Consider the following 121,896-nt stretch of genomic DNA (forward strand, 5'->3'; position numbering starts at 1 on the left):
TAAGCTGCCTTGAGGGCCTTTGGCCGGAAGGCAGGGTATAAATAAATAATAATAATAATAATAATACTCAGATCTTTGCATATCAAACCAAGTGTAACCACCCCCACTCAGCCAGGAAACATAATCTCTCTCACTTAACCACCTCCCGGACTCTGCCCTGCCACCAACTAAGGGACACTCACCCAAGCAAATATTTTCCTCTGAGATGCAAAACAAAAAAAAGATACTGCAAATGCAGCACAGTACCCAGAGAGGGTGGTGGAGGCCACTTTGTGTGCCAAGATCAAACACAGTACACTCTCTCTCTCTCTCTCTCTCTCTCTCTCTCTCTCTCTCTCTCACACACACACACACACACACACACACACACACACACACACACACACACACACACACACACACACACACACACAGTTATCTTTCACCTACACACACACACACACACACACACTGTTATCTTTCACCTCCACAGTTCTTTATTTCCATTCTGCTGTTGCCTCCTTCTCCTTCATCCATGTTTTTGCCCTCCGGCTCCTTTTTCTCTCCACTCCATTCTTCACCACCACCATCCATTTTTTTTAACAATTGTTTTCTCCACCCCATCTCACTCTCCACCTCCTCCCTCGTCGCCTCCTACCCACCCACAGAGCATAAGGGAAGAGTGACACTGCACAGAAGCCCAGTTTGAGGCACATGATGTTCATCCACAAATCAGAGGAGCAGAAGACTTCCCCTGCTCCCCCCCCCAAGTAATGCCCAAATGTAATGCTGGAAACATTACAATTACTCCACAAAAGTAATAAAATTACTCCTAGTTCTATTACAATCAAAATGTAAAGGAATTACCCACTCATTCCTCAAAAACGTAATGAATTACTTCCAAGCTCTGATTCCATTTATATCCTTTTAAAATGAGGTTGTAATAATATTATCTGCTTTTATCTGATGGTTCAATGGTCTGTTGACTGTAATAAAATTTGTTTGATTGAACAAGCAGAAAATATCAAGAAATTATTAGTCATACAGGAAGTTTCTGAAATCAGTTGGGGGAACAACATCTGGGAACAGTCCACCTCAGGAAATATGGAATGTGTTAGTCCACCCCTGCTCTGCCCAAGGAAGCATTAAATTCATTAAACAGTGGAGCAACCATGATGGACTAAAATCAGAGCTTGGAAAAGTTACTTTTTTGAACTACAACTCCCATCAGCCCAATCCAGTGGCCATGCTGGCTGGGGCTGATGGGAATTGTAGTTTAAAAAAGTAACTTTTCCAAGCTCTGAAAAATGGATGACAGCGATGGGAAAGTCCAGCTCTGTGCAAGTTGCTTTGGACCCTTATACTGCAGAGAAGTGAACCACAGTGTGTGACTTTGGCACCCGGGTTGATGTTACAGATAAGGAAAAAAACCATGCCTGGTATGAAACCAGGAAGAACATCAGTAGGCTGCACAGCAGATCATAAAACCATAACATACTTGGGTTATTTTGCAAAAAAAAATATGTAGGTATGAAATACATCTATGGCTGGAGCAGAGCTTGAAAAAGTTACTTTTTTAAACTACAACTCCCATCAGCCCCAGCCAGCAAGGCCACTGGATTGGGCTGATGGGAGTTGTAGTTCAAAAAAGTAACTTTTCCAAGCTCTGGGCTGGAGTGGGAAACCTCAGTCCCAGGGGCAAAATGCAGCCATCCAGGCCCCTTTAACTCCTTGGGAACTCTCCCTCGGCCATGCCTCCCCCCATGGCTGCTCCACACGCTTCTCAAATGCTTTTGCCTGGCTGGAATGTGTCATTGAAATGTGCCAATGCCTCTTGCTTGCCTGGATGAAGAGAACCTCTGGAACACACCTCTGATTTATAAAGGTTAAGAATCACAGCCATTGCTCTTATATGTAGTCATTTAAGTTCACACTGGGTTTTTTTAACGTTCTTGAACTGATATTTGTGAATCAATAAACCACTTCATTAGCTTCAGTTGTCATCTTATGGTCTGTTTTCCTTGTTCCTGTTTTATCCATTGGAAGGAGGAAATAAATTTAAACTCAGAGTAACAACTGGTACATCAGCCAGGAAAGCTGACCTGACCAGTGAAGGACTTCTAGTTTATAAGGCTCATGAACTTAAGGCAGGGGTCAGCAACCTTTTTGGACCAATGGGCACATTTTGAATTTTGAGAGACTGCTGTGGGCGCCAGTCACACAATGGCTGCCGTGGGGGCATGGCATAACAAAATTAGAGAGGGTACAGTCATTATTGCTTCTCTGTCTCTCTACCCCCCCCAAGACAACCTTATGCTTACCATGGGAAGTCAGCTATGACCTGATAGTCCTGAATGTTGATGTATAGCTGTTAAAGGCACAAAAACCCTGTTTCTCCCAATGCTAACCTTAAATCAAAGTCTAGGCTGCCATCCTGTACCCACTTACCTAGGAGTAAGTCCTATTAAACACAAAGAGAAGTTAAACACAAAGACAAACACTTCTGAAGAAGACATGTATACCGTTGTACTATATATTGACTATACTGTAGATTCTTACTGAGCGCCTAGCTTTAGGCTCTGCCTTAGAAGATATACCTAGGACTTTTTACAAAGTTTTCACATTTTCCATTTTCCATTTGGGATTCTTTAAAATCCATCCTCACATACTGTGTAGTACTACTGGCAGAAAGTAAGTTATAGAGAGTACCTGATCTCAGACAAATCCACCACAGAAAAGATCTATCCTGGTTGCTAGAAACAAAAAGAAGGGTAGTGATACCGACAAGGCTAGCCCCCTTGCCAGTAAATGCACAGGGTTGAGGGTTCTTGCTTTCTCTCTTCCTCTTTATCTACATAAAGTTCTTGTTTATTGAACTTTAGTTCACCAAAGCTCACAGGTTATCAACGGCAGTCATCCAGTGCAGGTGGAAGATAGAGATCCCACTCAAGAATTCTTCAGTCTTGGGAGGTACCAGAAATTTTCTATTTGGGAGTCAGACTTCAGACAGCAGAACAGTCTTCATATATATATATATGCTATTTATTCATATCTTGCACACTACAACCAATAAAATGCATTCTAGGTGGCCTTAGCCAATATTGCAGAAACACAAAAATAGAAATATATATCAGCATGAAAGAAGTTGCTGGATATCAATTTAACATCAAAGTATAAGACTTTGAAGGCACATCTTAGTTAAAATAAGTTACAATAGATGAAGGACTGAGTTGAACTCTAAGTCATATTACAGAGCCAAAGTTACAAAGTACATAGAAATACATGTCATAATAAATCATCCATCAGATGTCATGGATGGCGTAGATGGATGGTTCCACCTGCTTTCTTCAATTCCCCCCCCCACTCCAGCAGACCAGAGGGGTAATGAATGCTATAAAACCTGGCCTTTTATACACTTTATATTCAAACAGGGCATGCTTCCATGGCCCATTATCTGTTATGCTGCCTGCTAGAAGCAGCACTAGCTGCCTCTCTATGCCTTCTAGAGACTGCAAGTATGACCAGTGTCAACAACTAGTTGAATGTAGTGGTGTTAACCACACCATATAAGGAACTTCAGCTTAAACAGCCGGAATGTTGGCTGATTGCCTAGGTGTCTTGTCTTATATTGTATGTCAGTGGTTCTCAAACATTTTTGGTTCGTGGCGCACTGTAAAACATATAAAAAATTTCTGGCGCACTTCGTGTACAAAATTAAAAATATATTAATATATTTTAAACTATGAATAAAAATAAATTATAGAAAACTATTACTTACCCTATACAAATGGGTTTCTTCTCATTTTCAAAATATACTTTCATAATATTTGAGGCACACCTAGCCACCTCTTAGGGCGCACCAGTGTCCCTGGGTGCACCATTTGAGAATCACTGCTGTATGTCAACATTCTCGTACAAAACACTATTTTGTTCAGAAGGGAGGACAAAGCCCATTTTTAAAAGAGAACATTTTTCCTCTGTGCCACTTGCTATATATTATATTAAGCTATATATTAAGCCATTTTAAGCAAATATGAGCAAATACAAATGATTTCAGCACATTTTAAGCATATTTCAAGCCAACATCTGGGCTGGCCCAGTACAGTAGACTACACAGATCCCAAGAATTACTAGAAAATAAGACAGAAGCACTAAAGGGGAGGGCAAAAACAGAAGCTCTTTAGGACCTCATTGATTCCTGTTGCCTGGTGTATAAACAACTCACTTATCAATCACAGCTCTGACTTCACTCATGGGCTAAAAACACTGACTGGCAGGAGCAGCCAGGCTGACCCTCGCTTAGACGGATACCTGCATATTTTGCAACATAACTTTCTTTTTAGGAGACTAAAGGAGCCCTAAAATGCTTTTATTACGCTTGCTACTCACTGTACTTTCTGCATTTCATTTTGCTCTGACCTTGCAGTTTACAATTTTGCCTCCACCCCTAATGTGTATATATACTTGTAACTCAGGAATCAGGATAACACTCTATGCATTTGATGAAGTGCACTCAAGTCTACAAAAGCTTATGCCATAATAACAAATGTGTTAGTATATAAGACACCACAAGACCTTTGTTGTTTGTCTCTCACAGTAGCCATTCTCTCATAATTACTTGCACTGTTGCACAAGCATACCAAGAATAGTGCAAATGCACATGTGTGCAGAAATACATACTAAAGTCTACCCAGCCAACAGATCTGTGTGAAGGAATAAATGAATGCAAACATGTAGCCTTATTTTATTTTATTCCTTCACCAGGGCCAGGGGTATAGTTTGCCAGGATCCTGGAGGTGGGGTCTTAGACCTCCTTACTTTTCCAACAGAATACCTTTGTCTCCAGCATCCTAAAACCCATGAAAGAGGATTGTACTAAGAAGAGTCCCAGTGTCAATTGCAAGCGAGTCTTTATGAGTTCCTACTTCAAAAGCCAAGACTATTTGTGGAGAGTGAGAATTCTGTAACTGCAGAAGAAGAGGCATTGAAGGGGAAAGGAAGTAGCTCAGTGGTAGAGCATTTGCCTTGCATGCATAAAGTCTCAGGCTCAATCTCCAGCATCTCCAGGTTGGGCAGAGAGAGACTCCTACGTAAAATCATGGAGAACTTTTGCCAGCCAGTGTAGACAATACTGAGTTAGATAGTCCAATGATCTGACTCTGTATAAGGCAACTTCCTATTTATTTATTTATTTATTTATTTATTTTATTCGATTTCTATACCACCCACAGCCCGAAGGCTCTCAGGGCGGTGCACAACATAGGATAAAATACAATAGAATTACAAAAACAGTAAAAGCATACATATTAAACAATTAAACGACCCGATATACATTAAAAGCTAAAAGATAGAATTAAAATGCCTGGGAGAATAAAAAGGTTTTAACTTGGCGCCAAAAAGATAAAAGTGTAGGCGCCAGGCGCACCTCATCAGAGTGACTGTTCCATAATATCTTCCTATTCCTATGTGAATTCTGATGATAGCATTCCATCTATATCAAGCAGTTTAGTAACAGCAGGAGATAAACCTGTGGATATTGAATTCAGTTATTCAAGCAATGTAACTGACAGTGATAAAGGAGAGTTGAATAGTGACAGTGACAGAGAAGCAGAAAGCAGTGTTCAAACCTGGCCAGATTACTCTATAATTTTAGAAGGTTGCATAATCTTAGAATGGGATGTGCTTGTGAGGGGGCATGGCTGTGACTATCACAAAGGAACCCTCCACTTCTGAATTTGCCACTACACTACTGAAAAGCAATAGGGAGATAATTTAAAAAACAGTGATAAAGACAAGACTGTGTGATGTTGCAGTCGAATAATCCCACAGGGCACCTCTCATCCGCATCTAGACAGGAACTTTCAGAACAGAGAAAGGTTTGGCCTCCACCATGGAGGTTTGTTTATTTTTATATACTACATTTATATCCCACCTTTCCTTCAATGAGTGCAAAGCGGCATTCATGGTCCTCCTCCCCATTTTATCACAACAGCGCTGTGAAGTATGTTAGGCTGTGAAATAAGTGACAGGCCCAAGGTCAGCTGGTGAGCTTCATGGCTCAGTGGAGATTTGAACACGGGTCTCTTCAGTCCCTAATCTGGTGCTCCAACCATCCTGGTTTGAGTCTCAGCACCTTTTAAAAAACTAAAAGAAAAAATGAAGCGCTGCTCTTAATTGACAACGATCCCCCTTTGACCCATTCTCCCCCCACCCCCCGTTGCTGTGGAGTAAGAAGAACACGAAGAACTCAGTTAACTAGAAAGGGAGGGGGGAACGAAACAACTGGAGCTTCCCCTGTTCAGGAGAAATTTACGGCATGCAGGCAGCTGTATCCTGAATTGCAGAAGCGCCTCCCCTCCAGTTCGGTTGCTCGCTCTGCAGTCTTATGAAAGGTAGCTTGTGGTAAACACAGAGAGCGCCCCCCTCCCTTCAGTCCTTCCCAGCCCTCCTCCCTCCCTCCCTCCCTTCAGTCCTTCCCAGCCTTCCTCCCTCCCTCCCTCCCTCCGACCTTGAGCTGAACTGGATCCTGCTTTGCCGTTGACATTGAACGCATGCTTTGCCAAAGCAGCCCCTCGCCCCAGCGCCAGACAGAGGAGGACGCTCCTGCCTTGGCCCGATCGGCTTTGCTGCAACCACGTGTCCCGCCTCGCAAGCTGCCTGTCACAGAGCAACAAGGAAGCTAGTGGTGGGATCTTTTATCTCCAGGGAAAAGGAGGGGCAGAAAGCGACTTTTGCCCCCCAATCCAGGTGAGTGAAAAGACCGAGGAGGCGAGGGTGGTGGATGATGGTGGGGGGTCGCTTTCCCGTGTCTGATCTCCAGTGGGAGAATCCCATTCTCCAAAGACCTACTCTGCTCCTGTTTTGTATCCAGCAGCTGGATTAGAAACTGCATTCCCTTGACCTATCCAAGCTGACGTTCTCAAACTGTCAGGAGCAAAATTGCGACGTGAAATAAAAAGGCATTGGGGGGGTGGTGGAGTTTCTGCAGAAGAGCCTTTAAATGCTAGGGTTGTAGGGGAAGAGGTCTGTGGACCTGAGTGCGACAACTCCTGGTCATTGCAAGAATGGGAAAGGAGGAGAGAGAGAAGGGAAACGTGTTAAAACCGAAGAATAAATACGTTTAGGGGCTGCAAATGGCAAAAGAGCTCAAGGGTGGGATGCGAACAGGGATGCAGGAAGCAAGCCATTGATCGAAGTTTTAATTAAAGTAGAGCACAATGGTCTCTGGAGGGAGCATGGCTTAAAGTGCCGTATCTCATGGTGTGTGAGGGAGGGAGGGTGTTGGGGGCAGGGCTTTAACTCAGTGGTAGAGTATCTGCCTTGTATGCAGAAAGCCTCAGGTTCCATCCCCAGGTGTACACTCCTGCCTGCAACCCTGGAGAGTAGCTGCCAGTCAGTGCAGATAGTACTGAGCTAGATGGACCAATGGCCTGACTTGGTATAAGGTAGCTCCCTATGTTATGCATAAGACAACAGAAGTGCATAAGAGCCTCCAGAGGGGGCTGGAGAGGGCGCAGAGCGATGTTCAGGTTTAGAGGATTCAATTGTGAAGCTGCAGCTTCAAGTGCTGGTGATGCTGAAAAATTAACATATCTGCTCCCTTTTAACCTTGTGGCTGTTGTGTGTACCCAGCCAGGTTAGTAGCCATGGAAGAAAGCAGCCTAGGCAGCATGCAGCAGAGAGCAGCTGAATTGGAACACATGGCCGAGGTCCTGCTTACTGGGGAGCAGTTACGGTAGGAGACCTTGGCTTTTTTCCTTTGCACAAATATCGCAAGAGTGAACTGGGGGACAAGGGGAGGGATTTTTTGCGCACAGTGAGAGATGGGAGGGATCACAGATTGGTGGCCTGGAGAACACTCATTTTGCATGCAGAAGGTCCTAGGCTGGCTCTATCCCTAGGCAGAGTGAGACGGCTGCTGCAAGCGGCAGATGCTGGAGAGTGATGGCGAAGTCTCAGAGGGTAGAACTGTGCACGGCCTAGTGTTCCCTAAGCTAGCCTGCTGCCTTCAGATGAAGCAGAGAATGCTGTCCTGCTTCTGTTGAAGCAAGATTCAGCTGTCAGTCCAGCTGGTTTCTGTATGTGGAACCTGGAGGGGGCACCATCTTGTCCTATTCTTAAATCAGGGGTGTAGTCGTGCAGGGTCTCGGTGGGTCTTAGACCCCTTACTTTTTTGAGAGCAGGGTCCCTATGCCTCCAGCATCCTATGAGCCAATCAGCATGAAAGGGGAATGTGTTAACTACTAAGAAGAGTCTGCTACTATGCTTCCTTGTCCTTTTCTGCTGATTGGAGCCAATCAGAGTGAAAGGAGGTGAGCCAGTCACTGAGAAGACTCTTCTCAGTAGCTAACACGCTCCCCTTTCATGTTGATTGGCTCCTAGAGACATCTGTTGTTGTGGGAGAAGGCATTAACAACAATCTCATTCTCAACCCAGCAGCACCAAAAAGAGAGAGAGAGAGAGAGAGAGAGAGTGGAGGGGGCATGGCTGATACTGTCATGAAGCAACCCTGCACTTCTGAATTTGCTGCTACACTACTGGCTTTAATTGTTTTGTTGTGGATGTGTTTGCTGCCCTTGGCTCCTTTGGGAGGAACCGTGGGATATACATTCAATAAATTATAAATACATTTGGGCAGCAAAATGGCCTGGAGAATGTCCCAGGTTCAGTCCCTGGCATCTCCAGCTAGAAGAGATCAGGAGTAGGAGGTGATGGGAGAGACCTCTGCCTGCGACCTTGGAGAACCACTGCCTGTCAGAGCAAATACAAGTCTAGATACCTTAACCTGGTATAAGGCTAACAAAACAAAACTTATTGCACAATATCAGAAAAATAGCAGTTGTAAAAACACACACACTAAAAGGTAAACTGAGTACCTGTAACAACAATTAAATTAAATTAAATCTGCACTTGGGAGAATTATTTTTACCTGGAGTTGAAATGGAAGTAAAGTTGGCATTAGGCATGCCTCCCTGGAGAGAGCATTCCAAAGATGGGGGGCTGTTAGAGAGAGGGCCCAGCCTCTGGCATCACCCACATACTTCTTTTTGGAGGTGGTACAGAGGACCTCATATGATGGTCACAGTTTCCAGGCAGATTTATTTGGGAATGGGTGGACCATTAAATCATTTTCATGGGACAGTGTCTTTTTGGTGGTAGCCCCACACAGTCGGAACTCCTTTCTCAGGAAGGTACATGTGGACTTGACAGCTCCATACCATTGGAGCTCAATTTCCAGGGAGGTATGTGTGGAGTCATTGCAGCTAGTTAAAAGCTAAAAGCCAGCAACAACGAGTCGACAATGGTGTGGGGCTGCCACCAAAAAGATACTATCCCAGATACCCAATAATCCAACAGCTCTTACTAACGTGACTGAGATCACAGCCTCTGATCTTAAAGCTTGGGCAGGCCCTTTTGTGGGTGTCGTTGGTCTTTTTGATAACCTGTCCCCATTATACTGGAACTCAAGGTCAATTCACAGCCAAACAAAAGAAAATACTTCATACAGTGCACAGTTAATGTATGGAATTAACTCCTGGAAGAAGAGGTGATGGCCACTGGCTTAAATGGCTTTATAGAAATTTATGGATGAAATTCACCGTCAAGATCAAGGTTCTAGTTTTGGTGTGCAAAGCCCTAAGCAGCTTAGGACCAGGATACCTGAAATATTGTTTTATCCCTTATATACCCAGTTGATTACTGTGCTCTGCAGGTGAGGGCCTCCTACAGATACCATCTTATCAGGAGGTCCATTCCGCACAACATAGGAAGCTGACTTTTAGTGTTGTGGCACTGACACCTTGGATTTCCCTCCCCTTAAATATTAGACAGGCACCATCTCTGTTATCTTTTTGGCGCCCACTGAAAATCTTCCTCTTTCAACAAGCATTTTAAGCAGAGGCCTTTTCCCAGTCTGCATCTGTGCTAGAATTGTTCTTTAAGATGCTTCTAAAGCTTTTTTTTTTGAAGGTGTGTTTTAATGTGTTTTTAAATATGTTCTGTTTTAATATTTTTAAAGTATTTTGTTTTTAAGATGTTTTAAAGTGCCTTTAGTATTTTTGTTTGCTGCCCTGGGCTCCTTCTGGGAGGAAGAGGGGGGGATATAAATTGAATAAATAAATAAATAAACATGGCTACCAATGGCTTGTTAGTTGTGACAGCTATATACTACCCAGGCCATTTTGCTGCTTGCGGTGAAAGGCAAGATGGTGCCTCCCCCAATTCATGTTCAAAAGCCAACCTCCACTGCACTTGCGGGCAGCAGACTAGATTAAGAAGTATAGGGCAGGTTTTGTGGCACATACAGCCTGTCTGCTCCCTGTCCCTCAGAATCTGCTACCTGAAGTAGCTGCCTTGCTCTGCCTATGGAAGGGTTGACCCTACCATTCAGGATCAGAGGCAGAAGGACTCTGAATTACCAGTTGCTGACTGGGAACAACAGTGTAAGAAGGCTATTACCCTCAAACCTTCCTTTTCTTTAGTGTTTGTTCACAATTCAGCGTTGGGTGGTCAGCACTGTTAGAGAGGGAGGACCTATTATTTATTTCATTTATCGGTCGCTTTATACCACAAAAAAGATTCAAAGTGACTTGAGAAAGGAAAATACAATACGCAACCATGACTGGAGCGGCTGCTGCTTGGGGAGGCTACTGTACCTCTGTCATTGTTACCTGGTATAGGGCTTTGCTGGCTCTGCCATCACCACCTTGCAAGAAGTCTCTGCCAAACCTGGTGCTGTCCCTGCTCACAGTCTTGGTCACTGCATTATATCAGTTCTCAATGGGGTGCAATTGCACCCAAGTGGACACTTCTGGCCTCCATGATGATTACCAACATGCACCTTGCAGGCTAGTAAGGTGTTTGAAATAATAAACTTTATTATGCACATAAAATGTGAACGTAACAGCATCATATTCATAACATGTAGAGAAGACTGAATTCTCTGTTGGCTATGTGTCAACCATGTTGCACCTACTTATGGAGTAAGCAAATAGCCACATGTTGAAGAACTCACAGAAAGTGTAATGCTCTACCGTTAATTTACTCAAGCATTCATCTCTTTAGCTGTGCAAATTTTAAAGGGTGAAAAGTGTCAGCTGGTCTGCCTGGTCTGCAGCCTTGTAAACGAAGACAGTGTTGGGGCTTTTCTCACCTTTCCTTAAAGTTTCCGGAATATGTTTCCCTTTAGGTGAGATGGCTAGTAAACTGGAACAAAGGTTGTCTTCTATTATTTATGTCACATATCAGCTACAATTTGCTCTGAAATATATATTATGTAGCAGCCTGCTTTTTTCCCCCTTATGGAACACCTCTCAGTTGGGAGGGGTGTCGGCAGGTTGCTGTGGATGATCCCATAGATGGATGATCCTACTTTGCAAAAGAGGCATGTGAATTTCCCAGACCTACCCAGGGCTGTTTCACATGTTATCTGAAGGTGAGTGCATGTTTTCCATTCTTCCTTGGCTAGTGTTGGCTCACTGGATCATACAGTTGAAAATGCATGTGTGAGGGATTTACATTACATTTTCAGTATACCATAAGGCACATTGGCTCTCCAAGTGGAGACTCTTGACAATCAGACCCAAGACCCTTATGTGCTCCGCTGCCATGGCAGATTGCCAAAAGAGTGTGTTGCTAGCCTGATCTCTACTGCTCTTTGGTGCCACCAGTGGAAATGGCCAGAGGATGGTAGTGCAGCTTCTGGTTCAGAAGTGTTGAAATTTTCCTATACTCAATCTGGAATCAATTCAGTATTTATAAGCTTTCTCTGTGAGCAGTCAGAAAAGACTTGTCTTGTTTTCTGAGAGTTCTATCTCAAGCCAGCTTGTAATGTTGGTGCATGCATGTGCTGGTATTGCCCTTTGGAAACTATTGTTCACAGCATCAGCCATATGTGAGAGCCATTTGGAAATTGAACAATCCCTCCCCCGTCCCAACCCCTGAAAAATCAAACACACACAGGAACAAGAGAGGGCTGTGGATCTGGATGGTAAATAGCAACCATATCAAATGTTTGCAAGTAACAATAGAGAGAGTTGACAAATAGACTGCTTGGTTGAGTCACATGATTCACAAGAGCTATACTGAGAGTAAACGATTAACATTAAATAATTTCTGCACATGCGTCCACAAAGCACCTGAGTTTGTAGCTCAATGAGTTTCAGTGAGAATTTCATTAACAATAAAGAGCTAATGTTAAAGAACAGGGCCGGTGCCAGAGGCTGGCCAGGTTGGGCTCTGCCCAAGGGCCCTTGCGCCCCAGAGGGGGCCCTGAAGAGCCCCTCCTTAGGGTGGGATAGTGGGGCTCCCATTCCATGATCTGCAGCAGAGTCAGAGAGGGAGCTCCCAGCACTGCCCACCAAAAGACAGCATGGACTTCGATAAGCTTGCACGCACACCCCACCTACCTCTCCCATCAGTTTGAATGCTGTGCACACATGCCTGCCATCACTCAAGATGGCGGCAAGGGCTTCTCTAAGGTTTTTATCTTGGTTGATGGCAGGCATGAGCGCTATGCGTGCACATCATTCACAAGAGGTGGGTGGCATTCACAGCTGGGCTTATTAACCCTGTACTGCCTGTATGGGGAGGTGTTGGGCTATGGCACTATGGGCCCAGGGCAGGTTGGTGTCCAAGGGCCCAATCATGCCTGGTGCCAGTCCTGTTAAAGAACTTTTGCCCATTTGCCTACATAACCTCATCAGCTTGAATACAGACCACACATGCAGAGAACCTTGCCTTAAATTCCAAGCCAGAAAAGAACTCCTGGGTTGAAATGGTGTTCAGTTCATAACGCTCTCAGGCATTATGTGCTGGACAAATTTGTATTCCAAACCAGGTTATTACAAATTTCTGTGACATCATTAGTAGTTCAGTGACCCAAGAGGGCAACTTGGGTTTTATGTGATCTTATGAAGTATCCAATTCTGCCTTGGTTCCTAACTATGACCAGTTTGCTGCTTGAGTGAAGAAGGCACTCTCACTTGCTGCTCAGGCCCTGCCATGCACTTTTAAAGAAATCTGTTGTGAAGTGGTTTTTGGGATAACTAGACATGATGCTAAATACATATTTGAATCTTGTAATCGGGTTCTCCTTTCTCTTTCTCTCTCTTTCTCTCTCTAACTAAAAGCAGGCAAGGGGACCACAAGTCATATTAGGAGGGTTAACCCCAAGCCCTCCATCTTTGGGTGCAGAGAAACCCCCCCATCTGGAATTTCTTGGTTCAGGGACAAATAGCAGTTTCATGGGGAGGGGGAATTTTCAGCATGAAAATGATGCAGGATGGGGGATGTCAAAAAAAGCTTCTGCACATGCCATAGTCCCAGTCCAGAATGGATCTCCCACCCACCCCCAACATGGCATTTGGTTTTTTAAAAAGGCAATGAGAATTCCAGTCATAGTATTGAAAGCTGCATTTAGCATCACATTTTGACCTTCAGTCTTGTCCGTTAATTAAAAACTAATTTGAAGATGGATTTTTCTTTTTTCCACAATCAGGATTTTTCTCTCTGTGTGTGTGTGTCTTAGTAGTTTTGCTTTTTCCTTATTCAAAAAAATTCCAATTTCTGATTAGCATTATTCAACAGCATATATCACCAAAGGAAAGACCTTTCAGGGTGGAAATATGGGCTGCCATTTACTACAGTATCAGTAATCTGATGTAATTTTGTGCAATTTTCAGTTCAGTATAATTAATTATTGCATGGGCGATTTGATGGTAGCTCAGCAAACAAATTAAAAAGGCAAAGGGAGAAGGAGTAATAAAAGGAAGATAGCAATTACATTCCTTGTATGCCATGCATGCTTAGTATTGCAGCTGCTTACATGAGACAAAACCTGTTAGTCATGCTGAGATCTCTTCAAGCTGCATGGAGTCCAAGTCATAAGCTAAGAGAGAGAGAGAAAAATAAGTAATTAGAACGCAGGTCCTAGCATTTCTTGGGGGTTCAATCCACTCATCCTTCAGGGGTTCCCAAAGTAATTCTCATATGGGATGAATGGAGGGAGGTATGTAACAGCAGTTTACTTATTCAATTTACGTCGATTGTTCCGTTACATCACAATCCTAAATGCGTTTCCTGAAATAAATTCTATTGATTTCCATTGGATTTTCTTGCAAAGAAAGATTGCAGCTTAAGCAGAATTATGATGTACTGTTCAGAAATGTGGGACTGGTTTATCCATTTCCTTCCCTATTTTTAATGACTATGATGTAACTGAGGGAATTCTGCAAGTGTGGAAGCCGTTAGAAAGTTGTGGCATTTTTGCTAATATCTGGTGGGAGAGGAACTGATTGTGTGTATCTCTGAATTAGAAGAAGAAAAAATCATTTTCAGACTCCCATCATTCATCTAAAATTGTGTGATTTGGGGCCTTCCCATATTTTTTAAAAACTGCACTTCTCTTTTAGCAATTTAATACAGATTCTTTCTCTCTTAGCAGAATACTTTGCCTTAGAACTGGCATGGGGAACCTGTGGCCCTCCAGGTTTCACTGAACTACAACTCCTATCACCCCTGACGATTGGTCATGCAGGCTGGGGCCGATGGGGTATGGAGTCCAGCAGCATCTGGAGAGCCAGCTATACTCTACGTTTGCCTTAGAACCAGAGCTTGGAAAAGTTACTTTTTTAAACTACAGCTCCCATCAGCCCCAGCCAGCATGGCCACTGGATTGGGCTGATGGGAGTTATAGTTCTAAAAAGTAACTTTTCCAAGCTCTGCTTAGAACATAAGAAGAGCCCTGCTGAATCAAACCAAAGGCAGAGCTTGGAAAAGTTACTTTTTTTGAACTACAACTCCCATCAGCCCCAGCCAGCGTGGCCACTGGATTGGGCTGATAGGAGTTGTAGTTCAAAAAAGTAACTTTTCCAAGCTCTGACCAAAGGCACATCTAGTTCAGCATCCTATTCTCATAGTGGCCAAACAGATGCCCATGAGAAGCCCACAAGCAGGTACTGAGTGCCCCAGCGCTGTCCCCACTTGTGCTCCCCAGTAACTGGTTCTTAGAGAGATATACCACCTCCAGTGCTGGAACTTGTACACAGCCATCATGGCTAGTAGCCATTACCCTCCATGAATTTATCAAATTAATTTAAAGACATTCAAATCAGTGGCCATCATTGCTTCTTTTGGGAGTATTATTATTATTTATTATTATTTATTACTATTTTTATACCAGCCCATAGCTGAAGCTCTCTGGGTGTTTTACGACAATTAAAGTCTGTATTTTAACTGTTTCGTGAAGAAGTAGTTCCTTTAGTCTGTCCTGAATCTTTCAGCAATCAGCCTTATTGGATGGCCCTGGGTTCTAGAGTTACAAGAGAGTTATTTCTATCCACTTTCTCTACACCATGCATACCCTTTTGGAATATACTGTACTTGCATCAGTGCAGACCCTTTGCCAATGGTTTAAATCTCACTGTCTCATGAGATTGAGTGATAGCCATTTCCCCCCCATGGAAAAGATATGTAGTACAGTATGGAAGAGAGAGGATGGGGAAGAAAATAAATAAATAAATACACACAACACTTGATGAACAAAAGCTCCACAAAATAACAAGAGACTAGGGATAGCCTTTTCTAAAATATATATATAAATGAATGAATAGTTCTGAATCACTATCAGGAATCAGAAGAAGAACCAAATGACCATACAATGGCCAAGATGTGCAGGGAAGGACACATGTTGCTCATCATCAGTGATGTCACTGGCAGTAGCCAATAGGTGCTTCTGATGCTTGTTGCTTTCCCAACAATAAAATTGAAGTTTGAATACTGGAAAGGTGATAAGCATGTAAGAAAACTAACATATCTAGTAGTAACTCATCTAGTTCCTGAGCAACAAATAAATAAACTTTGTAAGCTTAATTAATTTGTAAGTTAAATGAACAGTTTTATGGGTTTTCATAAAGAAACTGTTACAAGGGAAAAATTACATAAATTGCAAGGAAATAAGCTAAAGGATGGTTGAGGAATTTGATCTTTGCAGATTTCAATATGAACTGGCCTGATCTGCACCTTCTTGCCTCATGTGTGGATTGGAAACTTAGCTGTGGGATCTGCTGGTATTTTCACTTCCAGAATGTTCTGAAACAGGTGTCTGCTTTTAAAAAATCATCAAAGTGTGATTAGAAGTGTGCATTTTGAGAGAAAATATATTTTAAAATATTATGGATTGTATCCATTGTTAGTTCTATTCAGAGTAGACCCACTGAAATTAATGGACACAACTTAGATCCATTAATTTCAATGTGGCTACTCTTAGTAAACCTTAGTTAGATATAACCCTATATAAATAAATATGTAAACGCACATTTTCATGCTATTTTTAAGAAGGGATGTACATGTGATAATGGAACGGAACAGACTTATGGATGAATATATGTGAAAGTGACATGGAGTAGAAACAGACTGATTCATTCATCCTTAAGTTTACTTCAATCCCCACACTGAAGTTTTTAAAAGGGTCTTAGGACAGCTGCTTGACATGATGTAGTGAGACAAGTAGACTGATGTATAACTGGGTAAAAGTTTATTTGAAGGAGTGCTGCATATGGAATAAGCAACATGGCTGACTAGAGCAGAACAAATGTACTACACACACCTTAGGCAAAGGTGTGCAGAAGGTAGATCGACATCTAGTGGTAAACCTCTGGGTGATTTGCAATAGATTGGCAAGGTTTTTTGCCTCAGTCACTTAACAGTAAATACACTTCTTTGTCAATTTGCTGGAATGACTGAACTTTTGCTAATCACTTATTTCTGAGGTTCAGGCCTGGCACAAGGGATTGTGCCGCCCCTCCTCCTCCTCTTTGCAGTAACAGCAGCATCCTCTCTACACCCCATTCCTCCTCCTATGTGCCCTGACCCCTCACTTAGCTTTCCTTTCCTTTTTTTTTTTTTTTTTGCTGTTGCATTAGCAGTGGCAGCTTAGGTAACTGCTCTGCCATCATCTCTTCCATGTGTCACCTCTGAGAAAGGGCTGAGGGGGGGTGTCTTTCATTCTGGGCAATGTAGCCAAGAGAATGCCTGTGCCATTGCCATGGTTTTCTAGAAAGGCTTTTAGAAGTGGATTAAAAAGCTTTCAAAAAATAAAGTTTAAAAGGCTCTTTTAGTTGCTGTGGCAAACCTCGCCTGGGTCTGAAGAAGGATTCCATTAGCCTTAAATCTCCCCCCCCCCTTTTTTTTTAATGGAAACTGTGAAGCTTGGAAAAGAGGAACATGGGAAGAAGAGAGTAGGAGAAAGTGTTAAGTTTTCAAAAGCCAACCATTCAAACATATCAATCATTAATGTATATTTTTTAATGCTGCCAAAAAGCACCTGCTTCAGGATTCTGAAATAATCCCATACACTTCAAAAGGACATCACTAAGGCCCCATCTGAACTACACTCTTACAGTCACAGTTTCAGCCAAAGAATCCAGGGAACGGTAGTTTGTGAAGCGTGCTGAGATTTGTGAGTAGACCACCTATTCTCCTCACAGAGCTACAATTCTCAGAGTTCCTTGGGAAGAGGGATTGGATTGACTGTTAAACCACTCTAGGAACTGTAGCTCTGTGAGGGAAATAGAGGTCTCCTAACAGCTCTCATCACGCTTAACAAACTACAGTTTCTATGATTCTTTGGGGAAGCCATAACAATTTAAAGAAGTATAATAGTGCTTTAAATGTATAGTGCAGATGGAGTGTAACATTCCAGTTCTATAGACGTTTGTTTGGAATTAAACCCATCCCCCAATCTTGAAAAAACCCACAACAACCAGCTCATAACTTGGCATAGTCTGCAATAGTAACGAATGAATAAATGCAAAATTAGCATTTATATAGCATATTTCAAGGGTTCAAGGTGCTTTACATACATGATCTCACTTGTCCTCTCAACATACTGTTAAGATAATCTGATATTATTATTCTCTATTCATGTGTTGTACTTTCATGGTCCTCTGTTTGAAGTTATCCTGTACCTAGGGATGAATCTAGTATATCTAGTGAGAATTTTGATTCAGTTCACATTTCAAGCAGAATGTATCAAATTCACAATTTCCAAAACAATATGAGAACTGAAACACAGCCATCCTTCAAAATTCGCATTTATTAGAATTTTGGGATGCAGTTTGCCAACTAAACAACATTTACAAAAATGCATATATTAGGGGAAAGTGTGCATAAAAATGAATACATGGGTGAAAATAACATGCAAAAAGGCATAATGTGATGAGAGATGGCTTGCAAAAATGTGTACCTTTGTCAAAACTGCCTACAAAAATGTGTTGATTGGGAGAAATTTGCACTAAAATGATGGAGAATTTTCATGAGGATTTTTAACAAACAAATTCGCAGACTGCTGCAGAAATGTAAAGAACTGAATTTAACACTGGAAAAATGAGAAACAGAGAAAACCAAAAGAGACGGATCTTTCCATCCCTACCTGTATCTGAAGGGCTGTCAGGTCCCAGTCTGGTTTAAAGAAAAAGAACTGCAAGAAGGGAGAGTAGCTGGGGCTTTGAAGTTGCCCATCAACAGTTAGCACCTGCCTGCAGACTGAGCAGGTCACCTCTGCATGATCTTCCACACTACTTTGTGATGCATTGTATTTCCATTTCAATTTGAGTAATTTTCCTAACTGTTCATCCATACCAGGGTTCCTAATCTGTGATCCATTGATCACCAGTGATACGGAAGCTGAATTCAGGTGGTCAGTGGTATGTCTGTGAATTTGTTGTTGAAGACAGGCTATGACACATCCATTGCACTAAATATTCATGTTGATTTTAATTGCTTCTTTTATTTTCATATTGTATTTTATTGTAACAATTTGAATTCTACAGAACACAGTAAAATACAATATATAAAAGAAACATTGAAATACAATTGAAATCATGCAGCATCTAGCACAGCACATTACAATTGCTACAACAGGCAGAAAAATCATTAAGTGGTCTGCCAAGTCCCTCAGCAATTTTCAAGTGGTCTGTGGGGGGAAAAGTGGAACCACTTATTATTATACTTGAAAATGGAAATGGACTGCCTTTGATCCCAACTTATGGCAACCGTATGAATAGGGTTTTCATGGTAAGCGGTATTCAGAGGTGGTTTACCATTGCCTTTCTCTGAGGCTGAGAAGCAGTGACTGGCCGAAGGTCACCCAGTGAGCTTCATGGCTCTGTGGGGATTCGAACTCTGGTCTCCCAGGTTGTAGTCCAGCACCTTAACCACTACACCACACTGGCTCTCTATTATTATACTTATCTATACATATTAATTGATCTATACTTATTAATTAGCGCACCCAAATTTTATGCAAATCTTTTGTCATCTTTCTTCAAAGAGCCAGATGAGTTATTTATTGTTGCACTTCAAAAGCATTTGGCTGTACATGGGTAATCCCATGCCTTAGATCCTCCCAGTAATAATAATAAAAACAGGTATTTGCAAATAATTGATAAAACTGTTGACAGAGGTTAGCAAATCATTTTCAAGGAAAGGGTGGCTATTAGAAGCCTGTGCCTTTATTGCAAATAATCCACTATCCAGTCAAAATTCTTAAAGTCAAGGAAAAGTCGGCATTCAAGTTTTCAATATGTTGAGAAACCACATTCCAAATAGCATTTACAGTGCTGATTGACGTGCTATCATACCTCGTTTACAAGAGGTATTTTTACAACTGGATTTATACTTTACCTTGAATTGAATTTTCTGGCTAGCAACGATGGGGTCAAAGCTTGTTCCAATGTAGGTCTTGCAGAATTGCCAGCATTGGGTAGAATTAGGTGCCCCTCTCTTTGAAACTTTGGAAGCAGTGGATGCATATTTGGAAGCAATGGCTCCTTTCCCATCGGACATCCTGTTCACTTCCCCCCGCCATCCACATGCTTTCAAACCTACCTATGGAAATATGAGGGTCCCAAGAGACCCTTAGTCCTTGCTTGCACCATGCAACTGCAGAATACAAAGAGCTTTGATCACAGGCATGCAGAAGTCCTTCTTAGATTTGGTGCCCTACCTAGCATACTTGTATCTTAGCATACTTGGGTACCTAGGATACTTCAACCTTGGGTACCCAGATGTTGTTGGCCTACAGTTCCCGGCATCCCCAGTCAGCTTAGCCAATGGTCAAGGGTGATGCTAATTTTAGTCCAATAACATCTGGGAACCCAAGATTGAAGAACACTGCCCTAGCAGATTTGTATATAAATTTTCTCCAAGACTACCTGTGTATTTGGCACCTACCACCAATATGTGAAAAGTGGCTATGATAAAATGTTTTGACAAAAAATATTATGAAATCTGAACATAAAAGAGACTGTGTTCATGACTATTATTTCAGAATGCAGAATTTCCTCCTTTCCTTTCCCTTCCCATACCAAACTGTATATTCTCAGAAATACCTTAAATTTTGTCCCTCCTCCCCCGGTATTATTTCCTATTTTGTAGAGCAGGAGTTCTCAAAATTTCTACCCCCAGGGCCCACTGGAGACAGCTTAAAATTACTGAGGCCCATGCTGTGAGCACCAGTCACAAAATGGCTGCTGGGGGGTGGGGGATGGCATAAGATTCTTGCATAAGTACAGGGTAGAACTATAACAGGAAAGGTACAAAAAATTTCAGATTTGTCAGTCACCAAATTTGCTGCTCAGAGGCACTATCATGATATTTGAAAATATTTAGATGTCCTATTTCTTATCCTCCTAAATGCTTACCTCTGTATATATACAGTATTATACACAACATTTACCTGTAACTCTGGATGTAGTTTCTGTAATCTTTGGCAGCAGGACATCACAAATAATGTGGTAATGCAAAGCTTGTTAACACTTATGTGAGAGAATTATTCCTGACTGCTGCAATATGCAGTCTTGTTTAATAGACATGCTGGAATGTGTTTATGTGTTTTAACATATGGCACTGGAAAACTGTTTCTGTTTCCTCATGTTTTTATTTTCTGTTAGGCCAAGAACCAATTCTGCCATCTGCTAGGCCTAAATCTGTCTTTAAGCATTTTAGTATGTGTTTTATATTGTTTTAAATTTTTAGATTGTGTTTTAAATTGTTTTTTAAAAGATGTATTTTAAATTGTATTTGTTTTTAGTTACTGTAAACCACCCAGAGAGCTTCGGCTATGGGGTGGTATACAAGCATAATAAATAAATAAATAAGTAAGTAAGTACGTACGTACTCTGGGTGGGTTAACTGTTGCAGAGTTAAACTGGTTTGTCATCTCATCTCCACAAGCAACTCTGGGAGTGGTAGTTCTGTGAGGGGAGCTAGAGATCTCTAGCAGAGAATAGTCACCACCCTACTGAATGACAATTCCCAGGCTACTTTATGGAAAGCAGTGGCAGTAGTTCACACGTCACATTCAACAGGTGTACCATCTGTATACACAAATACTTGAGATGTACACTCGTATAGTTCTTCACATGTAATCTTCAATGAGTGTATAGTCTTCATACACAGTAGCTAAGCTGTGCAAATCAACAACTGTACGCTCTTTCACGCAAACAGGTGTACATGTGTAGAGACAGCTTGTGCCTGTGTTCAGTGTAATCTGTGAATAAAGTGTCTGCGCTCCTTTGACACTCCTTGTGTTTTACTTTCATTTTTCTATTCAGTTCTGCATTTGCTTCTTCCGCAATCATCTCCACACACCAGAGGGCTAACTATTTTTTAAATGGAAGCTGGAAAGAGGAAAGAGGACCTGGAATCCCTCTGAAAGAACTACCCACCCCCAGCCTTCCTGTGACTCCAGCTATGCATAACTGTGCTGTCAGAATAGTGTCAAGGGAAGTGAGGACATGGCTTACTTTTCAAGAGAGATGCCAAGGCTTAGGACTCTGTAGGAATCTTGCCTTCTGCCCTGGAAAGAAGCCCGCTTGCTTCTTAGTTCTAAGTGTGGGGGAACAAACAGAAAAAAAGAACTTCAGAATCGTGCTTGAAACAGTTTACTAAGGCCAGGCTTATTTCAAATGGAAAGACACTTCTTCAGGGGCAATAGGCAGTTCGGGGGGGGGAGCAATCCCATAACCTCCAATGTTGCTCTCCCCCCCCCACTTCTAGATCCCTATAGTTACTTGAGGGAATGGTGCTTCTCCATGCAAAGTATAACTGAACCATAAAGTGGAATTCAAAATTGGGCAGAGTGAGGGGCCATCTCAGGCAACTGATTTTGTGTGTCATAAAAAGGAAGCAAATTGATAGTTGTTTAAATGTTATTATTTTGTTATATTTTTACTGACAGGGAGGGGGGAGAGAAACTTGTGGGATTTTCTGCCTCAGGTGCCAAAATAACTTGCTTATTTTGATGCCTTGAGGTACTGTATACCTTGACTTTGCCTCAGGCAACAGCATATCTTGGGCCAGCCCTGAACCCTAAGCATACTTACTTGAAAGTTTAACTCTATCCAAATCAATAGGGCAGCCTTTCCCAACCAGTGTGCCTCCAGATGTTGTTGGACCACAACTCCCATCAGCCTCAGCCAGCATTGCCAATGGTCAGGAAAGATGGCAATTGTGGTTCAAAAACATCTGGAGACACACTGGTTGGGAAAGGCTGCAATAGGACATACTTCAAGGAAAATAGGTTTAGGATGAGAGAATGTAGAATATGCCACATTGTTTCTCTTTGAGAACACTAATACATAGAACAAAGCTCACTCTCCCACTCCAGAAATCTGCTTTGCACCTCCTGTGGCACATCCATATCGGCTTTTTTCTGCTGCAGCTGCTGCAGCTATGAAACAAGTATGCAGTCAACATAGCATATCAGTGTAAATCCAGACAGCATAAGCATGGGTTTCTTCTAATTGTGTTGTTTTAGAGTGCAATCCTGTACGTATCTACTCAGAAGTAAGTCATATTCCGTTCAATAGTTACATTTACCAGACTTACTTCCAGGTAAATGTATATAATATTGCAGCCTCAGACACTGAAATGACAGAAGTCAATATCAAAATAGTAACATTGGCAGGCCTGTGAAATGAGGCTGGGTAAACATTCTAAAAGTTGGTGTGGTGTGAGGAAAACTATATGGTGATAATATAATCTTATATAACAGTACCAACATGTACTGACATGAATTTCAGTTTCCCGGGGGGACAGACGGAAGGAGGGAAAGGCACTTTGTACAAGCCAAGAGGCATTACGGTTCCTTTTAAAGGTGAGTATGGCCACAGATTGTGGGGGGAAGGGCTGAATGGGAGGATACAAGGCCAGCAATACTTCTAACAGCTTTTCATTATTATTTTTTTAGCTTACACCACTGCTTGCAAATCTGATATGACACAAAGAGCTTTTCCTTTTCAGCTTGTAATGTAGAGGCAGATGCTATGCAAAGATTGCTCACAGCATGATGTTATTTGGCTCATAGGCTCAGACTGCATGAAGAAAAGATAATTAAAGATCGGAGGCATCACCTGAAGACATATCCAAACTGCTTTGTTGCCAAAGAACTGATTGACTGGCTGATAGATCACAAGGAGGCCTCTGACAGGGAGACTGCAATTAAACTTGTGCAGAAATTACTGGATCGTAGCATTATTCACCATGGTGAGTGGAAAGAATCAGTACATCCAAGCCCATAGCCAGAAATTGGTGCAGGCAGGTCTGAGGATACATTAAGGGGCAATTGTTAACTCATTGTTATTCAAAATGAAACAATGGAAACCTAAACAATGCTCATGAAGATTGTTTAATACTTAGCGTTTGTTTAGTGCCTTCAGACTGTTTCACATGCATTATCTTAGGGCCAGACTACACATTGCATTGTTCACATTTTTAAAATAAAAGCCACTTTTATTTTGAGGAAAGAGCAGCTGGATTCAATCATCATCATATTTTATTTATAGAAGTACTTAAACTGGGGTGGCCAATGTGATGCTCTCCAGATGTTGTTGGACTACAACTCCCATTAGTCCTACCAGCCCTATTCAGTGGTCAGGAATGATGGGAGTTGAAGTCCAACAACATATGGAGAGCTGCATGTCGGCTGTCCATGACACTTAAATTATTAGGAGACCCTGCGTACAAATAAACTCTATTAGTCTCTTACCCACAGGCTCACATTCTGAATAAAAAATCAAATGAATCACTAAAAGGAAGCCAATTTTTTTAAAAAAAGCTTACATTTTTATTACATTCCCTCGGATTGCTTTCTGATGGACGATGCAACTTATGGAGAAGGGTCATAGCTGCATCTGCCTTGCACGCAGAAGGTCCCAAGTTCAATCCTTGGCATTTCCGGGTAGGGCTGGGAGAGATTACTGCCTGAAACCCCGGAGAGCCACTGTCAGACAATGTAGACAGTACTGAGCTGGATGAGCCAATGGTCTGACTTGGTATAAAGCAGCTTTCTGTGTTCTTGGTAACTGCTCATAGGATTGTACCTCCATGTTGAGGTCATTTGGGAAGGCCCTGTTTTGTGTCCCATCCCCAAGAGAGTGAGATGGGTTAACAAACCATGATGTGGTGCTATGTAAATGAGCATGTGCTCCCTCCTTCCTCTCCCTCCTCCTCTCAAACACTCTGATTTCCCCTCTCACTTTCAATTTAGCAGCAAACCATAGCTTGCCATTACATTTGAATCAGGCAAACTATGGTTTGTACAAACTTGCAAACCTAAATCAGACCATAGTAGAAGAAGCATGCTTGTTATGTAGTGCCAAACCATGTTTTGCCATTATGTCTGAACTGACCCATATTAGTAAGACTTAAATGTATAGTATATAGCAACAACCTCCTGCTGGGAGGAGGGGTGGGATATAAATAAAATAATAAATAAATAAATAAAACTACTATAGTGAAACAGTTTGTAAAGAGCTGCAAATAGCACTTGTGGCAAAGCAGAATTGCTTCCAGACAATCCTATAAAGAAGGTATTGTCAACTGGAATAGATCTTACACTTCTCCCTCTCTTTCAGACTGTAAGCATGTCCTAAATTACTATTTGTAGGTCACTAGACCCAGGGTAGTGTAGTGGTTAGAGTGTCGGACCAGGATCAGGGACATTCAGGCTCAAATCCCCACTCAGCCACAAAGCTCATTGGGTGATATTAATCCACTCACCATCTTTCAGCCTAACATACCTCACCAGGTTGTTGTGAAGGCAAAATGGTGGGAAGAGAACAATAGACACCACCCTGAGCTCCTTCAAGGAAGGATGGGATAAGAAAAAAATAGAAGACATGATAATCAATAGTTTAAAAAAAGAAGTTAGAGGTTAATAATTTTTGTGGTTTAGTACCAGCTTTGCTTCCAAGTTCACAATAATAATTACTAGAAACTTATCTTCTAGATATGAAGTGAATACTAATTTATGTTTTTTCTGTGTTTTACATTTCAGTTTGCGATGAGCATAAGGAATTCAAGGATCTAAAGCTTTTCTACCGCTTTAGGAAAGATGATGGAACATTCCCACTTGACAATGAAGTGAAAGCATTCATGAGAGGACAGAGGATATATGAAAAGTAAGTAGTGCACATTATCCATAATAAGTTGACAGTGAAGACTGATCTTTATCGACTTAAATGGATGATTTGCTAATAGGCAAATAACCTTGTGGTTTAAGAACATACCTATAGCCAACAGAAATTTCTATCAAACTTTAAAAAGCAGGGAAATTGGGCAGCTATAGTAAATGCACCAGGGGAGCAAGAGACCTGACCTTCTCTCTGAGATATTGTGCTGCCCTACAAATCTGACAAAATGCAAACACAATTTGGGTTGGTCTTTCACAGTCCAATCCACTTCCTGTGTAGCTTGAAAGAATTTGGTAATATGTGTCCAGGTACTCTGTGAACATGGCTGATTTTTAATTAATTTCAACAAATTATGAGAACTCTGACAGAAAAAAGTCCAAAAGGGGTCTGTTTTTTTCTCTCTTTTTTTACACTTTGAACTCTGAATTCTCTCTGACTGTTTTGTGTATTGCCATGAAAATTTAAAGGTTTGTTAAGCAAGCGTTTGTGAGTTCAGGACTATAAGTTTGTAAGGTTTCATTTTAAAATGAGCTTATGGGAAGCATCAGAATGGCATGGGGGTATTTTGGATTTAACATTGTGGAATGTGAAAAACCCATGCTGGCGACAGTATACAGCCACTCTTGTGGCTGTATAAATAACTAGATTTTTTTTTTATTATCATAATCTCCTCTATTTCCCCAAGAGAAATGTTATATTGACAAAGATGAGTCCTGAGCATATAATTATGATTTGAAACAGATGGTTGCACAGAGACACTGAATACTGATAATGTGGGTTAAATAACAGAGAAGTCAAACCATTTTGCCACCCGCAACAAGGTCCATATTTTTATTTATTTATTTAAAACATTTCTGTCCTGCCCTTCTACCCTATAATAGGGCACTCAGGGCAGTTTACAAAAATAAAATCAAACACGTACATAATAAAATTGTAAACAGTAAAGTTGTATATTGTAAACAGCAATATAATTCTTGCTAAGACTGTGGGAGCTGTTTGTAACATGGGTGATTCAAGTAAGTAGAAATGAATAAGTTATGTGGATTAATATCTGCTGGAAATTGACAGAACTAAAGGTGAACGGATGTGTTATTGGTCAAATCATATGGGATATGTGGGACAATGCTACCAACCAATTCAGGAGCAGCACTTGTGGCTTTTCAAGGTGTAAGTAATAAAGTGAAATGTGTTTTTATTTGGTTGTATGCAGGGAGGGATGGGCAAATCTTGTCAATTTCAGTTTACTTTAGTTTCGCATTTCTCCAAGCTTAAGTTCAATTCTCCACATTTCCACATCAATCCAGGGTTTTAAAAAAGTTCTAATTAAAATTTATAATCATTTTAATGCAAATTTCTCCTAATATACACGTGCTTGGATGCAATTTTAAAGCGTTTTTAGTGCTTTTGTTTGCTGCCCTGGGCTCCTGCTGGGAGGAAGGGCGGGATATAAATCAAATAAATAAATAAATAATTTTGCTTAATATACACATTTTTGCAAAGGAATTTTACCTAAAATAATATATTTTGTATGTTATTGCCCAGCAGCAGGGCAGGGGGATGGACTGGATTGTAGAAGGATGTGGCTAGCTGGCTGACTGGCTAAAATAGGAGCATTCAACACTGCAAAATGTTGTCGCATCTAGTCCAGCACTCTGTCTCTGCCAAATGTCCTCAGGAATCTAGTGAGCAGGGTATGATAGAGATGTTCTCTCCATGTTCTTTGCACCCAGTAAGGTACTATAGGAGATCAGCAACGGGAGCAGAATGGGGATGTGCAGATAGAAATAAGAAGATATGGCTGTTCACCAGATTGGGAACTATATATCTTTAGGTGCAGAGATAGAAGTAAGACAGGTATGTCAATGGCTATTCCCCTGGTCACCTGGAGTAAGTAAAAATCTCTGCCAGGCAACCAGGTTAAAAAGCTATAATAAACTAGAAGTGAGCTGGTGTTTTTTTCCCCCAAGCGGTTACTGTTCTTTACTGTTGTTTATGTGCTACAAATGGTTAATAAATAAGTGGGCTAATAAAACAATGAATAGGCTAGTGAATTTTTGGATGCATTTGTGAGGCAGACATAAGGGTAGGCACAAGAGCAAATTGTGATAATGGTTTGCAGGCAGTATACTTCTGAATACCAGTTGCTGGAAACCACAGGAAGGAAGGGTGCTTTTGTGCTCAAGTCCTGCATGCCATAGGCATCTGTTTGGTCACTGTGAGAACAGGATGCTGGACTAGATGGGCCACTGGCCTGATCCAGGAGACTCTTCTTATGATCTTATGGTTCTTTAGTCCAAGTATGATTCATTTCCAGTTGCTGTTTCTTTCTCTTCTTTCTTTTGTGTATGTCTTGTTGCTCCTTTTGTTTACAGTAGCCAGTAAAACAAATTGCCTTAGTTTTCAGATGTCAAACACAGCAAATGGAAGGGCACGCTGTGCTTTCAATACACTTCTGTAATACCACCAGATATTGTTTTCATAAATAGCAGGAAATTGCAAGGCTTAATGGCTGTGGCTGGAGTTAGATGTTCCAACTTGGAATTCAGCCTAAAAAAAAGGGAAAGATGCTCTTCGCCCCAGTGATGGAACACAGATAGATTCTTCAGATGTTCCCCTCCCCACCCTCTTTAAATAACAGGGCTCTAAATAGTGCATGGCAGTCACAGTAATTTCTAATGTAATTTGATGAAAGGCAGACCAGGGTGTTCTGTGTACATTTTCAAACCAGTCAGATTCTACATCAAGGAAGCATGATTTCTATGCTCAGAATAAATGCATGCATATTATGCAAACATTCATTTCATTCATATGAATTAATATTGAATTCCTTTATTTCAATATGAATTAATTGATTCCAACAATTGATTCATCTAGCCCTGTTTTGGCTATTCCAAGGTCTCAATAACAGGTTTTCCCCTAGCTATACTACATGGGCCCTTTTTAAAAAGGAGAATGTTGCATATTTAAAGCATGTGCTCTGCCACTGACCCATTTTGTAGATTACCATTGGAGGTTTGCTGAGTATAGAAAATGTTGATAGGTGGTGAGTAAGCTATGGAGGTGAAGAGCTAGGATATCATGATACAACCAAGTCTAAACAATTTAGTATTTTTGTGCATAAGGTTCCACTTACGGACCACCTGCATCTCATACAGTTCAGCTCTAGGATGACAGTGTTTTTGTAGGTGTGATGCCTACTGCTGGTGCTTCCTACCTGAGCTTCCCCCTCTCCACTGTGGATACCATAGTTTCTGGAAAATGTACTTTGCCTTTGAGAGAAAAAAACAGTCAAGGAGTTAACAGATAGTTAACAGATGTGCCTGGATACAGGATTTTTAAAACTGAAATATTTAAAATAAAATGTCATGTACACTAGACTATCAGTCAGATAAGGGATAGAGCACTTTGTATATTGAGAGATGTTCTATAAATCGTAATTCAGACCAGAGTAAATACTGATGACTGGGAAAATATGTGGACTGTCCCTCTTGCTTTTTCTCTCTCTCTGCATGTATCTATACTACAAACTTAAATTAGCATGAGGTGGAAAAAGACAATAACCTGAATCTCTTGCAAAAATTGAAAGTTGTCATTGGTCATGATATTCTATAGGTGCAAAATGGCATCTCTCTCTATCCTTTACCATTTCTAAATCGTGTATGTTTTGCACTGGAAAGTTATAGTGGAAAACCAGTTCAATACATTATATTATGTATTGATATATATTGTTTGTTATGCTCTGTGTTGTAAACTGTCCTGTAGTTGTTTGACGAAAAGTGGTATATAAATTTAAAAAATAAAACTAAGAATACTGAAATAGTGGAAAACTAGTCTGTCAGTTTTAGACTAAAGTACCAGTAAATATTGTGCTGGTATTTAACTTTAATCTTTTTATGTTTCTATGAGTTTATTTCCTCTCCACACAAACCCCAGGAATGCAAGCTATCTACATGCAAGCTGTGCAGTCATATTGTAGTTCGTGTAGTTCAGTCTCTGCTTTTTGTGGCAGGCAAGCTATTGTTGGCGTTCTTTGCCATTTCCACAATTTCTGATTATCTGAGGCTTTAAAGACTACTTTGGATGAAACACTCAATGGTATTATTTAGGGAATAGCCCTGTGTTAAAACAGGAAGTAGGCAGGATGACTTAATAGGCTTTTCCATTTGATGGACTCCCTTGATGCTGTTTTGTCATTGGAGCCTGTACAAAATTTGCTTACTAACAGCAACTGTATTCCAGATTCAGAAACCCCCTGCTATAAGTTAGAAACAACCATTTATATTCAAGATGAAGTAAAAGGGTAGTGTGGATGTTTGAAAGGAATTAATTTTGATGCAAGAAATAAATTCGACTGAACTGAATATAGTAGCCAAATGTGCTGTGTCTACTTTTGGAGGCTACTCTGAATTCCAGGTGTTGGAAAGATGTGATTGACCTAGGGACTTCCCCCAGTATTCTAACTTATCTGAAAACCTTGATGGGATCTGGCCTTTGGATTGTACCACGCATGTATGATGTGGCTGATATAAAATGATGGGAATCATTGGTTCTGTGAGTGCTGTCATCTTGAACTGCAAAAAGGACCTTTTCAGTGGTGGTGCCCCCCAAAGGAAATATTCTCCCCAGAGACACTGGCCTGGCACTTTTTGTCCTTTCGGTGCCAAGCAAAGACCTATCTATTTAGGATTCTGATTAGAATTAAGATAATGGCAAGCAGAGAGGGGGAGCTGAACCATTTCCGTCTTCCATTGCGCTTCCAAGGGAAATCACCACTCTGAAGCTGCTTTTTGCTTCAGTGACTTCAGTGGCATGTATTTGATATTGCTAATTGCTTGATACACACACACATACATACAAATATACACCATTAAAAGGATGGGGATATTCAGCTAATTTTAATTGGAGGGCTCATTTGCACAGTAGGCTTGTATCTGAACAACAAATCTCCCAGTTGTGCCTTGTTCTGGATTTCCTGTTACCATGGCAAGACCATGCATGCTTGAGTAGCTAAATATTATACTGTTTGCCCCTGTGTTAATGCATCCGCTACTTGGATGTGTCCCTGTGTGAATAAAACACAGGCATAACAAGATAGCTTATGATAGTGTTTATTGAATTTACACATCACTCTCTACTATTGTTTGTTCCCTGGTAATATCATTCTGTTTTTTCTTCCCTGTTTAAAACCCAGAACATTTTGTCCCTGCCAAAAATTAAGGAGGTATTAGCTATCATCACATGCAGATGTGTAGCTTCTGAGAAATTTGTGTGTGTGTAAAGAACATAAATTAGAGGGTAAGCAACCTGATACATGATGTGAGGAACTAATTAGATTTGTTCAATAAAGAGGGCTATGTACACACTCTGGTTTATTCTTCATCCAGTGTGCTTCCACCGCTGGTTTGGGAAGTGATATACACAAGATGCTAGCCACACTCCATATCTAACCTGTATTTATCCTGTTGTTTCTTATGAAATGCTACGCTTTGTATGCGTTCCCCTCTCCCCCCAAAAACTTAGCTTTGATCCAAATTGAGAACATGAATAACCTAGCTGCATTTTAAGTTGGTAATGTGTACATACCCAAAAGTTTCAAATCACTGATGATTCTGTTAGCTTTTTGGCCTAAGCTTAACTCCTTCCCTGGTCTCAAGAACAGGGATTGCTGAGAACTGTAATAATAATAATAATAATAATAATAATAATAATAATAATAATAATCAGGGTTCCCCTTGTTCATGGAGTAAGAAGGAGAACCAGGGAATCTTGGGGTTACAAAATCGTATAGATTATAAAGGTGAATGGGTAAGGACAATCTACAATACACGGTACAGCTGGCAAACATGTTAAGGTCATTTGTCGAGGAGAATCAGTCAATCAATTTATTTATATATTACCTTTTCACATAAGTTGCTCTTAGGGTGGTTTTACAACACAGAGAATAACAAGCAACTTTTAAACCTTTTGTCTTCCCGCTGGTTGTTCCCCCATGACATTCCCCAACCCCCAGCTTTGTTTATTTATTTGGACAATTTATATACCACTTATATTTAAAGAAAACTTTAAGTCTAACTCTAATGCCGCCCTGGGCTCCTGCTGGGAGGAAGGGTGGAATGTAAATCAAATAATAATAATAATAATAATAATAAGTGGTTTACAACATAAGTTAGAATATCTTAAATAAACAGCAAATACAAAAAATACCAGGGAATATTTATATTCTATAAAACACAATGAACAACTAGATGGAGCATCCTCTTTAGTATAAAAACAAACATGCTCATAAAAATAAACTACAAAAATACAAGGAAAATTCAGAACAAAACTAATAAACAACTAAACAAAATATCTCTAGACATCAGGAAGTAACATTACAAATAAAAATTAGGTGAAAAGTGTAAATTCAACCTTTTAAAATAACCTAATCAACAATTAGGCAAAACAAAATTAACTCACTTCCCAACCACCATACACCAATAAATCATGTCATTAAACCAACCGATACAATTATATTCCCAGCCCTTATATAGCCAACTTAATCTAACTACAGCTGGAATTTTTCTTGCTTATTGTATTACTGTCAAGACCCAGGTCTCTCAGGGGAATCAAGGAGGGGGGCTGGAGGAGCTTCAGCCTCCTCAGCTAGACCAAGGGGCAGAGCCAGAGGAATTTGAAACTTTTGAGGACGCTGGGGGAGGCTAACCCATATGGTAGGCAACCCAGGACTGCAGATCCTATATCAGGGGTCACCAATATGATGTCCTCCATGTTATTGGACTCCAACTCCATCAGTCCCAGCTGCATGGCCAATGTTAGGCATGATGGGAGTTGTAGTCCAGTAGCATCTGGAAGTCCACATGTTTGCCACTTCTGCCCTAGATCAGTGGTTCCCAACCTTTATGAGTAAGGGACCCTCTTTATAAACTCATAAAATTTCTTGACACCCCCCCATGCTAATTATAATTTTAGTCTCTGTTAATTGAAAAAATGGTGCATGGCAAAATCACATCTCCAAATACTCCTTTCCATAAAAAGCTCCCTGCAGACAGGGGGGTGTTGATTTCTTGTCTTAATGCAAAGGTCCAGTCAAATTGGTATCTCCCTCCCTCTCCCCCCAGTCTGAAGATGTACAGTCCTGTCTCCCAACACCACTGGATTACCGTGTTGGACTAAGATCCAGGTTCAAATCTCCACCCAGCCATGAAGACCACTGGGTGACCTTGGACCAGACACAATCTCTCAGCCTGACCTATCTCCTGGTGTTGGTGTAAGGATATAATTATAATAATCAAGAAGCATCAATGTGGTAGTGGTGGGGATGCTAGATTGTGAAGACAAAAGGGTGGATAGATTGAGGGAGGTGGGTTAGTGCTTTCACCTCTGTACGTCACTATCTTCCCTCTTTATGACTTCCTAGCACTTTTGATTTTCAGTCTTGCCTTTTCCTGAGTCATCCTACATTCGCTGAACCTTCTTCTTTAGTCTGTCTCATGTTTTCTACTGTGATTTTGTTCTTATGTTCAGTTTTGAAATGGTAAAAATGGAGTGAACTCCTTCAAATGGTGTGTGGCAAAATCACATCTCCAAATGTTCCTTTCCATTAAAAGCTCCCTGCAGACAGAAACCCAGAATCATGAGCTGCGTTAGAAACTCCTTGATGTGCTAATCTTCTATTTGCAGGGAGTTGTTGCTTTCTTTTTTAAATGCAAGGGTCCAATCAAATTGGTATCCCCCTCCCCACCCTCACACATAGTCTAAAGATGTACAGTCCTGTCTCCCAACACTAGTGTGTTACAGCGTTGGACTAAGATCCAGGTTCAAATCCCCACCCAACCATGAAGCCCACTGTGTGACCTTGGACCCGACACATTCTCTCAGTGTGACCCATCTCTGCAATAAAAAGTAAATAAATACATTTCTGCTGCAGTGCCAAGACCCCAGCCTCAGCCAACCTGCTGAGCTTTTTTTCCGTTTAAATAGGAATCAAGAAGCAGCAATGTGGTGGTGATGGGAATGCTAGATTGAGCAGTGCAGAGAACAGGGTGGAACAGAGGGGGGATAGTGCTCTTAGGCCTTGGGATGATCATCAGAACTGATGACTTGGTTAGCGTGCACTTGGGAAATGAGAGTGGAGCAGAAGACAGGTCAGCACGCACACACACCCAAATGCACCTGCCCCTCCTGCAAGCACCTGCAAGCATGCATGCATTTGGGCATGTGGGACAGGGGAAGCCCTCAACTGCCGCAGCATCTTCGAGAGAGGGATTGGGGGGGCAGAGTGTAGGTGGAAGAAAAGGGGGGATGCTGACACACACACTTAGTCCTGAGCTTCCTCACTGCTCCTTGGCTTCATCTGGGCAGCCTCACAAATAAGAATGATTTTTTAAAGGAAGTGGCAGTGAAGCAGGAGCCAAGAAAGGCAGGCAGATTGGCTGCCAGGAAGGAAGGGGGTAAGCAGCCTTTCATTGCAGTCTTGCTTCTTTTTGCTTCACAAAAATCCCTCTCCTCTTGTTCTGAGCAAGCGTGTCATCAGCAGCAGTAGTGTGAGGAGATGGGAGTCAGCAACAGTAATCCCCTCCTCTTCCTGGTAGCTCCACCCTTAGCCTCCTTCGGCATCTGCCACATGTTTTATAGGCAGATGTCTGCCCTCAGCATGCCTGAAAGACGCTCTGCCGCTTTAGCAAAAGGCCTCCCCTCTCGTTGAGGCAAGGGGGAGGTGCCATCTGCAGCTGCAGTGGGGACCAGACAGCATCTAAGGAGTTAAGACTTTTTTTTAAGTAATAAATAATTTATTTATTTACTGTTTGCAGCCCCCTTGGGTTACTTCAGGGGAACCCTGGGGATCACAGCCCCCAGGTTGGGGACCACTGCCCTAGATTATGATATGGCTAACATGTGGCCCTCCAGATGCTGTTGAACTATAATTCTAATCATCCCTGACATTGGCCATGCAGCTCGGGCTGATGGAAGTCCAACAGCATCTGGAGGGCCACATGTTAGCCACTCCTTTCCTAGATTATGATATGGCTAATCAGCCTAGTGGCTTCCCCCAACCTGGTAGGACTATGAAAATGTTGAGGTCAGGCTGGAACTTTGCACGGGCAATTAGCAGTTGAGGGTATGCCTGCGCATTCTTCCCTGAAGATGCCTCTCTCTTGCATTAGTGTTTCCAAGCAAATACTAGTTTTGGGAACTGCATGCTTGTTGCCTCTTTACATGTAACTCCCACCCAAGAGAATCAGTGTAGTCCCGCGACTTAAAAACTGAATTTAGGCTGTTGTTACTATGAGGCAACTTACTTTTATGGTAATGCTAGCTTGGATTCTGCTTCAGTAAAACTAGTGTCTGTACAAATGTATGAATGAGAGGGGGCGCTTCTTGCAAAGGAAACGGCCTGTTTGATCTTTAAAGCAAAACAAAAAAGATATTCACTCTTCTGTTAGAAAGAGTGAATGCATAGATTGAAAAAAATGAGTTTGAAACTATAAATTGCTCGTTGAGATGGTGGGAAGAGGTAGTCATGTGCATTTGTGTGTGTGTGTGTGTGTGTGTGTGTGTGTGTGTAAAAGACCTCATGAGGCCTCATGGATATACAGCCATCCTTTTAGTACTACAACAAAGCACAACTTGAAAGTTCCAAAATCTCTCTGGGCACTGGAGAAGAGAAGTGTATTATGTGCCATACATGACATCCAATAGGCGCCTATGGGAGTCACACCAAAATATATTCATGTCTGTTTTGTATACAAATCTGTCCAATTGCCCTGGACAGTATACGTGTAGTGTCCGAGGCCTCCTTGCATACAGGTGTAAGTGTATAATATATATATATATATTCCTAGCTACCTCATCCCCTTCATAAAATGGAGAGGGGAGCAGAGTCCTATCCATAGTGGAAAAGTAGCTGCAGGGAGGTCTTACCACTTTCAATAATGTCATTGTGGGCATACTGGGAGTGTAGATGCTTAAAGGCTTCTGGTCCATTTGGGACCCATTTCAGGCTCTAGAGCAGCCTTTACCAACTAGTGGGCCACCAGATGTTGTTGGACCACAATTCCCATCATTCCTGACCATTGGCAATGCTGGCTGAGGCTGATGGGAGCTGTGGTCCAGCAACACCTGGTGGCCCACTAGTTGGGAAAGGCTGCTCTAGAGCCTTTTCACAAAACAAAACAAAACTTCCAAATCCAGCTATGGTGCTTACAGGGGCTTGGAATTTGCAAGACTGATACCAATCTCAACAAAAATATAAACATTTGATTAAGGCTATTAAAACCAACGAACAAAGTATATATTTAAGAGATCTGCTTTAAAAAGAATGCTCTCTTGCTCGCTCTTGCTCTCTATAGGATCCATACCATACAAGACTTTATAGGTCAAAATGAGAACTTCTGTTTTGCTCAAACCATGCCCAATCAGCAGATTTTTTTTTAAACCCATCTAGCTGTACCATTAGTTTGGATTATCCCATTTTCTTCTATTTTGTGGGCTAAATTAAAAGGAACCATTCCCATTGCATCCCATAGGCTCAAGGTTAATAAGAAGCATTGCCAACAAAAGAGAATTAATATTTTTATTGAAGGAAGGGATTTTTCTCCCCAAAATAACCTCAGACATTTCTGAGGTTCAGTTTCAGACCAATTATTCTATGCTGAAATCTTTCCATTTGCATATATAGCATGTTTGTGATATAAAACATCCAGGATTAGGTATAATCTAGCATCCCACTGCTTCTACTAAAATTGGCAGGAAGTCAGCAATTTTAATTGCTGGGGATTTCATAAGTACTTTCTTCAGTTTTACATTTCATTACTATGACAGTTTGTGATGTGTATGTGGATTCTTAGTGTAGAGTGAATTCTGATTAATTAGAACTGCCTTCTGAATAAAGCATTTAAATATGTATATCTAGGTATAAAGAATTGATACAAACTGAATGGTCTGTTCATTCAAATGTGCCACCAGTAGCTGAAATTGGTATAGTCCATGGGAAGGTTTCTGTTTGATTCTAGGGAATGTTTAAACTGGCTCCCTAAAGATTCATGTTACATGCATATGGCGATTTAATTGTTACACAGATAACGAGGGTAAATATTTTCATGTCATTGTTCTACTGAAGTTGGTTTTATCAGATTCATTTTAACGTGTAGCTCTGTGGCTTGACTTGAATTGACTTGAACTATTCCTCACCATGCACGCCACTTTAGTATTTTTATTTACATACTTGCACAGATCCACTGTGCCCCATGGAGCCCACAACTGGATTCCTGTCATGATTACAGAAGTGTCCTATGGGGAAATACCCGTATTCCACCTCCTGACAACTCATGCCTTACTTATTTCTTGGGATTGTTAGGGTATATCCACACAACAGATTTAAACAAGTTTAACAGCCATTCCTATTTCATTTGCAGTTGCCTATGGCGAAGAGCTGGGGATTCTAACAAGTCCATGAACAATTCTTCGGAAGAAATCATGAAGTTAAAGTAGAACAAAACCAGAATATGTTTGGAATCCAGAATCTTTGTCAGTTTTTCCTACTCTTTAGCTTCAACTGGATTCACAATGTGAAATATGAGACAGCAAAATCCCTGCTGCCACCAACAACTCCACTTGGCAATTTTCCAGATTCCTTTCATGTTCCTGTCCATTTCAGTCACTAGCATCTCTTTTATTTATTTATTTATTTATCTATTTATTGCACTTGTATACTGCCCCATAGCCGAAGCTCTCTGGGCGGTTTACAGCAATCAAAAACATTAAAACAAATATACAATTTAAAACACATATTTTAAAAACAATTTAAAACAATATAAAACAATTTAAAACACATGCTAAAATGCCTGGGAGAAGAGGAAAGTCTTGATCTGGCGCTGAAAAGATAATAGTGTTGGTGCCAGGCGCACCTTGTCACAGAGATTATTCCATAATTTGGGGGCCACCACTGAGAAGGCCCTCTCCCTTGTTGCCACCCTCCGAGCTTCCCTTGGAGTAGGCACCCGGAGGAAGGCTTTTGATCTTGAACGTAGTGTACGGGTGGGTTCGTATCGGGAGAGGCATTCCATCAGGTATTTTGCAAAAACTGTTCTTCTCTGCCACACCAATCAACCAGGCATGTTATTTATAGACTCATCAAAGAACAATTAACAAAGAATTCTCACTCAGCGTCTACAGAACCAGGATGGCAGCTGCTTTAAAAAGCCTTAGCTAATGTTTATTGGAGAGCCAGTGTGGTGTAGTGGTTAAGGTGCTTGACTACGACCTGGGAGACCAGGGTTTGAATCCCCACAGAGTCATGAAGCTCACTGGGTGACCTTGGGCCAGTCACTGCCTCTCAGCCTCAGAGGAAGGCAATGGTAAAACCACCTCTGAATACCGTTTACCATGAAAACCCTATTCATAGGGTTGCCATAAGTCGGGATCGACTTGAAGGCAGTCCATTTCAATGTTTATTGGCTTTCATGAATCTCTAGTTTAGAGAGAACAGGATGTGATCAAAGGTTTCATCTCTAAAATATGGTCTGTACCATATCTGTGGTCAAGAACTAAATTCTTGCATTGAAGTAGAAAGGAGCATTCAAATCGTTCTTCCTAGAAACATCTGTATGTTATTCCCTTTTTATTATTGGTGTTGGCTAAGCTCAATTTTTATGTTCTAATAAATTTTAACGGACCGGAATAATTACAAAAATTGCTACAGAAGCGCTTGGTTCATTCATGACGTTTCATCCCTGTCACAAATAGAACAAGCACTTCTGTTTAACCATTAGTTAACCTTAGAGGAATCTGGAAAATTGTCAAGTGAGGATGGTGTAGCCTGATATTTCACATCATGGGTCCAGAAGAGAAGAACTAAAGAGAAGGAACAAATGTAGAACAACTAATTCTATAGCCCACATTGCATGAAGTTTATTACTTGGTTGGATTATTAGTCTGCTCAGCAAATACCAGTTCCTACCCCTCACTGAAACCCTCTGACAGAGGTCTAATTTTAGCTTTAACTGTGGAATTAATATGTTGCAAGCTTTCTCCACTAAGTTCCTGATCTTGTATTTCATAAGAAAGTTGGGTAGATAACCACTATTTATCAAGCCCACAAGGCATGTGGGGAGATAACCACCATTTATCAAACCCACAAAGCATTAAACCCACAAGGCAGTTAAGAGGAACAGTTTCTAGGACTCTGCTAGATTCAGTGACACAGGGTAGGTTCTTGTTTTGTAGTTGTTTCTAAGGGCGGTTTCAAACATTACACAGGCAAACCCAAGTTTCTCATTGAGGATACACATCTCCCTAACAAGTTTACCTGTATGATATGTGTGTCACATCTGCATTTTACATTGTTTAGGCATTTACTATCTTAAGAAATAATGTGTGAAGAGATCCTCTGATATGGGGAGATCCAGCAGCTTTTCTCACACCATGTGCCTATTTTGCTGCACATGGTGTGAGAAATAGTGCAATGAAATACAAGGGTGTGTTGGTGTACACATGGGATGCAGCTTCCTTTTTGAAAGTTTTATCTGTTTAGGATCCATGTTACGTGAAGCAACTATTCATGTTATGAGCCAGCTGTTAAAACAGTAAGATGGCATCACTTGTTGGGACAGTATGTTACAGATGCCTGCCTTGGGCATCCCTTATTTCTGGACTGTCTTGCACTTCTCAAGACACCAGTGTTGGAGACTGGGATATCAGAAGAGTCATCTCTAGGAGCGCTATATCACTATTTAAGATGTGTATTTAACTGAGTGGCTTTAAAAAGGGACTTGACAAATCTGTGATAGAAAAATGGCTTTTAGCTATGATGGCTATATGTGACCTCCAGGTTTCAGAGACCCTATATCTTTGAATTCCAATTGCTGGAAGCAAGAGTAGGTGAGGGCTATTGCCTTCATGTCCTGGTTTATGGGCTTCCTAAAGGCATCTGACTGGCTACTGTGGGGAAACAGAATTCTGGATTAGATGGACCTTTGATGTCATCTGTTAAGACTCTTATAAGAAGTGCAGTAGTTTAGTGGCAAATTCAGAAGAGCAGGGTCCCTTCATGTTAGTCACAGCTACCACCCTCCCCCCTTTTTTGCTGCTGGCTTGAGAATAAGATCCTTGTTAATGCCTTCTCCCACAACAATAGAAGTCCCTAGGAGCGAATAAGCAAGAAAGGGAAGAGTGTTAGCTACTGAGAAGAGTCTTCTCATTGGCTGACTTACCTCCTTTCACTCTGATTGGCTACAATCAGCAGTAAAGGGCAAGGAAGCATGTTAGAAGACTCTTCTCAGTGGCTAACACATTCCCTTTCATGCTGATTGGATTGTAGGATGCTGGAGACATAGGGACCCTGCTGGGACCCTGCTTCCAAAAAAGTAAGGGGTCTAAGACCCCCTGAGACCCTGGACGACTACACCCCTGAAGAAGAGTTTATATACGGTCTAATTTTCATACCCTGAGTTTCTTCTGGAAGTTCCCTATTCAGTTTAGCCTCTTCTGAAGTACCATATAGCCACCAGGGAAAAAAACTAGTGGGGAAGAGTAAAGCAACACATGTAGCTTCTGCTCAAAGTCAGACCCCCCAAGCCATTTTGCCACCCCAAAACATGCACCCCATTTCCCCTTGCAATGCTGCAGGAGATGTTCTTAGATCCCATATGATTCAAACGTTGCACCCCCTCACTCTGCAACATTTCAAGGAGCACTGAACACATGAAGGTGCCTTACAAGAACAAATCCATTATGTCCAAAACGAATGAGTATCTAGGACTGCAAGAAATAAAAACCTTTTCTATCATGCAAACATGTGAAGTTGCTTTGTACTGACATAGATCATTGGTCCATCTGACTCGCTGCTTGCTGCTCCAGTGTGCACCAGGTCTCCAAGATCTCAGACAGAGATTGTATCCAGTACTATCTGTAGTCAGAAGTAGACACTGGGTTCCTCTTCATAGCAGGCTGCTTTATACAGAGTTAGACTATTGGTCTATCTAGCTTGGTATTGTCCACACTGATTGGCAGTGACTTTCTAAGACTCCAGACAGAGGTCTTTCCCAGACCTACCCAGAGATGCTGGGGATTGAGCCTGGCTCTGGGAGCTTCTGAATCCAAAGCAGATGTTTTACCATTGAGCTATGGCCCTTCCCCTATTGGTGTGGATGGTGAGGGGGCGCTTACAGAGGAGAATTGGGAGGTGTGTTTGGGAACACATATTTGCTGCATTAACATATGGTTCAACCATATGTGGACTAAACACCAGACCTTCTGCATTAAAACACGTGCTTTGCTTCTGAACAGTGGCTCCTCCCAATTCTGGGCACTGCATACTTAAGGCTCCCAACATCGCTCCTAACTCAGAGTAACTCCTTGGGTTACTTATGAACTTGTTCGATCCCTGGGTAAACCTGAAGAAACATGGAATTAGAACCTTGAGTATATTTCTGCAGTTTAACCTACATGTGTGAATTTTTCCTCCCCTCCTTTCATCACAGACTGATGAATACTGAAAATGCCCTTTTACAAGCCAGGGAAGAGGAAGGAATAAAATATGAACGTACTTTCATGGCAGCTCAGCTCATTGATTGGTTGATCCAGGAAGGAGAGGCCACCACAAGGCCTGAAGCTGAACAACTTGGCCGTAGATTGCTGGAACATGGAATTATACAGCATGGTAAGAAATATGTTCTGCTTTAGATAGCTCTGCCTTGATGTGGAGGACCTCATGAAAGGACTGCATATTTTAAGATGGGTTGCTTAACCTTTCATATTTTTAAGTAATGGACGTTATTAATAACAGGAACAGGAGAGGGGAGCATAGGTGGCATAAAAATAAATTTTTTATTATTTTATTATTATTTATCATTGCACTGGATGGGGAAAAGATCATGTGCAAAATGCACATGGAACAGATTAGAACTTGGGTCAGAATTATTTATTTATTTTATTTATATACTGCCCCATAGTCGAAGCTATCTGGGCAGCTTACGGCAACTAAAAACATTAAAAACAAATATACAAATTTAAAACACATCTTTTAAAAACAATTTAAAACACAATTTAAAAATTTAAAACAATTTAAAAACACATGCTAAAATGCCTGGGAGAAAAGTCTTGACCTGACACCGAAAAGATAACAGTGTTGGCGCCAGGCGCACCTCGTCTAAAAGATCATTCCATAATTTGGGGGCCACCACTGAGAAGGCCCTCTCCCTTGTTGCCAGACTCCCAGCTTCCCTCAGAATAGGCACCCAGAGGAGGGCCTTGGATGTTGAGTGTAGTGTATGGGTGGGTTCGTATCGGGAGAGGCATTCCATCAGATATTGTGGTCCCAAGCCGTGTAAGGCTTTATAGGTTAAAACCAGCACCTTGAATCGAGCTTGGAAACATACAGGCAGCCAATGCAAGCGGGCCAGAATCGGTTTTATATGTTCAGACCGTCTGGTCCCTGTTACCAATCTGGCCACTGCATTTTGCACAAGCTGCAGTTTCCGAACCATCTTCAAAGGCAGCCCAACGTAGAGTGCATTGCATTAATCTAACTTAGAGGTTACCAGAGCGTGGACAACTGAAGCGAGGTTATCCCTGTCCAGATAGGGGCGCAGCTGGGCCACCAACCAAAGCTGACAGAAGGCACTCCGTGCCACCAAGGTTATCTGAGCCTCAAGTGACTTCTAGGAGAACCCCCAAGCTACGAACCTGCTCCTTCAGGGGGAGTGCAACCCCATCCAGGACAGGTTGGACATCCACTATCCAGTCAGAAGAACCACCCACTAGCAGCATCTTGGTCTTGTCTGGATTGAACCTCAGTTTATTAGCCCTCATCCAGTCCATTATTGCAGCTAGACACTGGTTCAGCACATTGACAGCCTCACCTGAAGAAGATGAAAAGGAGAAATAGAGCTGCGTGTCATCAGCATACTGATGGCAACGCACACCAAAGCTCCAGATGACCGCACCCAACGGTTTCATGTAGATGTTGAACAGCATGGGGGACAGAACTGACCCCTGTGGAACCCCATACTGGAGAGTCCAGGGTGCCGAGCAATGTTCCCCAAGCACCACCTTCTGGAGACGACCCGCCAAGTATGAGCGGAACCACTGCAATGCAGTACCTCCCACTCCCAACTCAGCCAGGCTCCCCAGAAGGATACCGTGGTCGGTGGTATTGAAAGCCACTGAGAGATCAAGGAGAATCAACAGAGTCACACTCCCCCTGTCTCTCTCCCGACAGAGGTCATCATACAGGGCGACCAAGGCTGTTTCCGTGCCAAAACCAGGCCTGAAACCCGACTGAAATGGATCCAGATAATCGGTCTCATGCAAGAGTGTCTGGAGCTGGCCCGCAACCACTCGTTCAAGCACTTTGCCCAGGAATGGAACATTTGCCACCAGCCTATAGTTATTAAGATTTTCTGGGTCCAGGGAGGGTCTCTTCAGGAGTGGTCTCACTACCGCCTCTTTCAGGAGTTAGGGTTGTCATATTGCCCAATTAGCTGGGTTTACCTGGATTCTAGCCATGCTATCTGGTGCCTGCTTAGCCTATTAGGTGGTCTGGATTCCCAGCTTTCATTTTTTTTAAAAAGCAAGTCTCTGCCTTTGTAGATCTAGAGATACAAGGCAAAGTGTGGAGGCAGTTTTCTGCCCAATCATTTTGTGAGAAATCAGCCTACTCCCGCCTTCCATTGTTCTTAACCAATGAGGGATGTGAGGCGTCCTTCCCTGGCTCTCCCTGTCAGGTTCCTACCTGCTCGTGGTTACTGCCTGTCTCTAGGCACCACCAGGGACTCCACCAGTCCGGACCGCTCTATCTTATGGTTTCTCTCCCCGCTGTAGCACAGATCTCAACAGATCCCCCTGCTAGGCAACCACCAGTAACGTCCCAATACTAGTATTCCCAGAGACTCTGAATACTGGTATTGTTATTCTCTTCACCGCTGCCACCATTTGTTACAGTTCCCCTTCAGCCTTGGTCATTACCTTACCCTCCCTTCTGGTCTGTGAAACCCCAGCCAAGGATCAGGCCTTTGGTAAACCAAATTAAGTATTTATTACAGATAACAAAGCTAACAAGATTAACAAGATTTCTTCTTAAGGCACATAAGCATATGGTTTTACTCAATACTAATCCGAACTCCACCTCCCTCCTTCTTCACACTCTCCTGGCAAACAACTCTCTCAAATTCACACCACATCCACCTATCAACATCCACCTCTTTCTCTTCTCCCCCCCAGATTCCACTCTCACTCTTCCTTTTATACATTCAGCCATTTTAAACACTCAGCCAATCATCTCGCATTCTACTGCCCATTCACTCCCCCTCTTTCACTCCACTTACCATGTATCTTCTAAAACAACAACACTTACCATATATACATTAATATAGGAACATCAAATTTCCCCCCGCTTAAACAACAGCAGAGTATTATTCCTGTTCCAGGATTTATACGTTGCGTTAACAAATAAAAGTCTCTATGGGGAAAATGTCTTTCTTTGTTCCTCTGTCTGGTCACGTCACTGCAGTCCCAGCCACTTGCCTGGAAAGTCCATCGGCCAGTACATTGTCCTTGCCTTTTATGAACTGGAAGTCCACTTGATAGTCCTGTAGGGCCCAGGACCACCTCTGCAGCATAGTGTTATGGTTTTTCATAGTCTGCAACCATAACAAGGCCCGATGATCCGTAGTCACTGTGAATCTTCGTCCCCACACGTATGGGCGCAACTTGTTCAGTCCCCACACGACCGCTAGGCACTCCTTCTGGACCGACGAATAGTTTTTCTCCCTCGGCGTCAGCTTGCGACTCAGGTACGCCACTGGATGTCTGGTGCCTTCTCTCTCCTGTAGCAAGATGACTCCCAGCACCAGGTCCGACGCATCTGTAGCCACGATTAATGGTTTCTCATAGTCTGGTGCTATTAATATGGGTCCTTGGCACAAGGCTTGCTTCAGTAGATCAAAACCTTCTGACATTCATCCGTCCATACCACACGCTCAGAACACTTCTTCTTTGTTAATTCATGCAAGGGGGTTGCTATTTCCCCAAAATTTCTCACAAACTTCCTATAAAATCCAGCCACACCCAGAAATGCCCTTACTTGTTTTTTGGTTAAGGGGATCGGCCACGCTTGTATTGGCTCCACCTTGCTCCATAAGGGGGTGATTTTCCCACTCCCCACCTTATGTCCTAAATAAATTACTTCCTTTAGTCCAAACTGGCATTTCTTAGCTTTTATTGTGAGGCCTGCTTTTCTTAAGGCCTCCAATACTGTTGTCAGGTGTTGGACATGCTCAGGCACCGACTTGCTAAAAATGGCCACGTCATCGATATAGGCCACTGCAAAATCTGACATGCCTCGCAACACAGTATTGATTAGCCTCTGAAATGAACTTGGTGAGTTCCTTAGTCCCATGGGTAAGGTCACAAACTCATATAACCCATCTGGTGTACTGAAGGCAGTTTTGGCTCTGGATTGCTCGTCTAGTTCCATTTGCCAAAATCCTTTACAGAGATCTAGTGTAGAGATAATGGTTGCTGCCCCCAATAACTCTAACATTGCGTCTACCCTAGGCATAGGATACGCATCTGGGACAGTAATTTTATTGATTAGCCGATAATCAATGCAAAACCTTGTCGTTCCATCTTTTTTCGGAACCAGAACAATACTTGAGGCCCAGGGACTGATGGATTCCCTGATCACTCCTAATTCCAGCATATCTTCCACCTCCTTTTTGATCTCATTCAAAACTTTCCCATTCACACGGTACGGAACAGATCTGATTGGGGCATGATCTCCAGTATCAATGGAATGTATAACTATACTGGTTCAGCCAGGTTTGTTGCTAAAGAGATTCCTATAGGTTTTCAAAACTCTCAGAATCTCCTCTTTTACTTCCTCCTTCACCTCCTCTGACCATTCCACTTGATCTACCCCTTCTTTGTCTTTGCTTTCCTGTACCAAATCTGGAAGTTCAAGCCCACTTCCCTCAGGGAATAAGGTAACTTGCAACACCTGTACATCCCTGGTATGGTAAGGCTTCAACATATTTACATGAACCACTTTGCTTTTGTTTAATTGGTCTGTGGTAATTACATACGACACTGTGTCAAGCCTTTCTCTGATGGTATATGGTCCTTCCCACTTAGCCTGTAATTTGTCATGTTTCCTGGGTATGAACGCCATAACCATATCTCCCACATCATACACACGTTCTCTGGCTGTTCTGTCATACCAGTAACTTTGCTTCTCCTGTGCATGACTCAAATTCTCTTTCACTACTTCCATCATTGATGTTAATTTATTGCAGAATTCCAATACAAAATCTACTACAGAAGTCTTGTACTCTCCCAGAGTTCCTTCCCATGAATTTTTTAGCAGTTCCAAAGGTCCCCTCACTTTTCTAGTAAACATTAGGTCAAAGGGTGAGAAGCCTGTTGACTCCTGAGGGACTTCTCTGTATGCAAATAAGAAGCATCCCAAACGTTCATCCCAGTCTTGTGGGTGATCTTGAACATAGCTTCTGATCATGCCCTTCAAAACTCCATTGAATCTCTCAGTTAGCCCATTAGTGGCGGGATGGTAAGTAGTGGTCTTTAGATGTTTTAGACCACAACATTTCCACATACATTGCATCACTTCTCCCATGAATACACTGCCTTGATCTGTCAGCACTTCATGAGGGAAACCCAGCCTCATAAAGATTTTTAATAAAGCCTCTGCCACTACAGGGGCTTCTACAGATCTCAGTGCTTCTGCGTCTGGGTACCTGGTGGCAAAATCCACCACCACCACTAGATATTTCTTGCCATGCCTTGTGGGTTTGGAAAAAGGGCCCACCAAATCTATTCCCACTCTATAAAAGGGTTGTCCAGTTATAGGAAGGGGCTTTAAGGGTGCCTTGGTCTTTACTCCACTGTTTCCCACCTTTTGGCATATTCCACAAGATAGACAATGTTGTTTTACATCCCTGGAGATATTTGGCCAATAATAATGTGCAGCCAATCTCCTCTTGGTCTTTTTTATTCCCAGATGTCCTGCACATGGGACATCGTGGGCTACCTCTAGCAATCTGGTTCTGTATTTGCTAGGTACTATCAATTGCTTCACTGGTTCACATTCATCCTTTCTCTCAGCAGACATCCACAGTCTATATAAAATCCCATTCTCACACACAACTTGATTCCTCAGTTTGTCAGTGAAAGGAATCTGTTGGGTCAGAGCTTGTTCCTTTATCTGCTTCAAACTTATATCTTTATGCAGCTCTTCCCTGAATTGATCTGCTTCTTCCCCAGAGACCACTTGATACAGTTTGTCTTCTTCAGCAGGCCTGCTAGTGGTTGCTATGGTGACCTGAGACTGGTTAACAGATTCCACCCTGTTTGTTTCAGCCCCCCTTAATATGGCTTCTTTTTCTCTGCCAATTTGCTGTCTGGTCACTACATAGATCTTTCCTTGGGCGCCCATCCCTTCCCAGTATTACTGGTTCTTGTTGCTGGGCATTAATGCCTACTTTATATCGGCCCTCTTGGCCTCTCCAAGTCATATCCACCAGGGCCACAGGCAAACTTTCTGGTTGACCCCTCACTCCTTGGATAGTCACAGTTTCCTGAGGTAATATTACCTCAGATTTTATTAAATCTGGCCTCAGTAATGTCTGAGCGGCACCAGTATCAAGCAATGCCCAATAACTTGCCCCTTGTACACTCACTTCCTCTCTCAGACTTGAATCAAGGTCTGTTACTTCTGTCCAGTTTATCTGGCAGAACTGAACCTTTTTCGCTGTTTCTAAAGCCTTGGGCTCTGTTTTCACTGCCCTTGTCTGAGCAGGATTACTAATGGGGTTGGCAACCTCACATTGAAAACGTAGGTGCCCCGGTCTACCACATTTGTAGCATAATTTCTCCTCACTTTTAGGGTACACAGATCCACTCTGGGGTGTCCTGTGCCCTTCAGATTTTAATGGAGGACTCACTCGCTGTGGTACCACATCCCTTCTGCCAGCACTATATGGTCTGGGTTTAAACTCTCTTGATGTTTTCCCCACCCAGCCAGTTCTATTGGAGGCGAAGTGATCCGCCATCTCTGCGGCCTCCTGCACAGATGTAGGGGAACGGTCTTTGACCAGGAGCCTTATTTCTGGTGGTAACTGATGGTATAATTGATCCAGTATCATGAGGCTTTTCACCTCTTCCACTGACTGAGCTTTGGCACTACTCATCCACTTTCCAAATATATCCATCAACTTTGCTCCCAGTTCCACAAAAGACCTCCCTGTCTGTATCTGGCAATTTCTGAAAAGCTTTCTAAAATAATCAGGCCCCAGTCTGAATCTTTTAAACACTGCTTCTTTGAATTCAGCATAGGTGACGGGCTTGTCTGAGGGGAAATATTGGTATACCTCAGCCAATTCCCCTTTAATCAGATTTGATAAATACTGCATGTATTTATCTTCAGGTAGCCCCCACAACTGAGCTGCTCTTTCAAAGGTGCTGAGGTAAATTTGAGGATCTTGACCAGGCTCATAGACAGCAAAGTCCTTTGGAGTAATTTTTATTTTTGCTCCATCTCTGTCCTTTCTTGTTTCATCAGAATGAAACTTCTCTCTTTCAAATTTTAACTTTTCTACCTGTAATTCGGCATCCACTGCTCGTTGCTTCTCCCTCTCCTCAAACCCCATTCTCATTCTCTCAGTTTCCATCTTCAACTTCTCAGCTTCCATCCTCAATCTCTCAGCTTCCAACTCCCTCTGCTTGTCTTTTTCCTCAGCCTCTGCTTGTCTTTTTCCTCAGCCTCCCATCTTAACTTCTCTCTCAAGTACTCTATATAAGCGGGATTGCTTAAATATCCTTCTGGGGTCTCTTCTCTGACAGGTTGTTTTTGCTGGACAGTAGCAAATCCTATAAGTGCTACCCTCAATTCATCTACCCCTTTACCCTCGTGAGGTAAATTGAATGTTATGCACTTCTCCACCAGCTCCTCTCTTTTCATTTTTATGTATTCAGCCATGGTGTTTGAGTTCACTCACTCTTTGCCACACACTCTTTGCCAGTCACTCTCACAAGAAATCTTGTTTTGTTATTTCTGTTTGCCACACCACTGTATCTGGATTCTCTGTTGTTCGTATCCCACCGCTACTGACACCACGTGTGATGCGTCCTTCCCTGGCTCTCCCTGTCAGGTTCCTACCTGCTCATGGTTACTGCCTGTCTCTAGGCACCACCAGGGACTCCACCAGTCCGGACCGCTCTCTCTTATGGTTTCTCTCCCCTCTGTAGCACAGATCTCAACAGATCCCCCTGCTAGGCAACCACCAGTAACGTCCCAATACTAGTATTCCCAGAGACTCTGAATACTGGTATTGTTATTCTCTTCACCGCTGCCACCATTTGTTACAGTTCCCCTTCAGCCTTGGTCATTACCTTACCCTCCCTTCTGGTCTGTGAAACCCCAGCCAAGGCTCAGGCCTTTGGTAAACCAAATTAAGTATTTATTACAGATAACAAAGCTAACAAGATTAACAAGATTTCTTCTTAAGGCACATAAGCATATGGTTTTACTCAATACTAATCCGAACTCCACCTCCCTCCTTCTTCACACTCTCCTGGCAAACAACTCTCTCAAATTCACACCACATCCACCTATCAACATCCACCTCTTTCTCTTCTCCCCCCCAGATTCCATTCTCACTCTTCCTTTTATACATTCAGCCATTTTAAACACTCAGCCAATCATCTCGCATTCTACTGCCCATTCACTCCCCCTCTTTCACTCCACTTACCATGTATCTTCTAAAACAACAACACTTACCATATATACATTAATATAGGAACATCACAAGGGACACCACAGCTCTCCTGTGAAAATCAAGAATTTTTGTCTACCTATCTGCTGTATATGTAGAATCTAGACAGTTTAGAAAACTGCACATGCTCACTTGATCAACACGTGCAGCTCTACCTGTTATCCATAGACTTTCTGGTTGAGTCAGCAAGAAGCAGCAGCCTTCATCTCAATTGCCTCTGTATCTTGAGGGTATGTGGTTTAAGTGGTGAATGCAATGGGAGCGTCTGCCTGCCATCATGCAGGATTGAATAAAGGGGTTCTATAGTTAGTTGCAGAGAGCAACGGATTCCATTTGTGGTAGATTTCCATCCAGCATCTCCTAACTATCACCAAGCAATCAGGAAGAGCTACCCATTGCTGGCCAACTCTGAACATCTTGCTAGAGCCATCAGCAGGCCTCCTGTTGTAACATTTCTCCAGCCTCCTAATTTGCGCAGACTTTTAGTGAGAGTTGTGCTTAAGCCACCTGTCACCAATCCTGGGTCTCATCCATGTCACTCCAAACGCTGTATCACCTGTGTGTACCTCAGGGAGACAGCTACTTTTACAAGCACTAGGACAGGCAGGACCTATTACATCAAACAGAACATCACCTGCAGGTCCTGCAATATAATTTACATCATCGAATGCAAAAGACCAGGATGTCATATCCAATATGTAGGAAAAACCACAACTGACCTAAGCACACGCTTCAGGAACCACAAGTCGGCAATCTTAACAAACAAAAGTGGAGCAACAAGTTGCAAAGCATTTTAACATTGAGGGTCATAGCCTGTTGGACTTTTCCATAACAGCGATAGAGATGCCAGCAGATTCAGCAGCATTGACCAAAAGGGAGAACTTTTGGATATACTCTCTGGACACATTGGCACCACATGGCCTGAACCTGGAGGACAGTACCACCACTACTTAGCTTCTGCAAATGAAGCCCCTTTGAGCATTCCATCCTCAAAGCTCTCTCTCTCTATATATATATGGGGTATAATCTTACCCCCTTTAAGACCAATAGGCATGACCAATAGACATGAAACAGCTGCCCTATGTAATGCTAGCACAGCTTGCCGGGTCTCTAGAATTTACTGCAATTTTTAAAGAGGTGCCAGCACTCAAGTCTCTATCAAGTTCCAACCTTTGTCATAGAAGGCTGTGTTTCCCCTCTCCCTGATCTGATGTGTGAGAATCATGTACTATAGACACTTCTCAAAAGCTCAGACACGTCTTGTTAGATAAGATGATTGACTGAACTGGTAATACTGAAATCTTTATTTCTATCTGCGTTACAATTTGTAGTGGTCAGCTTATTTCACATTTCCTAATTGTTGCTACAGGCAACCTCTCAGTCACAATATTGCTTTTAATTGATGCTTTACTGGCAAATCCTTGCACTAATGGTACTTTCCCGTAGTACTATATTGGATTCAACCCACAGGACTTAATCTTGACTATCTTACGTCCAATTGATTTTAAAGTTGCCAACTGTGAGAGCACAATCCAGCAAGTGATTTGAGTAACCAGGGATGTAGTCATCTGGAGTATTGGGGGAACATAGACCCTTTACATTTTGGGGAACAGGGTCCCAGCAGGGTCCCAATGTCTCCAGCATCCTGTGAGCCAAACAGCATGACAGGGGAGTGTGTTAGCCACTGAGAAGAGTCTTCTAACATGCTGTTCCTTGTCCTTTCCTGCTGATTGGAACCAATCAGAGTGACAGGAGGTGAATCAGCCACTGAGAAGACTCTTTTTAGTACTTAACATTCCCCCTATCATGCTTATTGGCTCTAAGGGATGTCTATTGTTGTGGAGAAGGCATTAACAAGGATCTCATTCTCAACCCAGCAGCAAAAAAAAGGGGGGTGGCTGTGACTATCATGAAGGGACCCTGCACTTCTTAATTTGCCACTACACTACTGTGTGTAACTGAGTCCAATTTTGCCAGATTGTTGTCAGTAGGAGTTCATTATCAGGCAGAGTTTGTTAAGATTTTATTGATATATCAATCAACACTTCTTAATGTCCTGTATTTACTTGTAGCAAGCTGCCCCCTCTTTCACTCCCTGTTGCCCTTTGGCAATACCAATCCTTGAAGAGATTGAATTACAACTGGCTCTGAGGGTTTTTGCTTTGGTTTTAATCTTACTGCTCTTGAACTTGGGCTGGAAAGTTAATACAGTCTCCTTCCAGCTTGCATCATAGTTGTGCAATTACTGTAGCTGCAAGCATGTGATTTATAGGATGCCAGCTGCTAAGGGTGCAGTGCACAAGTGAAGTGAACTCCCTTGGCCTCAGAAGTAGCAAGAACATATTATAGGTAGGGAGATAAAAGGGAGAGGTAGTACAGGGTGAAGATAAGTGTTACCGGCAAGACTACCCACTTGCCAGTGTATGCACAGGGTTGAGGGTTCTTGCTTTCTCCCTTCCTCTGTAACTACATAAAGTTCTTGTATATTGAACTTTAGTTCACCAAAGCTCACAGGTTATCAATAGCAGTCGTCAAGCGCAGGTGGAAGATAGAGATCCCACTCAAGAATTCTTGAGTCTTGGGAAGTACCAGAAATTTTCTAGTTGGGAGTCAGACTTCAGACAGCAGAATAGTCTTTATAATATATACTATTTATTAATATCTTGCACATTACAACTAATAAAATGCATTCTAGGTGGCCTTAGCCATCATTGCAGAAACAGAAAAATAGAAATATATATATCTGCACAAAAGAAATTGCTGGATATCCATTTAATATCAAAGAATAAAACTCTGAAGGCACATCTTAATTAAAGCAAGTTACAATAGATGAAGGACTGAGTTAAACTGTAAGTCATATCACAGAGCCAAAGTACAAAAGACATAGGAATACATGTCATGATACATCACTCATCAGATGTTCTGGATGGAATAGGTGGATGGTTCTCCTGCTTTCTTGACACCCCCCCACTCTAGCAGAGCTGAGGGGTCCTGAGTGCTATGACACCTGGCTTTTCATACACTTTATTTTTTATGGGAAGGCATGTTCCCATGGTCTTCGCTCATAAATTCATTCCCGCAGATTTGTCATAAACATTCTCATGGGACACTCTTACAAACAAACACCTTTCCATTCTCATAGATTTCTGTTTTATAAACATAGATGTTCTCAGAGATTCATATAAATTCATAGGTAAATTGGCCAGGTTACTGCCGGCTTACCAAGCTGGCAGTAAATCATACTAAGATATTTCCTGTTCTCTTCACTGTTTATGTTTAACGAAGACTTGTTTATTTGGAATCTACTATCTTGGCTGTTAGACATTGTCAAGCAAGAAATGGAGCATATCAACATTACAATACTTTGCGTGAGTGAATTAAAATGGACTTGAATGGGACATTTTCAGTCAGGCAACTACAAAATATTTTATGCAGGAAATGAGAAATCAAGAAGAAACGGGGTTGCTTTAATAGCGAGAAGTGATGTAGCAAAAGCAATTAGGTCTGAGCGAGTGATATCAATGAGATTAAATGGGAAACCTATTAACATAACCATCATCCAAGTCTACACTCCAACATCAAATGCAGAAGAAGAGGAATTGGAGAGATTTTACGCAGAAGTACAGGAGATAATTGATCACTCACCAAAACAAGATATGATAATCATGGGGGACTGGAATGCAAAAGTAGGGAACAGAGAAGAACTAGGAATTGTGGAGAAATGGGGCTTAGGTGACAGAAATGAAGCAAGAGAAAGACTTATTGAATTCTGTGAAGCCAATGATTTGTTTCTTGCCAACACAGTTTTTGAGCAACCAAAAAGACGACTGTACACGTGGACATCACCAGATGGTCAATATAGGAATCAAAGTGATTATATAATTGGAAACAGAAGATGGAGAAGTTCCATACTTTCTGCAAAAACAAGACCAGGAGCAGACTGCAGTACAGATCATGAACTGATTGTATCGAAAATCAGAGTAAAGCTAAAGAAGAACAACAAAGCACTCATAATGCCAAAATACAATTTAAATAACATCCCAGAAGCATATAAAGATCAAATAAGGAACAGGTTTGAGGCTTTAAACTTAGTTGACAGAGAACCAGAAGAACTATGGATTGAAGTCAGACTCATGATCAGGGAAGAATGCAAAAAGACAATACCTCTTGTTAAACAGAGAGAAAGACCTCAATGGATGACTGAAGAAACTCTTAAAATGGTTAAAGAGAGAAGGAACGCAAAAGCAAAAGGAGATAGAAACACTGTCAGAACCCTAAATGCAACTATACAACAATGAATACGTAGGGACAAAGAAAACTATTACAATAGTTATTGTATAGAAATAGAAAAGGACAACAAAATGGGAAGAACAAGAGCCCTATTCCAAAAGATTAGAGAAATGAAAGGGAAATTTAAACCATGAGTAGGGATGTTGAATAATCAACAGGGGAACACACTGACTGACTGATTCATGGAGGAACCATATGATGAAGAACCAGAAATTTTAGAATGTGAGGTGAAAGCTGCTCTTAAAATTCTTGGAAGAAACAAATCACCAGGAATAGACGGCATACCAATAGAGTTGCTACACGCTACTGAGACTGAATCTGTCCAAATTTTGACAAGAATTTGTCAAGAAATATGGAAAACTAAACAATGGCCCACAGACTGGAAGCGTTCAATATATATCCCACTTCCAAAGAAAGGGGATCCCAGAGAATGCAGTAATTACCGAACCATTGCCTTAATATCCCATGCAAGTAAAGTAATGCTCAAGATTCTACAACAAAGGCTCTTACCATATATGGAGCGAGAAATGCCAGACATCCAAGCTGGATTTAGAAAGGGAAGAAGCACCAGAGATCATATTGCAAACATACGTTGGATAATGGAACGGAGCAAGGAATTTCAGAAGAAAATCATCCTATGCTTTATAGACTACAGCAAAGCCTTTGACTGTGTAGATCATGAAAAACTATGGAATGCTTTAAAAGAAATGGGGATGCCACAGCATCTGATTGTCCTGATGTGCAACCTATACTCTGGACAAGAGGCTACTGTAAGGACAGAATTTTATTTATTTATTTATTTATTTTATTAAGCTTATATACCGCCCGACTAGCAACAGCTCTCTGGGCGGTGAACATTAAAAATACAATAAAAATAACACAATACAGTATATCACAATACAAAACTGTACAAAAAACTGTACAGTCTAAAATCAAAATATAATAATTTAGAATTAACAGGAATTAAAATGCCTCAGAGAAGAGAAAGGTTTTAACCTGGTGCCGAAAAGATGATAGTGTCGGCGCCAGGCGCACCTCCTCGGGGAGACCATTCCATAGTTCGGGGGCCACCACTGAGAAGGCCCTAGATCTTGTCACCACTCTCCGGGCTTCCCTATGAGTCGGAACCCGGAGGAGGGCCTTCGTAGTAGACCGTAGTGTACGGGCCGGTTCATATCGGGAGAGGCGTTCCGACAGATATCGTGGTCCCGCGCCATATAAGGCTTTATAGGTAAGTACCAACACTTTGAATCTGGCCCGGAAGCATATTGGAAGCCAGTGCAAATGGGCTAGCACAGGTGTTATATGCTCAGACCGCTTAGTTCTTGTTAGCAGTCTGGCCGCCGCATGTTGCACTAGCTGTAGCTTCCGAATCGTCTTCAAAGGTAGCCCTACGTAAAGCGCATTGCAGTAGTCCAGACGCGAGGCTACCATAGCATGTACCACTGATGTGAGGTCCTCCTTACTCAGATAGGGACGTAGCTGGGCTACCAACCGAAGTTGGTAGAACGCATTCCGGGCCACCGAGGCTACATGAGCCTCAAGTGTGAGGGAAGAGTCTAAGATGACTCCCAGACTACGCACCTGTTCCTTTAGGGGGAGTGTAACCCCATCCAGGACAGGGTATATATCCACCATCCAATCAGAGAAACCATCCACCAACAGCATCTCAGTCTTGTCAGGATTGAGTCTCTGTTAGTTCTCATCCAGTCCATTGTCGCAGCCAGGCAACGGTTCAGCACGTCAACTGCCTCACCTGAAGAAGATGTAAAGGAGAAGTAGAGCTGCGTGTCATCAGCATACTGATGACAACGCACTCCAAAACTCCTGATGACCGCCCCCAGCGGCTTCATATAAATGTTAAAAAGCATGGGAGACAGAACCGAACCCTGCGGGACCCCACATTGGAGAACCCACGGTGTCGAGCAATGTTCCCCAAGCACATCTTCTGGAGGCGACCCGCTAAGTAGGAGCGGAACCACTGCCAAGCAGTGCCTCCAACTCCCAACTCCGCAAGCCTCTCCAGAAGGATACCATGGTCGATGGTATCAAAAGCCGCTGAGAGGTCAAGGAGAATCAACAGAGTTACACTCCCTCTGTCTCTCTCCCGACATAGGTCATCAAACAGGGCGACCAAGGCAGTCTCAGTGCCAAAACCGGGCCTGAACCACGATTGAAATGAATCTAGATAATCGGTTTCATCCAATAGCTCCTGAATATGGAGAAACCGATTGGTTCCCCAATGGAAAGGGTGTGAGACAGGAGTGTATTTTATCACCCTATTTGTTTAATCTGTACGCAGAACATATCATACGGAAAGCAGGATTGGACCAAGATGAAGGAGGTGTGAAAACTGGAGGGAGAAACATCAATAATTTAAGATATGCAGACAATACTATACTACTAGCAGAAACCAGTAATGATTTGAAACGAATGCTGATGAAAGTTAAAGAGGAAAGCACAAAAGCAGGACTACAGCTGAACGTCAAGAAGACTAAAGTAATGACAACAGAAGATTTATGTAACTTTACAGTTGACAATGAGGACATTGAACTTGTCAAGGATTATTAATACCTCGGCACAGTCATTAACCAAAATGGAGACAATAGTCAAGAAATCAGAAGAAGGCTAGGACTGGGGAGGGCAGCTGTGAGAGAACTGGAAAAGATCCTCAAATGCAAAGATGTATCACTGAACACCAAAGTCAGGATCATTCAGACCATGGTATTCCAGATCTCTATGTATGGATGTGAAAGTTGAACAGTGAAAGGGGCAGATAGGAGAAGAATCAACTTGTTTGAGGTGTGGTGCTGGAGGAGAGCTTTGCGCATACCATGGACTGCGAAAAAGACAAATAATTGGGAGTTAGATCAAATTAAACCAGAACTATCACTTGAAGCTAAAATGTTGAAACTAAGGTTATCATACTTTGGACATATAATGAGAAGACATGATTCACTAGAAAAGACAATAATGCTGGGAAAAACAGAAGGGAGTAGAAAAAGAGGAAGGCCAAATAAGAGATGGATTGATTCCATAAAGGAAGCCACAGACCTGAACTTACAAGATCTGAGCAGGGTGGTTCATGACAGATGCTCTTGGAGGTTGCTGATTCATAGGGTCGCCATAAGTCGTAATCGACTTGAAGGCACATAACAACAACAACAACATTTTGGCTGTACACCCAGACTTCCTGGAGGGGGAGAATGGGTACAGAAACGCTTGTCTTTTGAAAATGCTTTTTCTCCAACTCTGAAGGGGGGCAATCTTGAACTACTCCTATTTTACTGTTTGGCTCTTGTACCTATAGCAAACTTAATACATTGCAGCAAATTGAATTTTCTAACTATTGGTCTAAAGTGTTGATAGACCTTTAGAACCTACAGAAAAAACTTGAGTGACCTCAACCAGAGAATTGGGAAGCAGGGAGAGTAAATATAGCTACCCCTGTACCTCAAGGCACAACAAGTCTTGAGAAGACACATTTTAATCATGGCACAGCTGTTGGCTGAAAGAGATAACTTTCTGGCTGCTTTTTGAGATGTGAATAGAAGACCTGAAAAACATATTTAAGAGCATTATCAATTGAGAGCACCACCACATTATGGTGAAGATGAAAATCCTGAATTTCGTGAACGAAGAGACACTTGGGAAGCAGGGCCGGTTCTAAACGGCGGCCAGGTGGGGCACTGGCCCGAGGGCCCCTGGAGCTACAGGAGGCCCTCCGCTCTCCTTCCGTGATTCACGGAAGCATCCGCGCACCGCCATCCCCCCGCTATCCCCCCGCTTTACCTACCTTTCCATTGTTTTTTGCGGCGTGCAGATTTGCCATCAATTAAGATGGCGGCTGAGGTTTCCTTAAGGGGCTGAAGCCTCTGCCACCATCTTTGCTGATGGCATGCATGCACGCTACACGCACACGTTGCTGCCATCAACAAAGATGGTGGCAAAGGCTTCAGCCCCTTAGGGAAACCTCAGCCGCCATCTTGATTGATGGCAAACCTGCGCTCACCGCAAAAAACAACAGAAAGGTAGGTAAAGCGTGGGGCTAGTGGGGGGATGGCGGGCGGCATGGAAGCTCCTGTCTTGCGGTCCGCAGATGCTTAAGTTCCGTGGATCGTGGAGGGGGAGCGGAGGGGTCCAGGGCAGGCTTGTACCCAAGGGCTCCGGCATGCGTGGGGCTGGCCCTGCTAAAGCCTAAAGAGAGTGTTTGGGAGCATAAATTACATTATATTATTATATGATATGCATATTTTAAGCCATTATCTGGATCTTCCCATTACATAAAACATAATGCAAAGACAGAGAAAAACCACTGCAAAGACTTGATCCAGCTTGTGTACCTGCCTTCTCCCAGCTTCACAATTTGCATGAGAGACCTCAAATTCGATATTGGTTCAGCCATCAGCTTTGTCCCCTACGCCCCCCACTTCAGGCATGCTGTCCACCATTTAAAAAAAAGAGTGGTGCTGTGATGGTTTTATTTATTTATTTATTGCATTTGTATACCGCCCCATAGCCGAAGCTCTCTGGACGGTTTACAGCAATCAAAAACATTAAAACAAATATACAATTTAAACACATATTTTAAAAACAATTTAAAACAATATAAAAACAATTTAAAACACATGCTAAAATGCCTGGGAGAAGAGGAAAGTCTTGACCTGGCGCCGAAAAGATAACAGTGTTGGTGCCAGGCGCACCTCATCAAGAAGATCATTCCATAATTTGGGGGCCACCACTGAGAAGGCCCTCTCCCTTGTTGCCAGACTCCGAGCTTCCCTTGGAGTAGGCACCTGGAGGAGGGCCTTTGATCTTGAACGTAGTGTACAGGTGGGTTTGTATCGGGAGAGGCGTTTCATCAGGTATTGTGGTCCCAAGCCGTGTAAGGCTTTATAGGTCAAAACCAGCACCTTGAATTGATAGTTTTCTATCATCTTGGTAGCTTTTCCACATTCCAATCTGAACCCACAAACCATTTTTAAAGAACTTGCATTGGAGCAAAAAGAAAAAAATACAGGTCAGTGAAATTGTCTCTGTCACTCAAAATGGAACAGTTCCAGCAGGATCCACAAGTCAGCTCGCTATGTTGAGTGTCTCCCTGCTATGGCAGAATGCCTCAGAAGCACAGCATGAGTGCAGGGACTATCCCCTGTCTGCCACCCTTGGGAAGGAGGGTTGTGGCCATATACAGGGAAATATCATTCTATTTCCCTACACATTTGTACAGTTGGTCCAAGACATTTTACTGCCTGAGAGGAAGGTCACAATGCTGCCTCCCACCTTCAGTGTATCAAATCTGACTAGACTGGCATTTGAATCTTTTTAGAGTACTGGAGATGGGCAAGATCCTCCACCATGCTTTGGATCAGGTTGTTGTTGATATCATCATTATTCTTATTTAAACTTGTTAGTCATTTGTAACCTGAACATTTCCAAGCCACTTACAATACATTAAAAAACATAAATATAAATACATAATACCATGAAAACTGAACAAGCAACCCCCATAATAGCCATAGGAAATGTGGCAGCACATTAATAACAAAACATCATTGCAGTCTATCAAATGCCTGGGAAAAAGATAAGTCTTTGTCTTGTGCCAAAAATGTCAGTGAAGGTGCCAGCAGACCTCGTTGGGGACAGCATTCCACAGATGGGAAGCCACAACTGAAAAGGCCCTCTCCTTTGTCACCACACTCTGAGCCTCCCGCAGAACGGGAACCTGGAGAAAGGACTCAGAAGAAGATCTAAGGGTCGGGTAGGTCCGTATCAGGAGAGGCAATCCAGAAGATATTGGGGTTCTGAGCTGTAAAGAGCTTCATAAGTCAAAACCAGCACTTTGAATTGGGCTTAGAAGCATAAGGGAGCTAGTGTAGTTGTAACAGAATCAATGTTATATGATCTACTAAGGCTAGCTTTGTGGGGACTACTGGACAATGGTAAGGGGACTGAATATTTTAAATAAATAGTATTTGTTTTCCATACTGTTGCTGACCACCTCCATTGCCCTCCCCTGAACCCATTCCAATTTGTCTATATCTGGACTTCCCAAACTATGATCCGTGGACCACCAATGGTCCATGAGCTTCATTCAGGTGGTCCATGGCATGTTCACATTAAATATTCATATGGATTTTAATTGTGTTTTTGTTGCTTCTTTTATTTATTATAGTGTATTTTATTGTCTTACAATGTGAAGTCTATGGCATGCAAATTGTAATACAATATAAGAAATAAATACAATATAAGAAATAAAAGGAGCAATAGAAATACAATTAAAAAGCATACATCTCACACAGTGCATTACAATTTCTACAACAGACAGAAAAAAAATTAAGTGATCCACCAGTTTGTTGTTGTTGTTATGTGGCTCCAAGTTGACTATGACTTATGGCGACTGTATGAATCAGTGACCTCCAACAGCATCTGTCGTGAACCACCATGTTGAGAGCTTGTAAGTTCAGGTCTGTGGCTTCCTTTATGGAATCAATCCATCTCTTGTTGGCCTTCCTCTTTTTCTACCCCCTTCTCTTTTTCCCAGCATTATTGTCTTTTCTAGTGAATCATGTGTTCTCATGATGTGTCCAAAGTATGACAACCTCAGTTTCATCATTTTAGCTTATAATGATAGTTCTGGTTTAATTTGTTCTAACACCCAATTATTTGTCTTTTTCGCAGTCCATGTTATCCACAAAGCTCCAACACCACATTTCAAAGGAGTTGATTTTTCTTTTATCCGCTTTTTTCACTGTCCAACTTTCACATCCATACATAGAGATCGGGAACATGGTCTGAATGATCCTGACTTTAGTGTTCAATGATACGACTTTGCATTTGAGGACCTTTTCTAGTTCTCTCATAGCTGCCCTCCCCAGTCCTTGCTTTCTTCTGATTTCTTGACTATTGTCTCCATTTTGGTTAATGACTGTGCCAAGGTATTGATAATCCTTGACAAGTTCAATGTCCACATTGTCCACTTTAAAGTTGCATAAATCTTCTGTTGACATTACTTTAGTCTTTTTGACGTTCAGCTGTAGTCCTGCTTTTGTGCTTTCCTCTTTAATTTTCATCAGCATTGGTTTTAAATCATTACTGGTTTCTGCTAGTAGTATGGTATTGTCTGCATATCTTAAATTATTGATGTTTCTCCCTCCAGTTTTCACACCTCCTTCATCTTGGTCCAATCCCGCTTTCCGTATGATATGTTCTGCGTACAGATTAAACAAATAGGGTGATAAAATACACCCCTGTCTCGCACCCTTTCCAGTTGGGAACCAATCAGTTTCGCCATATTCTGTCCTTACAGTAGCCTCTTGTGCAGAGTATAGGTTGCACATCAGGACAATCAGATGCTGTGGCACCCCCATGTCTTCTAAAGCATTCCATAGTTTTTCATGGTCCACCAGTACCCTCAGCAATTTTCAAGGGGAGCAAAAAGTTTGGGATCCTCTGTTTTATATCCTTCTCAAAGTGCAGCATCTAGAGCTAGATACAGAGGCTGCTGCCACCATCTGTATTTCCCAGAGCATATCCAAATGTGCTGCAGGATTTGGGATTTGCCTTGTAACAAATGTACAAGCAGGGATCCTGAAAATACTGCAGGTGCCCACTGACATGAACTTCCATTTGAACATTGTGGCTTTGCCATCACTCAATAGCAGCTTCCCCTCAAATTTCTTTCACAAGCCAATTCTCTGCATGTTTAATCCTAGGGAAGTGTGTATAGCAGCGGTAGCCAATGTGGTGCAGTTCAGATGTTTTGGACTACAACTCCTATCAGAACTAGCCAGCATGGCCAATGGTTGGGGAGAATGGAATTGTAGTCCATAACATCTGGAGGGCATAAAGTTGGCTATCTCTGGTGTAGAGGATTACAGCCTAAATTTGGAGGTTGTCACATTATGTAGACTGGGGGAAGGGTTGTTTTCTGAAAGGAGGAAGATAGCTATCCCCTTTGCTTGTACAGAGTTCCTTGCACAACATGCAGTATCCTAGCAAAGATTTGATTATACTAACTCTTCATATATAGTGGCTGGATGGGCAATCTTAACTCAAGCTCCCAGATTCAGTCCCTGACATCTCTAGATAAAGACCCTCAGGTGTTCTGGAAGATGTTAAGAGGGGTGAAGCTAATCAATACTAGGCATTACTTGGCTAGGTGGACAAACAGCCTGACCTACTGTATGTTGTGGGTGCTTTGGAGATGTTCTAAAGTGCCTGGGAAGCACAAACAAACAACAGTCCTCCGCCTCAGCCTGGAGGATTGTGTAGTGATTGGCCCTGACCTTGTACCAGTGGTGTAGTGGATCAGGAAGAGGAGGGAACACAAGCTTTTTTTTCAAGACAGGAGTGATGATGTCATCTGCTGGCATGCCAGGGTACTGACAGACCTTCGTTGCTTTAGCATGTGGTTGAAGTGATAACAGGCTTTCAAATTTTGCTGTGATTTGTGACAGATTTGCAGAGAGGAAGTCAGAAAATGAAAATAATCAAGGAGACGCAGGACACTTCTTTCCTTGGGCAGAGTTCCTATTTCAGGCTAATGGTTTAAATTGTAAGGTTATTGGCATTTCTTTTTTTTTTTACAATAATTTTTATTCAAATTTTCATAAAACATACAAAACAAAATCATAAAACATTCAAAGACAAAAAACAAAACAAAACAAAAATGATTAAACAAAAAAATAAAATGTTGACTTCCCATTTGTCGCAGATCACATCAGTTATAGGTCTACAATATATAACAATCCTGTCTCTTAAATTATATTATAAAATCACTTTCCTCCAGTAGTTATCTTAATTAATCATCAAATCTCATAAACATTACTTTATTCTTTCCACAAAAAGTTAAAGAGAGGTTTCAATTCTTTAAGAAATATATCTATCAATTTTTCTCCAAATAAAAATGTCGATTAATCCATCTCATTAATAATAATAATAATCTTATTGTCATAACCATAGTCCAAATAAACATATCGATTAATCCATCTCATCAAAATCTGTTAGGTCCAATAATTTCAATAGCCATTATTCCATTATCCCTATTAATTCCATCTTCCATCTTCAATAGTCCTGTTAAGTCCAGTAATTTCAGTGTCCAATCTTCCATTATCAGTATTCCATAATAATCTTGCTGTCATAGCCATAGTCATATAATAAGAGTCTGATGGGAATTTCCTCTATCCCAAATATTTTCTTGCCATCCATTCTGAATAAGTTGCTGAAATATTGTTGTAAAGTCATATCTCTGTTCTTCTTTTTTGCAAAATGCACTGGCTCATCTCTTGAGAGTTTTTCCATTATCACATGGCTGCTGTTAATTCCATAGATTTTCTCTATATCAAGCTCCATCACGTCATTCCAGTCCAGAAGATTATCCAAGCCATTGATAGCTTTATCTCTAATATCTTCATTAATTTCTTCAGAGATAACGTTAAATTCCAAACAGCAGATTTTATTTCTAATATCCATAAACTCCAGATCTTTTTCCAATTCCACATTTGTTCCAATCTCCAGGGCTTGTATCTTCCCTTTATTTTTTCTTTTCTCATCTCTGATCTCCTTCTCCTCTCTCACAGGATCCCCTATTTCTTTAAGCTCCTGCGTCATTTTGCTCAGTTCAATTTTCAACTCCTTACTGCCCTGCCGCAGGGTTTGTTTCGTTATCTCAATCTCATCCATTATTTTCTGAAACATAATTACTTCCAGATTCTCAGCCACTTTCTTGATTGCCATTTTTTAAAACCACGAAAACAAAGCAAAACAAAAATAAAGAAGAACCACTTCTTATTTCAGCAACAATTGGGTTAATATTCCAGGCTTGATGACATCACAGTATAAACAGAGCAGCCTGCCTTATCTCTCTATGTTCAAGAATACAAAACAAATTTAGTTCCCAGCATCAAAACAGTTAGCGTCGTCGTGAAGAAGCAGATTCGTCAAAATAAAATAGACCAAAAAGAGAATAGTCCCAGACAATATAATGTTCCTCGGAATAGAAATCCCTCTTCTGTGTATATCTTTAGAATGCACTTCCAGGACAGCTTTTTGCAATAGAAACAGAGATAAGCTGTTAATTTCGTGAATAACAGAGAAGAGTTATAACTAACCCAGAAGCTCTTTAAAGCTGATTAAATTGACAAATCTCTTTTTGCTGCAACAATTTAAACCAAGTAAAAAAAAATAATAGAAAGAAGGGTGCTTGCCTGTTAGTCTGTTTTCTCTTTGAAGAAAAGATAAACGTATCGCATTAAACAGATAGAGCTTGTTCGGAAGTCCGTCCGGCATTGCTGGCTGGACCTTTTCTCATAAATTAATGAAATCCAGTCCTCCCAACAAAAACAGGCTTTGAGGTTGATCTCTACGTTTCTCCCTGCCCGGGAGAAATTTCATCAGTCAAAATAAAAATGTTCTGACTGATTTATATCTGAATAAGCTTCTTTTGAGGCGGGAGCCCATCTCAAAAGCAGGCACAAGCGAAGTCACCCTTCCCGGAAGTCCAGGTTATTGGCATTTCTCATTCTTAAGAAAAAACCCTGAAGCTGGCTGAAGATCTTTTGTTAAGCTGAACCTATGCAGTCAGAAGAAAGTGGCACTGTATTCAACGAAACTTACTCCCAGTTAACCATGAACAGGAATGCCACTTGAAAGAATGTCTCTTCCAATATATGCTGGCCCTGTTTGCGGACCTGTCAAGAGGCTGCCCCCATTGCTGGCAGCTTTTCGGAGACAGTTGGAGACACATTTGTTTCCTTTCGGTCTTTGAGAGATCAGGGATGTGCAAACTTGAGAGATTTATTTATTTATTTATATTACATTTCTATCCCATCCTTCCTCTCAGAAGCAGCCCAGGAAGATCAGGGAAGTGTGAAGTTAGTGTTTTGTCTGATGTTTTACTGCAATTGTAATGGATGTATTTTTCATAATAAATTTTGTTATACTGAAGTTTTTAGATTGTTGTTGCTCTGTTATTGCACATTGTATTTTATCTTAATTCTTTGCAAACTGCCCTGGAATCCTGTAGGGTGAAAGTTGTTTAGAAATGAAAACAAGCAAATAAAGACTGATCAGGGATGGGAACCCAGGGCTCTTCAGCTAAGTTTCAACATGCTAACTACTACACCATTTTTTTCCAACTCAGGATTCTATGACTGTCAGATGATTGTCATATTGTGCTGTGTACCATTGCTCTTTAGGGGATATATATTATATATATAATGGATCAACACAGCTGTCTGCAGTTTTGGAATCTCCTTGGAGGTGTGGCTATAAAGGTTGTCATGACAAGCTTCTGCACTTCAAAATTTACCAGTGCCCCACTGCCTTGCACTATGCTTAGAGCTGCTCAGGCACCAGAAACAAGGCATCTTCCACTGGCAACCATAAATTTTGGCTAGCTACCAAGGCCATTGATTGGTTAATCCCACAATGTTCTGGCCCAGTCATGCAAGATTTCTCCTGGATATGGAATAATGGAAGTACATTGGAATTTCAGCCAGAGTAGCTGTATGCAAGTCCCTTGTTTCTGTTTAATGTTAGAAATGGAGTGTTCCTGCTGACTTCTCAAGGATTTCGGATGAATAGAGCTGGTATAAAACCTGGTTAAGGCACAGAAAGATTAAACTCTTTATTTGTAATACTTTGCCATTAGGAAATTTGGTTTAAAGACTTAGTTTTCGATAGATTTCATTGCATTTTGCTAAGAGTTAAAAACTGTATTGGTTACACTCAGCTGAGATGGAATGAGTTTGGATTTAGCTGTAGCAGACAATAACAACATCTGTTTTAACTACATCTGTACACTTAGTGAGACTAATATAGCCAGAAAATTAGAATCCTTTCCTGCCTGCCCATCCGCCCCATCCAGTTTCCAAATTGCAGACTTAATTTGAAACAACAACAGCTGCTTGGTATTCCCTGTTGTTATCTGTTTATTGCCAATCTTGATGGAATCTGCTCTGTTTGCAAGTAACTATCATGGATCCGTTGGCAAGTTTGCTCTACTCTCCAAGGGCCAAACCATTCTTTTGTGGCTTGTATGTCAGCATTGTCAATACAGTTTCAATTAACACTAATCGGCATTCTGCTGAAGCCTGGCAAGAACTGAATGAGATATTTGGCTGAGGACTGAGTGTAGGATAAAATACCTTTGTGCCCCATTGGTTGTCTTTATAAACCTGTAACAGTTTATAAACTTGGCTATCCTTATTGCCAAATAAGCATGAAGAATAACATGTTATCTCTAGTTAATTTATTATCATAGGACTGGAAAGGACCTGACTGTCATCTCTAGTTCAAGTCCTAGCACTGAGGCAAGAAGCTTCTTCATATGTAAAAGCCTGACCAATTAATAAAAAATGCTTAGTATTTTTGTAACACTTTTGAGTGTGTAAAGTATTTCACATGCATTGTTTCACATGCATGAGTGACTTGCCTAAAAATACCAGGTTACTTGATGGCAAAGGCCAGAATTTTCCTGATTCATAGGTTAGGCAGTTAACCACTCTGTTATACCAGCTGCCTGTATAACCAGAATTTTCTCAAACAGTTGCCTCTTGAGCTTCTCCCTGGGGCTGCCCCCTTCTCTGGCAATGCTCTCTGACTTAAGTTGGCCCTGGTTTGGCCTGATTTGTTAAACATCAATGTGATGTAGATTTACCATGTGCCTGCTAGGTATAGATGACCATGTGTCTGATGGGTACAGATGGGGGAGAAATTTGATTCAGTCCACATTTAAGATGAACCTACCTAATATGCACTTTCAGAAACAACACGCAAATAAAAACTTAAGCATCCTTCCAGATTTGCACTTTTCCAAATTTTGCAGTAAGTTCCTCAGCCAATACAAAATGCATATACTAGGATAAATATGTATATAAATTAGGAAAATAGCTCTGCAAAAATGTGTATATTAGGGGAATTTCATACAAAAATGTGTATATATTAGGAGAAATTCATGCTAAAATGCTGATGTTTTATGAGGACTTTATTGTAAAAAAATGATTATTATTAACTGGTGTGGAAATTTAAGGCTGGAAAAATGAGAAACAAAGGAAAATCAAAATTGACAGGTTCACCCATCCCTACTGCTGGATGGGTTCAACTACAGGTGGGTGGTGGTTGTAGACGTGGGTGGTGGAGTCATGTGTATATAAAATTAACGTGGTGGTGTTTTGCTTTTTAATAAATCGGGTATTTTTATTATGTATTACTCATGTGTTTTTCTTCTGTGTCAAATCATGTAGTGTACTTATGCATATTCTCCCAAGTAATTCCAATTAACATGGAAGGTATTAAAAGCAGGGCAACTTTTAATATTTCTAGTATCAAGGAGAAGTTTGTGCTAGAACCCTTCTGCCAAATACTGTGGCCTATTTCTGTAGGCAGAAAGTTTTTGATTCATATGAGACCGCCATTCTCCCCCTTCCCATCTTGCATCAAGCAACTATTTTGATAATTGAATAACTGCTGATCTACATTCCGAAAAAGATCCAACTTTTGAATTAGACTATAGTTTAACTTCAGAGTTAATAGAACCACTCTGTTAACTGTAAAGACAACTATAGTTTTATGGTTTGTTTTTTTTAAAAAAAACACGTTGGCCATGATCATGAGAGTCCCTTGTGCACATCTGAAACAATTCCATGTATCCACAGGTGCCAGTTTCCCCTTCCTGTGGCAGCCCTTCATGCAGATTCCATGATGAATTGTCCCCTGATCTTTAGTGGTGGCTAATTGTGGGCTGCAGTGCAAAATGAGGTTGCAAAAGCCTGGGTGGGTGGGTCCTTTGAATCCTAGCCTTTCATTTCCCCTTTCCTAGTTCTCTGCAATAGTATCCACTGAGAACTAAGACAGCCTTATTTGCAAAACCAAGGATCTATATCTTGGTGTGACATGACACTAGACTGGCATGAGATTTGGCACAGGTGTTTTATCAATGTAGACTACCTAAAGATCAATCACCTTCGATCGGTGGAGATGGGGTATCAATGCACTTCCCCTAACCTTGCACTCTCCTCCCCATGGTATCCCTGTAGGTGGTGGCTGGGTCAATCATTGCTGAGCCAGTGACCAGATTTTGCTTTCGCTGCCCCTAAATGTAGTTTAAAAACCCCCAATGGGAATGAATAGCAGCCATTTACTTATATGGGCAAAAGTAAAAGGGGGCATGTAGAGACACAGTTGGAGTGGGGATAAACTGTTAGTGATCAAGCTGGCTCCTATCATAGAACTGGAAGGTATCTCAAAGGTCATCTAGTCTGAACCTCATGATGCAGGAAACCCATCTTTAATAGGCGGCCATCTACCCTCGGCTTAAAATCCTCTAATGAAGATGAATACACCTCCTTTCTGAGAAGCAAACTGTTCCATTGTTGAACAGCTTGTGCTTTTAGGAAGTTCTTCCTAATGGAATGGACTGCCTTCAAGTCAATTCCGACTTATGGCGACCCTATGAATAGGTTTTCACGGTAAGCAGTATTCGGGGGGGGGTTACCATTGCCTTCCTCTGAGGCTGAGAGGCAGTGACTGGCCCAAGGTCACCCAGTGAGCTTCATGGCTGTGTGGGGATTCGAACCCTGGGCTCCCAGGTCATAATCCAGCACCTTAACCACTACACCACACTGGCTCTCTTGTTTCAACATGTTTATATAAACCTCGCCTTGAGCCTCGGTGTGCGGCGCTAATTGTGGGGTGGAGCATGCCCCAGACAGTGATGGGAGGGAGGAGTTAGTATCCTCCCCCATTCATACCCCAGGTCTTGCAAGATCACCCACAATCCTAGGCAGTCTTTTGAGAGCAGCCAAGGGGTGGAGCTAGTCCTGGGCCTTTAAGGGCCCCAGTCTGCTGAGAGCCGGCCTCTTCTCATAAAGTTTAGTCTAAATCCTTGTTTTGCAGTTTGAACTGTGGTTCAAGACCTATCCTCTGGAGGATCTAAAAGAGTCATTTCTTGAGAACAATAAAGCAGGATGAAATGTTAGGAGTGTGGATGTCATTGTGGGAACCTGCTTAGATATAAGAATAGATGAACACCAGTAACTAAATGTCTGGATTTTTAACAGGGTAGATATTCTGAATTGATGCCACTGTTAAAGCACATTTACAGATGCCAGATTAACTCGGAAGACCAAAAGCCTTTGAAAGAAATGGGAAGAAGTTCTCTGCCATATCATATGTTTTTGTCTTGCAGTATTTATACTCCACTGGGAGGAGAATTGGAAGAGCAGCCTTTCTGCTGTTGTGTTCAGCGGGGCAGTGTGTGACACATTGAGGTTATGGAGGCAGGGAATTAAAGATGCACATTTAATGTAAAAATCAGGCTGTCAATCTGAAGGAAGTTTGGGCAGGGCAGAAGTACACCTCTTCCAGGATTTTACATATGCAAAAGAAATGAATAAATGCTTTTAAAAACAGGCCTCTAGACTAATGCATTTATAGAAGATTAATGAACCAAATGGCCAAAATATGAGAAGCAGATTTGGAAAGTTTGTTGTGTTTTCCATAATGAAAGTGATTTCTTTCAAATCTGCTTTTTAGATAAGTCTCCAAAATGTGAAAGGAGGAAAATAAATTGGACTTGATTCAGATATTTGCTGTGTGAGTTAGACCAAACTTGAAAATAATGTAGCTGCAGAAAATGGCTATTTAATGCACATGGAATGAAAGGCTAAGATTGAGGAGGCAGCTAGCATTGGTTGCAGTTGTGGAAATCATCAGGACTGAAGCACAGGAAGAAGGGTTAAACTTAATCCCCACATACACAACACTGCCTCAGTCCTGATCCTTTCCCTACATGGGTGCTATTTAACAACAATAAAAATGCCCAGGTGTGTCACATGCGGTCACACATTTCAGATATTGTCTAGCTCACCCATATAGGAGGGGAGAAAATGAAATGCTTATGAGGGAGTCGGGTTGTATCTAGAGATAGGGGAGAAATTTGATTCAGTCTGCATGTAGAAGCAAACTGATCTAACTTGCATATTCCGAAACAATATGCCAACTGAAACACAGCCCTTCTTCAAAATTTGGCCTTCTCTGAATCTTGCAGTGAAGTTCTCCAGCCAAGTAATGTGTACAAAAATGTATATAGTGCACCCAACCCCTCCATACAAGCAGCGTGGGGCTAAGAAATCCACCCGCATGTTCCACCTACCTTTATTATCCCTGTAAATGACATGCGCACTGTGCACACATGCCTGCCATCAACCAAGATGACAGCTGGGGCATCAGCCCCTTAGGGAAGCCTCCACCACCAGTTTGGTTGATGGCAGGCTTTTGCGCTGCATTCACAGGAATGAGAGAGGTAGGTGGGGTGCGGGTGCAGGCATATTGAAGCCCACACTGACTGTATGGGGAGGGGAGGTGCCTGGGAGCTCCCTCTTTGTGATCTGCAGCAGGGTCAGGAGCCGTTGCTGCCGTGGATCACAGAACGGGAGTGCTACCCTCCCACCCCAAGGAGAGGTTCCTGAAGGACCTCTCTGGGTCACAGGGGCCCTCGGCCAGGGCCTGACCTAGCCACCCCTGACACCGGCCCAGAGGATTTATCATAAGTCAGGATAATTCAGACCATGGTATTCCCCATCTCTATGTATGGATGTGAAAATTGGACAGTGAAAAAAGCAGATAAGAGAAAAATAAACTCATTTGAAATGTGGTGTTGGAGGAGAGCTTTGTGCATACCATGGACTGCGAAAAAGACAAATAATTGGGTGTTAGAACAAATTAAACCAGAACTATCACTAGAAGCTAAAATGATGAAACTGAGGTTGTCATACTTTGGACACATCATGAGAAGACATGATTCACTAGAAAAGACAATAATGCTGGGGAAAACAGAAGAGTGTGGAAAAAGAGGAAGGCCAAACAAGAGATGGATTGATTCCATAGAGGAAGCCACAGACCTGAACTTACAAGATCTGAACAGGGTGGTCCATGAGAGATGCTGTTGGAGGTTGCTGATTCATAGGGCGCCATAAGTCGTAATCGACTCGAAGGCACATAACAACAGCCCCACTCTAAGATTATATTTGATGAAAAGCAGTCTAGAATGTTTCTAAACAAATGATGCTTTATCATGGTTTAGTGTTATGTCTGGACGCAACGTATTTGTCTAATCTGACTGGCAGCCATTCACCTGCTGTCTGTATAATGAAGTCAGACACCATCCATGGTGTAATTAGAATCTTGGAACCAGGAAATGAATTGCTGCAAAACGTAACATACTCTGCAATTTTAGTTTTAAAACTATTCAGCTTAATGAAGGCCTGGGGGGAGGGGGAGCTGGAAAGCACACCTGGTGTGACGAGCCAGTAAAATTGGCACTGAAATAAACTAGAAAATTGAAATAAAAGCCTGAGACAGAGTGATCCTGGCTTCTTGGAAACTCTTTAATAACAATAACTGCATGTGGCAGTTGCAGAAGCAATTTTGCAGCAATTGACACCCCCCCTTTTTTTTTTTTGGTCAGCACTTAGAATAATGAAATCCTGGCTGCTCAAATCATTGTCTGTTTTTCCATATTATAGTAATTGTCCAGGACAATGTAGGATCAGGTCTTTGGGGTTCTGATTTGGTGCATGCTGTTATCCACATTGTTAGTACACATAGGTGGAGGGCAGACCAACAGCTAGGTGGCACAGTCTACATTTTCAATTTACTTATTTTTACAGCTTGATTGTAATAAAACCTCTAAGCCGTTTGCAAGAAATATTGAGGCATCTTATGGATAAATACCAAAAAATGTTACTTGTTATTTCTTTCTCTTCCAGTGTAGCCTTATATACAAAATTAAATCAATAGGAAATCTCATTATAGGAGTGTGGTTATGTCCTTAGCGGCCACTTTAGACTTTATGAATTTCATGGAGTGAAATGCCATGTGGATATTCATGAAAAATCTACATGTACACTGGAATGTGTCATGATCCCACATTACCAATTGGTTCCAGTGAAGCTCCAGCTTTCAGAAAATTGGACAAATACTTGTGCATGTTAGTATAGGTCCTTAGGTAATTTTACAGGGTGTCCCTTCCCCATATCCCATATATTATAGGATGCTTCAGACAACCAGTGCTGACTCATCAGTTTTGGGCCAATAATTGTTCATGTGAATGGCCTAATCACCTGTAGTATAGAGCCATGGACTAACACAGGATTTCAGTTCTCTTCCATGAAGCAGTTTTTTTTAAAAAAAATCACGCCATTGACAGCTGCAACCCTCTGCAAGAAATCAATGCCGGTCAAAAAGACAGCGGATTGTCGGATTATGTCAAAATCCGGTATTAAGTCTGATTTAGCAGATATTCTCCTCCATCCCTAGTACACATACATTAAGTTAACGTAGATGATTCACATACATTACAAATAGTGCATGCCGCTTTATCCAAATCCAATGAAATTGCTTAAGGGTTAGGATTGTGTGCCAAGTGTGTGCAGGATCAGAGACTGGCATTGCCAAAGCTCCAGGAGCCATTCACCATATGTTCAGGAAATCATGCAAAAAGGGGTGTCCAAAACATGATTGACCATGCTCAAAATGAAAGTGTATGTCCAAGGGGAATGGGGTACAGCAGGGCTCGGAAATCTTTGGCACTCCAGATGTAGTCAAACTACAATGCCCATCATCCCAGACCATGGTCTCTGCTGGTGGGGACTGATGGGAATTAGAGTCAAGCAACATCTGGAGGGTCAAAGGTTTCCCAGCCTTGCCCCAGAGCTGGGCTGTGGAAACTTTGGTCTTCCAGATGTTGCTAAACCATAGCTCCATCAGCCCCAGCAAGCATGGCCAATGGCCAGAGAAGCTGAACGTTGTAGTTCAGCAGCATCTGGAGGGTCAAAGTTCCCCACACCTGGGATATAGGAATGTAGAGAGCTAGGCAGGCATGACTAAGACTACCTAGAAATATTTATAGCCAGGTCAGTTCATAGAAAGCCAATGGGCTCTCTGGGGGATGGAGCGACTTCGGAGCCTGAAGATAATGCTGATCTTTCCTCCCTTCACTCTGCAGCCTTGAATGGCTGACAAAAGACACTAGCATGCACACACACACACAAAATACTGAGTTCAAGTCTTGGCTCATCTTGATAAGTCCATATTGCCAAATAAATAGTGCAACCTTTAATGCCTTTAACAAGCCTGGTACTGTCATTGTGATGTTTTACTGTTATATTCCTTTGTTTTATTTGTATTGTTGTTGTTATTTTATTGTTGTAGACAGCCTTGGGATTTTTTAAAATGAAATGTAGTACAGAAATTATATTATAAATAAAATTTTTAAATGTAACAAAAAGCCTTTATTTTAAAATCTTTTGCCTCTCTGCCCCTGTCTACAGATGATGCACACGTGCAGGTGATCAACATGAGGGTAGTCACTTGTAATACTCCTATGTAGTACCCACAAGAGTTTCATATATAGACAAGTGGAGTACTTTACTACTGGTAAAGTTAATTTCCATAAAGTCTGATGCAAATGCAATGGGTATCCTTTTGTTACTCCACCACAACATTTGGGATCCATCCTGACTTTTATATCCCACCCTCTCATCTCTCTCTCACTCTCTCACCTTCCTCTTCAGTGTCCAACAAACACCATTTTGTAGACAGCAATCTGCTCTACCAGTTCCGAATGAACTTCCGCCGGAGGAGGAGATTGATGGAGCTGCTCACCGAGAAATCCCGCTTGATGCCAGAGAGTCATGACAGTCCCTTTTGTCTGCGCAAGCAGAATCACGACAATAAAAAACACACCAGTTTCCTCTCAGGTATCTCTTTAGAGTTAAAGGTGCCTGCTGTATCCCTGAGTCCCAAGGCAGATGGAAGTGTTAGTAGGAATAATAGTAGTGTATTAATTTCTACAGCACTTTCAACAAAGATTCAACAGTGGCTCACTGAAGCTCAATCAAGAACCTGGAGTGTGTGAAGTAAAAGTGGCTGTAAGGGCTTGCAGACTGCCTTGGGAATGAGGACAGGGAGAAAATAATGCATATAAGGCAAGGCTATTTGGAAAGGGAAGGGTTAAAGTGATAGAGATTACTCTTAGAGAAGAGAGAAATAAATAGCTAGAGCTCAATCTATACAAGTCATTACCAGCTTGGATTAACTATGAGATAGGTTATCCACACTTGGGGATATTGTGCAGCTGTTCCATACTTATAAAACATATAATATAATAAAACATATTTTATATAATAAATATACAATTGTAAATTAATTATAATTATATATTATACATATATATTTTTTTATAAAATATATATAAAAATGTTGGATGAAGATGGAAAATATGGAAGTAGGACATTTTGAGCACTACATAATGCAGATGCTGGTATAAGACAGCAGCTTCCTTTGTTCCTGTGAATGTGATCCTCTTTTGTGCTGTTTATGTGTTTACTTAGTGTAGAAGAGGAAGCAGAAAAAAAAGAAACTTGTAATGTGAGTGAGCATTCTGGCCAACATAGTTTTTATATCATGCAGACTGATTTGTGGTACAATCCTGTACATGCCAATTTAAAAAAAAGGGGGTAGTGGTGGAGATAAGAACATCACCAGCTGACATTAACAATAAGAATATTCCATCAATTCTAACTTAAAATAATATATTCATATAAGCAATTCATATGTCCACATAGATATCAAAACATGATTGATGATTTTAGGGCACGAAAATGATTTAGGATCATAAGAGTTAGGGATGAAACATTAGGTGGGCAAGTTTGCTCATTATTCTAAATTGTTCAGGATTGTTAAAACAAAAAGGGATTGCGAAGAGCTCTAAAAGGAACTCTCCAAACTGAGTGAATGGGCGGTAAAATGGCAAATGCAATTCAATGTAAAGAAGTGTAAAGTGCACACTGGAGTAGCATATCTTAATTTCACATATATGCTCATGGGGTCTGAAGTGGCAAGACCTTGAATTTGTAGTGGATAGCTTAATGAAGATGTCAACCCAGTGTGCAGCAGCTGTGAAAAAGGCAAATTCCATGCTAGGGATCATTAGGAAAGGTATTGAAAATGCCGATATCGTAATGCTTTTACACAAATCTGTTGTGTGGCCACATTTGGAATACTGTGTACAGTTCTGATTGCCTTACCTCAAAAAGGATATTGTAGAGTTGGAAAAGGTTCAGAAAAGAGCAACCAAAATGATCAAGGAGATGGAGCAACTCCTCTATGATAAAAGGTTGCAGCATTTGGGGCTTTTTAATTTAGCAAAAAGGCAAGTAAGAGGTGACATGATAGAAGTGTATAAAATTACTCATGGCATGGCGAAAGTGCATAGGGGGAAGTTTTTCACCCTCTGTCATAATACTAGAACTTGTGGACATCCAGTGAAGCTGAATGTTGGAAGATTCAGGACAGACAGAAGAAAGTACTTCTTCACACAGTGCATAATTAAACTGTGGAATTTGCTCCCACAAGAGGCAGTGATGGCCACCAACTTGGATAGCTTTAAAAAAAGATTAGATAAATTCATGGAGGAATGGCTACCAGCCAGGATGGCTATGCTCTGCCTCTGTAGTCGGAAGCAGTATGCTTTTGAATACCAGTTGCTGGAAACCACAGGAGGGGAGAGTGCTCTTGCACTCAGGTCCTGCTTGCAGGCTTCCCTTGGGCATCTGATTGGCCACTGTGTGAACAGGATGCTGGAATAGATGGGCCACTGGCATGATCCAGCAGGCTCTTCTTATGTTCTTAAGATAAATTATTATGTCCATGTGTTTGAACATAGAAAGGGCATGTAGAAATGCCTACTCAAAAGTATGTCCCATTGGGTTTATACGGGTGAACGGGACAAACGAGCTAAGCGGAAGGCATGTCAAACAAATCTTCATCGTGACCATCTTCCATCTGGAAACCTATGTCCTCACTGTGGGAAACTGTGTGGATCCAAAATTGGCCTCCACAGTCAGTTACGGACCCACTGACCTTATCTTGGAAGACAATCTTACTCGGCCATGAGTGATCGTCAGTGAATATGGGATTGCAGCCTAAAGCAAAAAAAGAACTCACATGTGAAAGTCCCCTAAATGTTTCTAATATGTAGCTATTTATGGATTGTCAGGCCCAGGATATGACTCAGGAACCAGACCAACGGCTGTAGTTAATTCGTGTTTTATTAGGGTAATGTCCAAACAAAGACTGCATTTTCTCATGAAGCAATACAGGGATACAGGTCCTGCGGCATTGGGAGAAAGTTGACAGAGCAAGGGACTTCTTCCCGCCTGTTCTTTAAGAAGGGGCCAAACGGGCGCGCAATCTTTCGCTCCTCCTTAACTGCCCCTCAGGTACTGCCCGCCTTCCCCCCCTTCTCTCCTGTCTTTTCAGCTGTCTGCGTGTGCGCGGTGAGGGGGGAAGCATCACCCCCTCCTCTTCTGAAGTTTCCGATTCCAGGATGGGGGATAGGGGAGGGGCTGATGGTAAACTGCCTCCCCGCTTTTCGGCTGTGAGCAGCCCTCCCTCTTTCCCCTCTTGCTCTGAGCCTGAAAGAGGGGGAGGCGTGAGAATGTCCAGGGAGGGCTCAGGCTCCCCGTCGCTAAGCGACCTTATCACTGGCAGTTCCTCTGTTTCGTCTTCGCTCCAAAGGGGGGAAGTTCCTCCCCCTTCCCTCTGCCATCCATCCGAATACTCTTCTCCCAACTCTCCGGGATCCAGCTCCCCGGGATTGGGACCCCAGCTCTGCCTTCCGACACCATCCCCCCTCCCAGGCTGTGCCCCCCTCCCCTTGTCTGGCTTGGGACGGTGGGGAAAACGTTGATGGAAAAGTTTTACCAATTCTGGAGCATGCACATCAGCTGCATCTTCCCATGATCTGTCAGCCACCCCATAGCCTTTCCAGTGAATCAAGTACTGCAGCTTGTGGCGTCTGATCCTGGAATCTAAGATCTCCTCAACTTCAAACTCAAGCTGCTCATTTACCAGGAGTGGAGCTCCAGGAGGTTCCTCCGGCCGTAACTCACTGGGAGGGGCGGCTTTCGTTAAGAGGGATCGATGGAACACAGGATGTATTTTAAACGTGTCAGGCAGCTTCAGTCGGTACGCCACGGGATTGATTTGAGTTTCTATTTCGAAAGGACCCACCCTCTTGTCTTGTAATTTTCTACATTTGCCCGGCATCTGGAGGAAGCGGGTGGACAGCCATACCTGGTCTCCCGGTTGAAGGGGGGCCCTCCTTCCTGTGCAGGTCAGCAACTCGCTTGTACTCCGTTTTGGCTTCGTTTAACTGCTGTTTCAGTGTCTGTTGCGCCGCTTGCAATTCCTTAAGGAAGTTCTCAGCTGCCGGTACCAGCATTCCTTCTGAGCTGCTTGGAAAGACTTTAGGATGGAATCCATAATTAGCGAAGAACGGGGTTTGTTGAGTGCTGGAGTGCAGAGAATTGTTGTAGGCGAACTCTGCAAAATGCAAATATGATACCCAGTCAGTCTGTTGATAGGACACATAACTTCGTAAATATCTTTCCAAAACGGCGTTCAAGCGTTCCGTCTGCCCATCTGTCTGGGGGTGATGGGCGGAGGAGAGTTTTAATTCGGTCTGCAACTGTTTCCACATTGCTCTCCAAAATTTGGCTGTGAACTGAGTTCCTCGGTCTGAGACTACGCTGTTTGGCAATCCATGCAGCCGGTAGACTTCTTTTATGAATAACTTGGCCGTTTCTTTAGCCTCTAAGGCCCCTGCACAAGGAAGAAAGTGTGCCATTTTGGTAAGTAGATCCACCACTACTAAGATGGCTGTCATTCCTTGGGACTTGGGTAGATCAGTTATAAAATCCATGGAGAGGTCCTTCCAGGGTTCGTGTGGGACAGGCAACGGTTGTAACAGTCCTGCTGGTGTCCCTGTTTGTGTTTTTGTCCGCAGACAGACAGAGCAGGACTTTACATAACTCTCAATATCCCGATGCATTTTAGGCCACCAGAAGTCCTTGGCCGCGTTCTGAATGGTCTTGTAAATCCCAAAGTGTCCCGCTGTGATGGAATCATGACACTGGCGTAGGATTCTGAGCCTTAATTCCCCTTCTGGCACATATCTGGCGGTTTTGAACCATAACAGTCCATTTCTCCAGTGAAAGGTTACTTCTGAGTCTTGACCTTGTCCCGTCTCCTGCTGATATTTTAGCATGTCTGCATCTTCTTGTTGTGCCTTTTTGAGTTCCTCTTCCCATGAAGGCTGGCATACTCCCAACGTTAATTTCTCTGGCGGGATTACGTACTGAGGCTGGTCCTCGGATTCACTTTCTTTGTATTGTGGCTGTCTGGATAAGGCATCCGCTCTCTGGTTTTTGGCTTGGGCATGGTAAGTAATCTGGAAGTTAAACCTAGTGAAGAACTGGGACCATCTTATCTGTCTCTGGTTCAGCTTTCTGGCTGTTTGGAGGCTTTCAAGATTCTTGTGGTCGGAGCGCACTTCAATTCGATGAGAGGTCCCCTCTAGGTATTGTCTCCAGTTTTCAAAAGAGTCCTTGATGGCCAGCAGCTCCTTCTCCCAAACTGTGTAGTTCTTCTCTGCAGGCTTTAACTTCCGAGAGAAGTACACACAGGGGTGCAGCTCCTTCCCTTCTTGGTCTAATTGTAGCAGGACCCCCCCGATGGCAAAATCTGAAGCATCTGCTTCCACTACGAAAGGGCGGTTCAGATCAGCAAAGCGCAGAATGGGCTCAGTAGCAAACCTTCTCTTCAGCTCCTCAAAGGCCTCGGTGGCGTTCTCTGTCCATTGAAACTTCTTCTTTCCCCTTAAACAGTCAGTCAGAGGAGCTGTTAATTTGGAAAACCCTGGAATGAACTTTCTGTAATAATTGGCAAACCCCAAAAACCGTTGTACATCCTTTTTGGTGACAGGTTGGCCCCAGTCCAATATGCAGCTTACTTTCCCTGGGTCCATCTCCACGCCTTCCACTGAGATTCGATATCCAAGGAAGTCTAGAGACTTGAGGTCAAATCCACATTTCTCTAATTTAGCATACAGGTGATTTTCTCTCAGTCTCTTCAACACCGTCTTCACATGCTGGTCATGGTCTTCCTGGTTCTTTGAGAACACCAGGATATCATCTAAGTAACAGATTACATACGTGTCCAACAAGTCTCTAAACACGTCGTTCATGAATTTTTGAAAAATTCCTGGCCTTCCACAAAGCCCGAACGGCATGACCAGGTATTCATACTGTCCGTAAGCGGTCAAGAATCCTGTTTTCCATTCATCTCCCTCCTTCATTCTGATCAGATTGTACGCTCCTCTCAAATCCAACTTCGTGAAGATTTTTGCAGAGCGCAGTCGGTCCAGCAACTCTGAGATCAGGGGCAGCGGGTAGCTGTTGGGGATGGTGATCTGGTTCAATGCGCGATAGTCGTTACAGGGTCTGAGTTCCCCCCCCTTCTTTTTCACAAACAATAGTGGCGCTCCAGCAGGGGATTGTGAGGGGCGTATGAATCCTCGCCTCAGGTTTTATCCAGGAATTCCTTCAGGGCCTCCCTCTCATTCTCTGTGAGAGAGTAGATTCTCCCTGATGGGATGCTGGCTCCTGGCACTAGGTCAATCGCACAGTCGTAAGGGCGGTGGGGGGGTAAAGTCTCTGCCTCTTTTTCATCAAACACATCTTTGAATTCTTCATACTTTGGCGGCAGGGTCACTTGCTCGATCTCTTGCACTTCCCCCGCTAAGGTGTTCTTGATTCCTTCAGGTTGACAGTTCTCCTGGCAATACTGTGAGGTGAACCACACCACCTCCTCCTTCCAACTTATTTTGGGTTCATGCTTTGCTAGCCAGGGCATTCCCAGAATCACCTCAAAGTTCGAGAGATCTGACACGTATAGCGAAATGAACTCTTCGTGCCCAGGGATTTGAAGTTTCACTTCCTCCGTGGCTTGTGTCACCCCTCCTGACTTCAAGGGTCTCCCATCGATAGTCTCCACAGCTAGGGGAGCGTCCAGTTTCCACCGGGAAATTCCATGATGCTTGACTAACTTTGCATCAATAAAATTTGTGGAGGCTCCACTGTCAATTAAGGCAGTGGAATTAAACACCACTCCTCTGGAAGTTGTAATCCGAATAGGCAAGACCAACACCCCCTTTGAGGGAGGTTGGATCGTTGGGGGGCCTTTATACAACGCTGCCCCCAGTCCACCGGCCTGCACGTGGACTGGGTGTTCTAGTTTCCCGACGGCTCAGCTTTCCCCCCTTTCAGTCCACAGTCTCTGGCCACATGGCCCGGCTTTGAACAATAAAAGCATAAACGTTCCCGGCGTCGTCTTTCCTTTTCTTCTTCCGACAGTCTTGGCCTAGCCCCTTCCTGTCCCTCAGTTGCATTACCTGCCATCCCTGCAGTGGGAAGGGTCTTGTTGCGGGATGCCGAGGCTGAGTATCTCGGGACCTCCTGCTTCCTTTCCAGGCACCTTCCTTCCATCCGGTGATCTATCTGTAGGCATAGCCGGATGAGCCCTGGTAGGTCAGCGGGGGGGGAGGTCCTGGCCAACTCATCCAGGATTTCAGCATTTAATCCACTCCGGTACATAAACATCAGGGCGGCGTCATTGTAACCAGTTTCCTGGGACAGAATTTTAAAAGCATTAGTGTACTCGGAAACAGTCCCTTTAGCTTGCTTCAGAGCGCCTAGTTGCCGCGCTACTGTTTCAGCCCTTTGCGGGTCTTGAAACATCTCGGTCATCTCCTGTATAAATCCTCTGTACCTTCCTAAGACAGTATCCTTTCTCACGAGATACGGAGTCACCCATTTTGCAGCTTCTCCCTCCAGGAGGCTAATCACGAAAGCTACTTTAGCCCCATTGTCTGGAAATTCCGTGTGCCTGACATTCAGATATAACTCACATTGAGCCACGAAGGTTGCCAACTGATCACTTTGTCCCGCGTATTTTGGGGGCAATCCAATGGGAACCTTTACTACGGCAGCTGGAGGGGCTGTTCGCATCTGGTCTATCGTGGCCTTCAAGGTTTGATTATCCGTCTTCAGCGCTTTGACTGCTGCTAGCAGGGCTTGAACATCCGTCTGCAAATCAGCTACCTTAGTCCTCAAGAGTTCCACTTCTTCCGTCTCAGAAGTGGGGTTCGTCCCCCCCGCTGCTCCCTTTGACATCTTGTCCCAGTCAAGTGAAGAGAGCGTTGAGGGTGATTTAGGTGGCTCTGTCAAGCTGTCAGGCCCAGGATGTGACTCAGGAACCAGACCAACGGCTGTAGTTAATTCGTGTTTTATTAGGGTAATGTCCAAACAAAGACTGCGTTTTCTCATGAAGCAATACAGGGATACAGGTCCTGCGGCATTGGGACAAAGTTGACAGAGCAAGGGACTTCTTCCCGCCTGTTCTTTAAGAAGGGGCCAAACGGGCGCGCAATCTTTTGCTCCTCCTTAACTGCCCCTCAGGTACTGCCCGCCTTCCCCCCCTTCTCTCCTGTCTTTTCAGCTGTCTGCGTGTGCGCGGTGAGGGGGGAAGCATCACCCCCTCCTCTTCTGAAGTTTCCGATTCCAGGATGGGGGATAGGGGAGGGGCTGATGGTAAACTGCCTCCCTGCTTTTCGGCTGTGAGCAGCCCTCCCTCTTTCCCCTCTTGCTCTGAGCCTGAAAGAGGGGGAGGTGTGAGAATGTCCAGGGAGGGCTCAGGCTCCCCGTTGCTAAGCGACCTTATCACTGGCAGTTCCTCTGTTTCGTCTTCGCTCCAAAGGGGGGAAGTTCCTCCCCCTTCCCTCTGCCATCCATCCGAATACTCTTCTCCCAACTCTCCGGGATCCAGCTCCCCGGGATTGGGACCCCAGCTCTGCCTTCCGACATGGATGCAACAAAATGTCTAGAAATTTACAAGACCCCACATATAAAACCAGAGCTGTGGTAATTCTGGTAATATAAAAGTACAGAGGTGGAATGGGCCTAGAATGGCACAGGAAGCTCAAAGGGAGGAATTGTAGAGAAGAAAATGCTTTGCTTATTTTTGTTAAAAGCATCATTGTACTAAATAGACACTTAGCCATCAAAATGATGGAATCATTAAATGATGCACGGGAAACGGTCTCTTGTGATGCAATAGGAAGCTTGCCTAATAAAATGGAAGGTGATATTGTGGTTCTGAAATTATGAATGAAGGTGAGAGTTATAGGAGAGACAAGAATAATTTTCATCCTGCTGCATTGTTTCCCTTCCTCCTCTGTTTTGGACAGTGAGCCCCACCAAGGAGATAAAGATTGTCTCGGCAGTGAGGCGGAGCAGCATGAGCAGCTGTGGCAGCAGCGGTTACTTTAGCAGTAGTCCAACACTCAGCGGCAGCCCTCCAGTACTGTGCAACCCTAAATCTGGTAAGGATTATTAAGACATATTTGTGTTGGTGAATGTTACTGCCAAATAAGGTGTGGCATTAAATGCACTTTTGCATTTTACATGCATATTTTCAAAAAATAGAAATAGCAGCAACTTGGGGGAAGAGGTGCAGGGTTGTTAATTGTTGGGATTACTGTAAATGGGTGGTGGTGGTTAGGGATGGGTGAGAATTTCGATTCAGTTTGCATTTCAAGCAGAATTTATCAAATTCACAATTTCCGAAACAGTGAGAACTGAAACACAGCCATCCTTCGAAATTCACATTAATTAGAATTTTGAGATGCAGTTCACCAACTAAACATTTACAAAAATGCATGTATTAGGGGAAAGTGTGCATAAAAATGCATACATGGGTGAAAATAACATGCAAAAAGCCATGAAATAATATAAAATGGTTTGCAAAAATGTGTACCTTTGTAAAAATGCCTACAAAAATGTGTTTATTTGGAGAAATTTGCACTAAAATGGTGGAGAATTTTCATGAGGACTTTTTTTTTAAAAAAATTGCAGATTGCTGTAGAAATGTAGAAACTAAATTTAACATTGGAAAAATGAGAAACAGAGAGAACCGAAACGGACAGATCTTTCCATCCCTAGTGGTGGTTAACCCTTTCCCCTTCTGCTGCCGTCCTGATGAAGATTGCTTCTCCAAAGCTGCTATTAACTTTCCTCCCAATGCAAATAGTAGCTTAGGAGGAATGATTTTCTTTAGGACCATAGCAGAAGAAAGGATTAAATTCCCTCTCCCAGTCTGCTGCAATCACAACAATCATCAGCCTTCCTCATCCTCAGCAGCTGCTAGTATTTTTTAAAATGCAAAGATGCATTTAACGTGATGTCTAGGTTGCCCCTTAAAAGGCATCCAGCTAATTTAGCCTTGAGATAGCAATGGTGTTTTCGCTGTTAGATGTGCCTTTACAAAACCAAATACCAGCTATTTGTTTGCATAGAGATGCCTTTGCTAACCTAGTTCCTTCTAGATGTTGTTTCCATCAGCCCGAGCCAGCTTGAGTTGTGAAAATTGTAGTCCAAACCCTTTATAGAGATAACAGTGAAAATAAGCCACCATTTTTAGTGCTGTGTCTAGTAGACTTTAGAGGGAGCTGGTGGCATTTTGGAGCAGCTATGGCACTAATTCAGAGTTTAGCTATATGAACATATATATTATATATTCTCTTTCAAGGCTGTACCAATTCACATTGAAGGTGTGTGTGTCAGGGGTGGGGGAGCGTTAACTGTTTGTATTCCCCCTTATCTTAAAAAATAAATAAATCTTCATGCACATTGAAAACCAGCATGTCACAGCAAAGGCTTGACTAGAGCTCTTATAGGCTAGGTTTGAATGTACAGGAGTATTTAAAATGAGGACTCATTAGTCCTTTAAATGTAATCCGAAGTAATCTAATCCAGCAACAGATACATTGCATGAGGCTTCTGCGGCTATGTGTGTTTTTTTGCTCAGTGTCAATTCAAAAACTTTTTGGACCACAAGCTTTTCCTAGTTTGAAGCAGTCCACAGCAAGCAACCATTTGTATGAATGTGTTCAGTACTAGAAGCCTTGCAGTGGGACAGTGAAATATCCATGAGCCACTCACTGAGTGCAATTTGAATGCACAAGCAATTCGTCACATGCTCAAACTCATCCTGCCTGCCATCAACCAACATTTTGTCATGCTTCCAGGCCTTCTGTAGGCTGATTCTCACAACTCACAGTGGCATGGGAGCTGCTGTTTGCAGAGCACTGGTAGCATGTGCATGCAAAAATGGAGGATAACTATGTTCTAATTCATGTATTAGTCCAGAAATGTAAATCTAGGGGCACCATTTTATGGTGATGTCATTCCTACTTTTAGGGTTGGTTCCAGAGAATAGTATTGAATGACTATTCCCCCCTCTGCCCCCTAGCAGTTGATCTATGGGTGCCTCTATGTGAACCCACTGGGATCAGTAATTAGGTGATTTGGAGCAAAGTGTCACCAGCATGGTGATAATACTCAGCTCTTTTTTTTAGTATACAGCCACGAGAGTGGCTGTATACTATAGTCAGTAGGGATTTTTCGCGTTCTACCATGTTAAATGAAAATACCCACACACACACCTTTCTGGTGCTTTGCATCGTCCCACTTCAAAACAAAAACTTACAAGTCTTATACTGTTGGATTCAGAATTACTTGCTCTACAACTCTGAAAGTTTTCTTGGTGATACACAACCCCTCCACAGAGAATCTACAGGTTAAAGTGAAAAACGGGAGAGAAAAAAACAAGAAGCCGTTTGGACTTTTTTCTTGAGAAGTTCTCATAATCTGTTGTCGTTCATTAAAACTCAGAGATGACTGTAAGGTATCTCTAATCAAATCCCTGAGCTTGCCCCAAACACAGACCTTCATCTTCAGTAGGTTTAAAGTAAAAAAATGGCATGGTTTGTTTTTAATTAATAGATTAAAAATGCATTACCATGGTTGATAACGTCACGCAGGTGCAGTAGAAACCAGGAGTTCTTTCGTTTCACTCCCCCTCCCCCCTCCCCTTCCAGTTACTTGGAGGAAGCAGGGGAAGCCTTCTGATCCTGTGATTGGTGGGAAACAGACATGTGACTCACACTGGCCTTCTGGTCAGCGTTGCTCTTCCCTTGTGCTCTGTGTAAGGAAGCACGAGGGAGGAAATGGACAGCCAGACAGTTAGGAGAGAGAGAGAGAGAGAGAGAGAAATGGACGGGGGAGGGAGAAAGCCACAGGGCAAAAATGACGGAGAAGGCAGCACATGTTACCAAATTCTTCCAAGCTACACAGGAAGTGGATTGGACTGTGAAAGACCAACCCAAATGGTGTTTGCATTTTGACCGATTTGTAGGGCAGTCCAATATCTCAGACAGGAGTTCAGGTCTCCTGCTCCCCTGGTGCATTCACTATATCTGCCCAATTTCCCTGCTTTTTAAAGTTTGATAGAAATAGCTGTGGGCTATAGGTACATTCTTAAACCGCAAGGTTTTTTGCCTATTAGTGAATAATATCTGAATCAGTAGAGGCCATGTATGTCCTAAACTAATGCTTGGATGAGGCTATGGGTTGGATGATGGCTAATAAACTGTGAATGAATCCTGACAAGCTGGATATCCTATGGATGGATGGTTCCCAAGTAGGAAAATTGGTCTGTGTAGCTGCGCTGGTCAAGGTTGCACTCTTGCTGAAGGAGGAGGTGTTTGGGGTGTTTCTAGATCCATTGTGTCATTAGAGAATAAGGTGACCTCAGTGGCTTAGAACACACATTACCTATGTCTGTTCCTGGACAGAGATAGCCTTGCCACAGTGGTCCAGGAGTTGCTAACCTCTAGGTTACTGTAATCCTCTGTTTGTGGGGCTACCCTTGTACCCAAATCAGAAAGTTCAGGTAGAGCAGAATGCATCTGCTAAGGTGCTCAGCCAGATGCATTACACCAATGTTGCAAGATTTGCACTGGTTGCCTATCAGCTACCGAGCCAGCTTCAAATGTTTGTTGTTGACATTTAAAGCCCTAAACAACTTGGGACCAGAGTACTTAGCAGGACCCCCTCTCCCCAATACAGACCAAGTTCCACCTTAAGATCTTCTGAGGAAGCCCTGCTGGTCACTCTATGACAATATGACAAGCAGTCCTTTTTTGGTAATAGTACTCCCCCTGTGGAATGACCTCTCTTGGGTGGTTTGACAGGCAGAGACAGTAACCAGTTTTAAACACCTCTTAAAGGCTATCCAAGCTTTACTGGATTCTGATTCCTAATTCTTAAACTTTTTTGTGTATCACTCAGTTTTATCTATGGTGTATAGTTTCATTCTGCTTTTATTTAGGTTTTTAAAACCTTTATTGTAATGTATTTTTACATCCATTTATACTGGTCTCCCCCAATTATCTTTTATGAAAGTCACTTAGGGATTTCTTTGGACCGATTTATATTAGGCTGTTATCTGGATTTTATACATAAATAAATCTGGCATTTCACTTAAAGCTTTTATTCAGTCTGCATTTTTTAGCAACCCTGGACCCAGCATGGCGAGAATTCAATAGTCTACTAAAAGTGAATGCAAAAGAAGTTATGCATACTCTCAGCTTATGCATATGTAACCAGCATATTGATGTCTGCTCAAACAGGCACTTTCACACCTCCACTCTTTGTGGGCATCAGTCAGCTGAAAACCCACATTTTCTGCCCAGTTTAACTATGGTTGATAGATCAGTCTGTATTCTTCTCCATTTCTCAGATAAAAGAGTGATAGTAGTGTTGGCTTGTGTGCATTGTGTGAAACAGCATACATTACTTTGGAGTTAAGTTGAGCAAGAAACTTCTTCAGAGCATGTTAAGAGTCTTTATTGAAAGACATTAAGGCCAGAGGCTTAAGAGTAAATACATGTAGAGATTCTTCAGTCACCCCCCTTCTGGTACATCTCTCTCCATAGATAAACACAAAAGACAGCCTCTCAGCTCAGAGGCATAATTCAGAAAACAACAACACATAGACTCTGTTACAACTTTCCCAGCTGTTATCTCCCGTTACCATGACAACCTGTTTGACCTTCAAGTCTGCTCTCTCAGGCCAGACATGGCAGATAAGACTGCTTCTCAAAACACATGCTTGTAACTTTCCAGACCTGATGAAAACATCCTTAGGCAGTACGGCCTAATGCCAACAAGCAGTGGCCCAAATGTGAAGACATTTGATTTAATTGAGCTGTTAATGAAACAGGGCAGCACATGAAAGCAGAAAGCAACAAAATGTTAATGCTGTGAGTTTAGAGGAATTAGGAATACTTCAGCCATTGCATCAGCTCATATTCAAAAACCCCTCTTTAATGAGATGAAAATTCAGATTTTTCAAGCTTCTTTTCTTTCTAAGTAATTTTCTGTGTTTCCAGAAAGATGAAAGACCACCCGTTTGCAGTCTTCCTCCTGAAATTAAAAAGAGAGGATGATCAAGAAATACGCATGTTCTAGCCACTCTTTTACTTGCTTCAAAGGGAGATTGGATATCAAAGGGAAATCTCATGCTCTCCTTTCTCACATCAATCTTCAGTTGTGTATAAATACACTCATTGTGTTCTGAAGATGGTTTCAGTAGTCCTGCAGACATGAAGGCACCCGAAATGCCTTTTTGGATCCTTGAGAGATGGTGCTTTCATAGTGCAATGATTGCATAATTATTACTCATTTGTTGCATGGGATACAGATGTCTCTCCTCATGGTTGCTTTAGTATTGTGGATACGTGGCAGTGTCTTAGCAGCAGGGGTGTAGTTGTCCAGGGTCTTGGAGGGTCAGACCCCTTACTTTTTTAGGATGTCTCCACTATTGGCATCCTACGAGCCAATCAGCATGAAAAGGGAGTGTGTTAGCCACTGAGAAGTGTTTTCTAACCTGTTTCTTTGTCCTTTCCTGTTGATTGGAGCAAATCAGAGTGAAAGGAGGTGAGTCAGCCACTGAGAAGATTCTTCTCAGTAGCTAATACACTCCTTTTTCATGCTGTTTAGCGCCTAGGGAGGTCTGTTGTTGTGGGAGAAGTTGTGGGAAAGGACTGAGGAGTGTGAGGATGACAATGGAGAGCAAGCAAGCAAATGAGAGGGCATGGCTATGAGGGGGGTGTGACATGAAGGAACTCTGCACTTCAGAATTTTCCACTACACTACTGCCAAGCAGTCAAAGCAATGCAATGTCTCTGGGAAGTTGCGATGATTCCTTCACTCCATATCAAATCAGTTTGTGCACCAGTTGCAATATGTGTAGCATACTCCTGTGCATGTTTACTCTGAGGTGAAGTCCCACTACTTCAGTGGGGCTCACTCTCAAGTGACTGTGGATAGGGATGAAGCCTCAGTGCTGCATACCATGTGGTATAAAAGTGTCATGAGCATACATAGAACAGTGCTTGTGAACATCACTCATTACTAATAGTGCAATACCCTATCCCTTTCCCCTTGTGATTTTTTTTAAAAAAATATTTATTTGCATTCTTTAGAATCTGGGCACTTCCTGGCTGCACATTTAAGTGTGGGAGTGGGTACATTGTTACACCTTCTTGCTTCCTCTAAAAAAACAGAGGAAAAATAAGCAACTCTGCCCCCTCCTTTAGCACCCTTATATCTTTTGCTGGGGAAGTACATGTAAAAAAACCCAAACAATTATTTATTGAGCGCTAAGCTCATATTCATTTACTGCCCATTACTATCCACCAAATGTCAAGAACCCAAGTGTTTAAAGTTTGTTTTGGATCTGAAGAGTAAATTGCTCTTCAGCGTTAGCTAGTGTTTAATTAAGGAGAAAGCACTTTTTTTTTAAAGCTTTATACTGCTATTCCACTCTTTCATTAAAGCAGCAGTTTGGTAATATTTTAATATATTTTTTAAAAGCTCATTATAGCCAAAAAAGTGTTTTAGCGCTAATTCAAAGAGTGGTTTAAAAATTAACAGGGTTATAAAATAGTGCTCACCACCAAGATTATAGTGAATGTGTGCTGAGCAGTGATAAGTTACCGTGGCTGATATATCACTGCTCACTTCAAAACCATGCCTCAAAAAGGTGAAGGTGTACCACTAAGGACATCTATGTCTATTGAGATTGCAGTACTCTTCCTTGGGCTTGTCCACATGGGAGCATTACTTTTGTACTAAAGATGCTATTTTTACCTCTGTTTTCTATTTGCACCATCCACAGTAAGAGCTCAACACCAGCTGCAAACACAGTGTTTTCTATTCACACTGAGGGGAAGGGTCAATCCCACAATTTCCTAATGACCACTCCCTCTAATTTAACATTTCCACTCCCTCTGGTTGGTTGGCAACCAAGCATGCTGCAGTGGGTTCCTTTAAAAAAAAACCTGAAAGTGCAAATATCTGCTTTTTCCCTGGTAGGATACAGTTGAAATACTAATCTTGGTTTGAGCAGTGTTATACTTTTCTGCACAAGTTAAGGGGGAAAAGAAAATAAAGGCACTGTTTGCAGCAACATAAAAACCCTACCAGAACGGGGGAGAGCATCCAGGAGTTGCTTCTCAGCCCTCAGGAAATGAAATGAAGGAAGGAGGAGGGAGTGGGCATGGAGAGGGGAACGATTAACACACCCACCTAAAAGCATCAGAGCAAAGCATCTCCATGCACTAGAGATACGGAGTGAGGACTTTTTCTCCTTCCCTTTTCGTATTATCAGAGGATTGGGTTACTATGGATTGACGGGGAAAACTGTGTGATAGCTTCTGTTTGCTGGTAATGTCATGTGAACCATGTGAATTAAAAGGACATGTGAGTAGCACTAAACACACAGTAAACCTCTATGTAGATGAGCCCAGACTTTCTGAGGTGAGAAAAAAGATGGAAGGAGCACAGGAGAAACATAGGAGGATTACAAATGGAAATGGATTATGATATTGTCTGGACTGCCCCTTCCCCCCTAAAATGTGAGTAAATGAGGCATGGCAATTCCAGACAAAACACCTAGTGTAGAACCGACCTCAGCCTCCAGGGAAAGTCTTTAACGCCCTCCCTGTGTCTTTCCAGTATTAAAGAGACCAGTGACTCCTGATGAACTACTGATGCCCGGAGCTCCATATGCCAGGAAAACCTTCACAGTATGTCTCCACTTAGCTCATTTATCTTCTGCTATGTAGAGCATTTCATGGTATTTTGATCAGCTGTTCAAACACTTTTGCAATGGTATAATCTGTGTCCTAAAAGTGATGTGTTGTGGAAAATTTTTCAATGCTTTATTTTTCTGTGGGAATTTTTCTGTTTCATAAGTTCATTAGTAGCAATTAATAGATGCCAACTGCAAATAAATATTAGGGACTTGGTAGCCTCAGAGTTTTTAGTTTTGTTTACTAAATTCAAGTAGACCAAGCATGTTAAATTAGATAGCTCTAGGGCATCAGAAAATTTTCCAATGCAAACTGAAAAATTTCCAGGGCAAATTATATTATACAAACTGTCTTAATTTGCATAAGAACATTTGCAAATTAAACCTTTTTAGAGAACCCATATCATTGTGCCTTAATTTGTTTTAATGTTATATTTAATATTGTTGTGATTTGCCCTGGGACATCTGATGAAGGGTGGGTAATAAATCCAAATAAAATAATTGTAATGTTAATATTACAATAATTATTAATTCATTAAAATTTCAGTTTGATAGTGGCATGTTTAGAGCTTAGGATGTTTAATTTCCTGGAATGGTCCAGAAATAACATCACAATATTTTAGTCAATGGCCTAGCCTTATAAAGCTGATTTATTCTTAAAATAACACATGAACATGCACATTATTTTTGTAAATTGTTTTTTACCAAATATACATTTTTGTATGCATTTCACCCTGAAACATCTTTATTTGCATTTTGGTACATTTTTTGAGCCAAGATTTTTATCACAAAATTTGAAGAAGTGTGAAAACTGTGTTCATATATATAAAATAAATAAATAAAATAAAATAAAAATTCTTGAGCAACCCTAGACTCAGGTGACCCAGTGGGGCTTGTCATGAGAACCAGATAGATACTGGTAGCCCTTGTGTTTTGGCATGCTTTCAAAACTGTAACAAAGAAAGGCTAACTAAAGGATTCATTCTTACAACCGACTTGTTCCCTCTCAAGATTATAGGCGATGCTGTTGGGTGGGGATTTGTGGTGCGTGGCAGCAAGCCTTGCCATGTTCAAGCTGTGGATCCCAGCGGCCCAGCAGCTGCAGCAGGGATGAAGGTAATTCTAATTAATGTGGGTAAAATACTTTAAAAGGAAAAATAAACCCTGTGTTGACAGGAACTCAGATGCGACAATTTCCACATGTGATGGCGTGAGAACATAGGAAGCCGCTGCCTTATACCTAGTCAGTATCTAGCTCAGTTTTGTCTACTCTGACTGGCAGCAGCTCACCAGGGTTTTAAGCAGAAGTCCTCTCAGCCCTATCTAGACATGCTGGGGGCTGAACCTTCTGCATGCAAAGCAGATGCTTTACCACTGAGTTGCGGCCCTTCCCCATCATAACGTGTAACTATCTACGTGGGACTTGCACGCTACTTTCTGGCAGAAATGTTTCCATGTAGGATTTTTCTCGCAATTTGAACTTGGCCTAGGTCCTTGCCACGTTTGCCTTTTCCTTTCCCAATGTGAGTCTCCTTTGCAAGCCTAAAAATTTAGGCTTCTCTTCTTCAAACTCAGCACACTAATAAGAGCTGGCAGCGAAGAAGCATCTGCCCTGCTCTAAGAAGCTTTGTCTGCCAGAATTGGTTGGAACACCCCACCAAAGGGACCAGACCAAGAAAACTTGGCCAGGATGAAAAGGGCAAGAATTTGAAGAACAGCCAAGGCTCAGCATTTTGCTTTCTGGAAGAGTCCTTGGCACCAAGGCAGGCCTCTCTTCTCTGCCTCAAGATGCACCCAGTGGCCTATGTGTTTCTGGACATTTGCCACATGCTGCAGTTGTTTAGAAAACTTGCAATCCTCATTCCTTCCACACTCCACATGTTACACTTCTCTTCTTTTGCACCGTGCAGAGCAAACTCCTAGGGCAAGACTTTTGCCCTGCAGCTCAGCATGTGCACTTGAAGGCCTTTTGTTATATAAAGATGTATGGAAGATATACTACAAAGCCAGTGCTGTGTCTTGCTTTTCATAACGTGACTTATCCAAAAGCCATCAATCTCAGTGGATTCTGAAGAGAGGCCTGAACCAACCCTTTGCCACAAAGGACAAAATAGACAGGATTTACCATGTGCTTCATTTCTGGAAAGTTCTGGAAGCCCTTGTTACGCCCAACGAGGGGCTAGGTTCGTGCTCCCCAAGTTCGAGTCAATAAACTTGGAGACGAGACGAGGATAGAAAATATGCCAATAGATTTATTGCACGTTTGCAAACGGAGAGCAGCAAGCACGGGCTAACTGTGACGTTTCTCTTTACATGTCATGCTTTTAAAGGTTTGTATGATACATTTTTATTTGTTTTTCTTTCGGATGAGGGCTTATCTGTTCCATTTCGGGCATGGAGATTGCTTAAGGTAAGTAATTAACACTGCATATTTGTTCAAGGGCTGTGTCCTTGTTGCAACACTTATGATTGTATCAGCACCTATGATTGCATCGCCATCTCTGATTGTATTAGCCCTTAGTATTACATTGTATCAACCTTTAGTATTATATTGTATCAACCTTTAATATTACATTGTATCAACCTTTAGTATTACATTGTATCAACCTTTAATATTACATTGATTCAGCACTTAGCGTCACAATCCCCTCTCAGAAGCCTCAGAAAGACTTTTGGTCCTTTCTGAGGTCTTCTACACTCTTTCATATGGTTCGGCATTTTGTATAATATGTTGGTACAGGATCCTTTCATACCTGATTTGTTGTTTTATCAATATTTGGGAGAATATCTTCATTACACACGGAATAATGCATGGCATGGTGGGTAGAATGAGCAAAAAGATACAGCCTACGATGAATAAGTGTCTTAACCATGTCCAATTGGGTAGCCAATCTGTGAGCCAGTCCCAATTCAAACCTTTCCATTCCTGTACCTGTACATGTGCCACTTTCTCTGCCTCTTCCACTAATTGATGAATGACATTACTGCTATTATCTATCTGCATACAGCAAGTCCCGGGGGTCGCATTTAGGGCCGCGCAGAGCCCCCCTATATGTGGAAAGACGATATCCAACCCCCTTCTGTTATTCATTTCTTCATGTTTTATACCTTTTCCTAACTAAACTGACCCCAAAGTAAACCCAAAGTAAATGTGATCTTGTTTCTTTGTTTGACAGGAGTTTATCCTGTCTTCTCCAAAGGCTTAGAAATGCACAACACCTCCTGGTTTGAAAGGAGCTATTCTGTTTCCTTGTGATGGCCTAGATTATCATAAACATTTCCTTTGTTTGAAAGGAGCGCCTATTCTTACTGGGTGACAAATACCAAGTTTCCATGAGTCAGGAAGTCTATACCTTCAGGCATTGCAATATATGTACTCAGAGGTCACAGAGGGGCTGTTGCCCAGGAATCTTTGCTGTTGCAGGCCTTTTCAAACTCTGGTTCACTGAGATGAATCAAAGATTAAAAATTCCCAATATTTGATACCTCATAACAGTCCTCCCTCCTTGTTGATTAGCGTGAGCAATCAAGCGTAATTAACGCTTCCTTAAGTTGTTCCGGAACTTGATGCATTCCTCCAACTTCCTCAGATTTCAAGCCTGGGATATCATCCATTTGATCAAAACTTGCTTTCCAATTATTGCCATACACTGTCCAATTAATATGACCCCAATTGGATGCATCATAATAGTCAAAAGCCCCAGAAGAATCTTGGCTCCATCCAAACAATGCATCCTACCATGTGTACTCCTATATCTTTAATTTTGGCTGCAATTCCAGTAATAGCTTGATTTTCATGCTTTACCTGTAAAGCAGCTTGTTCCTCCATCTTTTTAGCTGTTCCCAATTGTGTCTGAAATGTAGTGTGTGAAAACAACCCCTGTAAATCTTTGAGGCCATATCCTAGAGATACTGGAATGATTCTATTATGAAACTCTGGGCAGAATTGGATCTTTTGAAGTGTCCAAAGAGGGACTTGAAAAGAAAAGTCACTTCCTAATTAAAACATTGCAAATACATCCATTAAAGAAGAATTGATGAAGATGCACAAATACTATTGCTCATTATTACACACATTCTCATACATCCATTTGCTTGACACACATTAACTGGACAACCGGTTGTCTCACACACACACATTCTTTCTCCACACAGACCAGAGCAAACCATTCCTTGGTATTTTAGAGAAAGCAGTAGAGATAAACAGTAAATTACCCTTCATCATAGCATTCACAATTAATAGGAAAGGTTGAATAGTCAGAACATTAAACATTATAAGACCCAACACAAACTTATACAAATCTGCTTTCTTCAATGTTTACATTATACAAGAGCAGTCCTTTCAAGCTTGGAATGAAGTTGCCTTTTAACACAAAGTTCATCCTCAGAAAGTTGAATGCTTCTGTTAGGTGAACACTGACTTAAGTCTGTAGATTGTTTAGTAGTTGAGAACGTTGGAAATGCAGCAGCAACAAAAAATCAACCCCCGTGTGACATTGAAGCACTGCAAGCTTCATCTTTTCTCATATTTAAAGCTGTTAAACACATCAAGCAGAAAGTTGAATCAGGAGCACAGGAGATCATGGTACCAAGTAGACAGGAACATAACAAAAATGCAGGTTGTTCTGTTGATCCAAGAACACAGTAGTTTGGTTTTGCTGTGATCTATTCTTTGGTTTGGATGGCAATTTAGGAATTGGAAAACTTTCTACTTCGTTGTTGGCCATATGTAGAGTTCTGCATCTTACAAATGCCTCCAAAAAGCCCCCAATTTAGAACTGCCATCAGGCATCTGAATCCACTCTGACTTCCCAACAGTTGAGCAGTTTAATGCTGAGACACCAGAATTCCAGCATCCTCATTTGCTTCGTTTTCATTTTAAAAGAAAAGTAGCCCTGCACTGCTTTTGCACTTTTACACCACCATTGAACTTAAACCTTGGATCAATCTGTTTGGGCATTGTTTCCCCAGAACCTGATCAGACTTCCAACCCATCTTGAGGAAGCAAAGCAGGGTGTCTTACATTATGGACACCCCCCCTTCATAATAAGATGGCCCATGAACCTACCACAAAAAGAAACCCACCCAATTGCAACATACTTGCAATTTGGTTGGATTGCTTTCAGGTGGGGGGCATATGTGCTCTTAAATCAAACCACAGAGACCTTTGAAGCTTTCCCCTTTGTTTTCCAGGGCTAAAGATCACTATGCTATCCTAGGAGTGCTGATTTATTGTTCCTGAATCTTCCTGAGACAACAAACTTCAAAAGGGGAGGGTTGTCTTAGCCTTTTCCTTTTCTATGTGCACTCTATGAATGCATGTTTCCTGAGTCTTTACCACTGGACCAATGCCTATAACCATTGGGCTCTCCTGTCTGAACAAAGACTTTTGTTAGTGCTGTGCTTGGAGAAAAAGGATTTATACCTCTTGCTATGAATGCAAAACAAAGAAATGTTAGTGGCACAAATAGATTAAGTTCTGTTCCAAATCAGCAGGGAGCAAAGTAATATTAATTCCCAATGTGAATTCTAATATGAGGTAGACAATTACTGTGGCTGGAAGCTCTGCATTTTGGCCCCCTTTTTGATAATGACTTTACCTAGTCACAAGAGGGCATCACATTAGGTTTAAACAGCAAGGTGGCCTCAGTTTTGCCTATCTAGAAAATGGGCAAATCATACATTTCACAGACAAATTTAAAACAATTACCTGGGATGGAGCACCTTAAGAAGAGGTTTTATTCTCCTTATGAAAGAAAGAACCTTCAAGAAGTTTTGTTGTTGACTTCCAAATATTTTTCCCTCTCTTACCCAAGTTCAAAAGTTTAAACAGGTATAGGTTCTAATCCACAACCTGGCAACAATGATGAAAAAAAGGAACCACATACAACATTTTGTTATTTCCTGTCATTTTTCCCCTTTCTTATTACCATCAATCAATATTTCTCAAACTATCCTTCCTCTACCATCAAAATAACTTATTTCCTAGAATCCTTCATATTGCATTCCTACCTTTGCTTTCCTACAACTTTTCAGTCCTTCATTTTATTTACAACCTTTCTAATTCATGGGTATCTTTTCCCTATCAAAGTGTATGGAGGGGGGAGGAAAACATTTCTACCCACAAGGCACTACATACAAATTTAGTTGGCACTTACAATTGCCTCCCTTTATATACAGGTAAATGGGTAGAGTAGTTCCAAAAGTAATTTTGTTTATTTTGCCCCTTTGGCCACTGACAGAAAAACTAACTGTGCCAGGCTTTTATCTACAAGCAACAGCCAAAGGTTCAGGTCTAATCTAAACAAAAGGAACTCTAGTAGCTTCTCCTGATTTCAAGATGTATGCTTAATACGTTTGTGCTAGATCTAGAGAACAAGGGGGGGGAAACCAATCTCTTTCCCTTTTCTGCAATTCTGGCTCCACATGCAGTAACAAAAACCAGAACCACGTCAAAAAGAAATTTAACATTTACAAGATAAGAAATAACTGACAAGAAATGAAAAGCAAAACTTATTCTAGACAAATATCCCCCTCTGTGAACATCTGCTATTGAACCTTCACCTTTCCTATTAGTATAGCCAAAAGGGCTAATGTAGGTTGGAGGTGCAGTACATTCATATCCTCTCCCATGTCTCTAAGTGCTTGCCAAATCTGAATCCTTACTGGGTCACTAAAATCTATTCTGTCCTCCCTAGGATTAGCTGTACTTTGATTAAAAGCAGCCCGTGGGGCACCAGTTCTTCCAGTTCTATTCCCAAAGTTGCCAGGTGCTCCTCTGGCATTTCCCATTGGTGTGAAATTACCCCAGTTGGGACCACTATTCCCCAATGGCTGGTAATTTCTTCTGCTGGGCACTCCACAATTAGTAGTAGGTACCATGGAAGAATGTGCTCCTTGATTGGTGTATGTTACAAGGCCATGGCCAGCGCACATTCTGGGTTTTTTTGTCCAATTCCCTCCACATCAGGGCATATTGGATAGAGTCCCATTAGTATTGATCCCGCAATACTCTAAGTACTGTCTCAATTTTGGCTAATTCAAACGTCCCCTGGGGGGGGCATCCCACCTCCAGGGAAGGCCACAGCTTTTGACAATAAAAAATCAGTTTCCCTTGTTCGAGGGGGTAAGTGGTTTGTTCCTGGATGGTCGGAAAGACCCTGAGCGCGCACTGGAGAGGAGTGTCTTTCCCAGCGTGCTTTTTCCCCAGCTTTTCCCCATTGCTTTTCCTTCTCTCCTTTGAAGCCCCCTTCCCCATCCCTGCACAGGGTTCCTCGTCTATGCGGATGGTAGGGCCTGCTTCTTTGGACACGGATAAGGGTCAAAGCCACACGCTTCGCTGGGTTCCTGCCCCAGTCCCTTGCGGAAGTAGGGAAACGCGGTACTGCAGCTCCACACTCACTTTGGGACAAGTCCCGTCTCATCCACTCCAGTTGCACTCGTTCTTTCGCACATGCCAGGAAGGACTATACTTACCGGGTGGACACCGGCCTCCCCACCCTTTGTCGTCTCTCTTACGGAGCCACTGTTGCGATACCCTCTCTCCTCCTTCCGAATCCTTGCGGCCTCAGGGCGGACAAATCTGGTCCGGAGCGCTCTTCCCGACTCTCCGCGGATTCCCCCAAGGGGGAGCGAGGGGTCGCTAAGCGGCTCCTGGCTGGCTCGCCAATTGTTATGCCCAACGAGGGGCTAGGTTCGTGCTCCCCAAGTTCGAGTCAATAAACTTGGAGACGAGACGAGGATAGAAAATATGCCAATAGATTTATTGCACGTTTGCAAACGGAGAGCAGCAAGCACGGGCTAACTGTGACGTTTCTCTTTACATGTCATGCTTTTAAAGGTTTGTATGATACATGTTTATTTGTTTTTCTTTCGGATGAGGGCTTATCTGTTCCATTTCGGGCATGGAGATTGCTTAAGGTAAGTAATCAACGCTGCATATTTGTTCAAGGGCTGTGTCCTTGTTGCAACACTTATGATTGTATCAGCACCTATGATTGCATCGCCATCTCTGATTGTATTAGCCCTTAGTATTACATTGTATCAACCTTTAGTATTACATTGTATCAACCTTTAATATTACATTGTATCAACCTTTAGTATTACATTGTATCAACCTTTAATATTACATTGATTCAGCACTTAGCGTCACACCCTTCATCATTTATAGTATGCGGCATCTCTGTAGCTGCCCATAGATAGGAATGCATTCTGTACTTGCTCAGGAGGCCTTTATCTGTATTTATTTCATATGTTCCAGACTGAATCTTTGGCATTGAAAGCAGATGCTGAATCCTAGTGATTGCTGGCACAAATTAAGCTTTACACTGACCAGCTGCATTGCTCCTGCACAGCAGTGGAGGGCACCACTCACCTGACCTCTGGTCAGTCATGTTGCTGCTGCTTACCAGGATGCTGAGGGGGAGGGGAGATGTGGTGGCGAGGTTGGTACATTGCAGATGCACTGGTAGAGCCATCTGGTGCTCCTTCCAGTGCATTTGCTCTGTGCCAACTTCCCCACCACCTCGCCTCCCCTTCTACCTCCTGTTAAGCACCAGCAATGTGACTGACTGCAGGTCAGGTGAGTGGCACTGCCCCACCATGCCATCTGTTACTGCTTCTGCATGATCTCTCCTTTTCCCCTACGTGTCCAGAGGAGTGAAAGGGGAAGAAAAAAAAACCAAGGCAGAAGGCAGGCATTTACCTTCTGAGGTTGGCTCTAGTGCTTTTTGCAATAAGAGGTTCAGGGGAGAATCTGGACTGCAGGTCTGGGAAGGCAGTTTGGCCATCTTTCCTGTCAGGTCCTTTGTAGCTCTTTGAAAATGTTTGGTGAGAAGGGATAATCTTCCTTTGTTTTCCTCAGTCACCTTACAGGGTTGGGCTTTGTATCACATGACTGAAACTGAAGTGGGGTAAATATTGATACAGTGATAACATTGTGGTTGCAGCAAACACCAGCAGCTCACTCCCACGCTCCCCATGTTTAAGACACACCATATAAACATTTCACAGAAATAGACACAATAAGACCTGCTATCTGTTTCCAGTTATGAAAATTGTAACACCACCTGCTGAGGGTTTTGCTTTGGTTTATTTTAATCGCACTGTGTTGCTAAATATAGCAATGATGTTAGCCCCACAATAAAAAAAACAGAGCTGGTTCATTAGTTTGAAACAGCAAATAGTGCAAGCTGGTGACACACCTCTCCTACGTTTTCTGTTGTCTAAGATTTTGAACAAACATCAACTCTTTTCTTTTTTTATAATTAGTTTTTATTTTCAAAAGTACAACAAAGAACAAGAGACAATGCAACAAAAACATTGAACCAAGTACAAGAGTACACATGAAAATCAATATACTGTGAGAAATGTAGGGGTGCAGACTAAGCAAATTAATCATACATAATCACATACAGAAGAAAAAAGGGAACAAAAAGGAATGCATATCGATTACATACCTGTGGACCGTCCCCTAGACATAGACCTGCCACAACTGTATTTGAGAAATCGATGGTTGCAGCATTTGATCATCCAGATTTACATAATACAAGAAGGAAGGCCATATCACATCAAATTTGTCTTTTTTTTTGGCTCAGCCATATATTACCCTGTTCTGGTAAACTAAGTGCTTTGACAGAGTCATATCCTGTATTTTATCCAGCCACCCCTTTACAGAGAAGCCTGTAGTCTTACAGTGACAGGCTAATTCCTGACAAGCATAAAAAGTAAAAATCAATTAAAAAGAATGACTAGTTTTCTGTTGATCAGTTGAGAGAAACATCAACTCTTTTCTAATACTGATATGGTTTTAGTTGATTGCTGTCCTTGTAATAATATGAAAGATGAAGAGAACTAGCATTGCCTCAAAAACACTTTTGCAGCTGGTTTGAGGGCCAAAGTGGACCTTTGGAAGATGTACTGAGTCTGTGAAATCACATGCACACCATACATTTAAAGCATATGGCTTCCCCACCCCAAGGACCCTGGGAACTGTAGTTAAATGTGCTGGGGATTGTAACTATTTGAGGGGTAAACTACAGTTCCCAAGGTAAAGTAGAATAAATCTGTCACATTCTGTTTGTTAGGTGTTTACTTAGACATTCATCCTTTCTATATTGATCTCTTAAAAACACTTTAAAAACTTTTTTTCCAAGTTGCAAACTTCTCTGAGGATGGGGGCAAAGTGTCATAGTGCATTGGCATTAACCAGACAATTAACTGATTGATCTATTCATCTTCAAAGCTGGTTTTTGCTGTAAACATGTAGCATCATTTTTTCTCCCAGAGCTTGATTCTGGAGAGGAAAATGTATATTTGGATTGAACAAGGGGAGGGTGCTTCCAAACTTGCTCCACTGTCCTAAAAGTATCTTCTTCACCAGTAGTGTAGTGATAAATTCAGAAGTGCAGGGTCCCTTCATGATAGTCACAGCCATGCCCCTCCCTCTTTTTTTGCTGCTGGGTTGAGAATAAGATTCTTGTTAATACCTTCTCCCACAATAAGAGACATCTCTAGGAGACACTAGGCATGAAAGAGGAGAGTGTTAGCTACAGAAAAGAGTCTTCTCAGGGGCTGACTCACCTCCTTTCACTCTGATTGGCGCCAATCAGTAGGAAAGGACAATGAAGCATGTTAGAAGACTTTTCTCAGTGGCTAACACACTCCCCTTTCATGCTGATTGGCTCCTAGGATGCTGGAGACATTGGGGCCCTGCTCCCAAAAAAGTAAAGGGTCTAAGACCCACTGAGACTCTTGATGACTACACTACTGTACCCTTTGGCTTCTAAAACCTGGCTGGCTTGTGGCCTGAATATGTGTTGAACTATACACAAGACATACAAAGACAGTGGTTCCCAAACATCTTCCTCTCAAGGACCACTTGAAAATTGCTGAGGGTCTTGGCGGACCACTTATTTATTTATTTATTTATTTATTTATTTATTGAATTTCTTAGTCACCCATCTGTCTGGCTATCCAGCCACTCTGGGCAATGTACAAAATAAGCATACAGAAACAATAAACATTAAAAATCTGGACACAAGATAATAAAATCTAGCTCACCCCAAAAGCCTGCCTGAAGAGCCAGGTCTTCACGGCCCGGCAGAAACTCATTATAGAGGGGGCAAGGCGGAGATCATTTGGGAGGGAGTTCCACAGGGTGGGGGCCACAATTGAAAAAGATTTCTCTCTAGTCCTCACCAGTCTGGCTGTTTTGACCGATGGGATAGAGAGGAGGTCCTTTGAGGCTGATCTTGTTGGATGGCATAGCTGATGATGATGGAGTCGCTCCTTCATTTTGCTGGAGTCGCTCCTTCATGATTTTTCTGCCTGTTGTAGCAATTGTAATGCATTGTGCTAGATGCTGCATGGTTTTTAATTATATTTTTATTACTTCTTATATTGTATTTTATTGTATTACAATTTACATTCCATAGAATTTAAATTGTAATACCATAAAATTTAAGAAATAAAAGAAGCAGCCAAAAGACAATTAAAAACCAATATGAATATTTAATGCAGACATGCCATGGATGACCTGAATGATGCTTGCAGAGCACTGGTGGTCCATCACCACAGGGTTTAGGAACCCTTGTAATAAGACTTATTTATCCATAACACAAGACGTATCAGACAGTAGTGAAAAAGCAGAACAGTCATGTATACCCACCATTTTAGCCTGTTTATGTCAAACTGTTTGGACTCATTTTTGCCATTTATTAATCATCTTTCTCTTTTGGAATAATTTTAAACAACAATGGCAAACTAAAAGACTAAAAAAATGTTTGGGTAATAAAATGCTTGGGGGGCATCTAGATTAGGAATACACAAGATACAAAAGCATGTCAGTCTGTTTGTGTTGATAAATTCTCTAAGTCACAACAGTTGTACCTATTCAGATTGCGGTGAAGCAGCCTTGGTTCCGTCTGCCAACATGAAAACAGTGCTGTGTTTATGTGTTAATTCAGCTTGTAAATTCCATCCTGGCTGCATCCCAAATGCAGATGCCATGTATTGGCAGACAGCACAGCTGTGACCTTTTGCCCTTTCAGAGCATTTGTTGGCTACTTAAAATAGCCCTTAGCCAGCAGCTTTTGTTGTAATGATGAGAAAATTTGGACACTGAAAGTTTGAGAACAGTGTTTTCCACCCCTAATCTAGAAACTAATAGATAACCTCTTTTTCTTTAGTCTTGCTGTTGCCATCCTCGAGTTAGTTACCATCTCATATTTCCTTTAATACTGCTATGCCGTTAACAGCTGCCAAGGAATAAATCCACAGGTATAACTTAGCAAGCGTACCTTGTGTTGTTGGGGTTGGTTGAACTATCAAGCCACTGGGCTCCAGTCAAGGTGCTGATATGACTTAAGGAGTCCAAACAGGTAAGGGCCTCCTTCTCCTCTGTGCCACATCATATTGTGCCCTGTACAGTGATGGCTCTGAACTTAAGGTGACTAACCAGAAAGAGGTCTTGGAGTTGTGGTAAATAACTCAGTGAGAATTACACAGCCACAAGAGTGGCTGTATACTGTAGCCAGCATAGATTGTTCACATTCCACCATGTTAAATTGAAAATAGATCCCCATGCCATTCTGCTGCTTCCCATAAGCTTATTTCAAAACAAAATCTTACAAAACTTACAGTCCTGAACTCAGAAATGCTTCCTTAACAACTCTCTAAGTTTCATGGTGAGACACAAAACACTTAGAATCCAGAGTTCAAAGTCTAAAGTGAGAGGAAAAAAATCCAGACCGCTGTTGGACTTTTTTCTGTCAGTGGTCTCATAATTTGTTAAAATTAATTAAAAATCAGCCATGTTCACAGAGTACCTGTAATCGTATAACTGGCCTTGCCCCATACTCTGACCTGCACCTTCTGCAGTTTAAAAGTTTAAAAAATCATGGCTGATTTTTAATTAATTTAAGAAAATTAACATTGGAGTCTATGGTAGCACAGGCATGCTCAGTATGAACCAACTGTCAGTGTTCTAAAAGCTAAACTAACAGCTGTTTGGCTTGGACAATCAGAGCAAAACCCATGCCAGACATTTATTCTACTTTAAACAGTCCTTGCTTCCCCCAAAGAATCCTGGGAAGTGTAGTTTGGGAGGGGTGCTGAGAGTTGCTTGGAGAGTTCTGTTCCCCTGACAGAGCTCCAGTGGCCAGAGTGGTTTAACAGTCAGCCCCTCTTCTGGGGATTGTAGCTCTGTGAGGGGAATAGGGTATCTCCTGTCAGCACCCATCACAAACTACACTTCCCAGGATTCTTTGGGGGAAGCCATGACTGTTTAAAGTGGAAGAAATGTCTGGTGTGGATGTGGCCAGGGACAGCTTTGGTATAAATTTGGGTGGGAGACTACATGTTTCTGCTGTAGAATAAAAAGGTAGGAGAACCCCCCCCCATGATACTGTTTACAATGTTTTCCTTTTGGAAAGGAAAGGGCTTTCCCTCTGCCCAGTGTCCACCTATCCAAACATCTTCCCTCCTTCTCCCTACTCCTACCCCTCCCACTTCTCCCTTGTTCCCTACCCCTATTCTTCCTCCCCTCCTCCTCCCTCTCCATCCCCCTTGCCCCCTCCTTGAAACTCCTCCTGGTCAATTTCACCTAACCTAAGCATGATTGCACAGGAGTAAATCCCACTGAACTCAATAAGCATGCAAATGACCAAACCTGCCTCCCTCCTCCTCCTCCTCCTCCCTCCTATCCCCTCCCCTTCTCCTTCCCAACCCAAATTGTGTTTGCATTTTTACAAATTTGTAGGTCAGTACAATATCTCAGAGAGGAGGTCTGGTCTCCTGCTCCCCTGGTGCATTCACTATAGCTGCCCAATTTCCTTACTTTTTAAAGTTTGATAGAAATATATGTTGATTATAGGTACATTCTTAAGCCGCAAGGGTGGTGGTTTTTTTTTTTTTTTGGCCTATTAGTGAATGGTGGCACACTGTGAGTCAGCTATAAAAAGAATTTTAAAATTGGCAAATTACCTGCTAGGGTTTATTGAAAAAGAAGTTGAAAACTTATTTATTTCTTACAATTATTTCAGGATTAGGTTTATCATAATTTATGGATGATGTTAATACACAGTGGTGAGCAGAAATGAACCAGTTTTCATTAAATGGATAATGTGATCAGTATAGATCTTTCTTTCACTTGATTCACATGTGCAGGAAATGAAAACAACACTTCTTGGTGTCATTTCCGTGAAGCCCCTCCCCCAAGACTAACCATTATACTGTTGAATTTACAATCTGTGTATTAGGTTCAGTAAGTAAGTTAGTAAATAAATAAATAAATAAATAAATAAATAAATAAATAAATAAATAAAGGTAGGTCAGCAAGGTTATGGTTCATATTCTGCTTAGCTGACACTTTTACTTCCCAGTCCTAAATCATTAACTTGGAAATAAATGTTAGTGAACTTAACAGAACTTTCTTCTAAGTAGTTTGCTTAGGATCAGAACAGAAACCTCATTTGTCCTGCTGTTTTAATCAGACAAATGGCATCATTTATTATTTATTTATTACATTTATACCCCACCTTTCTTTCATGATAGAAACCCAAGGTGGCTTACATATGGTTCCCAGGCGATCTCCCATCCAGGGAGCTAGCCTTACATGCCTTCAGACTGTGACTGTATCAATCTACTATAGTATCAACCGTATCAATGATATCAATCTACTATACAAACCTGTTAAGAAAATTGCTTGATTTTTAAAGTAGAAGGTGCCATGCTTAAACCTGTTTGGAAATGATGTCCTTTGACCTTTCCTCTTAATTCCAGATGTGTGGGGTACTGTTACGGCTAATTCAGTGGTGTGGGGAAGGTACTTTTCATATGCTTAAGGGCAACCTCGTCATTAGGATTATTTCATTAGACTTTTACATTGACAAGAAGTTCTGGGGCACTGGAGGGTGGCATTGTTTCTCCCCATGTGCAGGAAGGATTGTGAAGAGGTGAGCCTTTTGTTAGGTTAATTGGATCTGTCCACCAGTCAAAGGAGTGACAAACCTCTGGAGGAGAGGGTGATGTTATGCTGATGGGGTAAGAGCAATCATTGCAATGGCCACATGTGAAATCCTTGATAAAAAATATCATGAGCCCGGAAGCCTTGAGGTAGGCTCATGAGATCCTCTGAAGTCTGTAGGTTGAGCAAAGACATTCCTGAGTTATCTTCAGAATCCGCTCTTCTGTGAGAAACACTTCGCCCAGTCCACTATTTCTCTGAGCTCCTGGATGCTAGAGACTCTAGGAGGAAGAAAGGTGGCTGCTCTGGAGATTTATCAGAGAGCCATGACTCTGGAGATGTTGGTGCACAGTAGCCAGATCCCAAGATGCCTCTGCAAAGAATGGTGTCCTGAGCAAAAGTTCACCCAGATATGGCATAGAGATGGATCCCTGCAGAACAAGATGGATTGCCATTGACACCATTATTTTGGTAAAGATGCATGGCATTTTAAGGGGAGAACCTTGAATTGAAAATAGGAAGTCTTGGTATGCAAACCAAAGGAAATGTTTGTGCTCAGGGGCAACTGTGATATGGAGTTAAGCCTCCATTAAATTAATTGAAGTCAGGAAATTACTGAGACATAATACCTCCAAATGTGATTGGCTAGGCTGCGTCTCTATCTTGAACCTGTGATATGTCAGTCTTTGTAGAGTGGAACACCTGGACCTCCACTTGGGAACCAAAAAAATATAGAATAACCCCCTTGAAAATATTCCCAAAGAGGAACCTCCTCAGTTGCTCCAATTTCTCTCAGATGGAGTTGGATGCCAGAGATCACAAGAATCTGCTCTTTGGCTTGTTAGCATATTCTATCACATATCTCTGTCTGATGGTATTCAGGACATATTTTCTGTGATAGACAAGTCCCAGGCTGGCCAAAAAGGCAACCCCCTATGGGGAGGAGGATGTGCATCAGGATTGCTGATGCCAGCCTACTGAATATATAAAGCAACATGGATGGCATTCTCTCACTGGTGTAAGAGGAAGGCCCTGAATGCTCTCAAACCTCAGGTGAGTGATGTCTTGAGATTTACCCGGGAGGATTTGTCTCAAGGACATAAGTTACCCTAAAATGGCAGGCCTCAGCTCTTTCCTTATTTTGACTGTACATCGCCATCAGCCCTTGGGCCACATGTTAAAAGGTTTCTTTAACTTCCATCATCAGTCCACCTGTCTTGCATTATTTTCCAGCATGGAGCATTCACTTGGTTTTCCAAAAGCTCTGACTCAACCTCCCTTTGAGACACTCAGAATTGTTTCCCTCAAGATTTTGTTGGTAAAAATTGTGTTTTTAGTTGCAATTGCCTTGGATAGAAGTATCTGGAGTATCTGCCTTGTCAAGTTGTCAGCGAAGGACTTCCTGCGTTTCTTTACTAAGGCACAATTTTTATTTGCCCAAACCCATCCTCCCAAAAGTCAACTCTATGGTTTTATAGGTAACAAGAACTGATCTTGTGATCATTTTTCCCCTTTCATCCTTTTAAGCTGGCCTTAGAGATGTATCCTCTGTAGAACCAAACCTTCCAGAATCAGACTCCCTCTTTCAATGCTCCTTTCCCTAGATCAATCAGTCCACCTTGGCTTGTTGGCTTTGTGCTTGAATTGCTATGGCCTATACATCTTAACATCTCCCATTAGCTCATTCCACGAGAGTGGCTGCAACTTTGGATGCCTTCTCTATCAATGCCTCCCTTCAGGATGTTGCAGCGTTGCTACCTCTGCCAATAGCATTCCTAGACTGTGCGGAATTTACCAATGCGCTTCAATGGAGGTGTCCAGATAGCCACCGGTCATATCCACCCCCACCCCCCAATCAGGCTTAGCTTAGGCAAGTCCTACCACTTATTGGATGCCTGCTGCATGTAAGCCCCAGGAACGGAATGTTGGTTACTTGCTGTGAATGTTCTTTCAGGAGACGTGCAGGGGGCAACCAGGTGTCCTGCCCAAACTCTAAGAACTCAGACTCAGACACGGCTGTGGTTTTTTTCTTTTATTGAAGCAAGAGAAAGTTTGAATTCAGTGCCCTTCATGAATCTACGAACGGCTTACTCAGAACTTAGCATCTCTCTAGGCCTAACTAGGCACAACTTCACTGCACTAAGACATTGTATCAGCAACTACTCCCCCCCTCACTTGACTTAAATAAGGCTGGACGGGGACCCTACTTGTGTATGCTAACTGTCCGTGTTGGGAGCACACATACAGGTGAAGACTCTGCCTCAAATGTGCCTGTTGAATTTCCCACCGCATTCGCCTCCTGAGGTGGAGCCTCCGTCACTGTCCCATCTTCCCTCTTGGAGGAGGGCTGCCTGCAGGCAACACGGAGGAGAAGCGTCAGGCTGGGAAACAACCAGCTGGTCAGGTTGAGTCTTAGGTTTGACAGTTGAGCTGCAGAAATTTTCACTCTGAAGATAAGGAAGAAGAGGGAAGCTCAGACTAGTTAAATTTGTTTGGTGAAAAGTATTGAGATGACACATGGCGCTCTTATAACGCCAGCCTGATATTTTATGAGATGGTGATATATAAATACTTTTATAAATAAACAAACTTCTAGTGGAAAACACACAGCATCCCAGACAGCAAACTAACAACTCTATTGTGCCAGGAGGAGGAGACTTCAAAAACACATATTTTTGTTGGCCTTCAGGTTTTTCTACAGCCAATTCTAATTAAGGGCTCTCTGGGAATAGCTGGGGCAGTGGGAATTGTTTTCTCATTACATATACTGCTCAGTCAGCAGCAGGTTTTTGGAAGTTTATTCAGGTTCCACAACCAATATCTTAGCAAGCATTTCCCTATGAAAATTCATTCTACTGAATCGTAATGGGGTTGTGTCACATTACTACCACCATCCCTGGGCTACGCAAGAAAACCATCAAGTGCCCTTGCTGACAGTACTATTGCCACTGGAGATTATTGTTTGCCTTGCTGGTATTGGTTAAGACTTGCACCAAAGCTTTGTAAAATTAAGAAGTGCTTTGGGTTTGTTCCAGTTAAATGTTGCAGCCCTCCAGGCTTACTCTTGTCAAATGCTGCCAAATTCCTATGTTTTTTTGTTTTGTTTTATTGCCATCATAAACAATATCCCAAGATGAGCTCATTGTGCTTATTGACAGTTTCCAGAGGGGTAGCCATTTTAGTCTTTGGGAGCAAAGCCCAACAAAGAATCTAATTCCATGAGCTCTCCTGAAAGACCAGCTCCATCAAGTCTCCTTCCCATCAACTGTCACCTGGCAGCAGCCATTCCATCAGGCTGCCTCACTGGGAGAGATGAGAAGCAAGACTCATTCCATCAGCTTTGCCAAAATGCCAGCTGTATTAGGCACCTTCTACCCACCCCTGAACAGTTTCTTCCAGCTAGTCATTATAAGAACTACTGTGTAAGAATTGAGTGTGCTTTACCGCCTCTTCCCTCCCTGTTCCTTTTCCCTTGTGTGTTTTACTTTTTTGATTGTAAGCCTTGTAAGGGAGGAATTGTCTTGTTTTAACTGATTGTATGTAACCCACACTGAGAACTTTTTGGCTGAAGAGCAGGGTACAAATGTTCTAAATAAATAATAATATTGTGGAACCTTAAAGACTAACAAATTTATTATGGCCTAAGTGTAAATTCACAGGATTCTTTTTAGAAGTGTATATTATTAAATGGCATGCAGTGTTAATGGTTTAAAACTACAAATGCGTCTGGGATTTAATTTTATAACAGACCCTTTGCTAACATGGTTTATCCTGTGGCAGCAGTGAATTTGGAAGTGTTTTCTGTTAAGTTTGGTACTGGGCCTTCCTCCAACACTATAAATTGTACACTTTGTATGTTTTTGTATTCTGCCTCTTTTAGTACAATTTTGTTTTATTACCGTTGTTTTAAATTCCTGCCATTTTAAAGGAAAAGTGGCATAATCAGTTAGCACATGATACTTATATTTATTTATTTTTATTTATTTAAAATATTTCTTTTCCGCCCTTTTACCCTATAATAGGGCACTCAGGGCGGCTTACAAAAATAAAATCAAACATGTACATAATAAAATTGTAAACAGTAAAATCATAAAAACATTAAAATAAATTAAAATACATAAAATATTATATATATATATATAGGGATTGGTACTAAAGGGACCTGGTTGCACACCAATGCTGAGGTTATGAGTTTGAGCCTCACCTGGAGCAAATGTCTGGGGAAGTTCCAAAGCTCAGTGGTAGAGCATCTACTTTGCATGCAGAAGGATCAGACCCTTGTATCTCCAGGTAGGACCTGGAGGTAAACCCTTCTGAAATCCTGGAAAGCCTCTGCTAGTCAGTGACTGTAGACAATACTGAGCTGATGGTCTGTCTCATATTAGGCAACTTCCTATGATCCTGCATTTCTAATTGAGCATCCTCGCCTCTTTTTCCCTCTTAGGTATGCCAGTTTGTGGTTTCAGTGAATGGACTCAATGTTCTCCATGCAGACTACAGGACAGTGAGCAATCTCATCCTGACTGGCCCTCGAACGATTGTCATGGAAGTGATGGAGGAAATAGTGCCGTGAGGAGGACACTTGATATGCTAGTCCCACCATGTGCTTTGCTGATGCACATATAGGAGCAGTTATACAAGGAGATGAGAACATAAGGAAACTATTGTGCCTTCTGAGTACTTTCCTCCTCACTCCCAATTTGACAGTAATACTTGGATGGATATGCTTTGAGATGGTGTTCGTACACATGTGAATCCAAAGTACAGATGTGCAAACTGACCTGCACTACGCTGTGGACCAGTTGCATATCAGAGACGTAGCAAGCTCAGGTGGGTGTAATCCCAGCACAAGTGTCAGAATCATGCCGGGAATCGTATCTGTGCAAGGTTTCCCAGTGATATGTTGCTCCTCTTTTATTTCATAATTTCATGACAGAGTAGACACTGAAAGCATCCAAATGACCTTCACATTGGGAGTGGGCAGTGCTTGAATCCAAAATGTTTACTTTTATTTTAAAAGCAGGTTTGCTTATACTAACCACACTGTATAGCAAGAAGAGCCCACTCCTGCAAGTAGAATGTTAGGTGAATTATGCAAAATTATGTTTTACATTGTTAATTCTCATAGCTATATAGAGAGGGCCATGAAGCTTTGCCAAGCTCTGAACTCCTACCACCAATCTACTGGAAATTCTTCTTTGGGCCAAACAAACTAGACAAGACATGAGATATCATAAAGCCATGCAGACACTACATAGGGAAAAGTTTATAAAAAAAAATCCTCCCCCCAAAATGCCACTCAAATCTCATTCAGGTCTCCCCCATAGCTGCTTTTCTTAGAAAAAGCAAACATCAAGAGATCCGATCATGGATCTTCCACATCTCATCTAGTTGAACCTTGATCTCCCTCTAGCTTCTAAGATTTGTTTCAAGCTTATCTTCACAGCCATACAGAGTAGAAACTTGACTTTTTAAAAAGCCTGTTCAAACCTATCCATGCCTGTGTAAAACTAGCTTTGCATGAGAAAGGAGTGTAGCAGTGCAGGTGCTCTCAAATATGCAGTTATCCCACTTGTATTATGCAGGAAGATCTCTAAATGTTTGGATCCCCCTTCAGGCCCCAGTGCTGGGTCAAAGGAAGTCATAGTTTTTCATTGGCACTTGTTATTGGAACTGTAGGGTGCCAATTAAAAGTATTGCTAGGTGCATTGGATCAGGATGATATGGCATATGATTAAATTCTAATAAATTAAAGGAGGGGGGGAAGTGAATAATTTGGATACACCCCATGCATTTTTCCTGGCTATGTTGCCATTGTTCAGGGGCAGAGCACATGCAGAAGGTCCCAGATTCAATCCTTGGCATCCACAGTCAAGAAAGTTTTCAGGAAGCAGGGATGAGAAAGACCTCTGGTAGAGACCCTGGTGAGCCACTGCCAGTCAGAATAGACAACATTGGGCTAAGATGGACCAATGGGCTGACCCCATACAAGGTAGTTTCATTTGTTCAGTAAGTCCCTTCTTTGGAGGTGATACATAAGCCGGCTGGCTGAGGTGGCTCCTGCTTTGTCTGCCTTTTTCTGGGTCTTCAGTTACGTGCCTGGGAGAGAGGACTCAGAGCCAAGTGGGGAGATTTGAGGGGCCCCCAATTAGCATAGTGACGGGTTGAGGGAGATATGGCGTTGTGAGGAGGACTTGCCAGGTAAGGGGAACGCAGCCCAGGCAGTTAACGACTGTGCCTTGTTCCGGAACTCCCCACACCTGCGGGTTTGTTGGTTGCCCTATAAGTCAGCTCTCAGGCCTCCGGATGCTGCTCCTAAACGCCAGATCGGTGCATAATAAGATCTCCCTCATTCATGATTTAATTGTGGATGAGGCAGCCGATCTGGTATGTATAACCGAGACCTGGGTGAGTGAGCAGGGAGGAGTCAGTCTCTCCCAGCTATGCCGGCCAGGGTACCTGGTCCAGCATTAGGGTAGACCTGAGGGTCAGGGAGGGGGGTTTGCTGTGGTCTATAGGAGCTCCATCTTCCTCTGCAAGCACCCTGTCCATGTGACTACTGGTCTGGAGTGTTTGCACCTTATGTTGGGTCAGAGGGACAGACTGGGGATTCTGTTGGTGTACCGCCCACTCCGCTGCCCAACAGACTCCCTAGCTGAGCTGACGGAGGTGGTCTCGGGTGTATTGTTGAGATCCCCCAGACTGTTGGTTCTGGGGGATGTCAACATCCATCCCGAGGCCACCTTATCCGGGGCGGCTCAGGATTTCATGGTCTCCATGACAACCATGGGACTATCCCAACATGCCATTGGCCCAACACATGTAGCAGGGCATACTCTAGATTTGGTTTTTGCATCTGGACATGGAGTTGGTGATCTGAATGTGGAGGGTCTTACATCAGTCCCTCTGTCATGGACAGATCACTGCTTGCTGAAGTTTAGACTTACAGCGGCTTTTCCCCTCTGCAAGGGTGGGGGACCTATTAAGTTGGTCCGCCCCCAGAGACTAATGGATCCAGATGGTTTCCAAAGGGCTCTGGGGAGTTTTCCGGCTGATAGGGCTGGCGTTGCTGTCGAAACCCAGGTTGAGCTGTGGAATACAGAAATGACCCGGGTGGTTGACATGATTGCTCCTGAGCGCCCTCTCCTGTGTAGAGCTCGTACGGCTCCATGGTATACCCCAGAGTTGAGAGCGATGAAACAATATTGGAGACAGCTTGAGTGCAGACGGAGACGAACTCCTAGTGGATGCAATTATACATTGGTAAGTGCCTATGGTAAGCTGTATTTAGGGGCAGTAAGGGCAGCAAGAAACAATATTTTGCTGCCACTATCAAATCATCAATCTGCCTCCCAGCGGAGCTCTTCAGAATTGTCCGGGGGCTATTACACTCTGGCCCCAAGGACATGGTAGAACCATCTGAGGCCCGCTATAATGAATTTGCCAGGCACTTCCAGGATAAAATCTTTAGCATCCGCCAGGACTTAGACTCCAGTGTTATAGCAGGTGAATCAAGCGAGGTATCCAGAGCACAGCCTTGTCCCGATTTCTTGGATGTGTTTCAGTTGGTGCAACTTGAGGACGTTGACAAGGTGCTTGGACAGGTTCATGCAACCACTTCTGTGCTGGATCCTTGCCCTTCTTGGCTAATAAAAGCTAGCAGGGATGGAACAGCCGGCTGGGCCAGGGAGGTGATTAATGCCTCTCTGAGAGAGGGGGTGGTCCCTGGCTGCCTGAAAGAGACCACTCCTGAAGAAACCCTCCCTGGACCCAGAAAATCTTAACTACAGTAGGGCCCCGCTTATACGGCGGGTTCCGTTCTGGACCCCCGCCATAAAGCGGAAAACGCCGGAACCCCATTGACTTTAATGGGCCGCATCGCGCGAAAATGACGCAAAAATGGCGCAAAACGTCTCAAAAGAGAAAAAAATAGCTTTTAAATTAAAAATGAAAGCCGCCGCATCAGCGGAACGCCTTAAAGCGGAACGCTGTAAAGCAGGGCCCTACTGTTCCATTCCTGTGCAAGGTCCTTGAACGAGTGGTTGCGGGCCAGCTCCAGACACTCTTGGATGAGACCGATTATCTGGATCCATTTCAGTTGGGTTTCAGGCCTGGTTTTGGCACAGAAACAGCCTTGGTCGCCCTGTATGATGACCTTTGTCGGGAGAGAGACAGGGGGAGTGTGACTCTGTTGATTCTCCTTGATCTCTCAGCGGCTTTCGATACCATCAACCATGGTATCTTTCTGGGGAGACTGGCTGAGTTGGGAGTGGTACTGCATTGCAGTGGTTTCGGTCCTACTTGGCAGGTCACCTCCAGAAGGTGGTGCTTGGGGAACATTGCTCGGCACCCTGGACTCTCCCATATGGGGTTCTGCAGGGGTCAGTTCTGTCCCCCATGCTGTTCAACATCTACATGAAACCGTTGGGTGCAGTCATCCGGAGCTTTGGATTGCGTTGCCATCAGTATGCTGATGACACGCAGCTCTATTTCTCCTTTTCATCTTCTTCAGGTGAGGCTGTCAATGTGCTGAACCGGTGCCTGGCTGCGACAATGGACTGGATGAGGGCTAATAAACTGAGGCTCAATCCAGACAAGACTGAGATGCTGCTAGTGGGTGGTTCTTCTGATCGGATGGTGGATCTCCAACCTGTCCTGGATGGGGTTGCACTCCCCCTGAAGGAGCAGGTTCATAGCTTGGGGGTTCTCCTAGAACCATCTCTGTCACTTGAGGCTCAGGTAGCCTCAGTGGCACGGAGTGCCTTCTACCAACTTCGGTTGGTGGCCCAACTATGTCCCTATCTGGACAGGGATAACCTCGCTTCAGTTGTCCATGCTCTAGTAACCTCTAAATTAGATTACTGCAATGCACTCTATGTGCTGCCTTTGAAGATGGTTCGGAAACTGCAGCTTGTGCAAAATGCAGCGGCCAGATTGGTAACAGGGACCAGGCGGTCCGAACATATAAAACCGATTCTGGCCCGCTTGCACTGGCTGCCTGTATGTTTCCGAGCTCAATTCAAGGTGCTGGTTTTGACCTATAAAGCCTTACACGGCTTGGGACCACAATACCTGATGGAACACCTCTCCCAAACACTACGTTCAAGATCAAAGGCCCTCCTCCGGGTGCCTACTCCGAGGGAAGCTGGGAGTCTGGCAACAAGGGAGAGGGCCTTCTCAGTAGTGGCCCCCAAATTATGGAATGATTCATGTGACGAGGTGCACCTGGTGCCAACACTGTTATCTTTCGGCGCCAGGTCAAGACTTTCCTCTTCTCCCAGGCATTTTAGCATGTGTTTTATATTGTTTTAAATGTTTTTATTCTGTTTTAAATTGTTTTTTAAAAGATGTATCTTAAATTGTATTTGTTTTTAGTTACTGTAAACTGCCCAGAGAGCTTCGGCTATGGAGCGGTATAAAAGTATAATAAATAAATAAATAAATAAATAAAATAAGTTAAGGCCTGGAAGGAGACCAACAAGAGCCCTCTGAGATTTCCAAAGAAGGAACAGGATCTAATATACACAATTTATGGATGTGGATGTAGGAGGGCCCCTAAAGATGTGGGTGACCCCACTCGGTAGCTTTTGATATCTACAGTGTAGTAGAGAGGTATTAGAGTTGAACCAGAGGGATATGGGTTCACATCTGTCCACAGCTATGAAGCTTCCTGGGCAAGTCACTGTCTCTCATCTTAATCCATCTCAGAGAGTTCTTGTGTGGATGAAATGAGATAACCCCCATGCATTTATGCTATCCTGAGCAATGGAGGAATGGCAGGATTCAAATGTGAGAAATAAACTAAATTACATCTCTATCTCAATGCCACATCTTAAAAATGAGGATAATAATGATCTACCTCCCAGGATTGCTGTGAATGAAAAAATCCTTCACACTTGCATAGTAGCTGAGCATGCATATGCTGATTTAAGTGGCTTTTGGGCTTCTTTTTGAAGAAAGCCCTTTGACATAAGGCTTTCACAATCCTGATATTGAAATAAATGAAAATGTTTCTTGAAAACTGGGCCTTTAATACTACAATGATAACTAACAGTATGATGATCAATAGCTTAAAATAGCCTATTGTACAGCTTGGGAGAAATGAATGGATCTGCTGAAGCTTTGTTTAACTGCATTTTCAAAATGCTAAAAATAGAGGAAGCTGCAGCCATAACTTCATTAAAATGTGCTTCTGACACTGTTGAATAATACGCATTTGTTTTTAAAAGAGTAGAGCTTTCACTTTTTGAAAAATCTCATCAGAATCATTGTTGAATAAACTACATATCATGGAGCCAATTCTACCTTAGAGCCAATCTTGCAAAACAAAACCTGAGGCAGACAATAGGTGTTTTTCTTCCCAGTGTTGAAGGTGGTTTGGCAAAAGAAATTATTTCTCATTATTTGTACACTCAACTCACTTCTGTTGCAGTAAAGCAAAACCTGCTTGACCAGAGATGTTGAAGCTTCTGTCAAACTACTTTCAGCTCTCTTAAGAACTATTATCTGTTTTCGGCATAAATTCAAATTCACAGACCATAATGAAGCTGTTAAATTCAAGTGTCTGAATCTCCATTTTTAAATCCAGTTTCAGGATAAAGCTTTGGGAAAGGTGTGTGTGTGTGTGTGTGTGTGTGTGTATATATAATATATATGGGAACAATTTAACATCTGGCAGCATCTTTAATAGCAAAATTCAAAAAATTGCCGCTTTTACTTGACCCTTTGGAATGTGAGTTTAGTGAAATTTACGCCTTTTTGAAAAAAATGTGCATTTGGATAGGATGGCTTTGAGTTAGGGTGAAGTGTGATGGATATTGATCAGCAGTGTTTGGTTCCACTCTGATGAGCACAGGTGTGCCATAATTTTTTTTGAATGTATACATATTTATATGTTTTTCATAAGACTGTATAAGCTATACATATAGCAAAGGTATTCTGGTACTCTTCAATTTATGTTAGCTGAGTTTTTGAATAAATCTTTTTTTTAAATGCAGTGTGTTTATGGACAAATACAAAAGAAAATGTTACAGTATTGACATTCTCCACCCTCATTCACACATATGAGCTTTATTGTGTGTGTAAAGCATACATCCAAAACAGTAGATAAGAACATAAGAACATAAGAAGAGCCTGCTGGATCAGGCCAGTGGCCCATCTAGTCCAGCATCCTGTTCTCACAGTGGCCAACCAGGTGCCTGGGGGAAGCCCGCAAGCAGGACCCGAGTGCAAGAACACTCTCCCCTCCTGAGGCTTCCGGCAACTGGTTTTCAGAAGCATGCTGCCTCTGACTAGGGTGGCAGAGCACAGCCATCATGGCTAGTAGCCATTGATAGCCCTGTCCTCCATGAATTTGTCTAATCTTCTTTTAAAGCCATCCAAGCTGGTGGCCATTACTGCATCTTGTGGGAGCAAATTCCATAGTTTAACTATGCGCTGAGTAAAGAAGTACTTCCTTTTGTCTGTCCTGAATCTTCCAACATTCAGCTTCTTTGAATGTCCACGAATTCTAGTATTATGAGAGAGGGAGAAGAACTTTTCTCTATCCACTTTCTCAATGCCATGCATAATTTTATACACTTCTATCATGTCTCCTCTGACCCGCCTTTTCTCTAAACTAAAAAGCCCCAAATGCTGCAACCTTTCCTCGTAAGGGAGTCGCTCCATCCCCTTGATCATTCTGGTTGCCCTCTTCTGAACCTTTTCCAACTCTATAATATCCTTTTTGAGATGAGGCGACCAGAACTGTACACAGTATTCCAAATGCGGCCGCACCATAGATTTATACAACGGCATTATGATATCGGCTGTTTTATTTTCAATACCTTTCCTAATTATTGCTAGCATGGAATTTGCCTTTTTCACAGCTGGCGCACACTGGGTCGACATTTTCATCGTGCTGTCCACTACAACCCCGAGGTCTCTCTCCTGGTCGGTCACCGCCAGTTCAGACCCCATGAGCGTATATGTGAAATTCAGATTTTTTGCTCCAATATGCATAATTTTACACTTGTTTATATTGAATTGCATTTGCCATTTTTCTGCCCATTCACTCAGTTTGGAGAGGTCTTTTTGGAGCTCTTCGCAATCCCTTTTTGTTTTAACAACCCTGAACAATTTAGTGTCATCAGCAAACTTGGCCACTTCACTGCTCACTCCTAATTCTAGGTCATTAATGAACAAGTTGAAAAGTACAGGTCCCAATACCGATCCTTGAGGGACTCCACTTTCTACAGCCCTCCATTGGGAGAACTGTCCGTTTATTCCTACTCTCTGCTTTCTGCATGATAAAATGCCATTTGCTCATCTTATCTGAAATGGAAATGGACTGCCTTCAAATCGATTCTGACTTATGGTGACCTTATGAATAGGGTTTTCATGGTAAGTGGTATTCAGAGGGGGGTTACCATTGCCTTCCTCTGAGGCTGAGAGGCAGTGGCTGGCCCAAGGTCACCCAGTGAGCTTCATGGCTGTGTGGGGATTTGAATCCTGGTCTCCCAGGTCATAGTCCCACACCTTAACCACTGCCCCACACTAGCTACTCACTCTTTTTTCCTGTGTTGGGGCAGTACTTGAATGACCAGGGTTGCAAAGGGAATCTAAATGACCAGGGTTACAATCATGTGCCTGAATGCGGATTGCAATGCAAAAGTTCAAATAAAAATATTGTTTGCTCATTTTATATATTTATTTAACCTGTAAGCAATCCCAGGGCAGGTTCCATAAAACCATTTAAAACATAGAATAATTTCATCAGAACATCATAAAATAAGGTGATATAAAACTGAAAATAACAAAAGCAACAATAAAATGGCAGTAATAGCAAAATCAGAAAACAGCCTAACATTCTTAGCCAGCAAAATGCCTATGAAAATAGATGTGTTTTCAGCTGGTGATGAAAATTCATAAAAATTGGTGCCAGCTGTATGTAAGATGGGAGGACATTCTGTAATCTGGGAGCCACCACAGAGAAGATCTTGCTTATACCGTTCCTGCTCCATTAAGGGAATCAGCAGATGGGAACCTGGCTCTGTATGCATATCTCCCTTGTAGGATTGGAACAGCTGGGTACAGTCCCAAAGAGTGTACAATTTATTTATTAGGATTATTTCTTTAACAGCATTTTCCCCCATGATTTCAATTGTATTAAACGTTTGAAAAAGTGGAAGAAAATATGTTTCTTCAAACACAATTAAACCATATGTTTCTTCAAACACCATTAAACCATAGCCAAAGAACAACTAAATCAATATTTAAATTATTTTTTTTAATGATGGAAAATAAACCATTTGGTCACAAATTGTGTAGTGAAGCCACAGGGAGATTAACAGCAAAGTCTGCATGTGTCTACTGAGAAGCAAGTCCCATTTAATTCAGTGGAGTTTGCTCCTAAGAAAGTATACCTTATAGAAATACTATAAATGCTGACCTGATAGTAAGACCTCAGTGGGATTTACTTGTACACAGGATTTTCCTAAAATATTATAAATGCTACAAATTTCCATCATAATGAACCATTAAGATTACTGATCAATTATATATTCATTATCATACGTATACATTATTATACGTATGTGGTTTTCTGAGCATCTTAAAGCATCAATCAAACTTAAAACAGCAGAATTAAACAGAATTTAAAAGGTCAAAATATTTAAGAAACATTAAAAGGACTACTGAAATATAAATGTAAATATATACTGCTGAATTTGCTGCAAGGAAGATGCCTGGTAAGCCTCTATGGGAAGAGTGTTCCATTACTGGGTACCAGCACTGAAAAGGTCCACTCTGTTGTTGTCATCTTTTGCACCTCCTCCCACCTCCACAGAATATCCTCTCATGAGGGAGGTACATATAAGAGCTATTAACAGAGAAATCCTATGGAGGTATGGGGGAGAGAGGCTGTTACAGAGGAATGACCACTTCCTAAGCCCTGACAGGCCCATAGGCAGCGTAAAAGGGAGGGGAGACTTTTTCTTCTGTAATAAATGTAGTTATTTATTAAATGGGGGCAGAAAAAAATTAGGGGTGGCCCCCCAGCCCTCCCCCTGGCCTGGGCCTTCACACACACACACACACCATGTCCTGTTTTCATGTTTCACTGATTTCCTGTGCTAAAAATCAGCTACACCTGTATTGAACAACCACTGGAAGACCTGGATGCAACAATTTAACTTCTGTTAAAGTCGGTGGCAAAATCTGCAGCAGTTTCAGTAAACAGAGATGCAAGAAAGCACCACTTTGCATTGCAAAAGAATCCATCCCTGAGCTATTGCAACAATAAAATATTTTGATGTGTTCAGTACCTTCTTCTAAGCATATTTTACAGTCTCACTGGCTTAAGCAGAGTTTAAGCAAAAGGGCTGTCACAGAGTCAGCTGCCTGATGTTCGATGCCTATGTGATATGACATATTTATGAAGTATTTAGGACTTGGTACAGTTCCCACTGAATTCCATTAAGGGAAATGGCAGAGTGCAAAGCCATTCAGTATGGATGATGCTTATCTCAGCATATTCTTTCTAACTTCTCTTAATTTATTCTCTAGCAGAAAATCTGTCAGCTTTCTTTGTTCCCTGAGACAATCTAGCATCTTTTCTAACACTCAGTATGGCTCTTATTTTTATGTAATATCCTGTGGATTACTAAATATTGTCCTGCCATCCTCCCCCCCCCCATTGCTTAGGCAGGGGGGAAATGGGTCACAGTTTAGCTCTGCAGTGCCATACAGAGAGCTCTTGAGACCTTTGAAGGAGTGGATAGGTGGATTTGTGCATATCATAGAGCATAGCATCTTGATTTACAAGAGCTGCTGGTCCTTACAGAAGCCTCTGTGGATTATATACTTGCCCGCTTATTAATGTCATACTGTACCTCATGCTATGTTCACAGGTTCCTTTTTTGCACCGATATTAACAACTGCTCTGCTGCAAATTATAGCAATATTCACACCCCAAAACATGTGCCTGATCCTCCAACAAGAGTGTGATCCCAATGAGGGGGCTGTGCACACTTACAGTTTAATCTGGAACAGCATCATTTGTTCACTCACTTTTCACACAGATCCAGATTAGTAGTGGCCAATGCAGTACCCTCCAGATGTTGTTGAATATAGGAAAGTGCCTTATACTTAGTCAGACAATTGGTGCATGTAGCTCAGTATTATCTACACAAGATATGGGGAAGACCTTTGGCCCTTCAGATGTTTCTGAACTACAACTCTCATCACTGCTGACCACTGGCCATGCCTGGGGCTGATAGAGTTGCAGTTCAGCAACAGCTGGAGAGCCAAAGATTCCTCGCTCCTGGTCTACACTGACTGGCAGTGGTTTCCCAGGATTTCAGACAGAAGAGTTTTCCCCAGTTTTACCTGGAACTGCTATGGATTAAACCTGGGACCTTCCCCGTGCAAAGCAGGTGCTCTGCCATTGAGCTATGGATTCCAACCCCCATGAGCCCCAGCCAGTATGCCCAATGGTCAGGGATGATGGGAGTTATAGTCTAACAGTATCTGGAAGGTACCATGTCGGCTACTCCTGATCCAAATGATTCCATTCAGAGATCATTGTTGTGCAGTGTTTTCTCCATAATTATTTTATTTCCCCCTCATGGAGTTCATTTGCCGTGTCACTGACACTGTGTCTGTCAGTGACCCTCGGTATTCCGCAATGTATTTCTGAAGCTAAAACCCTATAGATTCCTTGTTTCTTTAAACAAGGGTGGCTATTTACAATCTTTGGATCCAAATGTGTGTACAAACTCCATTTATTTTTTACACTTTTTTATAATATGTGGAATTTTAAAATAAAGCATCTTTCCTTTCTGTGTTCACAAAGTGCAGGTAACCCTCTCTTTGGGTGAGCATAAACTCTCACTAGTGCTATTTGCAAAAGTGTGACTTGGAATATGCCTTTTCTGACTAAATGCACAGTTCTGTAAGAGCTAGTTTCACTACATGTTTGTGCGCTCTCTCTCCTTGTTTTCTAGGCAGTTGCATATTATTTGTTCATGTCACAGAGCCTCTGATCAGCAGTGAGATGTTTGTTTATCTTGCCTTTTAAAAATGGCCCTCTGGGATGAGCCCCAGACTCCAGAGATGCAATTCTCCTCTTCTTCCTTAGCTTACAATTTTCTTTGGAGATAAAGAGAAAGCAGACACTCTCATTAACTGTCTTCAGAATGTGGGCTTTGAGCCAAAACTGGGGGTAGGAGGGAACAACATCCCACATTTCTTAACAGCCTTTGTTTTATTATGCGGACTTTGAACAAGTCACATAACCAGGTCAGCAATTGCAGGGCAAATGTGTACTATCCTGAGTCCAAACTCATAGGGTACTTCCAGATTGTCACTATTTTTGGGTAGGATTCAATCACATCGACAAATTCAGGTTGCCCAATTGACTAGGAGGTCTTTTGCAACAAACCCACTATCTCAATAGATCAGACTTTTTGCAATAAGGAAAGTGACAGGAAAATCCCCTGAAAAGAGCGATATAACATATTTAACCTCCCTGCAAAGAAATCACAGTGAGCGTTCATTAAATAGTTAGTGTTGTCTAATCTCCCTGCAAACAAATCAGGATGTGCACTCGATAAACAGGCCATTTTATTAAATTTGTTTACACACTATTTGCTCATGGGCCTAAGTGTGCAATGGTGGTCCTTGAAAGTGCTTTGAGGCATTACAGATGTTGTCACCTCAATGCATTGCTCGGAGGAAGGACCCTATGCAACATAGGGTCCTTCCTCAGAGCAAGTCATTGCAGGATGAGTTGGCTGTGGAGAACACCAGTATTGCTAATATATTGCCATGGCCCCAAAAGCAGTTTAAAGTGTTTTACTGTAAACCAGGGGTGGGAACCCTCTGGCTTCCCAACCTTCCCAGAGGCCATTTGCCCCAAACCATGCCTACCCATCCATCAGCTGACATGATGGTTTAATCTTGAATTAACTGCACAATCCTATTTCTAGCAGGGAACATGATCGCACAGCTAAGGCAGCAGAATTTAATCCCTGCTCATCAGCTGAGCAGACATTAAAGCCCTATGCAAAAGCACCCTTTGAAGCAACTTGCACATAACAGCTGCTTCAAAGAGGCTTTTGCAAAGCCTTTAAGCAGCTCCTGCTGGGCCTGGTGCCAGCTGGCGGCCAGGTTGGGCCTTGGCCAAGGGACCTGCGGCTCAGAGGGGCCCCTGATGGGCCCCTCATGGGAGAATGAAGCTTGGCGGTGTATGGCAATGTTGGGTTGTGGGATTCAGTGATCCAACACTGCTACCGATTGCAAAGTGGGAGCTCCCAGGGACCCTCACTCCTGATACAGATGGCATGGGGCTTAAATATGCCCACCCACCCCACCTGGCTGTGGTTGGCAGCACTACCCACAGTGCCTTGCTCTGAGGAATTGTGCTAGCATCCTTGATCAGAGTGAGGCATTGGGAGGTGGAACGGCTCCACATCAGGACTCGACAAAGACAAGGAGGTGGCAGTGGAGGAGCGAGTGA

At 42.3% G+C, this 121,896-nt stretch overlaps 1 protein-coding gene across 1 annotated transcript; it reads left to right on the top strand.

The window, feature by feature from the left end:
• The first annotated feature begins 6,414 nt into the window (after window positions 1-6,414).
• DEPTOR (DEP domain containing MTOR interacting protein) lies at window positions 6,415-115,391 on the top strand. Its single transcript, XM_061605739.1, has 10 exons — window positions 6,415-6,726; window positions 7,612-7,714; window positions 23,348-23,526; window positions 25,319-25,442; window positions 40,934-41,112; window positions 73,108-73,293; window positions 81,684-81,818; window positions 89,359-89,429; window positions 90,446-90,550; window positions 108,844-115,391. Exons 2-10 carry the CDS (start codon window positions 7,626-7,628, stop codon window positions 108,970-108,972), a joined length of 1,197 nt encoding a protein of 398 aa, XP_061461723.1. The 5' UTR covers window positions 6,415-6,726; window positions 7,612-7,625; the 3' UTR covers window positions 108,973-115,391.
• Window positions 115,392-121,896: the final 6,505 nt, after the last annotated feature.

Source organism: Rhineura floridana, chromosome 1 (assembly GCF_030035675.1).
Source record: "Rhineura floridana isolate rRhiFlo1 chromosome 1, rRhiFlo1.hap2, whole genome shotgun sequence".
Classification (NCBI taxonomy): Eukaryota; Metazoa; Chordata; class Lepidosauria; order Squamata; family Rhineuridae; genus Rhineura; species Rhineura floridana.

Excerpts from the sequence above, each read along its gene's own strand:
- DEPTOR (XM_061605739.1), top strand. The coding sequence starts at position 7,626 with ATGGAAGAAAGCAGCCTAGGCAGCATGCAGCAGAGAGCAGCTGAATTG. Across the intron at positions 81,819-89,358 it reads ACTGTGCAACCCTAAATCTG|TATTAAAGAGACCAGTGACT; the intron begins GTAAGGATTATT and ends GTGTCTTTCCAG. Across the intron at positions 90,551-108,843 it reads CAGCTGCAGCAGGGATGAAG|GTATGCCAGTTTGTGGTTTC; the intron begins GTAATTCTAATT and ends TTTCCCTCTTAG.